Raw genomic sequence first — 116,737 nt, forward strand, 5'->3', positions numbered from 1 at the left:
AAAGAAATATACACCCAATTTCAAAGCACTAAATATTTTTTAAAAAGTAATTTCTTTTAAGTATTTGTTTTTATAGCTGAAGGTAATTTGGTTACTAGAATAAAATGGCACTAAGTGTATTTTATTCAAATACATACATACATAATACTTCCCCTTTAAAAACTGGACACATTTGGTTTTTCATTACTTTCAGATTCAATGTTTTATGAATACACCTAACTGTTCTATGCAACTAGGGAAACCTGGAGAATTAGTGCTGCATCAAAAACATTTTTCCTCCCACTGTAAGATGGATATAAGAGGTTGCACAACCTTCAATGTATCTTCGGCTTTTAAGAGAAGTTTTACATTTCATGGAGTAAAATTACATTTATTTTCACATTTTTATTCCACTCTATTCTCATTCAGATATTTAATAAGACTACACTCAGCCATTCCTGGCGTCAATACCATTGACCATTAATCGAGAATGGATTTTATTTCAAGTCAGTTAATAAAAGCAACATGGGTCATGTATTTGTGTTTTTGTAGGTGTAAATAACTATAAATTCAGAATGCATTTTAATTTTTACAACAAATTTTGAACATTGTGATTTTCTCTAAATATGGGCATGAGCATGAAAAACAATATACATTTATCCTTAGGATTTCTCTCAGCTCAAACAATCTCTAACCCATTTGATGTTAGGAACTTCTCACCATATTTTAAACCTCTGAAAACCTTTTTCATGTTGATCCACGTGGAAAAACAATGAGGTAGACATTGGACATGCCAGAAAATTGAGAGCAACTATAATTTGTACAATGAACACGGCCTTTATATGGTGCAGCTTAACCAAACATAACAGAACACTACAAGGACAGAAACTTTAAAGATAGGATCGCATTTGATATGCAATCTAATAATGTTCTTATGCAAGTCCTCTGTAGTGTTTAGCAAGTTGTATTGTTTTGACTGTAGGTTTCATGAAAAGCCTCCCTAAGACATTTTCTTGAGATTAGGATTGAAGTAATAGGAAGGTCTCCTGTGTTCCAGGTGAGCCTCAGAACTCCAGGAGCAACGATAGCGGCTCCAGAGATCTGATGCTGATCTCTTGTTTCTGCCCATAGACTCCATGCTCCACCTTCATGCCCTCCTTTGTGCACTTGGCTGATTCTGACATGAGCTGCCTGCAGGCTCCAACTAGGCTTGAGAAAAGCTGAGCCCCCAGCCAAGGCTCACATCTGTCTTTGTACTGCATTCTTCTATTGGCCAGTGGCTCACCAACCAGGGAGTCTTGGGGAACCAGTAAAATACTCCCAGGAAGGTCGAGAACTGACACAGTGTGTCTGTCTTTTCGAAAAACTTTAGTGGACATGAACTTGTTGGCTGTTGAGAAAAATATGGAAACGATAGGAGTGAGTACATTTAAACAGCAAGTTAAAGTAAATTGAGACATTTTTAGTGGTACATTGATAAGTTGGTATATTAATTAATTCTGTTATAAACTTGATGTTTTTAACATTTAACCAATTGAAATGTACTTTTATATCAATAAGAAGAAATAAATGGACTCACTTAATGAGGGAAAAAGTCTGGATGAAACCTGGACTTGTTTAAGGCAACTGTCAACATTTCTAAGTTTCATTGGTTACACTTGAGGCAAGAAGACTGTCAGTGACAATCCAAAATTATATATAATATTCTTTATATAGCTCTATAAATAATGTTAATTTAAATAAAATCTATAGACATTTATTTAAGTCAAAAAGTAACAACTGATGTATCTCATTCCTATGAAAAAAGGTGAATTTGAAAGATATCTCACCCATCTCAAGTGTGACCTCCTCTGTAGCTCCTTGAAAGAAGCACACGTATACAACCAACCCCTGTTCAATCTAAAGAGAGACACAATGATCATTTCTGATAAAAAAAATACTGCATCTTATAAAACTGAAACAAGAAGAAAAACAAGTTTGTTTATGCATTTGGTAAACACTTATCCAAACAAACTTACTAATTGGGATGTAACAGTATAGGCAATATTTAAGCTAACAGGAAAACTACAGGTCAGGTTCTGTCAGAAGTGAGGCGTAGAGGGAAGCACAGGGTAGGAGATGCTCTCCGAAGAACTGGGTCTTCAATAGTTTCTTTGAGTTCTACAACACTGTGAAACAAAACATGAAGTGTCTGGATTGTGTTGAGCTTAGCTCTACACTGCTACTCAACAGGAGTGACTAAGTTTGTAACATAAGCTTCTGTGAGGCACAAGCTAAATTCTCTGCAGGCAGCTATGACCAGCAGGGTGATGTGTGCCACTGGTCTCCAGGCAGTCAAGGTGGGAGACCATTAAATATTAATAAACATTATAAATGTTATATAGATAATATTTCTAAATTTATATAAATGATGGATCTATGAATACGTAGACCCATCATTGAATGCTGGGTCCTACAATATGTTGCCGCCAACAGTTTAGGGAATGATTTGAATGTGGCAGCAGAGTGATTGAAGCACCATAATGCATGAGCTGCATAGACTTGTTTCAACCATTTTAAAGTACAAACTGGATCCATTAGCATCATCTTTCAATGCAATGAAGTAAGAACGAGAGAAAATAATAGAGCAGAATTTCTTGACTTTGGGACCAGAAACTAGCTTCTACACAACCAAGTAAATAAGGTGGCCTGAAGTAACTGTTATTTTCTTAGCATAGCTAACTTTTTTCCATATTGTGTAGTTTTTCTAATGAGAGAGAGCTAATGAGAAGCACTGTTAGAAGGGAAATGCATTAAAGACCAGAGGATTTTGGTAGGACAGGTCAGACCATGGACCTATATAAAGAATAGACGCCTCATGGACCGCTCTTGCCTGTTGTCGCTGAGTGATGTTGGGCCGCCATCTTGGAGCGGTCCACCACTCCACTCAGCGTTATATGTATATGTATATATACAATGAAGTATCAGCACATTTATAACACACTATTGTCCTGGAGATACTACTACTACTACTAATAATAATAATAATAGGAAGAAGAAGAACAGGAAGAAGAAGAAGAAGAAGAAGAAGAATGCATTTTATTTGACAGCGCCTTTCAAAACACGAAAGGACAAGTTTTTCAACAGAGGCAGTATACATTTTTAAGTCAGTTTCTTGAAAATTATTAAAAGAGGAGATTTTTTCACTCCATTTCATCTTGTGGACATAATATTTTGCTAGGATTACAATAAGATTAACTATATATTCTTCATCTGAAGAAAAAGTTGAGTTGTTAAAGATGAGTAAAATATGTAAATTTGATAAAACAATATTTTTTCAAATTTTTATCCAGATCAGAACAGAGCTATTTACTAACATCTAGTGATGCGAAAAGATATGAGACCTTGATATTCCTTCTGCTTTGCTTAATAGTACTTTACCATAAATAGTTAAATCCCTAGCTAACCAACTGTTACATTTCTTTTTAACAGATTCACAAACAGGAGTAAAGGAGTAAAATTACCCATGTTACTGTGGTCAGTGGAGATTTTAATTCCTAAGTAAGTTACGGTGTTTTGTTACAGGGATATTACACATTTCAGTAACAGCGGTTGCATGTAAGGGAATGATTTCACATTTTTTAGATTGAGTTTTAACCCTGAAGTGCTAGAGAATTTAGCTATAACAGACAGAGCTACAGGAATTTCATTAGAATTTTTTAAAAACACTGTTGTATTGTCAGGAAGTTGTGAAATTTTAAGTACTTAATCAAATATTTTAATTCCCTCAAATGAGCTCTGTCTAATTAAATAGTTTAAAATTTGGCCAACAAGCAGAAAAATGTAAGGGGAGGCCGGACATTCCTGACGAACCCCTTTATTGATATTAAATCGGCTAGATGTGTCTTAAAGGCTTTAATGAAAAAGTTACCAAAGTTAAAAAAGGACAATGTGTCAAAAATGAAGTTGTGACTAACTGTATCAAAGGCCTTTTGATAATCTAAAAACAGAATAATTGGGTCACCAGGGATAAGATCTTTATAATCAACTAAGTCTAACACTAATCGAATAAATGTTGCCTCCAGGCATGAAGCCGTTTTGAGATTCATGTATAATATCATTTAACCATTTTTCAGTCTTTTAGCTAAAATGGAGGCCAACATTTTATAGTCATTACTTAACAGAGTGATGCCGTGCCAATTATGTATTATTAAAGGGTCTCTATTTAGTTTAGGGATCAAAGTGATAGAAGTTTTTCATTGTGAATGGATTCATTATAAAGTGCGAGAAGAAATTCTGAAGTTTCAGCCGAGAATTTCTGGTAAAATTCTGACGTCAAACCATCATTGCCTTGTTAGATTTCAGGTTACTGATGCTCCATTTTATCTCCTCAATACAGAGTATTTCATCACAATCCTCTTTTAAAGATTCATTAGCTTTGTACACTTCTACTAAAGAGTTTAATATATCTGTGCTATTTATACAGTTATCATTTTTATAGAGATCTCTAAAAAATTTGATATATATTTTGAAATTACTGAATAATCTTCTATTACAGAATTATCTATATTTAATTTGGATACTGATTTCCTTTCAAAATTTCTTTTTTCCATGTTAAAAAAGTATTTGATATTTTTTTCACCCTCCTCAATCCATTTTAATCTGGACCAAATAAAAGCGCCACATGCTTTTTCTTTATATATCTCATTTAACTCTTCTTGATGTTAACACAACTGTGTTACAACTTCGTCATCTAGTAGTAATGCCTGAGATAGATCTGATTAATTGCTCTAGCTTTTCTTTTTTATGCAGTTTATTCTTTTGCTAAATTGGATTGCATACCTGATAATTCCCAATATTTTCCAAATTGGTTATTATAGTGATTGTCCAGGACTGTTTGATTAGTTTTTGAATGAATGATGTAAATTCTATGTTATTTAATAATGAGTTGTTAAGTTTCCAGTGGTTATACACTCTCCTTAATAGAAAGATTTAATTTTAAACAAATGGTTTTGTGATCAGTTAAAACTGCAGGGCAAATTTTAACCTCCGTTACTTGACTCTCCATGTCCTCTGAAATAAGCCATAAGTCAATTCTAGATTGAGTTGAAAAGCTTTTGTTATTCCAGGTGTATTGTAAGTCAGTAGGATGATGATGTCTCCAAATGTCTAATAAATTTAACCGGTTAGAGAAGTTCATAAGATGGTTCTATCCGTTTCTAAATCTAGAGGGATGCCGATCCAGTTTATTGGAAAAGACCTTATTAAAATCTCCCCCTAAAATAACCTTTGCTGATGGAAACTTAGTACCAAGAAAAAACATGGTGTCCTCCAGCTCTTTTAAGAAAATAACATTTAAAGAATCAGAATTCTAACCATAAATATTGCCCAGCAAAAAGATGTAAGAGTGAAATTCAACCACTAAGAAAATCCAATGACCCTTATTGTCAGATGTAACATCTAAAACTTTACCTTTGAAGTTATCTTTTATCTGTACCCTGCCTCTCGCCTGGAACATTAGCTGGAGAGAGGCAGCAGCACCTCTCAGGTTCTGCAGCCCAGGACAACTGTACTATGTTCCACAATTCCTCTGTATTTCTTGGTTTTGCCTCATGAACAGCATTTTTTTTAATCTCAGTCCACAAGTTTTCTATGGGATTAAGGTCCGGGGATTGTGCTGGCCACGCCATTACTTGAATTCTGTTTGTCTGATGACTTTGCTTGATTGCTGGTGTGTTTGGGGTCATTGTCTTGTTGAAACATCCATTTCAAGGACATTTCCTCTTCAGCATACAGCAATATGACTTCTTCCAGTATTCTGGTGAAGTCAAACTGGTCCATGAATCTCTAGTATGTGATAAATGGGACCAACACCATAGTATGAGAAACTTCCCCATATCATGATGCTTCAACCACCATGCTTTATCGTCTTCAGTGTGTACTGTGGCTTGAATTCAGAGTTTGCAGGATGTCTGACAAACTGTCTGTGGCCCTTAGAACCAAAAAGAACAATTTTACTTTCATCAGTCCACAAAATATTACGCCAATTCTTTTTAGGCCAGTCAATATATTCTTTGGAAAACTGTAGCTGCTTCAGCACAACATTTTTTAACAATGACTTTGCGGGGGCTTCTTGCTGGTAGCTTGTTATTCTCCGATTCATTGGAATAGTTGTTTTTCTTTTTCTTCCTCAACTTTCTGGTTTTGGCCGCCATTTTAAAGCATTTGATACCATTTTAGCTGAATCATTTTCTACACTTCTTTATAGGTTTTTCCCTCTTTTGTTAAGTTTTTGATCAAAGAACGCTCTTCTCCTGAACAGACACACGTTACTCTGTTTTTCAAGAACAAATGCACAACCAGCAGCATCAGTTACCGTATTTTCCGCACTATAAGGCGCACCGGATTATAAGGCGCACCTTCACTGAATGGCCTATTTTAGGACTTTTTTCATACATTAGGCGCACTGCATTATAAGGCGCATAGAATAGACGCTTCATACTCTATTATTACACATCCACATTAATAAAGAAATGGTCCCCGAGTACTTTATATAGTAGGCTGGCCCAGCCGTTGTTTCACTCACGGTGTTGGTGTTGCGATATTATGCCCAACTGCTTTCTGGGTAACACAGACCAACCGACACGCTGCCGCTGCAGTCTCTGTCTCTCTTCCCCTGCCCCTCCCCCCCTTTAAATGTATTATCAAACTTTATTAACAAACCAGTGTTCTGACAACTATCCCAGCATGCACCGCGCACTACTTCTTCTACGGGGGAAAAAGAAGTTGGCGGCTGCTTACCGTAGTGGACCAACTACGTAAGCAGCCTACTGCATGTCTGTGTAAACATGACGTCTTTCATTTCGATCTGAGTTAATTAGCGTAGCATTTCTGCCGGATTTTCACAACATATCAGCCACGACAATGGACAGGGGAACCAACAAGTTCATGTCATCTTTTTTGGACGACATCAAGGTGTTTGAGCCACTGGATGCCTCCAACATTGTGCGCGTCACAGCTAAAAGCTACCGACAGATGAGGAAAACAGCAGATCCTCACACCCTCAGCATAAATATAGCTGTGGACAAGATCACTGATGCCTATTGTTCTTGCAAAGCTGGGTAAGTCGGCATTCATGGTTTTGATGGTCCACAATGTACATTAGCATATGTTTACTACTGTAGCTTGTGTTTGTGAGACGGTCACGCACGTGGTAGCTGCACTGTGACCTAAAATGGGCATTAGCCAATGAAACGCGGCCCCTGTGGTAAGGTCCGTTGCTGGACCTGTTGTGGCTCAATATTGGTCCATATATAAGGCGCACCGGATTATAAGGCGCACTGTCGGCTTTTGAGGAAATTGAAGGTTTTTAGGTGCGTCTTATAGTGCGGAAAATACGGTACTTTCATCCTTAAATAAGGGTCACCTATTTAACACCTGTTTTTTTTTCACAAAACCAATGACCTCACTAATTGAACTCAGCACTTCTGTTTTTTGGAACACACTCCTTTCAGTAAATGATTCAGTTTCACAGAATGAGCAGAATGCATATCATGCCTGTTGGGTCTGTAGGTTTTCTATATGTTTACTAAACCTTCTAAAGACTTAATGTAATGTAAAAGTTGAAATTCAAACAAAAACAGTGATTTATCTGGCTAGTGATGTGGGACTGCTATTATTTATAACACAACTGTGCTATAAATAATATAAATATATTATTTATAACACAGTCCATAAATAACTGTTATAAATAATATAACTGTAATAAATAAATGATTATTTAAATATTTATAATTAAATTATGATAAATAATTATTTAATTATTTATAATTAAATAATTATAAAAATATTTATAATACCGAATAATATATATTTTTTAATATATATTTGTATATGCACACACACACACACACACACACACATATATATATTTTCATGTTTTCCGGCCAAGGAGTTCTCATGTGAAGTGTTTGGGTATTAAGGCAGTTTATGTAATAAAATAAAACTAATTTAGTCTGTTGCATTTTTTTCACACATCGTTTATGCTCTCCATAGCAAAATTTATATTATACAAATATTTTTTTTCCTGAAAAAAAGAAGAGTAAGAGCAATATGTAGCTAATGTTAGACAATGACATGTTTATCAGGTTATTGACTTTTCCTTTTAATTTTTAGATATTTTATTGTAATTAAGTTTTTGTCTTCTTGTACTGAAAAGGGAAACATGCATAAAACTATGGAGTTGTGTATGTATAAAGGTGTGTGTGTGTTCATCAATGCCAATATAAAAACAGTGTATCAAATGTCAACATATGGTAAGCATATCTGAAGCCATTACAAAATCTCTCACTCACCTGGACCCAATCAGCATCAGCACCATCTACCGCTGGTCTGACCTTAACCCTCGCCTGGCTGCACTGCTGGATAATGGTCCGGGCCTGAAGTCTTTTCAATTTCTGACACACAGGTGGACTGTTGATAGACACACATGCAAAGGAAAGCTGTGTAAAGATGACTTAACATTAAAAAAGTGCAAAATACAGCAAAAGAATAGTTTTGTATGTTACCCTTCAACCTTGGAAGGTAGTTGAGCTTCATGTACCACTGCAGAGTTGGCGATGGTGAAAACAGGCCAGGGTTTGGAGCTTGGGGCCACGACTGGCTCTAGACCAGAGCTGGAACTCCCTTGAAGGAAACTGTCTCCCTGCGTACCTCTCTTCCTCTTTACAGACCGCTGGTCTAGCTGCTGGCTCTGGGAATCTCTGGGTTTTTTGGTCTTTTGTCCATGATTGTTATTTTGAGTTTGAGTTTGTTCAGAAGGAGGATGTGGCTCTACGAGGGATGGGCCAGCTGTACTCTGCTCTTTGATGAAATGATGCACATTAATAATGTTTTCAGAGCTAATTGTTCCTTTGGGATCATCAGGTTGAGCTGGCTGCTTTGACAGACTCTGGCTACTGGATTGAACATCACAGCTCCTGAATGTTTCAGACTGTACAGTGGTCATTTTGTTCGGCCACATCCTGGCAACAAGGGTCGAGTTGGGAATCCTGGGTTGGAGAATGATAGATGCTTTGTTCTGAAGTTGACAAGGGGTTTTCAGATGGATAAGAATGGGAATTCTTGGCTGTGGATTGGTGGAGAGCATACTGGAGCTCACAGGGAATGGCGGTGTCTCCACAGCCTGGATTAGGAGGCAAAACAAAAGTATCACCTCCATGATCATACATTAAGTTTGCTCTAATGACAGGTTTTAAAACCTAATAAAATCAGATGTTCCTTACGAGTTAGGTCAAGAACATGGAAAAGATTACCAGCTCAAACTACTGTATGTATTAGAACCTGTTAAACCTGATTATAGACAGGATATCCAGCAAGAGAATGTTGTTAGCGCAACTCATTACAGTTTGAAACTTGCAATGACAAGCTTTCACAATGCCATACCATATGCACCAAGAAATAGTGTTTAACAAAGACTCTGACACTGAACCATTTATGAGAATGAAAGTCACTGACAAACACTTTAATTTGTTTAACTCTGGCTCCTCAAAAAAAAAGATTTTATGTAAAATTGACCTTTTGTGAACCCTATATAATTTTATAATGTTATTCCTTTGTAAAAAAAACAAACAAAAAAAAAACAGAGTGTTGATTTCATTCTTTCATGCATGTTTGACAAACCCTTCAATCTCCTGTGGCAACCATTTGGGGAGCCTAAACACTTGTTCTCACAAAGCTTCACTTATTTCCACAAAGCTCTTCCTTAAAGCTGCAGTTTCCAAACTACTGAGGTTCTGTGTCACAGAGCACCTCCCCTTCCCCACTCAGTTCCACCAGCTGTTTGCTAACTGGGGCAGCCTGCGAGTGCTGAGCTCATTATACACCTGGTGTATGTTACTGGAAGACTTTGAGGGAAGAAAACAAGAATACATTTACACTGTTATAAAAGCTGCACACAGACTGCTTTTCATTGTGTCAAAGTGTCATTTTGTCAGTGTTGTCCCATGAAAATATATACTTAAATATCTGCAGAAATATGAAGGGTGCACTCACTTTTGTGATATGTATATATGTATAAAACTAGCCAGTGCAGAGAATGCAAATGTGCTCAAGTTTTTGACACTACAATAGACCTCACACACAGCTCACCATGGCCCTTAAATATGATGCCAAAGAAGCCCCTATTTTTCGTGGGGAAGTAACTGACAAATGCTCTTTTCTTGAATGGGTCAAGCTGATGTCAATGTATTTGAAAAAGAAGAATGTTAGCATTACAGATCAGCCTGGTGAGATTATGGACAAGTTAATGCAGTGGTTCTTAACCTTTTTTGAGGCACCGAACCCTTCTCATTCCCCCCCGCAGACACACAAAATACTTTACGGTATTCTGATTTAGTAATGTAATTATATTAGCTGCGTTACCACCCCCACGCCACTAGAGGCAGTAGCAACCCCGAAAAGATGCGACTAAGGAGCAGATTTAGACTATGGGCCCTTTCCACCTCAGCTTCCGCGTTCGGGGTAAAGCGGCTCGATTGTTTCCGATCCAATACAAATATCATTTACATTAGGTGCTTTCAGGGCTTGGCCAAGGTTTGTACATCGATCTGAAGCCCCAACAAGTCAGCTGGAGAAAGGTTTTAAGATGTTCGCCTCGTTATACATTCACTGACACGAAGGTGAGTTTTACTTAGACTTTGTGGCTAACATTAACGTTAGCTTATGCTAGTAGGCAATATTCTCGGACATTATTCTTGTAAAATGTGCTATTTAAGTATCTAAACATTCTAACGGACAATGTTTTTATCTTATTTTCAAGTATATTATGTGTGTTTATTGTCGTTACTGTCACAGACTAACGGGGAGGTTCCGGTTCGGGCTTTTTACTTCCGAAGCCTGACGGAGCTCAACAAGCCTCATAGCTTAACAGTAGCGCAGCTCTGGTGTCAGAGATCTGGTTCAGCTGTTCAGGTTCAAAGTTGCTGCTTTTAGAAAAATATGACCGTGTTGCTTCATGTCTCTGTGTTATTTCGTTTTATTACCTTTGCATGTTTCTTGTTCAGAGCTCAGATAGGACGGTGTTTACAGCAGTATGTTCAGGCGGATCAGTTGCTCGGCTGTCTGGCTCTGGTCTGCTCTCTCGTTCCCATAAACTCTTTCAGGCTGAATATAGAAGTGATTCCATGGAAATAACTCAGGGAGGCTCCTTTATTTACCATCCGTGTCCCCGGTAGTTTTAGGCTGATCCGGAGTGAAGTGAAGGCTGCAAACTTTGCTGTGCGGCGTTAGCTGGTAGCGACAGATATTTACAAGCCATCTTCTTAATTCAGGATCGCTTGGAAATTAACGAAAACTTAAAAGCCCATTATATTAGGAAGACAACAATGTTAATAGTATTGTTTTTTTGCATCTGAAATACGACTTAGTCTTTTCTACCAGTCATGGTAACTCAAAGCGGAAAAAAGTGAGCCGCATTGGCTCCTGGAGATGTGACGTCAACGCCTTAGGTGCAAAGAGTCCATTGAATTTGGTAAAAACTGAGCTTTGCTGACGTAAAGTCAGAAGGCATCAGTCTGTGCATGTTATCTGCAGGATAATTTCATTCCCACTGAACAAGAAAAAGCGGAGTTGGGTCAGCAGATTAATTCGTAACCAGGGCCGTTCAGAGATCTTTGGAGGAGCAGGAGCTCAAAGTTAACAAGGGGCACACTGAACAAGATCTTAAAACACCGTACAACAACATAGCAACAACCTATATTAATCACTGCCATCATGTGGGGACAATGCAAAGCAAATGTAGTCTATTTTCCCCAACAGGTATAGTGTTACTGTTTCTGCTGCTGACAGAGCTGAAGGGTCAAAGGTTATGAAGTTATGAAATAAGCAAATTTGCTGCCATTTTACTAATTAAGTCATAATAAAACCTATTTAACCTCTACAACAACTTGGCTGCAGACTGCATTATAGATCTAAAAAGCTCAAAGGGGTTAACTCTATAATTTTTTTATGTTAGCACCTCTGAGATCTAGAATTGTAAGACTGGGATATCAAGGCAAAGAAAACTCAGTAGCTGCTGATAGGGGCCATTCATGGGCCCCTAGAAATGGTTGAATTGTAAACGGAGACCATAGATCTAAAGCTGTAGCATTCATTTATAGAGAATGACAATGTTATTAAATTCTGTTTAATGCATTTAGCTGAGAAAATGCATTAAATAATGTTCTGTCTAAGGTCCCATATTACCTTGGGCCGGCCCTGCATGAACCGCTGCTGCGATGTGCATCTCTGGAATCTGCCTGGAATCCCCCAGAACCCCCTATGTCAGTCTTTGGGGACATTTTGATTCATTTAATTGTGGCATGTTTGGCTTTATGCTGCGGTTCTAATCTTTGCTACAGTATTTTTCGCTGATGTTTATTTTGTGAACTCTAATTGCTATGGGCTGAATCTTCCTTTAACACTTGAGGTTCTGCAATAACTTCTATTTACAGCTGCTCACCTGCAGCCCAGATCCCGTCAGCAGCAGCTTTAACCGCCTGGTAATGTTAAGGAGAAGCAGAGCAAACAGAGAGCAGGTGGTACTGGGACTTTGAGGTGCGTCGCGACTTGCGGTGACAGTCGCAGTATCATGTCTTATATTAGGATGTCTGATATAAAGACAGACATTCTTTATATCTGTCGGTGGGACCAACTCAGACTGCCTGTAGAGAACCGGGCATTTAGCAGCCTGATTAAGTTAAAGTCGGAAGTTTTCTCTGCAGCTGAAGCATTTCTATGTTTAGAGGCAAGGCGAGTTTTTTCCAGCTATTGTGAGGACAATTATGAAAATAATTGTGGCCTCTACACAGAGGCCCCCGCTTGCAACTTACTTGCAACTTATATAAGTTGCAAGTAAGTTGCAACTTATATAAGTTGCAACTTACTTATATAAGTAGCAGCACAAAGGTGAGCTGCATAATTGTGGAGCGTTTTGGATCTGGTGGAGAACATCGCCAATAGAAGATTCATAGGGAGTGATTATTCAGAGACCATATTGATCTGCTGGGAAATGATGGTTTATTATTCTTTAGATTAATCCAGACTGATCATCCTGAAGCTCTGAGCAAAACTTAAAGAAGGAGCCGTGGGATACCGGTACCGGTGCAACTGGAGCTATCGACAGGTCGAGACAGTCATCTTTCAGTTGAGTCATGCCAGTTTTGTGAATGCGCCTTTATGGACAGACAGCATCTCCATTCTATACATTTGCAAGTTATACACAAATTCCTCCATTTAATAAAAAGTCCACACCCCCTTCTCACTGCAAAGAAATCTATGGCACTGTGTCTTTCTTTAAATCCTGGCTGAACGCTAAAAATGCTCTGTTGTTTGAACAGCTCTTTTTTTTTTTAGTCTATTTGGAAGTTCCATCCATCTTCTTTACACCCTTGTCCCTTGGTGGGGTCGGGAGGGTTGCTGGTGCCTATCTCCAGCTAATGTTCTGGGTGAGAGGCAGGTAACCCTGGACAGGGCAACACAACCATGCACACACACCTAGGGGCCAATTAACCTGACAGTCATGTTTTTGGACTGTGGGAGGAAACCGGAGTACCCGGAGAAAACCCACGCATGCACAGGGAGAACATGCAAACTCCATGCAGAAAGACTGGGGCCGGGAATCGAACCCACAACCTTCTTGCTGCAAGGCAACAGCTCTACCAACTGCGCCACTGTGCAGCCCTATTTGGAAGTTTTTCTTTAAGATTTTTTCTTTTTGTTTTTTGTGCCTGGAAAGCACATTTTAAGTAAAATATATAATAACCATTATAATAAATACTTACACTGCTAAAAGCAAGGATCATTGGCAAGGTTACTGCTTTGTGTGGTGACAGCCTTCCTGGTATTTGTAATTTACATATGTATTTATGGGTGGCAGCAGGGCTGACCAGAAGCTGCACTCTATTTCCCACAAATTAGGATTTATAAAGGAAAAGTGTGCAGGTATGTGCTTAGGCATGGTTGTATACATCTGATTATTTTTGGGCACCGGATTTTCACAATTTGTCCGTACACCAGTTTTTAGTGTGAACACTGCACACTCTTTTATACATGAAGCCCCAGAACAGGAGAAGCAGCAAAGAATCCTGGGTAACACTTTATTTGAAGGGGGGAGAATAAGACTGACATGACACTGTCATAAACATGAATAAGTCTTCATGAATATTTATGACTGTTGTCATAGTGTCATTCTGTAAATCATGACACTTTTAATACAAAGTTGACATTATTCAAAATGTCTTTGTTATGACAACTTGACATTAACCAAGACAACATCGTTGTCATGACAACTTGACATTCACCAAGAAATTATAATGCAATAACAGGGGCATTTATTGGCTTATATCTTTATAAGACAGCTTTAACAAGTCATGAACATTTCCAGTTACCTCAAGTAAGGTCAACTTTACTTGAGGTAACTGGAAATGTTCATGACTCTGTCATTAAAGTGATAGATTAATGACATTCAATGACATCTTCATTACTAGTTTACTGTGATACACTTTAACAGAGGAGGATAATGTCAGAATTATAATGGTCTCATGACAGCAAAAGGTATGTGTAACAAAAAGTGACTTGTTAATGATGTCTTATAAGGATAACATTTTAAAATGCACCTGTTATTGCATTCATGACAAGTTATAATACCTTGCTTAATGTCAAGTTGTCATGACAACGACGTTGTCTTGGATAATGTCACGTTGTCATAACGAAGACATTTTGAATAATGTCAACTTTTTATTAAAAGTGTCATGATTTACCGAATGACACTTTATGACAACAGTCATAAATATTCATGTTTATGATGTCATTGAGTGTCATGTCAGTCTTATTCATCCCCGTCAAATAAAGTGTTACCGAATCCTGTGTACTTGTACTATGTAGTTTTCCTGGAAACTTGGAATAAACCAACACAGAACTGCATTTTGGACATTTTTTGAAATTGTGTAAACTAGAAGCTTATATTGTATCAAGTTACATTAACTTTTAGTTTGATTATCTATCTTGAGTTATTTGATTGACATGGTGACTACACTTTTATTTTGTGTTTCTCTCATCACTGTAGCCATTCAGAGACCACTGCCCTGCTGTAGAATTTGTTGCTTGTTTCACTTTTATCAAGGTGAATGAAGAAACCCACCATTGTCTCCACGGACTCCAGTGTATGCTCCTCCTCGACAACCCCATCTATACAGCCACTTTTATTATTATTATCACCGTCATCATATTCATCACCATCACTGTCATCGTCATCGCCATTGTCATCATCATCATCATCACCACTGCAATTATGAAAAAAAGACAGTCAGATGACAGACACAAAACCAAAGTTCAAAGAAATATAATTATAATAATTTTTTCATGTTTACTATTTTTCCAACAAAGTCAATAAAAATCAATTCAGTTTTCATGCATTATTGATTAGCTTTAACATTCATGTATGTTACATTTTTTGTACTTCTGCAAAGTTCAACTCATCTGGAAATTATGTTAAACATAAATATTTTGTCATTAGGTCCTTTAGTGACATTAAGCTGTTTGTGTTACATATGACTGCATGTAATACAAACAGTGTTATATTTCTGTTCAGTAGACTGTATACAGTCTACTGAACAGAAATATAAACGCCCCCATGTCAAATATTGTTGCCATATGGAGTTAACAACTGTAAATGAGTATTTGCTGACATTTTATTGTATATAAGTAATATTTCTCTTGATTTGTGAATAATTTTTAATCCAACTTGTTCTCAGTGAGCATTACTCAGTGAGTTGTTTTTTCACTCAGTGCATGGGTGGGGCATGTCCAGTAGGTGATCAGACAAAATGAGCAACAGCTGGACAATACTTGGAATGGAGACAATAAAAGGCCACCCCAAAATGTCACATTTTGCCACAAGTCATAATGCCTCAGATGTCTCAAGTTATGTCGGAGCGTGCCATTGGCATGTTGGATGTAGGGACGTCCACCAGAGCAGTAGCTGCACGGCTCAATGTCCATTATTGGACTATAGGCCATTTAAGAGTTTGTCTCCAACAGACGGGCACTACTGCAAACTGACCTCATCCTCGTCAGCCATGTGTGACCACTCCAGCACAAGAACGCCACATCCGGCTCATCCATCTGCGGCATCGGCTAAGACCAGTGACACACACAGCTGATGAGACTATCTGTCTGCACAACAGACACATCACACCTCAGACTGTCTGTAACCGCCTAGGAGAAGCCAACCCTGCATGCTCGACAAATTCCTCAACCTGACCCATATCATGTTCAAAGGACTGTCGATCCACTACAAATGGCCATACCACAATGTTAACATTGTGGTATGGCCACAATACTACAATGTCATGGTATCGTGGCCATATGAAGATCAGTAATTACTGGAAATATATTTTGAGTTTCTGTATCTATTGTGTAACCCAAATGTTCATAAAACTCTTATATTTGTCATAGGGTGTTTATATGTTTGTTTAGTGTATGTAGCATGGCTACATACATGACAAGGTCATCTAGTTAATTTTTAAGGGGTGCCAGCCTGGTATCATTCCTGACAGGTAGGTTTTTATTGAGTTAGTTTTTATATAATCGGTCACACAAGAACAATAAACGGTAGTGCATTTTGTCAAATGAATGACAAAAATATATTATTTTCCTTTCACAAAAGACCATCCACATAACGTCATTGTTCAGTTTTGCATTTTAAACATTCATGAACAAAGACAACTCCCTTTCCCACAAAAAATGTCTGTTATTCTTCCCCAAAGTTCACAGGCAGGCAATGGCTCCCGTACAAAACTCTGCCCCATAACAAGAGAGGTAATGTGACGAAAGTATCTCACAAAGAGGCAGAACCAGGTATCTGTTGTTTTTTGTTTTTTTTCTTTTATCATCTACAGAGAAACTTTTGACTCGGTAACGTCACAGGCTTACAAGATCTCCGGTTCAACATGTCAGAGCTGCTGGATCACAGGAGCAAACATATTTTTATTTTGTGTGAATTTTTATCAATCCCATGAGGAAGGTAAACCCAGCGGAACAGAGGTTCAACAAGGAAACACTGTTACTCCTCTGTATTGTATGTATTTGCATGCCAATCTGCTAAGGAGCACTAGCGGATAACGTGTCATTAGCGCATGCAAATAGGGTTTATACTCTTCTTATGTCATATGTATTTTGGTGATAAGCATGGTGGGATAAAGTTGAACAGGAAAAAGAGAGACGTTATTTTTACTAACATTGGTAGCAGAGGATGGTTAGTAACTAGAGTTCAGTCAACGTTTGAAGGAAAGCCTTATGAAAGTTGGAAGAATGAAGTCAACATAAGATCTGGAGAAGAAATAGCAAGCTCTTGGTGTCGCTCTGGCACTGTCTGAAAGAGCGCAATACACCACAACGGAAATTCCAGTAGATCTAAATATAGCCACTGGAATGACCACATTGTTAGCTAAACTAGATGACTTGTTCCTAAAAGAAGAAAAAGAAAGAGACTATGAATCACTCAGATTTGGACCAGATTATAAAAAAAGTGAGCATATCGATGTCAGACTATATGTTAATTTCGAGCAGCTTTACTTGTAAAAAATACAACATGAAGCTACCAGAGGTAGTTTTGTCTTTTAAGCTTTTGGACACCGTGTGTTTAGATATGAAGGACAGACAGTTGGCTCTAATGGCATTCTCTGATGTAACATTTACTTCAATAAAGTTAGCTTTAAAGAGAATATTTGGCCAAAAATAGAATGGACAGCAGAAGGTATTAACCAGGAGTCAGTGTTTGCAATAGAAAAGTACTCATCAGGAAAACTCCATAGCACAGCACACCACAGACCGGTACAAACCCACTGGATAATTATGCACAATGATCAAAATGTGCAATGTGTGTTAAAATTACAGATGACACAACAGACATGTTGTGTCAATATAACTCTATGCACCAAAGAATCATCAACAGATGCAGAAATATTCATGACGGAAGGTTTTAGCTCAGCAATAATAGACACTGTTGGACAGTTTGTGGACAAGAGTGGCTGGACAACTACAGTACTGTTACTAAATAAATGTGTGAAGACTATGAAACAGACAGAAACACAAAGTCACAGGCCCCTCAAGTTTGGAGACTCCATTAAAAAGTTAAAGATACCTGCTAAAATTGGAAACACTTTAAAAATAAAGTAAAATTAAAATTGCACTCACTCTGATAAGCTAGTCGGTGCTACTGAGGAAGAAATACTGACACCGTGTGGCGAGATGAACACAAGTGAAAAGATGAACATTTTGGAGAAACTATAAATAGTTTGGGCATGCCTCTGCTAATAAAATACAGACTTGTGACTAATTCTAGCAAAAACAGACACAGAATGTGACAGTTTTCTGAAAAAGTGAACCAGTGTGAAGTGAGTCAGAAATATTGTAAGATCAAACCAAAACCTGTTGTCGGCTTACCATTAGCATCTACATAATGAAACAGTCGCTGTAAATCTGCATGAACTTGAACCTGGAGTTTCTTATCGGTTTACCTGTTTCAGTGCTGGTTAGTGTCTTAAACACTGAGAGGTCTTCTGAAACAGTCAAACATTTTATCTTTGATTGGATCAGTGCGCATGACATACCACAATAGTTGTTCAGTGACAACGGTCATGAGTTTAATAACGAGGAAGTGAGAGGCATGGCCGAGAACTTTAATACCGAAGTTAAGACAACACCTGCTTACGAGGAGGTACTTGGTACTTTCCATCCTGGTACTTTCCAGGATGGAAAGTACCAGGAGTGGTCAGTGGTCAAGATGGTGCAGTATTTTTTATTAGACAGAGAGGCACCAATTCAGATTTAAGAAAAGCTACTCATGAGCACAGGCTTCTGCCTGTGCTCATGATTACCTGCGATGAGGAGAACAATTAAGGACAACATACAGTCAATATCACTGAAGAGGAAGTAGGAGACACAAATGCAGTAAATCCTGAGAATGAACCTTTGTCTGCTCCGGAAAATGCAGCAACTGAGAGACAGCACATTGGAAACACCATCATAGACACGGGTCAAATTTTAACATTCAGAAATGCAGAGGGTGTCTCACAAAAAGCCAAAGTGCTGGGGCGTGCCGGCAAAGCAAGAAGTATAGCTTGGAGTTGGCTGAGCCTGCAAAAGTGGCTGACAACAGTCACTCAGCTGATTTATCACAGATCTTCACATCCCAACAGTTCTTGATATGGATACACTACACAAAAGGATATTTTTGTGAGTAAGGACATGTCATTTCATGAAGCAAAGGAAAATTAAATAAAAAAACTGGAAACAAAACCACGTCTTTGAAGAAACTGAGGACAATGGAAAAAAGTGTCTCTAGTTGTGCATTCTGAAAGAGGTTGAATATGGAAGGCTTACCAAAAGCAAGGCTTGTTGCACAAGGATTTGCGGAGCTACAATTTTCTGATCTAGAAAAGGAGTCACCAACCTGTGCCTTAGGATGGATTCAGACCAACCCAGGATTTGAATCCTGGGTTGGTCTGAATCCATTTGTCTAGGAATTCCGAGTTTTTGGGGAGGTCTGATTACAAATTTGAATTCCAACAGTCCAGGACATTCTGGTCAATATACTCTCTGCACTGCGGGTCAACACGCACAATGAACCGAGCTTCGTGCTCGGTTCATTGTGCTAGTTGCTAGCTGTTCCAGGCTCTGAGTTGAAATAAAGTGTCAAAATGATCTGATCGCGCTATCTGTGGTTCTGAACTGATTTGAATTTGTCATTTCTTGATTAGTGACCATGTAGCCTGATGTTTCTGTTGTTCTCTTGGTTTGTTGTACTTCCTGTCTGTTTGATGGGTTTCAGAATGACAGTCACTGTCTGTGGTGGTGAAACTTGTACGCTTAGCTGTTGCAGGCATATCTATGTTGTAAAGTTATGTTACCATGAGCTTTATTATTTAGATATAAAGGGCCCGGTCATTAGCCCCGCCCCCCGGCCCGACTCTGACTTGTTCCGCTACTGCAAGTCGGCATGTATAAAAATTAAAGTGGTATGAAAGTTTGCGTAAATATACACAAAATGTTTACCTGCCGTGAAAATCTGCAGCAGCCACGCAAACTTTTTTATGTGGACAATAAACTACAAATCACCAAAGCACATGAAATGCATGTTATCTGTGGGACATTTTAAGTCTCACTGAAAAAGAAAACGGGGTCAGACCAGCAGATTAATTCCAAACCTTGATTATGTTAAGGGGATCAAGGTGTGTAGATAATCACACATATATAAGAAGCTGCGCAAAGGTGTGCTGCATAATTGATGTTATTTTTTGTGAGGTGACCTTATATGTAATCAAAGGAACCCTTTAAATAAAATATAGAATTACTATTAAAACTACTCATACTACAACAAGCAAGTACTGTTGCCATGGTTACTGGGACACATGATGGCAGTTTTCCAGGTATTTATACTAATTTTCATACGTACTTATGGGTGACGACAGGGCGTGCCAGCAGGAGGCCCGCCAGGTCTCTTACCCTCAAATAGGAATGTATAAAAGAAAAGCATGCCATGTGCATTTGCACTGTTTTATACATGAGTTTTTGTGTGCATGGCACCTGTCACAATTTGTCTGCATGTCAATTTTTAGTGTGAAAGCTGCACACTCTTTTATACATGTGTCCCCAGGGCCCATGTAGGTGGACCATCTACACGAAACTGGGCCCTGACACAGTTTCGTGTAGATGGTCCCGCCAGTTCCACTGAGTTTTGGAGCATCTGATTTATTCATGGAGTATAAACTGTGGAAAGACTCTTACAGTTTCTTCAAAGTCGCAAGTGGAACTATTCATGTATAGGATTTGATGAGGAGAACCATTCTGCTGCATTGCATAGGAGCGCCAATGCAGAGGATCTTTCCTAATTAACTGGGAGACAAAGGTACATTTGCTCAGGCTGTTGCCTCGCTAGATGCATGCTTCACTCCTTGGAGTCATGTAGTCCTAGATCAACACACGTTCAGACAGAGAGCTCAGTGCCCTGAAGAGTCAGTGGATGCTTTCATGAATGCGTCAAGAAAACTGCCGAAATCACGTGACTTGGGCACGCTGGAGAACGATATAATACAGGATCAGATAGTGGAGAAATGTGTCATGAAAAAGCGAGAGAAGAGAGATTCAGCCTAGAGCAAGCCAGTGTTATAGATGTGGAATCGACACTTGTATTGCGGATGAATGTGAAGCTAAGACAGCAACGTGCCTCTTTTGTCAAAAAACAGAAAAGTATGCACCCATGTGTTTTAGGAAGAAAAAGAAATAACAGAGAACTGTGTTATCCTGAGATTGTTACTGTGATTGTGAGATTTGCCAGACCAGGAATGAGACGACAACATACATGGCAGCTAGAACAGCACTGGAACATGTGTTAATAAAGAAGCATAAAGTGAACTAATGGTTAACCCAAAATTCGGGCCGGGCAGTGGATTTAAATTCTGGCAAATAGTCTTTTTAAGATCAAGTCCCAGTACTTCAGTTTAGGTACTCAGATGATTTTTTAAACCACCTTGTTCTAAATAAAATGAACTTGTTTTCAAAAGTTATTGTGTGGATTATGAGTACTAATTTGTTAATTACTTGGTGAGTACCTAAACTGAAGTACTTGTACTTGGTCTGAAAAAAACTGGTATCAAGACATCAAGACATCCCTAATCTTAAAGCATCTTATGAGATGCTTAAATGTTTACTACTGTATTTTGTGTTTTACTTTGTTTTCCTGTAAAGCACCCTGTACATGAATAATGCAGTAGAAGTGAAGTTTAATAGGCTTGTCAGAGGTGCCAATACGTGTCAGGAGTGTTATATTCCTGCCTTCAACAATAATACAATAGCTGGAACCAGATCACCTGTGTGAGGCATGTTCTGCAGAAGTCAGAGACTGCATCTCAGATCTATCTGCCTCTGCTCGACGACAGGGCTTTTTTTTCATCTTCAGGCTGCACCGAGAGCAGTTGTTGATCCACTGAACCACATCAGGCTTCATTGTTTGCCAGTAATACCTGTCAAACATCAAACTGTAAACAATGATTGCATGATAACTACAAGTAATTTATGACATGTAGGGAAAAATAAACATGTAAAAACCTTTCGTTGAGCAGTCTGAGACACTTGCTGACATTGAGGTGGTTAAGTTCGTTGTGAAAGTCCAAAAGAGCCGTTTCAACCTGCTGCCTACTCCTCAGAACCAAGCGCATCTGGTCTCCTGTCACAATGTGCAGCTTGTCATCTGTCAACAGGTCAAATCATCAGTGCTGTAGCAGAGAAGTCAAAATACTGGTATGAATTATTTGTTGCTTGTATTAATCATGGTGGATTTCATTTGTCCAGACTGTTAAGGATGTTTTAATAATTTTAAACTCAATGCACAATGAAAGAGACCTTGTGTATGTGGACCATAGATGTCAAAATGAAGCTCACAGGTCAAATTTGAACCCGAAGATCATTCCAAATGTCTACATGACCGGGCTCCTGGTACACAGCACATGACACAATCCACCAATCACTAATGCCAACAAGGGGTAGGAAGGGCGAATTGGTGGGAGGTGGGGGTGGAGAAATGGCCCTCAAGCCCTTTTTGCACTGCACAGCTGGATCCACGCTAGCCTGGCTTCAAAGCCGGCTGAGCATTTTTGTTTTGGCACTTCCAGCCCAGTCTCACAAATAAATATATGCAACTTTTTCCTGCACTGAAAAAAAATCCACACTGTGGTCTCACAAATTGCATATAAGTAATAAAATGAAATGATTGAATCTAAATTGCAAATATGCAAATATCCATTTGCAGTAGGCTGAATGTATATTATCTAACAACTTCCTAGTCTGCATTGGTTGTACATAAGCAAATATTTAAGGATTTTGAAATTGATCTGGAGGATGTATCTGGGTTCTGTGCTCCATTGGAATTACAAGTGCTACTTCAGCCAAATATCTGAATGGCAAATGTAATTAACATTTCTACGATTGAATCTGAACGCTGATCAAACGCTGCACGCTGTCGACGAGATCACCTTGACAGCTTTAGCAGATATTTGACTGACATAACGGTGCCTGCCCACCTTCGAAGTCGTATTCCGTACTAAGTAAAAGCAAAAAAAAAAAAAAAACAGCACAATACAATAGGGGCAGGCCTCCAGTGCAAAAAAGCCCTTAATTGTATAATTATGGGCAAGGATATTTTTTTCATATTGGTCTGTTTGTGAAGAAAAATAGCAGCCTTCATTGTTTTAAATCAAATGAAACTGGTTCTATGTATCTTTTCGTCTCAACTGTCAATAACACAGTCCTGGTTGCTCTGCCGGTGCACTCTGGACCCAAAAGCACCACGTCCCCACATTCCTCTTTCTGCATCTTTCCTTGACATTCCACAACACAGAAATAATAAAGATGAAGTTTCAATAGGTTTTAATTTAATTTCATAGTTGTATTACACTTTGTTTTTATATGAAAAGATTTATCATATTATCTGAAGATAAATATAAATAAATATCACATTTGGCCCACAACTTTGTAGACGTTTTTAATTTTGAATCACTGTGTATTTGACACACCTGATCACTAAAGGACAGAAAAACCTTTTGCCTCAGTGATGACGAGGATCAGAATAGAAAATCATATAAAAGTCAGATATGTGTCCATTTGTGATTTCAAGCCTCTGATCAGACTGTTTGAAGATAAATGCAGTGTTTGATCATTTGCTGACCAAAATCTTTTGCTGCTCTTTATTCTTTCTTTATACAACCTGTTTATACAATTTCCATCCATTCAACCAGAGTCAGGTCGCAGGGGTAGCAGCCTAAGTAAGGAGGCCCAGACTTCCCTCTCCCCAGCTACTTGTTCCAGCTCCTCCAGGGGAATCCCAAGGTGTTCTCAGGCCAGCCGAGAAACATGGTCCCTCCAGCGTGTCCTGGGTCTCCTCCTGGTGGAATATGCCCAGAGTACCTCACCAGGGAGGCGTCCAGGAGGCATCCTGACCAGATGCCCGAGCCACCTCAACTGGCTTCTCTCAACGGGAAGGAGCAGTGGCTCTACTCTGAGTCCCTCCCAGATGACTGAGCTTCTCACCCTATCTCTAAGGGAGAGCCCAGACACCCATGAGAAAACTCATTTCAGCCGCTTATATCCTTGACCTCGTTTCGGTCATGACCCAAAACTCATGACCATAGATGAGGGTAGGAACGTAGATCAAGAGCTTCGCTTTTAGACTCAGCTCTCTCTCCACCACGACACACCAGTACAGTGCCCGCTTCACGGCAGACGCTGTGCTAATCCGCCTGTCAAACTCCTGCTCCATTTTTACCTCATTTGTTAACAAGATCACAAGATACTTAAACTCCTCCACTTGGGGCAGGACATCCTCCCCGACCCACAGAAGGCACTCTACCCTTTTCCGGCTCAAGACCATGTCCTCAGTTTTGGAGGCGCTTATCCTCATCTCGGCCACTTCACACTCGCCTGCAAACCGCTCCAGTGAAAGATGTAGATTATGACCTGATGAAGCCAGCAGGGCCACATCATCTGCAAAAAGCAGAGACATAATCTTAATGTCACCAAAACGGATCCCTTCAACACCTTGGCTGTGCCTGGAAATTCTGTCCATAAAAGTCATGAACAGACTCGATGACAAAGAGCAGCCTTGGTGGGGCCCGACTTAATGCGGACCAGTCTCTGACACCTGTAAACTATATTCCCAGAGCACCCCCACAGGGCTCCCTGAGGAACACAGTCAAACACCTTCTCCAGGTCCAAAAAGCACATGTAGACTGGTTGGCCGAACTCCCACACACCCTCCAGGACCCTGCTGAGGTTGTAGAGCTGGTCCAGTGTTCCACAACTACGACAAAAACCACACTGCTCTTCCTGAATCTGAAGTTTGACTATCCAATGGACCCTTCTCTCCACACTCTTACCAGGGAGGCTTGAAAGCATGACCAATCTGTAGTTGGAGCACACCCTCCGGCCCCCTTTTTGCCAATCCAGGGGAACTGCCCCCGATGTTCACTCAATGTTGTAGAGTTGTGTTAACCCACACAACCCTACAACATCCAGAACCTTAACTCTAGGTGAATCTTGCCACTGAAGAACTCTTTAACACCTCTGCAACCTCATCCCCAGAGATTGGAGAGCCTGACCCAGACTCCCCAGTCTCCACTTCCGCAATGGAAGGCATGTTGGTGGGATTGAGGAGTTCTTCCAAGTTTTATGCCCACTGGCCCACAACGTCCTAAATCGAGGCCAGCAGCAAACCACCCCCACTATGAACAGTGTTGGTGATGTACTGCTTTCCTTTCCTGACACGCCAGATGGTGGACCAGAATCACCCCGAAGCCATATGCGAGTCTTTCTCCATAGTCTCTCCGAAGTCCTCCCATGCCCAAGTTTGTGCTTCAGCAACTACTCAAACTGCATGCCAATTGGACTGCCGGTATCCATCAGCTGCTTCTGGAGTCCCACAGACCAAAAAGGCCTAATAGGATTCCTTCTTCGGCCTGACATCGTCCTTCACCGAAGATGTCCACCAGCAGGGTTGCCGCCACGACAGGCACCAACAACCTTCTGGTCACAGCTCCAATAAGCCATCTTGACATGGGAGGCACAGAACATGGTCCACTCAGACTCAATGTCCCCTATTTCTGGAAGAATATTTTCAAAGTTGTCCCGGAGGTGGGAGTTAATAGGCATCCTCCCCCACCACTGGAGCCAACTCACCACCAGGTAGTAGTCAGTGGACAGCTCTCTTCTTGTGACACAAGTTTCCTGACACTAAAAACACATATGGACACTCTTATGCTTGAACATGATGTTCATTATGGACAATCCATGACAAGCACAGAGGTCCAACAACAGAACACCACTCGGGTTCAGACCAGGAAGGCCGTCCCTCCCAACCACAGCCCTCCAGGTCTTGCCATGCGAGCGCTGAAGGCCTCCAGCAGAACAAGGTCACTCTCCAATAACCCCCTCCAAGTCTCCAAAAAGGATGGGAAATCTGAACTGTTGTTTGGTGCATAAGCACAAACAGTCGGAGGGAGGCTACTATGTTGATCACCGGGGTGAACCCCAATGTACAGGCACCAAGATGGGGGGCAAGAAGTATGCCCACTCCTGCCCTGCGCCTCTGATCATGAGCAACTCCAGAGTGGAAGAGTGTTCAACCCCCTGTCAAGGAGACAGGTTCCAGAACCAGACCAGTGCGTTGAGATGAGGCCGACTATTTCCAGCTGGAACCTCTCAACCTGACACATCAACTCAGGCTCCTTCCCCACCACAGGTGACATTCCACGTCCCGACAGTCAGCTTCTGTAGCAGAGAACAGATTGCCACAGTCCCCACCCTTGGCCACCACCCATCCCTCACTGCACCCAACCCCTTTGGCCCCTCCCACACAGCCCATGGAAAAGGGGACCCATATTTCCTCTTAGGGCTATGCCCATCCAGGTTAAAGCCTTGCCACCAGGCATTTTTTGTATTTCCTTTTAATTCTTGTAAAGCATTTTGTATTACCTTGTTGCTGAAAATGTGCTATATAAATAAAATTGCTCCAGCTAACCCTTTACCTTAATCATCTAAAATGGTGTGCTAAATTATTTTTCCCAGTTGCAATAATCCATCTGGTGTAAAGGCTGTCAAACAAAATGGATCCCAGAACTTGACTAACCTATGATAGTGTATCTTTTGCAGAATCTCCTGAAGGTGTTCTTCTCTACATAGGTTAGTCCAGGAGGGTAAATGCGTCTGCTGATGTAGAGCTCCACTGCATTATATTTTGCAAAAAATGCCTGTTCATACAGAACATTATTGGAATTTTATCACATAATACAATCTGTGGCAAAAGTTTCTCCACTTGGCTACATACCTCCTCTCCTACTGGTGTTGAGGTCAAACCATCTGTCTGAGGTGATGGAAGAAGAACTGTTACAGGCTGTGTGCTCAAATGAAAGAAATGAAAGAATGAAAGAAATGAGTCGCATCTGTGCGACTCATTTGTGTGTGTCTCTGTGTGTCTCACCTTTGAGTCGTTGTGGATGTTTAGCGTGGGCACGGCATCTGGAAGGAGGGTGTTTTTTTCCCCACTACTGTCATAGCACTCCTCTGTGAAATGGGCTGAACAAATGGAGGACCAGAGCCGAGGATGCCAGTTCCCCCGGCCACAAGCCTTCAGCCACTGAGACAGCAGTGGCATATTATGGAGAGGAAACCTGGATGTTCAGGAGAAAAGAAAACATTTGTCTGTTTACATTTTAGTTGCATTGGTCACATCGACAGGTGTGGCAGAAGAGTCAGAGTCATTTCAGGTGAATAGTCATCCCTGAAAAATCAATATGTTCAATAAATTTCAAGGATTAAATCATCATTGGTCAAACATTTGGTTTTAAACAATGGTTTTGGACATTTCTTTAGAAAAATTTAAAAGCTTTGGTCTATTTGCCCTAAGTAATTAAAGACAAAAAGTCAAAAATACACAAAACCCAGACTTTGTTCCATCTTATCAGGACCCTGTATTTAAAATCTTGGATGATTTTAAAATCTTGGATAAATCTGAAAGATTGCTGATGTCCCAGACACCAGCGTCATCATCAAATTATACATAGACTTCAATCAGTAGAAATAAAGATTCCACTCCAGAGTTGGAGGAGAATGCTGAGATCAACCCAGGTCCAACAGGTGGGGGACGAAAGACGAAAAAATGCTCAAAGCAGATATGCTCCCACGAGTAATTTCTTTTGGATTCATCAATTATGAAGTATCCAACAAAAAACGGAGTGCAACATGCAAAACCTGCAAGAGGAGGATCTCAGAGGGAGATACAACTAACTATACTACATCATTATTATATTAACAAAAACACACAATTTCATTATAACATTTATTTTTTTACAGTAACATATATTTGATCATGTACAAATAATTCTTCAATGGGCAAAAAGAAAAAAATAAATTGCCCTTGACCTACTGTGGCCACGGCAGGTCATGCTTCTCTGGTAATTTGAGCTGTTGTGCAATGTGTAGTGCACATTCAAACCTCCACAGCACCAGCTGAAGATAAGTAAAAAAAACAATGTCGCAAAAAAGGACTTATCCTTCAGCAACAGAGAAAAAAGAAGGACGAATAGAAAAAAGCCAAGAGAAAAGTATTGCCGTCATGTCTCTTGGTAATGTAATGTTTATCAAAAAGATTTCTGGAGCTACTAATAGAAACAACAACGACATTGAATGGTCCAGTTCAACAGCCAAACATTTATCCAAGCGTCTTTGTATTTGTGTGAAACTGAGTTTTAACTTTAAATGTGTTGATTCTCGTGATTGGTTTTGTACGTTTTTGAGGTTTGTTGTCTTCATAATGTTTGAAAATAAAAATAAAAACTTCTCAATGTTTGACGTTGTCTAGCAAAATGTTTTTACATCATACTACATGGCTACTATATTAATATATCAATGAGCTACTCTAAGCTTAGCGTTTCTCAACGGGTGTGCCACTGTCCCCCACAGGGCGTTCAGAGGAAAAGTGTTTTAATGTTGGTCTGGATGCATGCATCCTGGGAAGGACAATGAAATATCGCTCTTATAAACATGTAATTACTAAAATCACGATACCCTCACTATGTATCCCTGAGAAAAGTGAAGCCATTTAAATGAAGAAATCCTTCCATGGGTGATGCCAAGATAGAGAGCATTCGTTTTATAGAGTTAACACCAATGCTGTAAGCCAGGGGTGTCAAACTCCAGTCCTCGAGGGCCACTGTCCTGCAGTTTTTAGATGTACCACAGGTACAAAACACTGAAATGAAATGGCTTAATTACCTCCTCCTTGTGTAGGTAAGTTCACCAGAGTCCTGCTAATGACCTAATTATTCTATTCAGGTGTGGTGCAGCAGAGGCACATCTAAAAGTTGCAGGACACCGGCCCTCGAGGACTGGAGTTTGACACCTGTGCTGTAAGCGGTCCGGTATGAAATGGTGGTACCAGCACTTTTAAATCTCACTTATCAGTTGACCGGGATTTTTTGTAACAGGTTTACTTCAGTCTGCCTTTCCCCGTCAATACGCTTTCTGACAGCTCCGCACCGTAGAGGATTAAAAAAAAAAAAAAAAAAACATTAAAAAATAACGTGCAGGTTGTGCAAAACTCAAAGAGAGGAGTACCGGGACATAGAACAGAGAAACAAACTAGATGTGAATCAGGGCATAAAAACATAGAATCCGATGCAGAACAGTGAAAAATCAAGAGCTTTGTGTGACAGATCAGGTCAGACACATGACAAGGCGCCGTAGAAGGTGAATGGCATGATGAGTGAAGATGGTGAGCGTCAATACAAAGGGGAAGCAAACTAATAACAGGAGAGAAACTAAAGAGGACATAACGATAAACCAAGAGAGGATATTACTCATCAAAGGAAACTAAATGAAAATACACAAAGAACAAAATGCAAGAATAAACTAAGAAACTAAAGTAAATACAGAGGAATAAAATTATATGGCAAGACCTTTCGAGCAATAATTATTACAGGGGACTGCATGGCAAGAACGAACAGACACTGTTTTCAGATAAAAGGTAAGATAATATTGTTGAAGTGTCATGGGTTTGTTGAGACCATATCTAGTACTAAGAAATACAGTATATTTTGCAGACTATAAAAGCATACTATAAGTTCCTTATAAGTAACTTATCACTTATTTATGTTTATTTATGTCACTTATTTATGATTTTATTTTATATATTATTTCTTCAATATTATTTTTCATGTCAGTTTTAATGTCATGATGCTGTTAAGTGACTCCATGACAATTTCAATTTGACTCCTTAGGATTTGATTAAGAACCAATTTTGTTCTTTGTAATTTATCTAAGTTGAAGAAATGTTGATTGCTACTGAGCATGATAATTTATGTTTCTAAAATGAAATATTTATACATCAAGTTATGTAACTTATAAACTAACGTGAAAGTCTGGAAAGTGGCCATCTTTAAAGTCTCCATCACGCAGAATTGACTGTGGTGGTTCTATTGCTACTTTGTAAGGTAAGGTAATTTTATTTATATAGCACATTTTCAGCAACAAGGCAATTCAAAGTGTTTTACATGAATTAAAAGGAAATACAAACAAAATAACACACTAAAGGAAAGAAAAAGAAGAAAAGAAGCAAAAAAAGGAGAATAAACTAAAGAGTGACTAATCTAAATCCTTATCTGGGGTAAAGTGAGTAGCTACAGTTTTTAAAAAGTAGTAATATAAAAGTACTGTTCCTGTTATTTATTTCTGGATTCTAAGTACGTAGTTATTCTGATTCTAATTCTGATTCCATTTCTGGGCTGTATAATATTGATCTAAATAGTGCGTACTCCACAATTTCTGATATGACTAATAAACTAAAATAATCCTTTTCTGGGATAAATAGTGAGTACTCCACCGTTTCTAACAAAATAAAACAAAAAAGAGGAAAGGACACATTAGGGCAGATGGCAACATTCAGACAAAACAAAGGGGCCAAACAAAGACATGAGTGAAGGCGGTGACATCAAAGGGCCATGAAACCACATTGCTCAGCCTCCTGGCAAAGTCCGAGAGAGGTGTTTGTTATCCAGGCATGATGTCCTTGGGAGCGCTCAGCTCCACAGCTGCATGGAAAACAGGAGGGGGTGAGGTGGGAAGGAGCGTTGTGTTTGCATATCTTCAAGGAGATTAGAGATATGCAACCCTTCCAAGGCCACACGGGGAAAGCCAATTCAGATACAGAATGTCTTAGGACGGGTAGATTATAAATTTCAATCTTCCCTAAAGTCTCTCCAATACATCTTAGTTCCCAATCATTCAAAATAGTTTGGTCGTTCCACTGAACCGAAACTAGTAACTTCTCCAAGATCGAGTCCAACTCGTTAGTGAGTTTTAGAGTCCTCATCTCTGTCCACACCAACAGTCTGAGAGTTTGTTAGTTCGGCCAAGTCTGTCACAAATTTGTCGATAAGCCAGGAATCTGCAAGTTCCAAACAGCAGAAATCCTGTTATCATGAATAAATCCAGGGTGAATCCTGCCGGGTGTGTCCCTGCAGGACAAGAGGGCTCTCCTGTGCCCAGACTTCTCGAGTAAATTTGATCAATTGCATTGAGAGATCGGTTGACCAGATCCATAATTTGTAGATTCAGAGGATGTGCAAATAAAGGCTCCAAAAATATAGAAAAAGACAAGACAAAAAAACAGAGCAAGCAGGGCAGGCATGGGCAGGGAGGGAGCAGAGGAAAAAAGCGTCCGCCTTCACCGAGAGCAAAGTCATTCTATAGTGGCTTGAATATTACGTCTCTAGGACTAGGTCTGGGTGATCTAATGAGTATACTCAATGTATCACGAGATTTTCAATTTATGATAGTTAAAATGGCTCTCTCACAACCATCGAGAATAAATTGCCAGTGTTGTATATCTGATACGGCACGAATGCATCACTAATCCGCCCGCCCCCAATCCCTCTCTCCCAACCTGAAAATTTTTTGCCTGACACGCTGCTTGGAGATGCGCATATAGACTAAGAGATAGGAGTAGATATGGCGACAGCGGGAGTTTCAGGTGAGAGGCTAAGTGAGAAAGAAATAGAGTCAGATGAACTAGTTCCGAAGAGTAACAGCACTGGTTCAGTAATCTGGCTATGGTTTGGATTTTCTAAGGAGGATGTGGAAGAAAACACGTTTGAAAAAAGAAAACACAACATTTGCAAAACGTGTCAGAAACCCATTGCCACAAAATGTAGCAGTATGACAAATTTATTTCAAAGGCCATGAAGAAATATTCCCGAATGTGAAACGACTGGCAAAAAACCATCTGTGTGTACCTGTGTGTAGCTTCCCATTTGAAAGGGTATTTTGGAATTGTGGTGACAGGCCAAAAACACCACTTGTCCTCCTCCTGAGTCCAGGACTGTTTTGAGCTTACTTAATGGGAGGTTTTCAAAGAAGGTTCAGATGTAGAGAGCTATACATCTGCTGTTCAGTCTTATGTGCAGTTGTGCACCAATGCTGTCCTACCCACTAAAACTGTCAAGGTTTTTATCTAATCAGGAGCCGTGGATTGGTGGAACTGTGTAGTCCCTGCTCAGAGCCTGTGATGATGCCTACAGGTAATCTAACAGGCTAGCTTACAGTAATGCCTGAAAGAGGTCTGAAAAAAGAATATGGCTGGAAAAACTTAGGTACACGCAACGCGTTGAGAAGCAATGGTTGTTATTGTTGCCAATAACAACAACCTGCAGAACATGTGTGAAGGACTCAGGACTATGGCAGACTAGAAGAGCACCCGCCAGTGAATCAGTGGGGATCCCTCTCTTCTTGATACATTGAAAAGTTTCTTCTCTAGATCTGACATCAGTGATGGCAGAGGAAGAAATCCTCCTGTTCATCTAGACCAGTGTTTCTCAAACGTTTTCAGGCTGAGGACCACTTAACCCATTTAACAGTCACCACCACCTAACCTGAAACTGCCCCCGCCATAACACATCTTAATATACGATGCAACCTGAAATGAAAATATTATTCTCTTACCTCACATATTGTTGTTTTCTTTGTTCATCCTAATGAGTGGTGCTGTTTGATAAATGTGACTGGCCACAACAAAGCCATGAACCCGTCTACTGGGACATTTTGAGTTATTTACAGATTCTGAAAGTGTGGAGTGTAAGATTTCCAATTATGTCAAATACAGGGAAGCAAAAAAGAAGTTGTTCTTTACTACCATGTGTTGTGTGCATTAATAACATCTAGCAACTTGATTGTGCTTCTTTCTTTTCAAAAAAAAATTCTGCGGCATTAAAAATAATTAACCCATTTCTATCAATTGTATTTATTTAATTTAGTTTAATATCTTTTTAAATAAAATAACAATTGCCGTTGGCCTGGAAGCAAGAGCATCATTCATAACCAAGAAAAGTCATAAAAAACAAAGGACAGTTCTGACTAACTGGAGTGATTCCTACCACTAACTGTTCAAAGGAATCCAATCGCTAGTGAACAACACAACAACACTCAGCAGCTATAACTTAGCCTTATCTGATCGTATAATATTCCTCGACTTGTTTTCATTCCATCTGTAATTGCAGTTTTTTTTTAATTTCATATCATCCCGGTTTCAACAAATGTGTGGCGAAGCACATCATGGTGGTAAAGAGCTGGTAGTTGAGTTTTTGTGACAAACTAAGGAGCCAAATTCCGTCACTACCATGAACAGAAAAGCTATAAATGTTTGGACAAGGTAAGAGTTTATCTATTAAATTGACTGGAGATGAATGCATAAGCTGGATATAGACTTTTTTTTTAATATAAGCGTATTTGTGAGCCTGTCTCTTTATTATTAAATTTAATATATTTTCAGATTTCTGTATAACTTTTCTTCAGGTTAACTTAGAAAGTGAGCTATTATTATTGCAGATTAATGGGAAGTTCAGATATGAGCAATTGGACTGATGCTGGTATTTGATCGCAATAGTGCTGTTATGTTAGATTTACCAATGTTTTATTTTATCATTTTTTTATCCGATTACTCGATTAATTGTAAGAATAATCGATAGATTACTCGATTACTAAAATATTTATTTACAACAGCCCTAGTAGCTATACACTCCTCTAAAGTTTGCAGACGATACCACCATAGAAGGTGGTACATCCAGCACCTGTCCAAGTGGTATTTACTGAACAAGCTGGTGCTCAACACCAGCAAGACCGAGGATATCATAGTGGACTACAGGAGATCCAGGAGGACAGTACACCCATCTGTTACCTCCCCTTTTTGAAAAAAGGGGAGGTGTTGGAGTGCGTGGACAACATCAAACTCCTGGGCATCCACATCACCTCAGAAGCAACAAAGACTCTTCTTCCTCAGGAAACTGAAAAGGGCTCGACTGCCCCCTCAGTTGCTCATAAACCTCTATAGAGCTGTGACTCAGTATGACTGTGGGTTACGGCAACTACACAGACCAGGAAAAGAAAGATTTGGTCTGGATGGTGATCATCCAGACCAAATCCTCAGTCGATCATGAGGAGTCAGTTATCAAACCTGGACCTAAATTACACTGGCAGACCGCAAAGAAAGGCCAGTTGTATTGCTGCTGATCACCCAAGTCACAAACTGTTGTACCGCTGGGAAATGGCACAGGTTACATAAAAGAGCATAACCATGCGGCTAAGGATCAGCTTTTTCCCCAAGAGCTGTTCACCTTCCATCCCCTCTGCCACCCTCCAGATACATCCATCCATCCATCCATTTTCTTTACACCCTTGTCCCTTAGTGGGGTCGGGAGGGTTGCTGCTGTCTATCTCTAGCTAACGTTCCGGGCGAGAGGCGGGATCACCCTGGACAGGTCGCCAGTCTGTTGCAGGCCAACACAGAGAGGCCAATTAACCTGACAGTCATGTGTTTGGACTGTGGGAGGAAACTGGAGTACCCAGAAAAAACCCACACATGCACAGGGAGAACATGCAAACTCCATGCAGAAAGACCGGGGCCGGGAATTGAACCCAGAACCTTCTTGCTGCAAGGCAACAGCTCTACCAAATGCGTCACTGTGCAGCCCCCCTGCAGATATACTCACACCCATTTGCTGCACCCTAAGGACTGATTAAGACTTCATTTATTGATCTATTCATCACTGAGGGTACCACTCCAATGTTGACATGTTCTAGAAACATAAAGACAAATAAAAAATCTTATCTCTTACGAAAACGGATTACTATTAGTCAGGCAAACTGAATAATAATCAGCTGAGTAAACTCTTTAATGGTGATGAAATGGAGTTTTTGAAGGAGCAGTAGGTAGCTTTTATAAACAACTTGTTTTTTTGTTGTTGTGTTTTTTACATATTTGTTAAAGCTGTAAAACTATCACTACACTCTAAAAAGTGTATTTGGGCTCCAGTTCATCTTCTGGACTTATTTACATTAATTTCACTTAATTCTTTTGCTTTTGCTATGACAACTTATTTTTTGTGTTCAATTAACTCAAAACTTACAAATCTTTAACCTAAAGGAACTTTTCACTTTGGCTTTACTTAAAACAATTCAGTTCAAAGCCAGTTTCGCATCCTATGTCTGACCAACTCAATTTATTAAGTCTCAATTTGCTAAGTTTTTATAACTTAATTCATAGGGGGGGTTAACATGACTAATTTAAGTCAGTCTTACTCAAATCATTTATTTTGTTCTAATAAACATTTTAAATCTCTTTGACTTAATTCTACAAAAAGTTAACTCAAACTTTTAAGTAGTTCCAAACTAAATATTTTATAACTTCTTAGTTTGCAGCCTAATACTCTTTTTACAGTGTCCTCTAATTACACTCTAACTTAAAAGTTACAAATCTTTTCCTTAAAGGACCTTTTTACTTTGACTTTACTTGAAAGAATTAAGTTCAATACCATATTTGTATCCTGTCTGACACCATGACTCAAGCTTACCAGGAACAGATTCTGTACCAACCAGGGTGCTGTGATGGTGCAGGGGTAGAGCACAATCCACATAAGGAGGACCCGAGTCCCCAGTCCCCGACGCAGCCTTCGTAGGTTCGATGCCCAACCTGATGACCTTAGCCGCAGATCTTCCTCTCTGTCATTAACCACTCTCCTGAATAACTATGCTCAAATAAAGGCTGCCTCAGCAAAAACCCTTTGAAAAAAGATATCCTTTATTAATTTACTTCTTTGAGTAAGACTGACTTAGATTTGTCATCTTAAACATAATTAATAAATTTGTTAAAGAAAATTAACAAATTGAGTTGGATGATTATAATATATTGAATTGGTTAAACTTAATAAATTAAGTTGGATAAACTTAATTGAATTGCTTGCTACCAATTGAAGCAATTCAATTAAGTTGGTCCAACTAATTTCTTTTTAGAGTGTATGTCCCGATAGAACACTCTGACACAGATAAGCTGTAAAAACAATTGGCTCCTTTGCCTCCTCTCTACTGCCATCTGCAGGAATACACAACTCCACCAAAAACAACCAATCAGAGGAAGATCTCAGCACTGTCAGTTATCCTTGTGTATGTGCTGCTTATACCCTCCCTCTTTCTCTGTGTTACTCTATAGATGGTTTACAAACAAACCATCTATAGCAGTGGTCCCCAACCAACTGGTACCTGGTCGCGCAAGAAAGAATTAAATATTTCCATTTTTTGTATTATTTGAGTCTGGAGGATCTTTAATTTTGAAAACCCTTTAACCGGATTCTCTCGGTTACTTGCGTGCCAACATTGAGCCTACAAACAACAAAATGAGTAAGAAACAGATCAGGTGTCTTTGGAAAGTTTCTTTGCAAAGGGGAAAAGGCCCAGAGAAGAGACAGGAGGATGGATTTATCCCGGACCAGTCCCACATTACAAGCCGCTCTGCGTAACATGCGGCGACCGGCTGCTAATGAGGCAAAGAAGCTTCAAACTGCTTCGCTACATAGAGACCAAGCAGGCTGTGGATATAAGCAACACCTCGGGTGTCATTGTCTCTCATCACTCCCAGATGGGACCGTCTCGTTGCAGAGAAACAAACTCAGGGCTCCGTTAGTCATTATCGTGAGATAAAATTTTCATGAAAGTAAAATGTTCGTTTTTGTGGCGCATCTGTATCTTATTTTGAAGGGATATGTAACGTTACCATAGCGACCAGAGTCAGAGAGCGTTTTGGCAGTGGTCGAGAGGAGATGAGTAGAGCTTGTGAGTCTTAAGTCTGGTTTAGACGGCAAGATTTAAGGATGTCGGCTGATTCTCCAAACCTCTGTGATCACAGAGCTGATATTAGTAAAACAGGTTTGATCAGTTCGTGTTCAGCCACACGGCAGGAGCAACACGAACCGATTCCAGTCACGAACATTGCGATTCCGGAAGAAAATCCACAAAACCCCCAACATAGCATACGGGAATTTAGAATAACCAAACACGGATGACGATGTAGAAGCAATAGTGACAGTTTGTGGAGACATTTTAAGAGATAAAAGAAACAAAAAGAAAAGGCGTGGATAAAAGACGACCGGAGCAGCCGCTCTATTTGCTGCACTATGATTTGGAGGTGACTTTTTTTTCACTTTTAACTGAATAAACATAAACATATATAATAATGACCTTTACATATAATAATAAACATTTCCACTATCATCTCTGATATCCACCGGACTCTCAGTTGCGCGATATATCAGCTGTTTGGGATTCCCCTCTGTTCTTAAGTCACCGCGCTTTCTGATTGGCTAACTGTCACATTCAACAGGTTGTATTCTCTTTCCCAGTCAGGGAAAACCCGACAGGCTGCGATAAAAAGGCCAAGACAACCCAAATTGGGCATATTCAGGATTTAGCGGGAACACCAACATGCAGAAGCCTTATCTGACGGTTCACGACCCCCCCAGCAAAATTTCCAAGTCTTGACCGGTCTGCGGTAATAAAAAGGTTGGGGACCACTGAGATATAACATTCACCTGCTATGAATGCTAAGGCTAGATACCGTGGCCACCAATGATGGTGGATAAACAGCACATTGAGCTGCATTGAGATGTTCTCTGTCCCTAACCGTGTCTATGGAAGACAGGTGTGACTGTGTCATGTTGATGATTACAGATATGGGCAACATTTTGCCTGGTACTGATGAGATTTGTATGCATTTCCCTCAAAACCAACTTTTGCAGGGTACTTTTTACTTTGATTAGTCAGCTTCTTTTTTTTAACTGTTGCAGTTCAAATTCATCAATGTTCTGTTCAATTGTAAATAAAATACCTGCTCAAAAACACCAATAAAAATACAGAAATAACAACTACTTTGAAGGTAATTAGAAAAGCACAACATGGTTAAGGTTTTTCCAAGAAAATAAATGAAATAACAGATTTTAGTTGTGCTGTGAAGTCATACCTGTGGAAAATAAGTCCGAGTTTTCTCTCCACTGGGCCACAGCGGTTGGTGCACTTGGAGACACTGCAGCGAATCATCTTCCTTTTAGATCTGTTGACACACGTCTGGCAGCTGGAGATCCAGCTGGCCAGGTCTCGACTCAGGCTCCCCCAGTAGTAGTGCTTAGAGATCTGTCTCTGGCAGATTCCCTGCCCATAGTGGCCCTGGTTGTCATGGAATTGCTGAAGGATGGAATTGACCTGGAAGACATGACAGCTTTCAGCTTTGTTCATGTTACACTTCTTTGTAAATGTTAGACTTATTATTTATTATTATTTTTATTCAGTCATTTAACTTGCCTTCGAGAGTTGCTATTTTTTAAATTTCGTTGTGCTTTCTTTCCTGCACAATAACAATATAATTCATTCTTATTCAGACTTGAGGTTTGTGTTGCTGTATAACTATGTATCTGGATTTGCAACATTTCTTGTTTAAAATATAAAACACATTTTAGCAGTCTGGTGCTTCGTGGTTCTGTGCCTATTTGAGATCGTAGCATAGCAACTTCCAGTCTGCACACCTCGAGTATGTAATATTAAGGAAACGCCTCCTGTTATAAATCCTACGTAATACTGATTAATCCATTGGTATTTAATTGACCTCTTCTCTGCTGCGTGGTACTCTGAGGGGCGGAGAGACTCTGGTGTACATCAACAGCCCATCTGAAACAGAAAATTGAATCCCTGTTTTACTTCTTCAAAAATGAAATAATTATAATAATGTATGAGTCAGAGATATTCCAGCCTGGTGTTGTCTCCACTTACCTATCAGACTAAAACGCTTGGCCATTCTTTTTAAAGCTGACCTGCTTCTTTTGCCCTGCATAGGTAGAACCCTGGTACTTAAGTACCTGCAGTATGGTGATAAACCAACAGGATAAAATGAAATTAAACATTGCATTGGTCCTCTGTTGTTATTCAATGGTTATACCTGGCAATATGGTTGTAAGTAATGAAGCCTGGCTCAACAGCTGTCCTCCTCCGGTGTTCATTCACTATTCTGGCAGCCCTGCAGTCTGGTGCTGGGCCTGGCAGGCAGTACTGATGTTCCTGAAGCTGCAGAGCTGCTTCAGACAGACTGACAGGATGAGCGCTGTGGTCGATGACTGCAGCAGCAGCAGCAGCAGCAGCGGCTCCTTTGAGTTCATCTTTCCATATGTTGGAATACCTGAAATTTTCACCTGACTCCACAGACACCTGAACATCAAGGAGAATTACCTAATATGGATTTACCAAACATCCCTATCCCTAAGTCCAATTCAGGTCTTATTTTTAATACCATTGTTAATATTCAGTTTTTTTTATGTACAAAGTCAACAAGACATGGAGGAAATGTGCTATAATCTGACACCACAGAAAGGAGCAATCATTAATGGTATCCTTAAGTGACCCACCAATGTCAAATGCATCATTAAACTCTGTGATGTGTGATGACAGTCAGGATCAATGAGGCCCGACTCCCCCAGAACTGGATGTACAGATCCAAGATCCAATATGGAACCCTTTATTTCAGTGCTGACATTAACTGATGAAAGCTTTAATCTATTCCATGCAATTCAACTATGTTGCAAAATATATATAGATATATGTAGATTAAGCTAACAAATCTCATTTTTTGTTTCAGTGTTTTTCTTGGCTGATGTCTCTTTTCTGAATAACATTGAAAATCTTGTATTATCTTGTCTCTATTTCATATGAAGTTCATCCACCTGTCCTTCTCAACAAATATCCTTGTTTGTCTCTAATTTTCCTTTCATTTTGAAAAATCTGGCAACTTTAATGAAGATGATTAACAAGGAGGCGAGTCCTTGAATGGTTTTATTCTGGTGTTCTGTCAGATCATCATAGGCTGTCAGAAAAGCATACATGCAATGAGTACGAATCTGTGCACATTAAGAGTTCTGCGACATTTAGAGGCGCTGTCAACAAGATACGATAAAAATAAGTCAATAAATTGTTTTCAATGATAACTAGACTATAACTATACATGCATTGTCGTGGTTTCAAAGTGTATTTAAAGCAGGGGCTAGCTAAAGCTGCAGTCAACTACAACACGCCCCATAGAAAACATCCCTGTTCGTTGATGATGGTCTGACTAGTTAACCTTTGAGATGAGATATCATACAGCTGTTGATAACAAAGTGTATGACAATATAACTTCTAATATTATGTTGCTGATTAAATAAAAGCACATTGTAAGCACAGCATATACTTCTCTGACACATATAGCCGTCGGTTTGTGTGACGATCTGACAGAACACAACCTTTATTTTCTGTATTTTCCAATTGTTTTCAAATGTCTTAATGAGTAGAAGAAGAGCAACTCTTGTACCTGTAGGGCTCAGCACTATAGATCCCATGTATTTCAACGGCAGCACATATGAATTCAGTGATTTTGACCATAAAAATGTTATTACCAATAAAACAACTATATAGAAAAGTCAAATTGATTTTCTCTCATCATTGTTAGCATCTATTTTACTGCATGACCTGCCCTGACTGATTAAAATGCTCCAGCACCACATTGTCACCTCATTTCCATGGGCTGTTACAGGCAGTAAGGTTGGGGCAGCATCCGGAGACAGCACCAGCTGACCCTCCTCAGTGAGTGTAAAGCAGGACATTTCAAAGTGTCTGGAGCAGATGTAGGAGTTGGTGCGTAGCGAGGCTTCGTCCCTTTGAGCCACCTGCAGCCACTTCTTGCGCTGCTCCTCAACCTTAGGAAACCTGCAGGGCATAAAGGAGAGCACCATATTACCTCTACACAACTTTACTGAATTAAAAAAACAACACACAGCTTTGTGTACAGGGTTTATGGTTCTCTTTGATTTTTTGTCAACATTACACAAATGATGAATGATTTAAATACATCTCTCTGCCCAGTTTTCACAGCACATGGCCAGAGATTTCAAGGAGCAGAAAGAGTAAATGAGATTTGAAAACAAATGATGGTGTCTTCAGGGACGTGTTGCTGTGGAATATTGTTGTCATACAGCTCCAGTTTTCAGTCAGAGACCTCTTCAGATTCTTTGCAAGACTGGCTGCTACTGGAGATGATTTCTTCCCACAGGAACCACATCCACGGCAACTTTTTGAAGATTCTTGAATGCATTTAATATCCCTCTTTAGAAATTAAATTAACTGAATTGAAGTCTGATTATGATGGAGAACATTTAGCATTCTGTTAAATCAGGGAATGTAGTGATGAGAGAAGTATTTTGTTGTATTGTTAAAGGTCTGACCTGTGAAAGGAGAGCTCAGGGAAAGCGTAGCTGGAGGCATCGCAGCCATAAACCAGGCAGAACAGAACAGCTGGTTGGAAAGGAGGAGGTGGAGGGCGGCTGTGACAAACCGGGCAAGCTTTGACCCAGTTCTTCACAGTCTCCGTCACTCCAACCCAGTAGTACATCAGCTGGAAAAACACGAAGATAAGATCTGTTTTTAACACTTACTACAGTTTTAGATAAATGACACATAATTTCCACTCACCATAATTTCTCTCACTACCCGTTCTCGGCCGGCATGGTTGTTGTCGTCATGGTAACGTGTCAGAATCTCCCGAATCTCTTTTTCACTTCTGACGACACGAAGGAGACGGCCTCGATAAGGTCGCATCAAAAGGCCATCTGGAGGAGAGATTATTTTACAGCTGTAGTCCCAGCTAGTTTGGATGATTTAATTCTTTTTGACTTGTGGACAGAGGTGTATCATTTAAAATGTCCATTTATTATATCTTAAAATAGATGTAAAGAGCAGATAAAACAGAGATGCGTTGTGGGAGATCAAACCTAAGCAGTACATTATGAAAACTGGTGAGCAACTTAAAAACTTTCCCTAAATCAAGTCTGTGTTGAATCTTTAACACAATGCTAGTGATTGCAGTGTTTTATGTGAGTCACGTATTTGCCACAAAGAAACCCACAACAGACTGAATCAAAATCAAATAAAAAATATTTAACAGCTTAGCCTTCATCTTTTTAACAAATTTATAGCACCGTCAAATGGCTTAATCCGCATTCTGGTAAAAATGTTTCTGCTAATAATTGTTTGATGAATTTGAATTTAAACTAAAAAGAAATAACTTACCAAAGAGTTTGAACTAATCCAGTCAATCTAATTTGAGGTGTTATCTTAATACTGAAATAAATTGGGTAAATAGCTTCATTCATTGACTTTATTCACTTTTGAAGATGAATAGTTTCACTTTTGTCACCATTCCAAATACTTATTGGATTACCTTTGTAGATGAATCGTTTGCAGGCAGCTTTGATTCCCTTTTTTAAACTTTTAGATGAATTTTCTCCAAACTTTCCAGTCTGAAAAAATTGTTCCAATTTATCCAGAAACCCAAATGAAGGCATCTGTAAGAAAGGAGAGAGACAAGTGGGACTAGTTAAACATATTATAACTGCAAGGCAGGGGAGGTCCTAATGCCATGTAATTGGTTGACAAATATTAATATAACCCTATTTTCAAGAAAAATTCCACTATAGCTTACCATGTTTAAAATACTAATCAACAAAATGATAGTACCACTCATGGAGCACAGAACTAAAAGGTAAGTAGCTCAAATTTATGAGTCCATACTAGCTAGAGTTTCACTTGGCTAGTGTGCAGTGCCATTTTACATTCAAATATAGAAGTTTCCAACTGATGATCATTCCCACCTTAGAACGTCTTTCGTCCGGTCAACAACAAGCTTCATAACACCGAAAGCAACTTTAGATCAAATCCTAGCACGTATTTCAAAAAATTTCAGCCAAATCTTTTTCATGTAGAACAGTTTTCGCTCTCTTAATCGAAAAATACATCAGATCTCTCAAAAGTAACATATATTAATACTAAACAATGAATAATTTTAGCATTTGGTTCCGTGAAGACTTTAGGTAGCAACGGTGAACGTGTGACTTCCGGTAAGAACATTTTCAAAAGAAAAGTATTAGTGTCGGCGCTAGTATTTTCTTTTTTTTTTTGGTTTTGGTTTTGTTTGTCGTTTTTGTTTTGTTTTTTGTTTCTCTTAATCTGTTTCATTTACCTACTGTGATTTTTGTTGGTTTATTATTTTCGTATTGTCTTTTGTATCAGTGTCTCAGATGGGATGAACCGAAACTTTGAAACTTGTCAAGATGAGAAAAAGAGCATCCGGCTGCAAGCATCCTTCTCTGGCCACGCCACTCAAAGCACAGACATAATATAAGGATAGACCCTCATGCACCGCTCTCGCCTATTGTCGCCTACGAGATTTAGGGCGGCCATCTTGGAGCGGTACTCCACTCCACTCAGCGTTATGTGTTTAGCAGCACAATGACGTATCAGCGCATTTAATCGATCATAACACACTTTTTTGTTACTGGAAACCATATTCAAACATCTATCAAAGCAACATTTATAAACAATTGTATTATTTAAGTATGTTTTTAATACATAGTTCAGCATATTTAAATAGAGCTTTGGAGTTGACGTCACAGGATATGACGTTTTCGTTGCTCGGCGCCATGTCTGGGGTCCTCAGACCAAAACAAACTATTCAGAACACCGGTGTTTTCATTGTGTTACCAACCGCAGTAAAGTTGTTTTCAAGTTGGATACTGGATAAACCGAGCTCCACGGAGTAAGAGACGTTCAGCTCAAGGTTGATCCGATTTATGAACGCTAATTTCGGCCAGCTGTTCTTAAGTCTCTCCACAAGCGCTCGGAGTTTCACATTGCTGCTGTCAATTTCCGAACACTTCTGTGCATAAATGCTTTGTCTTGTGACCAACTGATACCAAAAAGTGGACATTCATGCTATTACACGAGGCACACTATCTTCTATTAAAATTTTAAGTCATATTCAATAATTTTAATATTAAATGTTTTCTTCAGTAGCTTCCAAATTGTGTCCCATTAACTCAATCTGCTTGAAATTGTTCTACTAGATTGTATAGATGAGGCACACTCACCTTTATTACATTTGAACACCTTTTATATATTTTTTAGCTATTTCTGCAGTCAAAATTTTTTATTTTTCTTAGCTTGTAGGTCATGTAACCTATTAACTCAAAATCTGTGTACAATTATTCTATTAAACTATAGATTAGGCATATTTTTATTCCATTTTGACCCCTTTTTTAACCAGAATTATATTTAAAAAAAAAGAAAATTCATAAAATGTATTACCTCAGATGATCATCACTTGTTACCCGTAATGTTCAATTGCATAAAATTCTAGGCCAGGATCTATGTCATTACATGTTCACTTACCTGAAATATGTTAAATACAACAAATATTTATCAAAGTGTGGTCTATTTCATAAAATTTGTCACCTTTATTGTTTAATTACACATTAAATGTTTAAAGATGGGCTCTTTCATCTGGTTTGTGTCATGATGTGGCGGTGGACACAAATGCAGCAGGCAGTGGACTTACTTTATGTGGATGTAGAAACAAGGCTGATCTAACAATAAGAACTAAGGAACACAGAGCAAGAGAAACTAGAAGATCTAAACAAAGAAATAACCCAACTAGAATGACACAGAAAGATACAGACTCAGACATGGAACAATAACTGAACCTATGGTGATCAAATTAAGAAATAAACATTACTAGAAACCCTGCAGGGAGGCTGAAATAAGAAATAACTAGAAGGATAAAATAGAATAGTCATTAAAGAAGGCTTGACATGGATTCAGACAAACAAGGAAAAGCAATAATATTATTCTAACTACACTAAATACCATGAACCACTTAAGTGAATAGAAACACAAAGTTTATAAAATGAAAAGCAAAACAAACCCAAAAACCCAGTGTCTTGACAGATGTCTGATTATATAATTGTTTACTTTAATCACATAAAATATTTATTTAAAAATATAATCTCATTACATGTATGTTTATTACCTGAATATTTAAATATCAAATTGTTACTTAAAATGTGATTCTTTTCTTCACGTTTACATGCAACTTGAAGTGCTTGAATCAAACGATTCATGAATGTTTAATACATTAAATTATTAAATGAGAGAACAGCCACTTCCAACTGTACACATATTTCAACACAAATGGTTCCTGTTCCTCTTCAGAGTCTGCAGCCTTGCTGAGCTCCTCTCCTGGGGTTCCTTCCTCCTCAGCCTCTCCAACTTGCTCCTCTTCTGTTGCCTCTGCTACTGTGTTTTCATTATTTATCTCTTCTGGGGTAAATAATGAAATCAGTCTCATTAACCTGTTGATGGTTTTGCTGTATCGCCTCTTTAATTGACGCGCCTGTTGGTCCGATGTTGTGGCGTTTACCTCAGTGACCCACATTCAGCACTGGAACCCAGTCAGGATTGAGCTCATCCATTTCATACGTCGGTTTGCCTTTAAGAGGACATATCAGAACACATCGCTATTAAAGCTGTACATTTGATAACACTAGTAAAATAGTTTACTTCACAATAATGTAATAACCTCGATGTCCACTGACAAAACTCGGACTATGCTACATAAACAATATTAGCCCGAGCTAAACAACAGAAACTGAACGTAAGAACACTCGGACAAAATCATAGAACAACATTATGACACAAAACCAACAAAGCAAATTTAGACACTCACCAGAAAGGAAATGTCTGGAGGAAACTTGTAGGTATCTGGGGATTTTGGAGAACGTGATATCAAGACGTGTCACCGCTGATACCAGGACATTCGTCTTCTTTTCGTTAGCACCGATAGCTTAGCCTCCTCACGTTGTTTCCAAGCAGGATAATAGTGAAACCAAAGTCCGTCTTATATCCTTTTACCGTTTCAGTCGTGTGATCGGACATTACAGACAATAACGTAGCAAGTTCGTACCATAGCTAAATTATTTTAAGTAACTTGGATTGAAAAAATCTGCGAGACTGTTTTTTTTTATACTGCGAGACTGTTGTCTATGGACCCCTAAGATGGCGCTGATACCCCTCCGACTAGAGCAGTGACGTCACGCTCCAAAGCTCTATAGAGCTTTGGAGTTGACGTCACAGGATATGACGTTTTCGTCGCTCGGCGCCATGTCTGGGGTCCACAGACCAAAACAAACTATTCAGAACACCGGTGTTTTCATTGTGTTACCAACCGCAGTAAAGTTGTTTTCAAGTTGGATACTGGATAAACCGAGCTCCACGGAGTAAGAGACGTTCAGCTCAAGGTTGATCCGATTTATGAACGCTAATTTCGGCCAGCTGTTCTTAAGTCTCTCCACAAGCGCTCGGAGTTTCACATTGCTGCTGTCAATTTCCGAACACTTCTGTGCATAAATGCTTTGTCTTGTGACCAACTGATACCAAAAAGTGGACATTCATGCTATTACACGAGGCACACTATCTTCTATTAAAATTTTAAGTCATATTCAATAATTTTAATATTAAATGTTTTCTTCAGTAGCTTCCAAATTGTGTCCCATTAACTCAATCTGCTTGAAATTGTTCTACTAGATTGTATAGATGAGGCACACTCACCTTTATTACATTTGAACACCTTTTATATATTTTTAGCTATTTCTGCAGTCAAAATGTTTTATTTTTCTTAGCTTGTAGGTCATGTAACCTATTAACTCAAAATCTGTGTACAATTATTCTATTAAACTATAGATTAGGCATATTTTTATTCCATTTTGACCCCTTTTTTAACCAGAATTATATTTAAAAAAAAAAAGAAAATTCATAAAATGTATTACCTCAGATGATCATCACTTGTTACCCGTAATGTTCAATTGCATAAAATTCTAGGCCAGGATCTATGTCATTACATGTTCACTTACCTGAAATATGTTAAATACAACAAATATTTATCAAAGTGTGGTCTATTTCATAAAATTTGTCACCTTTATTGCTTAATTACACATTAAATGTTTAAAGATGGGCTCTTTCATCTGGTTTGTGTCATGATGTGGCGGTGGACACAAATGCAGCAGGCAGTGGACTTACTTTATGTGGATGTAGAAACAAGGCTGATCTAACAATAAGAACTAAGGAACACAGAGCAAGAGAAACTAGAAGATCTAAACAAAGAAATAACCCAACTAGAATGACACAGAAAGATACAGACTCAGACATGGAACAATAACTGAACCTATGGTGATCAAATTAAGAAATAAACATTACTAGAAACCCTGCAGGGAGGCTGAAATAAGAAATAACTAGAAGGATAAAATAGAATAGTCATTAAAGAAGGCTTGACATGGACTCAGACAAACAAGGAAAAGCAATAATATTATTCTAACTACACTAAATACCATGAACCACTTAAGTGAATAGAAACACAAAGTTTATAAAATGAAAAGCAAAACAAACCCAAAAACCCAGTGTCTTGACAGATGTCTGATTATATAATTGTTTACTTTAATCACATAAAATATTTATTTAAAAATATAATCTCATTACATGTATGTTTATTACCTGAATATTTAAATATCAAATTGTTACTTAAAATGTGATTCTTTTCTTCACGTTTACATGCAACTTGAAGTGCTTGAATCAAACGATTCATGAATGTTTAATACATTAAATTATTAAATGAGAGAACAGCCACTTCCAACTGTACACATATTTCAACACAAATGGTTCCTGTTCCTCTTCAGAGTCTGCAGCCTTGCTGAGCTCCTCTCCTGGGGTTTCCTCCTCAGCCTCTCCAACTTGCTCCTCTTCTGTTGCCTCTGCTACTGTGTTTTCATTATTTATCTCTTCTGGGGTAAATAATGAAATCAGTCTCAGTAACCTGTTGATGGTTTTGCTGTATCGCCTCTTTAATTGACGCGCATGTCGGTCCGATGTTGTGGCGTTTACCTCAGTGACCCACATTCAGCGCTGGACCCCAGTCAGGATTGAGCTCATCCATTTCATACGTCGGTTTGCCTTTAAGAGGACATATCAGAACACATCGCTATTAAAGCTGTAAATTTGATAACACTAGTAAAATAGTTTACTTCACAATAATGTAATAACCTCGATGTCCACTGACAAAACTCGGACTATGCTACATAAACAATATTAGCCCGAGCTAAACAACAGAAACTGAACGTAAGAACACTCGGACAAAATCATAGAACAACATTATGACACAAAACCAACAAAGCAAATTTAGACACTCACCAGAAAGGAAATGTCTGGAGGAAACTTGTAGGTATCTGGGGATTTTGGAGAACGTGATATCAAGACGTGTCACCGCTGATACCAGGACATTCGTCTTCTTTTCGTTAGCACCGATAGCTTAGCCTCCTCACGTTGTTTCCAAGCAGGATAATAGTGAAACCAAAGTCCGTCTTATATCCTTTTACCGTTTCAGTCGTGTGATCGGACATTACAGACAATAACGTAGCAAGTTCGTACCATAGCTAAATTATTTTAAGTAACTTGGATTGAAAAAATCTGCGAGACTGTTTTTTTTTATACTGCGCCTCAGCTTCCGCGTTCGGGGTAAAGCGGCTCGATTGTTTCCGATCCAATACAAATATCATTTACATTAGGTGCTGCAGGGCTTGGCCAAGGTCTGTACATCGATCCGAAGCCCCAACAAGTCAGCTGGAGAAAGGTTTTAAGATGTTCGCCTCGTTATACATTCACTGACACGAAGGTGAGTTTTACTTAAACTTTGGGCTAACACATTAACCTTAGCTTATGCTAGTAGGCAATATTCTCGGACATTGTTCTTGTAAAATGTGCTATTTAAGTATCTAAACATTCTAACGGACAATGTATTTATCTTATTTTCAAGTATATTATGTGTGTTTATTGTCGTTACTGTCACAGACTAACGGGGAGGTTCCGGTTCGGGCTTTTTACTTCCGAAGCCTGACGGAGCTCAACAAGCCTCATAGCTTAACAGTAGCGCAGCTCTGGTGTCAGAGATCTGGTTCAGCTGTTCAGGTTCAAAGTTGCTGCTTTTAGAAAAATATGACCGTGTTGCTTCATGTCTCCGTGTTATTTCGTTTTATTACCTTTGCATATTTCTTGTGAAGAGCTCAGATATTACGGTGTTTACAGCAGTATGTTCAGGCGGATCAGTTGCTCGGCTTCTGGCTCTGGTCTGCTCTCTCGTTCCCATAAACTCTTTCAGGCTGAATATAGAAGTGATTCCATGGAAATAACTCAGGGAGGCTCCTTTATTTACCATCCGTGTCCCCGGTAGTTTTAGGCTGATCCGGAGTGAAGTGAAGGCTGCAAATTTTGCTGTGCGGCGTTAGCTGGTAGTGACAGATATTTACAAGCCATCTTCTTAATTCAGGATCGCTTGGAAATTAACGAAAACTTAAAAGCCCATTATATTAGGAAGACGACAACGTTCATAGTATTGCTGAAATACGACTTAGTCTTTTCTACCAGTCATGGTAACTGAAAGCGGAAAAAAGTGAGCCGCATTAGCTCCTGGAGATGTGACGTCAACGCCTTAGGTGCAAAGAGCCCATAGAATAGGAATGGAATATTCTGATACTGATGTATGATGAGCATATTACAGAGCACACAGCCATTCATAATTTATTTATTAAATTATTTAGTAATATCAATACATATTTATATAACTATACAAACACAAATAAATAAATAATGATTAATACTTATTGGATAGGAATATTTAAAACCATGTTTGGGATTCGTGAAACCTTTTTCTGATTTGTGAAACTTCAATAAATGTTGATTTCAGACGTTTTCTGAATCTTGGTCACATGAGAGCTACTCCAGCTCTAAAACTACAACACCTAGAGTCTTCAAACCTGGACTATATTATTCTGCTCCAATAGTAGAATATTTTAATCCAGGTTTGGGATTTGTGAAACCTTTATGTGATTTGTGAAACTTCACTAAAGATCAGATTACTATTCATACATGTTCCATGCGGGCTTTTTTCAAATTCAATTATAATTCAAAACCACTTTAATTAACCACTTTAACCAATGGTAAATTAAATGTTGTTGTAACTCATTAATTCTTCAACGAGTTATTGTCGATCACGCTGGCTGTTGGAAGGAAAGAACCTTTGCAGGGGTCTGTTAAGTGAAGTGAAGTTTCACAAATCAGAAAAGAGCTTCACAAATCCCAAACAAGGTTCTAAATATTCTGCTGTTAGAGCACAATAATCTAGGCCAAGTTTTAAGAGTCTATGAGTTGTATTTTAGGAACTGGAGCAGTTCTAGTCCAGATGCAAAAAATGGTGAAAATCGACCTTTATTGAAGTTTCACAAATCAGATAAAAGTTTCACAACTCCCAAACATGGTTCGAAATATTCTGTTCTTAGTTGAGAATAATCCAGTTGAAGTTTGGAGAGTCTAGCTGTCGTAGTTTTGGAAAGAGAGCAGCTCGCGTGTAACCAATATATATAAAAAAGTGGTGAAATCACCCTTTTTTAAAGTTTCACAAATCAGAGAAAAGTTTCACAAATACTAAACATGGTTTTAAATATCCAGCTTGAAGAGGAGAATAATCTCGCACAGGTTTGAAGAGTCTAGGAGTTGTATTTTTTTTTAATTAGAACAGTTCTAGTGTGATCCAGATGCCAAAAAATGGTGAAAATCGAACTTTATTGAGTTTTCACAAATCAGATAAAGGTTTCACAAATCCCAAACACGGTTTTAAATATTCTGCTATTAGAGCAGAATAATCTAGTCCAGGTTTGAAGTGTCTAGGTATAGTAGATTTTAAACTACAGTCGATTAATGATGCGGAAGGTAGTAAAAAATTAAGTGGAATAGCCCTTTAGCCATTGGAAGCTAGAAATGGAAACCAACTTCAGCGAGTGACGTAAACGTCATACGCTGTGACGTCAGCTCCAAAGCTCTATGATCCTAGCAGTGTCTGAACTGGTAACTTATTTAATATTGTAAATAAATCATATGTGGGGATTTATTGACCACAGCTTTATTTTTATAATACTATCATGAAAGATAAGAGTACCGTCTTTGTGCTGACAAGAAAACAACCTGCTGAATACTATTAATCAATCATTAATCATTTTTGTCTAGATTAATGTCAAGTTGTCAAAACAAAGACATTTTCAATAATGTCAACTTTGTATTAAATGTATCATGATTTACCGAATGACGCTTTATGACAACATTCATAAATATTCATGAAGATATATTCATGTTCATGACAGATGTTTATGACGGTGTCATGTCAGTCTTATTCACCCGCCTTCAAATAAAGTGTTATCGGCTGGGTTTATGTAGCATTTGATTTTTAACAAAATATTTATACCTGTATTTCATCAAAATAATCGTCGACTTTCGGCATTTATTTTGAATTATGTTGATCCTGTTTACAACTATGATTTTCATGTTCAAAAGCATTTTTTAATGTTCCATCTTATAGTATAATAACTGAACAAAATTGTTTATTTGACTTCAAAGATTAGAGTCAAGACTGCTTTACATTTAATTTATATGTTGACAATTTGTATAGTAAAATGCAATAAATTAGTTGTGATGTACAGAAGATAAACATTAGCAAACTCAAGAATATGTTGAGTTCTTAATATATAATAGTAAAGGTTAGTTATAAAAACTAGATGACATGTCAATTTATGGTCTTAAATTGCAAAATAAAGTCTGCAAATTGATTGTAGAATGGTTTCATTTTTACATCACTTTGCATGAGCTACTTTCAAACTAAGTGTTTTGTGTTCTACAACTACATTTCCTGTAGACTTAGAATTAAATTTTGTTGAAAATTATGTTAAGAATATATTAAATACATTAACTTTAATATATTTTACACTACAATTAACATATGGTATAGAACACAGACTTCAATGCTTTGGAGGACAAAAGTATTTGGAAAAGTCCAAGGTTTTTTTAAAAAAGTTTGTGAATAAATCACAAAAGACAGAGTAAAAAGAGGGAGAATTTCAGTTTTGGGTTAACAAAATATTGGTAAATTTGACATAAAAATTGTTAAATTATGGAAAATATTTTGATGGAAATTCTAAAAAAAAAAGTATATAAAAATACAGTAAATGTCATGGTAATTCTCTGCCAGGATATTTTCAGTGTTTTTTACAGAATTTCCGTCAGAAGTTTCCCGTAATTTAACAGTATTTTATTTCAATTTTTTCCATTAAAAAAACAAGGAAATGTCCTGGTAATTTTCTGTCAATACATTTTCTCATTTTTTCAACAGAATTATTCCATAATTTAACACTTTTTTCCCTTAATTTAAAATATACAAACTGTTAAATTATGGCCCACCACCACCACTTCAGGCGACATTTCCCATATTCTCAAACTCAAAGCTTGATATGTATGGAGCAACGTGACAGTTCATCTGACATACACTAAAAGCTGGATCATAACATTTTTAATAAGCATATTAAAACAGGACCCGTCTCAGAGTGCCGATCTCCAGCTAACGTTCAGGGCGAGAGGCGGACAGGTCGCCAGTCTGCCGCAGGGCAGCACAGAGACACACAACCATGCATACACACACCTATGGACAATTTAGACAATTCAGTAACCTGACAGTCATGTTTTTGGTCTGTGGGAGGAAACCGGAGTACCCAGAGAAAACCTACGCATGCACAGGGAGAAGATGCAAAGTCCATGCAGAAAGACCCAGGCTGGGAATTATCAGACCATCTATTGTGCTTTTGATCAAGTGAGTGTTTGAATTTCTACTTTATGTTAGATTTATGCCAGATGTAACGAGATGCACACCTTTTATTCAGAAGAACTCAGACGAACGGATTTAAGTTTTAAAGTCGTTTTATTTGAGATCACATATTAGAACTTTTCTTTGTCACCCCAGAACAAACGTCCTCTTCACAAAGCCCAAGTTTGGTCATTCTTGGAGAAAGAATAAAGAATATTGAGAGGGAGGCAGAGGAGGTGGAGGAGAACACTCGTATGTTTTCCAAAAAAAGTCAAAATAATAAACAGAATAAAAACTATTCTCTACTCCTAATCTCCCACAAACACACTCCCACATGCAAACATGTGAGTACAGAACACTGTAAACCTGAAAACTGAATATTTGTGAGTAAGAGACATAAAGAAAACCAGGTACAAATGTTTCAATGTGGCTCTAAATGTGCCAACAAAAAGCTTTGGGAACGGCCTAGCCAAAGTACAGTTTCTTTTAACATCCCCTAAACATGGCTATGTAAACTTTTTAGATTATCAAGTGAAGATTCTTTTGTTAACTTATAAAGTTTTAAGTGGGTTAGTCCCCCCTTTATCTTCGGGACCTTTTAAGTTTCCGGTCTGTGTCCAGGACTTTACGATCAAATAATCAGTTATTACTGACAGTTCCTTGGACTCGACTTAAGAGGAAAGGAGATCGAGCTTTTTCTGTTGCTGCTCCTGTTTTATGGAATAACTTACCTTTCCAGATTAGATCTGCCCACAGCCTGGATCATTTTAAATCACTTCTTAAAACTCATTTTTACTCTTTGGCATTTAATTGATGTATTGTTTTATACTGTTTTGTCATTTGTGTTGTCGTTCTTGTACAGCACTTTGGTGCAGTTTATACCTGTTTTAAAGTGCTATATAAATAAATTTGACATTGACATTGAAGCATTTTGAGCTTTGAGATGTAAAAATTAGAGGTACAAGAATTTACACTACATTATGTAGTTTGATGTAAATTGATTAAATAAAAGGTTCAATTTTAGTAATTTTAATGCAGCTCTGCTGTGATTTAAGCATTTGTTTGCTCCTGAATATAAAACCTAACTTTAATTGTGTTAAATATTTTCCATTGAAACCCAAACTGACAAGATTATTCTAGTGAATCATTATTTTTTATCACTGAGAGCAGCTTCACTGTTCACTGGAAACGTCCTGTTTTCATTCAAGATGCCCGTTCCATAATCAGCTTCTCTGCTTCTGTTTTACAAGTTTGAACTTAAATGAACTCTTACTAATGATGTTAGTATTTATTCCCATTACTAGTCAGATTAATTATTTTTATTTTAACAACCAATCAGAGGTGGAATCTGGGACAGAAACAATGTCACATTAGGCAGCCAATAATAAAAAAAGTTTTTTATTTTGTCAGGCAGAGATATAATGAATGGATCTACATACGACAATACATAGAAATATAACATGTGAATATTTACTGTAAACTAAATGAATTTAAAAGTAAAAAACCTAAACAAAAATATATAGATTATAAAAATCTAATAAATAAGTTGAAAGCATAAAAAAAAGTATTCAGTTTAAAGATGATCAACAAAGACGGAGATCAAACTGAACATATTCTAATAATAAAAGCTTTAATAAATAATAATAATATATATAAAAAAAACATATTTGAAGATTTTGGGACCTCCTACATAAAATTGGATTTAGATTTGGCAAGAGTTAAAGTCATGTTTAAAAGATTTGATTCAAGTAATTGAATGTGTGTGAGAGGACAGATCTGAGGCTCTAGATGGTGATGGCTGTTGGAAGGAAAGATCTTTTGCAGGGGTCTGTTAAGTGAAGTTTCACAAATCACAAACATGATTCTAAATATTATACTATTAGAGCAGAATTATTTAGTCCAAGTTTGAAGAGTCTAAATTTGGAATTACAGCAGTTCTCGTGTGACTGAGATAAAAAAAAAAAGTGGTGATATCGCACTTTTTGGAAGTTTCACAAATCAGAAAAAAGCTTCATTGAAATTGAAAATAATCTGATCCAGGTTTGAAGTGTCTAGGTGTTGTAGATTTGGAATTAGACCAATCCACATGTGATCCAGATGCAAAAAAAGTGGTAAAATCAACATTTGTTGAAGTTTCACAAATCGGATAAAAGTTTCACAAATCATAAACATGATTCTAAATATTCTACTATTAGAGCAGAATAATTTAGTTCAAGTTTGAAGAGTCTAGATCTTGTAATTTTGAAATTAGAGCAGCTCCTGTGTGATTGAGACCAAAAAATAGGGCAAAATTGCCCTTTTTTGAAGTTTCACAAATCAGAAAAAGGTTTCACAAATCCCAAATATGGTTCTAAATATTCTGTTCTTAGTTGAGAATAATCCAGTCGAGGTTTGGAGAGTCTAGGTGTCGTAGTTTTGGAAATAGAGCAGTTCTTGTGTGACCAAGATAAAAAAAAGTGGTGAAATCGCCCTTTTTTGAAGTTTCACAAATCACAAACTTGGTTTTAAATATTCTGCTATTAGAGCAGAATAATCTAGTCCAGGTTTGGAGAGTCTAGGAGTTGTGTTTATTAATTAGAGCAGTTCTAGTATGAAAGAGATGCCAAAAATGGTGAAAATCTAACTTTATTGAGTTTTCACAAATCAGAAAAAGGTTTCACAAATCACAAACAAGGTTTTAAATATTCAGCTTGAAGAAGAGAATAATCCAGTCCAAGTTTCAAGTGTATAGGTTTTTAAAGTAGAGTTGATTAAAGATGCGGAAAGTAATGAAAAATTAAATGGAATCGCCCTTTAGCTATTGGAAGCTGGAATTGGAAACCAACTTCAGCTTCGTAGCTGAGATTGAGTCCAAAATCCGATGTGAGATTCATCCGTGCTGCAGTGAATCCGTCTCTCTTTATAGATTTCTCCCTCTTCTTCCTCACATCGTGTCTTTAGGAAACTTTCAAAACAAAAACGGAAGATTTGGGATGTATCTTACTATTATTTATATTATTTATATCTTACATATAAATAGACAAGACTATTCTTGACCACCTGTGTAAACTTTGCTGGTGAATGTTATAACACATAATATAAGTTTTATAATATGTGTTATATTGTTTCATTTCTAATATAGGCTCTTGTGTCAGATAATCTAAGTCAATGTTAGAGAATAATTGTTTTTTTTAGATTTACGGAATCTCAGTTAGCCTTCATAGCGGGGCTGAACCCGTATTACACCAAGCACTGTAGCTAACATTAGCTGGTATCTCGCCGGTGGACATAAATACAGTAAAGTAATATTCTAATCACAAATAATAATATGTCCATCTTGTGAAATGTTGTCTGTGGAGCCCTCACATCAATAATCCATCGATCAGAACAACAATATCCCTCAGTGCTGAGGCATCTTCTGCTGTTTTGATTGAGCAAAGTAGGAGGGTATACCGCTCCAAGATGGCCGCCGTATTTCCTGCGCTGGAGCTGCCAATGCGGGGTCTACTCTTATATTATGTCTATGACTCAAAGGCCCGGTCAGAATACTCACACTGCACCCTACGCCCCTCTATGAAGTATGGACTCAGGGCACAGAAGGGTTCAAGTGCTTGAGTGCAATTCTCAAAAAAAATTGAGAATTGGGACAGTAGCCCTCGGTGTCATAAATTCGACATCCAGAATAGCGAGGCTTCTCACTGTTTACGCATTTGTGTTTCTAAAAAAATGTAATAATCTATTTTAAATGTATAGTATCTACCTTTAGTATGTTTGAAGTATCTGTGTTGTCAGTGGGGTTTTATACTTTTAAATGTTGGAATAAATTCTGAAAATGCATGACGTGGAGCTCTGATTGTTAACTCTGTGTGGCTTTTGTTTCCATGCATGGAATCATTGAATCCGGCAGCACAAGAGAATATAACGAGCCAGAAGTGAATGATTTTTTTATTCTCTTAATAATAGAAAGGAGGTATGTTTGGAGCAGCCTGATCATTTTCTTATGGCTACATCCTCTGCTGATGTGGCTTCCCATACATAAACTTCAGTCAACTTCCTCTGAGGTGTCAACTTGATGATTCACTCTGACAATATACAAGTTTCTTTCATTGTTCTGTGTGGACTGATTACCTCACATTATATTCCATACTCAGTTTATTTTTCTCCAAGCAATTTACTGAGGCCTTCTGAAGACTTAACTTTGAGGTGATTCAATATGGACTATTGCTTATTACTTTAGTCATGGGGGTGTTAGAAGATAAAGATAAAAAAGAGCAATATATATTGTTTATGTTAGGTTCTGGGTTTTTTTTAGGTGGTCCTTTGGTTTGCTGAGTTATCTCCCCACTAGATGGAGTCCGAGAGGTGGCGGGCTGTGGTTTCATTGATGATGTCATCCTCTCACCGGAGGCTGATCATCTAATTGACGGCAGCATAAGAAGGGTGGAACGCCGGTACTTCGACGCCAGAGTGTCAACCTTAGATGGTACCTCCAGCCCCTCAGAGTTTTGCTCTGAGTTTTCCCTCTTTCTTGAGATCTGCCTGTTGTTGTGTTGTGCTTCATTGTGGGTTTTTGTTCTCCTCAGGATCCTTCCACATCTGGTTGCCTGACCACTGGTTTTTCCCACGACGTCATGGGATCTTGCCCCATAGATGCCTGAAAGCCAAACCTCACCTGTTACTGTAAGATTCTGCCAGCCATTCAGAAGTCTCCGACCGGCCGTTCCACCTAAACTCAGCCGCTTTCAAGGACAAGCCTCCCTGTCCGCCCTCCAACGCCACTCTCCGAACCACCAAGCTCCACTGAGAAGCAAATCTATAGGTTAGAAAGAACTCCAGGACCAACCAACCCCCTCCAACCCGTTCGGACGCACTGAGCCAGTAAGTTTACCTAATTCTCATTCGCAACCTCCCGTTTCCCAGTCACCTGAACTCACCACGCTTCTCTTATCTTCTCAGTGCACCGAGAGCAGCCGAGCAGTTTTCTGGACCAGCTTTACTTTAATTGTTGCTTGCTGTAAATAAAACTTTTAATTTTTACATCCGTCTCTTTGGTGTTCATGCATGTGGGTGAAATCCGTTAAACCCATCATGACAGTTTACTGTTTTGTAGCTGTAAAATAAGTTAAGTCTTTTATTTCCCCCTTATTTTAGAGATTGTTTAACACTAAGTCTTAGTGCTTTCATTTATTAAGGAACAGTGATTTGCCCTTACATTTCTCTAGTACTTCTAGTTCTCTAATTTCTCTACGTTTTATAGTACTTGTTCTTTGTACTTTTGTTACACTATCATTTTCTGTCTTTTCTCTTAATGCCAGGGGTTTGAGACAGAATATAAAACGCAAAGCTTTATTTTTATTTGCAAAGCAGCAAAAACCTGATTTTCCTTTTTTCCAGGAGACGCACTCTGTTAAGGACGATGTACAGTTATGGAAAGCTCAATGGGGCAATGACATTTGGTTTTCACATGGCTCAGAAAGAGCTGCTGGTACTGCTGTTCTGGTATTACACTCTGAGGGTGATCCCAAAGGTTATTTTTTAATTATTGATGTCGGTGAGACTGTAATCTTGCTAGTCAATTTATATGGATATAATTTAAAATGTGATAATGATAATTGCTTACACAGAAAATCCAGGAGGCCCAAATTAACTCTGTCAGATTTGATTTCAACACTTTTAGTGTCTATATGGGTCCACACCAGAAAATGTTAATTTAACTCTTTTTGGAGAGTTAGTACATTAACTCTTATAAAGTGTCAAATATCAAATCTGTTGGAGTTAATAATTTAACACTTACTAACACTAATTCAGTGTTAGATCTTAATATTAACTCTCACAGAGTGGTTTTTTTTTTACTTCATAAGTTATTTGTAATTAATTTTAAATAGGTATTTTATTGTTTTGAACTTTTAAAAATTATTTGGAAAATAAATATTTAATAAACAGGCAATGATTTTCTCAAATGCATTTATTTCAAAACGTGCACCATAATTACAAAACATATTACAACAGGGGTCCCCAAACTACGGCCCGCGGGCCACGTCATTTGGTCCGGCCCCCTGAACAATGCCGGATCCGGCCCGCCTGCTCATACCAGAGAGCATTCAGTGTTTTTTTGTTTCATATATTGTATTTTCCGGTTTATATGTGGATTTTTCTTCAACCACCAGGGGGCTTTTGAGCAAATGTGAAACTTACTTTCTCTCAATGGAATATATACTCGTCAGCCCCAGTCACCGTTTCACTCACGGTTTTTTCCATTTGCATTCTGGGTAAAAATCTACCTAAAAGCGCGAATGTGTCGTCGTCGTCCCCCCTCCCCCCCCGCTCGACAGTTTCAGATACAGAAACCCCCCCCCGACAAGAATTTTCTAAGGTTTTTTTCTGCAAAAACTAAGACCGGCCCCCGACCACAGAAAGGAACAGCTATGTGGCCCTCGCAGGAAAAAGTTTGGGGACCCCTGTATTACAACGTGGAATAATGTGCATGTTTCACATGTCGCTTTCATTCACATATTCCTTATCAAACGGTCTGACATATCAGCTGTGTAATACAAAATGCAGTATGCTTAATACATTTTTTTTCAATACAATATGCATGAAATTGTTCAAAGTACGAGGTGGAAAAAGTAAAGCAAGCAGTTCATGTAATATGATAGAGTACATTTTCTTTTAACAGGTAGATTACTGGATATTACAGTACATAACAGACCAACCTGATAATCAGATCCATCATTTCTGACCCAGTTTATGTTTCTGATGATAAGAGACAGATCCTCTCTGCACTCCACCAGAGAGATGTCCACTCACTAACAGATTGTCTTCAGGTTGTTGAGCTGTTCGTGAAGTTTGGCCGGAGACACCAACATGCTCCTCTACTGCGTCAGATCGTCTTCAGTATTAGGTGGGTTGATGAAATAAATGGAAGGCATTCATATGGGATACAAAATACAATTGTTATAAGGATTAGAGGAATAAACAGGAGGGAGGAGATAACTATAAATAGTACCGGGCACAGTTTTTTAAATGGAACTCTTTTTAAGATGGGGAAACATCTTACTGGTTTATGTAGTTGGTGTGATAGGAACGATGGAACATGTTTTGTTAGCTGTAGGAAATATGTGAATCAAAGAAGATTACTGAATATGGAAATGAGTTTTAAAAGAGAATTGAAATTTGAGAATGTGGTTGCTCAGTTAAATAGTAATGAAGGAAAAGGGAAGCTACTTTGTTTTTAAAAAAATACCGGGCTCATTAGGAGAATCTGAGGAATAAGTATTAGGATCCAACAGATGGCAGTAGTGCAACAATGATGGATGTAAGCTGCCGTTAAAAATCTAACGCGGAAGAAGAAGAAGAAGAAGCAGCAGCAGCAGCAGCAGCAGCAGCAGCAGCAGCAGCGTGTGCCCTCAGTTTTCTACTCTGAGATCTGACAAGTAAAGAAAAGTGAAAAATGGCAGAAAAAGTTGGCGGACTGGTTCGGACGGTGCTGCAGCAGTGTTTACACGCTAGACTGCAGGTTCAAGAAGCGGATGAACAGCTGGAGGCTCAATACGTCCAGGTACAAATATCACGAAGCAATATTTAGATGTAAGGGGAAGAAATCCTAATATTTACCTAAAGAAAACGTTAGACGGATTTTCATTGAAACGGTAAATAATTACAGACGTTTTCCAATAGATAAAGAACTGATATCCAGTCAGGATTGTAGAAGCACTCTAAACAATGTTGAATAAATAATGTGACAGCAGCAGTTATGTAAAAATATAAAAACATGCTCAATAAATAGTGTGTATGTATATATATATATATATATATATATATATATATATATATATATATATATATATCAAAGTGGGGAACACCCCCAAAGGTGGTGGAGAATGACCGAGCTAAGATCCTGTGGGACTTCCAGATCCAGACAGACAAGATGGTAATGGCGAACCAACCGGACATTGTGGTGGTGGATAAACAACAGAGGAAAGCCGTTGTGGTGGATGTAGCAATACCAAGTGACTACAATATCAGGAAAAAGGAGAAACTGGAGAAATACCAGGGCCTCAGAGAGGAACTGGAGAAGGCCTGGAAGGTGAAGACCACAGTGGTGCCTGTGGTCATCGGGGCCCTCGGGGCAGTCACCCCCAAACTGGAGCAGTGGCTCAAACAGATCCCAGGAACAACATCAGACATCTCAGTCCAGAAATGTGCAGTTCTAGGCACAGCCAAGATACTGGAGGAGAACCTCAAGCTCCCAGGCCTCTGGTAGAGGACCCGAGCTCAGAGGATGAAAGAGACCACCCACGGAGGGTGAGAAGGGAATTTTTATATATATATATATATATATATATATATATATATATATATATATATATATATATATATATGGATTAATTATTGAGATACTACCAGTTGTATATAACTTAATTTTAGGTATTTTATTGTAAAATCAATAAGCTGATAAACATGTCATTGTCTAACATTAGCTACATATTTCTCTTACCCTTTTTTTCAGGAAAAAAATATTTGTATAACATATAAATTTTGCTATGGAGAGCATAGACAATGTGTGAAAAAATGCAACAGACTAAATTAGTTTTATTTTATTACATAAACTGCCTTAATACCCAAACACTTCACATGAGAACTCCTCGGCCGGAAAACATGAAAATATATATATATGTGTGTGTGTGTGTATGTGTGTGTGTGTGTGTGTGTGTGTGTGTGCATATACAAATATATATTAAAAAATATATATTATTCGGTATTATAAATATTTTTATAATTAATTATAAATAATTAAATAATTATTTATCATAATTTAATTATAAATATTTAAATAATCATTTATTTATTACAGTTATATTATTTATAACAGTTATTTATGGACTGTGTTATAAATAATATATTTATATTATTTATAGCACAGTTGTGTTATAAATAATAGCAGTCCCACATCACTAGCCAGATAAATCACTGTTTTTGTTTGAATTTCAACTTTTACATTACATTAAGTCTTTAGAAGGTTTAGTAAACATATAGAAAACCTACAGACCCAACAGGCATGATATGCATTCTGCTCATTCTGTGAAACTGAATCATTTACTGAAAGGAGTGTGTTCCAAAAAACAGAAGTGCTGAGTTCAATTAGTGAGGTCATTGGTTTTGTGAAAAAAAAACAGGTGTTAAATAGGTGACCCTTATTTAAGGATGAAAGTAACTGATGCTGCTGGTTGTGCATTTGTTCTTGAAAAACAGAGTAACGTGTGTCTGTTCAGGAGAAGAGCGTTCTTTGATCAAAAACTTAACAAAAGAGGGAAAAACCTATAAAGAAGTGTAGAAAATGATTCAGCTAAAATGGTATCAAATGCTTTAAAATGGCGGCCAAAACCAGAAAGTTGAGGAAGAAAAAGAAAAACAACTATTCCAATGAATCGGAGAATAACAAGCTACCAGCAAGAAGCCCCCGCAAAGTCATTGTTAAAAAATGTTGTGCTGAAGCAGCTACAGTTTTCCAAAGAATATATTGACTGGCCTAAAAAGAATTGGCGTAATATTTTGTGGACTGATGAAAGTAAAATTGTTCTTTTTGGTTCTAAGGGCCACAGACAGTTTGTCAGACATCCTGCAAACTCTGAATTCAAGCCACAGTACACACTGAAGACGATAAAGCATGGTGGTTGAAGCATCATGATATGGGGAAGTTTCTCATACTATGGTGTTGGTCCCATTTATCACATACTAGAGATTCATGGACCAGTTTGACTTCACCAGAATACTGGAAGAAGTCATATTGCTGTATGCTGAAGAGGAAATGTCCTTGAAATGGATGTTTCAACAAGACAATGACCCCAAACACACCAGCAATCAAGCAAAGTCATCAGACAAACAGAATTCAAGTAATGGCGTGGCCAGCACAATCCCCGGACCTTAATCCCATAGAAAACTTGTGGACTGAGATTAAAAAAAAATCACCTCCTCAGTATGCAGTCCAGTTCTCCAGAGTCCTGCTAATCACCTGATTCAGGTGTGTTGAAGCAGAGAAGGATGAAAAAGATTCATGACACCGGCCCTCAAATCCTGGAATTGGAGACCCCTGGACTAAGTCTGTTGAGTCTTCCTGTATGACAGTGTGACAAATGTTCATAATTTTCAGAAATATAAATGAAAGCCTCTACTGTAGATGTTATCTTTATCATCTCTGTTACTGTGATGACACTACAACTGACTGAAGTTCAATATAATTATGCATAAACACTCAAGCACTCAAATTTACCTTGGTTTATAATATACATACATATAGTCAAATTTGTACTTTACAGAGCAAATGTTGCACTAAAGTAATGCTGTGACAAGATATATTCCAATAATGAAACAATGTTCACATATTATGATCTTGTCTATTTGGAAAAAGCACGTTTAGCTCATCTTAGTATAAGAACACCATATTATCCCACCGGTCACAATTGTGATCGATCATAAAACACACTTTTTCATATATTTTTCCACAACTTTTAAAATTATTTATCCTTGATTAGTTCAAAGGGCTGTCAATGACATCTGATTTTAATATTTTCATGTCTGGGAAAAATCTGGGATTAAATGGGTTAAAATACAATTTAATTGAAGAATTTTGAGGTTTACTCACCTTTTTAAACACACTGCTATTATTATGAACATAACTATAAAGCGAGTACACCTCTCATATTTCTGCAGATATTTAAGTATATCTTTTCATAGGACAACACTGACAAAATGACACTTTCACACAATGAAAAGCAGTCTGTGTGCAGCTTATATAACAGTGTAAATGTATTCTTCCCTCAAAATAACTCTATATACAGCTATTAATGTCTACCGGCAACATTTACATTGGTCTCGAGGTGGTTTAGAAGTATTTCTGATTCCTCAGTTTGACTGTTTTAGGTAACGTACTTCTAGTGATGTACAGAGCGCCGTTGACCAGTTTCACTTTAGAGAAGTTAAAGAGTTTCTCATCTGTATAAAAGTGGTTGTCTAACTAGATCTCTTGTGTGTAGGTTGGCCTGCTATTGTTTCAGCTTTAGTTTTTGTTTTAGTTTTTGATTTGTTTCAGCGTCGTTTTAGTTTACTTATTTTTGGATAGTTATTGTTAATTAAAAGAACCTTCTTTTTTTGGTTTTGTTTAGGGAAGGGGAGTTTCTATGGTCCAGCCCTCTGGCTTGTTTTAAACAGGGCGTGCTGTCCCTGGGTCATGTAGAGTGAAGAGACCAGTGGAAGGGGAGTTTTTTTCTTTCCTTTGCTGTATTCACCAGGGATTTTTGTGCGTGTGTTTTTGTTGGGGAACACTTGGGTGCATTTAGTTGTATTTGTGTTTTCTTTATTATTCGTCCCCCAAGCAGTCTAATTTTGTGAATTCAATAAACAGTTTGTAATCTGCAGCAGTGCCTCTGTCAATTTTCACAAATTTATCTGTGCTCATTTTATATATAGCTATATATATGTATATGTGTGTGTGTGTGTGTGTGTATTATAAACTGTCTCTTCTTATTTGTATCAGATGAAGCTTTAGACATATCAGTGTTGTATATTCCGAACTTTGATCACAGGTTTTTAAAGGAAAGTTGGATCACTGTCCCTGGTGTTAACTATGCTACCATGTTGAAGCTCAGTCACATGATCCCTCCTCCATGTGCTTTTACCGAGTGGTGGTCACGGCTTGCTCGGAATAACTGAAGACCATTGATCAGGAAGGCTGAGTCTGGCATGATGTTAAGTCAGGTTTCCGTTAGGCAAAGAACGGCACAGTTCTTCATCTCTGTGCTCATTTGTAACAAATCTGTTTCTATTTGACCACTGCTCCTCGCACTCTGCTGTCCATTCTCCATTGTCCTCAGGAGCCTGAAATCCTACCATGTGTGGATTTCAGTCTCTGTGGTATATTAACAGTGGGATTGTCTCCCATGGCAGTACTCAGCTGTACTTCAGCTGAAAAATTGGCACTGAACTTGTGCCCAAAGCGGCCTGGAGTGCGAGATGCCACTGCACCTCTGTGTGCCACCATAGAAACATCTGAATATTATCAAACATCTGAATTACTCTGGCTAATTTTCAGATCAACAGAGGAATGGTGATCTACATCTGCTTCTTCAAGGGAGCCACAGACGACATCCTGCCTAAAATGGGTTAGTTTGCTTTTCTTTTTTTTTCTTTTTTTAAACCAAATTTGAACCTTTAAGAAATGTAAACGTCTCTATAAATCCCATGTTCTTCCTCCTCCTGTCAAGTGTCCACGCTGCTGAACCTGCGGTTGTGTGAGCTGCCTTCTGGAAAGAGGGTTTCAGTGTTGGAGCTTCCTGGTAGCCTGCTGATCGTCCCTCAGGCCACGCTGGGTGGAAAAGCCAAAGGGAAAGGCATGCAGTACCACAATAACATCAGCAAAGAGGATGGACTGAAGCTTTACAGTTCCTTCATCTCGCTGTGTGAGAAAGAACTGATGGCTGCTGCTGGAGAGACTGGCAGGGAAGCAGAGGTGACTGTGAGACATGGAACATATGGACAGAGACAGGTGCTTCAGCTGGACACTAACGGGCCCTACACACATCTCATGGACTTTTGATATGTTCTATTTTACGTGACTGACGGAGATGGTGTGACGTTCATAGAAATGGAACTCTTGTGTGGTCATAAAAAAATTATAAGAATTGTTTGACTTGAAACTTCTTTATGTTTAAATTACGTTATTCTACTTTGCTAAAGTTGGATATAAACTGATTTTTTAAAATAAAAAAATGTATTAACTGACAATATGAAAATGATAAGTGTTCACTTATTGCTAAAACAAAAAAGCAGTTTGATTAATTCAGAATCTTTTTTTATTATTATTAGATCATAAATGCCTATTTACATCCCTAATAGGCTAGATAAATTTAATAAAATGCATCTATATTAATGTAACTAAATATAAGTTCACCTTTTGCACATTTTGGATACTAGATAAAAAGTTTTAAAAATGTTTTAACACTTTCAGGTTAACATTGTGCATAAGAAATTGTTCTTAATGTTTGGCTTGGTGAACTAAAGGTTTAGCTAACTAACTAAAGTTAGTTAGCTAGTTACTAACTAACTTAGTTACAGATGACAACCAAATGTTCATGTGGTAATTTGTGCATGAGAACTAAGAACAGGCTTGATATGTTTATCTAACATACAGAAATGCAGGGTAAGACGTACCTCACAGTTCATGGAGAAAATGTGTTTTTCTGTAGAGACTTGACTCTGAAGTGGTCTACAGAACCTTGAAGGGTTTTGTAGGGTTTGCAGTTGAATGTGATTATTACTATTATTACTGTTGAGTCTTAAGTTGTTCACACTTTGGTTTAACATGATCAAAATGGGGGTGCTTTAAAGATTGCAGTATTTTTTTTTTCTAGACAGCAACAACTACACACACTGAAGCATGTTTAACAAAACCCTACAACAAATCATAAGTGCAATTATCCTATTTTCGCTTGTTGAGCCATGTTTGTCTGTTTTGTTTGAAATTAAAAGTTATTGATTTTTAATAATAACTTAATAGCTGCAAAAACAAGCAACTTGTTTTTGCAGCTCCACTTCCTGTGTTGCCCCAAACTCTCCAACTTTAAAGTCCTGCCTCCAGACCAGTTTGCAGTTTGACTTCCTCCTCTCTCTCCAGTGTGGCTGTGTTCACGTCTTCCACACAAATTGATGCATTTGTTACAAACTGCAGATTCCATTGCTTTGTAAGTTTGTCATCTGATAGCAACATTGTTTTATGTCTGAAACTTCTGGTTGATTAATTGTTTGAACTTTTGTACCGATATAAAAAATATCATAACTGACCATCCTACATGAAAATCCTATGTTATATATAAGTTTCATATATGGGGGACAATAAATAAGGCATGTATGTTGCCAAAAAATGCATCCCTGTGCTAACTTTGAGAAATAAAGAGTTAAGAGTGAAATAACTTTTTCTACATAATTAGAGTAGTTCTAAGAACTACTGGTATAAGTTTTATATCAATAGGATAATATTTGGGGAAAATAGAGAGGGGATGCATATTTTGGGATGCTGGAAACCCATATTGCCAAAAAATGCAACCCTGTGCTAAATTGAAGAATTAGAGTTAAGACTGAAATAACTTTTTCTACATAACCAGAGTAGTTCCATGATCTGCTGGTAGAAGTTTTAAATCAATAGGACAATATTTGAGGAGAATATAGGGGGCATGCATATTTTGGCAGGCTGGAAAAGCAAATTGCCAAAAAATGCATCCCTGTGCTAACTTGGAGAAATAAAGAGCTGAAAGGATTTCACCTTTTCTACGTAATGACACTTGTTCTCTGAGCTAATGCTATCATTTTTATATCAACAGGATGGATGCAAATATTTTCAGGCTCATAAATTAAAATGCATTTCCTCCTACATTAACAGACTAGAAAGTTAAGCATGATGTAAAATGTTCTACATAATGGGCCTCTGTTTTGTAATGCTTTTAAGCTATTATGGTATCAAAAGAAAAAGCAGAGAATTTCAAACCATTTGCGGAGAACGTTTTCAACAGACACGGACTGAAAAAAAGTTCGACTCATATGTGTCAATAAAGGTGTAAAAACCGTATTTATTTCAAGTCATTTGCGAAATAAAACCCACCATTTTAGGGATTACATGGTTAAGAAACGTGATAATGTTACAAATATCTTTAAAATTTCCTTTTCGATCATATTTCAGTCCGGTTTCTCGTCAATATGCGAGACTTTCGCATCATGCAATTTTGGGCAGGCATGCGTTTCTGGGCATAAGACCGGAAAAATAGCCAGGCAAACCCAGAAGCGAGACGGAGCGTCCCGGTGGTCTGTCCTCTGAAGTAAGTCGAAGCTAAACCTGCTGGCTTTGCTCTCCGATTATAATGAGACATGGAGTAATTATAACTGATTTCAGGTTACGTTTGATATGTCTGGTATTTTGATACTCTGCGCTCCTCATGTTTCTGTTAGCGGGAGTTAGTTTATGTCTGCTATGCTACTTTAGCTGTTGGGAGCTAAGCGTGGATTTTTACTGTCACACAGTTTGATAGTCTGTCTTCAGTCTTAACTTTAACCCAGGTTGATTAAGTTTTATGATGCCGAAGTCGACAAGGAGATTATAGATGTTGGTCATTATCACTGAAACTATTTTGTTGCTTCAGCAGTAATGAAGGTAGGTCTGGACCTGCAGGAACATCGTCTGCTGCTAGACTTTATTCAGCAGAACAAAATGAAAGGTACTTCATTTATGTTGACTTTTCAACATATTTAAGGATTTAATGTAATGTTCACACAGGCCTGTCAGAATAGTCAATAAATCAATTAATCAGATGATAAATTAAAACAAACTCAATCATTTCCATTGGCATGAATTTATTGTTTCTCTTTTTTTTTCTCTCTTTATACCAAAAACTGGATAATAAAAGTCTTCTTTATCGTATATGGATAAAGAACTGAGTTAGTTGAGGATTCTCACCGGTTCACCTTTGGATCTATTCTAAAAGGATTCTGCCAAGACAAAGACAGGACTCCATCCATGGACGTTAAAGTTCTCTGCTGCCAAAGATCGTCTCTGCATCTGGGTTCGAGTGAAAACTGCCTCCCCAAAGAGTAAGACACAGTGTAGGGTTAGAAGTAGGAGTAATTTCTAGAAATTCTTATAAGTATTAATTTCTTAATTTTTTATTGAAATGCTGTATGTCTTTTCCCTTGCTAAAGCTTGCTAATAAAATACTAAAGTCTAATTTGATGTTGTGGAGTTAAATTAATTGAGTCAACTAGATTTAATTCTTCTGATTAATGTGAAATCAATGTTGATGGTCCTAGTAAATTAGGGTGGCTTCGTACGTTCTTTAGTTCAGTTAAATAACGACCCTGGGACTTATTCCTAGTCGCTAAAATTATCTAAGCGGTAAGAAGTGCACGTTAATAACAGGGAAAGAGCTACCGTGAACGGACGTGGTTTATGAGCTCGGACAACGGCGGGGCTACTCCGATGTCTGAATCATAGACTGAAGCGGGTCGTAACGTCTGGACAAGGGCGTAGGTTCGGTCTAAGTTTTGGTGGGGACCTTGACAATAAAAATGCACCATGAAGAACGAGTCAAACCTGGGCTGTCCGTCTCTTTCCATCCCTTCTACGATGTAAACAGAAACTCTGTCAGAAGGAAAGGAGGAAAAAAATGCATCCAAACTATTTAGACTATTTTTGAGTTATTTTTATGGGGTAATAAAGTCATCTGACACTTTTGTGTTGGTAGTCTGAATGGTTAATAAAGGGCTGTTATCATTTGCAGCCCCATCTCAAGCTTAAACAAACATCAACATGCAGTAATAGATACACTTTAGATCCATTACTGTGAAATAACCTGGCTCTATGTATATACTCCAGGAAAAGTATTTTATTGAAGAAAAAAATGATGGTGATTGTTCACATGCCAAACAAATTGTATTGAGAGCCCAGTCTGTGCATATAGTACATACTCTAACAAGGACAACCATCATACACTACATTCATAACAAATAGAACTGAAGCATTTCAAAATATTAGTGTACAAGTTTCTGACAGCAGCTCCAACTGTTAACTCTGATCTTTTTAAATTATGCAAGATCTTTGTTTTGTTAACGACCAACGACAAAGAAACTGAGATGAAAACAATCTAAAGTTGGTTTTTGCTGATGTCAGACCTTATGGTCTGATTTGATCACAGCCCAGATTATCCCATGGTGAGGTTGATCAACGCTGGCCTGTGTAGGCACGAAACCAGGAAGTGACCGAGGCAGCAGCAGATGAAATCATTCCTCCAGGATTAGCCGATGGCTGGGAAACCTGCAGAGTACTCTGGGAAAGATCCATTGACTGCAGAAGTAAAGGGAGAAAAGTTTGTCAACCAAGGTCCCACAGGGATTCAACATAACTAATTTTTCTGCTTATTCTTCTTGTATACTTCAATTTTTTTAAATCTGTAATTTCACTTGACTTTTTCCTTTTTTTCCCACATAACCACAAACAAAGTATTTTTGGAGGTGCGGGGGGTGTTTATGCCTTTGAGCAACAAAAAGCAGTGCATATCTCCACTGGAGGATTATGGTGGAGGCACAATCCTGGAAGAAAACATGGTAGCTGCTGCAAAAGCTCGTTAAACCTTTATTTCACCAGACAAACATTAACAACAATTTATTATTTCCAATGTTAGACATTCTATTCCAACACAGAGTTGTAATTCTCTGACTTTGCGGGATGAACCGATATGCAGAAGACGGCAGGCACAGTCTCCGACAGATCCTGAGGATGCAGCTTGAACCGCGTTTCCAGATGTTGTCAAACAGTATTTTTATGAATGTAAAAGTGGCATGTTAGAAGCTTCAACGCACAGGATGACACAACCAGTCGGATGGATGAAAAGTCCGACATCATGCTGCACATTATTAAGGTGGGAGTTTTTTTCTGTAAGAATTCTTTTAAGCACTAGTTGTTTTTATTTGACAGATTTGTGCTTCTCGTTGCTGTTTTAAAGGGATGCATTAAGCTTGCAGTGACCAGACTTATGCCACCATTCTGGCAACCATTCAAAACCTACTACACTATATTCTTTTAAATCATGATGTTGCCCTGAGATTTCTGCTTTAAAGTATTACTACACTGACACTTAGATGGTAATTCAGACCATTACCTGCAACAGGTCTAATTATAAATTCTTAAGCAGTGAAGAACCAAGTCCTGTGTGTGTGATCTCTTTTATTCATATATTACAAAGTTAGCCACTTTTTTGACTCCTCAATAGTGCATAGGTTGCTGAAGTAGCTGGATGATGAGGCTGGTTTGAAAGTTGTGAGAATTATACTGAGCAAAAATATAAATGCTCCATGTCAAATATTGTCATAATGCTAATTTAAATGTAAATGAGCATTTACTGACATTTTATTTTTTTAAAAGTAATATTTCTCTTTATTGTATAATTTTTAATCCAACTTGTTCTCAGTGAGCATTACTCAGTGAGTTGTTTTTTCACTCAGTGCATGGGTGGGGCATGTCCAGTAGGTGATCAGACAAAATGAGCAACAGCTGGACAATACTTGGAATGGAGACAATAAAAGGCCACCCCAAAATGTCACATTTTGCCACAAGTCATAATGCCTCAGATGTCTCAAGTTATGTCGGAGCGTGCCATTGGCATGTTGGATGTAGGGACGTCCACCAGAGCAGTAGCTGCACGGCTCAATGTCCATTATTGGACTATAGGCCATTTAAGAGTTTGTTTCCAACAGATGGGCACTACTGCAAACTGACCTCATCCTCGTCAGCCATGTGTGACCACTCCAGCACAAGAACTCCACATCCAGCTCATCCATCTGCGGCATCGGCTAAGACCAGTGACACACACAGCTGATGAGACTATCTGTCTGCACAACAGACACATCACACCTCAGACTGTCTGTAACCGCCTAGATCAGTGTTTCTCAACCTTTTTTGGGCCAGCAACCCCCTATCCATTATCCTGGTCCCTTGCCGCCCCCCACCAAAGAAATTGTTGGTTACTTTCCACTGAATATTATTTTATTATTAATATTACTATCACTATTGTTGATGTTTGGATTTTTATGCTTGTTTTTGTATTTATCATCAAAAGTAATTTTCCAGAGAACAAAAAAGCCATGGGAATAGAAATTATTTTTACAGGCATCTACGAAAAATGTAATGGACATTCAACTTAAAATTGGTAGGCCTAACAGCAGCCAATCAGAGTAGAAAAAATATTCCTGTTCTGTGCAATTTTCTGATGTTAGTTGCTAAATTTTGCATAAAATGACCAGATAAAAGATGTACAACATGCCAATTTAAACTTTGAACTATTTGCAAAATGACTGAGCTCTGCAACATTAAAACATGGATAGAACTGTAACTACATTAATCATAGTTCTTCTTCTCTTCATTGTTTCTGTGAGTTTCTGGTGGAGCAGCTCTGTGCTGCCTTCAGGAGAATGGGATAATTAGAGTATCATCCATAAAATTTCACCCACATGGCATTTACTGTGCAAACCAGAGCTTTCAGTGGAAATACAAAAGTTCCAGATCATTTTAATGGCATACAAATATGGAACAGGAACATGGATTATATATTTTTTGTTGTTTATTCTTGCCATACAGTCCTCTGTATTAATTATTGCTCAAAATGTCTTGCCATACCAGCTTCTTCCTCTGTATTAAGTTTAGTTTCTTAGTCTTGCATTTTGTTCTTCATTCATTTCCATTTAGTTTTCTTTGATTAGCATTATCTTCTCTTGGTTTATTGTTATGTCTGCTTTATTTTCTTTCATTGTTTATTGGCGCTCATGTGTTTCACATCATGTGTTGATTCGCCAATCATTGATTTTTCACTATTCACCGTCGGATTCTCTGTTTTTATGATTCACATCTAATTTGTTGTTCCCTTCTACATCCCGGTTCTCCGGTTTCTGAGTTTTGCAACTTGCGCATCGTTTTGTTTATTTTTCCCCCCATATAGTGCAGAGTGGTCGGGAAGGGTATTGATGGAAAAAAGCAGACTGAAGTAAGCTTTTTAAAACGGAAAAAATCCAGGTATTTTGATGATTGAAATTCAAAACTGCTGTGGTACCGTTTCATACCGGACCACTTACAAGACCGATGTTAAAATATTGTGTTGTCCTTCCATGGAAGCGAGCAGCATCCAGATGAACATTAAAACACTTTTTAATATAAGTTGCTGCTTTGACACGATCACAGCACTGCCAAAACATATGCACAAAAATCCTCAATAAAACATAAAATATTTGAAAATTAGACACCAGACAAGTGAATCACAGCAACGTCATCAGCCGGTGTAACGCTGAACTGATGGTGAAGCTACCAGTAGCAGGAGCGGAGCTGCGCCAAGAAGCTACAAACACTGAAGAGAAGAAGAAGAGCTGCCATGGATACAGTTGCAGCCAAGCATGATTTAATGTTACACAATACAATTTTAACAAGTTGCTCAAAATCTAAACTGGTATTTAAGGTGAAAAGTTTACCTTCGAGCAAATGCCCCCCAAAGGAATCCCAGCATGCCCCTTTTGTAAAAATTTCCGCCAGCTTCCCCTGCCATCCTCTGAATGCCCCCCGGGGGGGCGTTTCTCAACAGGGGTACCGCCCACGTTGAGAAACGCTAGCCTAGGAAAAGCCAACTTGGACAAAATCAAATTCCTCAACCTGACCCCTATCATGTTCAAAGGACTGTCTATCTGCTACAAATGGCCATTGATGCTGTTATGAAGATCAGTAATGACTGGAAATATATTTTGAGTTTCTCTATATATTGCATAACAAAAATGTTCATAAAACTCATATTTGACATGGGGCATTTATATTTTTGTTCAGTGTATGTTGTCCTGCGGTATTAGGAGAGCGCAAAATTAGACTGCACACACAGAATTATTTCTTACAGATGGTGAAGATGTGCAGAGTTTATGAAGAGGCAGTCTTTATCCCAGTGTATTATAAGCCTGGCAGGCAGCCAGTCTATACTTGCCCACCACCAGGCTAAGGGTTGCCTGCTTTTTATATTCCAACCACTGGCCCCCCTGCGATTGGCCACCTTGCATGAAGTTTACTTCACCATTAATTGCGCATGCCTCTTTTCACTCAAACTGGACGGAGGCTCACCTTTATGGACATTTATATCAACCTCCTGTGAGAACTCGTTTCTTTGGAAAAATCTTCATCAAGGTATGAGCCAAGTTCAAAAGTCACAACGTTTTCTCTCAAACCAAGTTCAATTTGAACCGAAAATATTGGGGCGGGTTTAGAGGTGCACACTGAGCATACATTGAGAATAATATATCTTTGTGAACAAAGCGTTATGTGTGGTGTAATAGAAAATGTCATTTTTAGCTTTATTTCATCTTTGATGGAACTGATAATACTTTTTACCATTTATTTACGGATTATATCTGCTGTGTTTTTGTATTTTTGCTTCCAGATAATGTTTAGATGTTTCCACAGCTGTGATAGCAGAAGAGACCTGAAGACATCTTGGGTAAAATGCTTAACCTGGCAATTGTTTTCCAAGGACTGTCATGTGCGGGATGTAGTTTATACCCCTTGTTTGACCCTGCTTCCATAAGCAACTGACAAAGAATTAGAAGTTTCTCTTGGAATCCTTATCAGTTTCTCTGCCATAAAATTGTCCCTCCAAGAGGTGGGGGACAGTTCATGAGGTGGAGGTAAGGATTATCTTTGTGGTCAAACTGGCAATAGAGATAAGATCAGACTTTGGGTGAGTCTTTTCCTTGCTGTGACTATATAACAATATGATGTGTGTCGTTCTGGGCTCTTCTCCCGTTTGTATACAGTGAGACGGGTCTGAATGGTTTTGCCTTCGAATAAAGAAACTTAAAAACAAAGAATCTTTTTCTTATTATTGATTACCCACCCTTCTAGGAGTACTTCGAGGGGGTACTGGAAAGTTCCCCTCCTGGGGTCTCCCTTGTTCTGCTGGGGGACTTCATCAACGCTCACATGGGCAATGACAGTGAGACCTGGAGGGGCATGGTTGGGAGGAACGGCCCCCCCGATCTGAACTTGAGTGGTGTTCTGTTGTTGGACATCTGTGCTCGTCACGGATTGTCCATTACGAACACCATGTTCAGACATAAGGGTGTCCATATATGCACTTGGCACCAGGACACCGTAGGTTGCAGTTTGATGATCGACTTTGTCATCGTTTCATCGGATCTGCGGCTGTATGTCTTGGACACTCAGGTGAAGAGAGGTGCGGAGCTGTCCACTGACCACTACCTGACGGTGAGTTGGCTCCGGTGGTGGGGGAGGATGCCCCTGGCAGGCCTGGCAGGCCCAAACGTGTAGTGAGGGTCTGCTGGGAACGTCTGGCGGAGTCTCCTGTGAGACGGAGTTTTAACTCCCATCTCCGGCAGAACTTCGAACACTTTCTGGGGGAGGTGGGGGACATTGAGTCTGAGTGGACCATGTTCCGTGCCGAGGTGGCTTGTCAGAGCTGAGGCCGCAGGGTTGTCGGTGCCTGTCGTGGCGGCAACCCTCGAACCCGTTGGTGGATACCTTCGGTATGCTGTCAAGCTGAAGGAGTCCTATCGGGCATTTTTGGCCTGTGGGACCCCTGAAGCAGCTGATGGGTACCGGCAGGCGAAGCGGCATGAGGCTCGGGTGGTTGCTGAGGCAAAAACCCGGGCGTGGGAAGAGTTTCGAGAGGCCGTGGAGAACGACTTCCGTACTGCTTCAAGGTGATTCTGGTCCACCATCTGGCGTCTCGGGAGGGAGAAGCAATGCAGCACCAACACTGTTTATAGTGGGGATGGTGTGCTGCTGACCTCGACTTGGGACGTTGTAGGCCGGTGAGCAGAATACTTCAAAGACTTCCTCAATCCCACCAACATGCCTTCTATTGAAGAAGCTGAGCTTGGGGACTCTGGGTTGAGCTCTTCAATCTCTGGGGATGAGGTCACCGAGGTGGTTAAAAAGCTCCTCGGTGGCAGGGCCCTGGGGTTGGATGAGATCCGCCCGGAGTTCCTTAAGGCTCTGGATGCTGTAGGGTTGTGTTGGTTGGCACAGCTCTGCAACACTGCATGGACATCGGGGGCAGTTCCTCTGGATTAGCAGACTGGGGTGGTGGTCCCCCTGTTCAAAAAGGGGGACCGGAAGGTGTGCTCCAATTGTAGGGGGATCACACTCTTAAGCCTCGCTGTTAAGGTCTATTCAGGGGTCCTGGAGAGGAGGGTCCATCGGATAGTCGAACCTCAGATTCAGGAAGAGCAGTGTGGTTTCTGTCCTGGTCGTGGAACACTGGACCAGCTCTACACTCTCTGCAGGGTCCTGGAAGGTGCATGGGAGTTCGCCCAACCAGTCTAGAGGTGTTTTGTGGACTTGGAGAAGGCGTTCGACCGTGTCTCTTGGGGAGCCCTGTGGGGAGTTCTCCGGAAGAATGGGGTACCGGGCGCTTTGATACAGGCTGTCAGATCTCTGACAGCCTGTATCAAAGCGCCGGTGTCAGAGTCTGGTCCACATTGTCAGCACTAAGTTGGGCTCGTTTCCCGTGAGAGTTGGACTCAATCAAGGTTGCCCTTTGTCACCAGTTCTGTTCATTACTTTTAGGGACAGAATTTCTAGGCGCAGCAAGGTGTAGAGGGGATCCGTTTTGGTGGCCTTAGGATCGCATCTCTGCTTTTTGTGGATGATGTGGTCCTGTTGGCTTCATCAGGTCATGATCTGCAGCTCTTGCTGGAGCGGTTCGCAGCCAAGTGTGAAGTGGCCGGGACGAGGATCAGTGCCTCCAAATCCGAGGCCATGGTCTTGAGCCGGAAAAGGGTAGAGTGCCTTCTCCGGGTCAGAGAGGGTGTCCTGCCCCAAGTGGAGGAGTTTAAGTATCTGGGGATCTTGTTAACGAATGAGGGAAGAAGGGAGCGGGAGATCAACAGGTGGATAGGTGCAGCGTCTGCTACAGCGGGCACTGTACCGGTCCGTCGTTGTGAAGAGAGAGCTGAGTCAAACAGCGAAGCTCTCGATTTACCGATCAATCTATGTCCCCACCCTCATCTATGGTCATGAACTTTGGGTCATGACCGAAAGAACGAGGTCCCGGATACAAACGGCCGAAATAGGTTTTCTCTGCAGGGTGGCTGGGCTCTCCCTTAGAGATAGGGTGAGAAGCTCGGTCATCCGGGAGGGACTCAGAGTATAGCCTCTGCTCCTCCACGTCAAGAGGAGCCAGTTGAGGTGGCTTGGGCATCTGGTCATGATGCCTGCTGGACGCCTCCCTGGTGAGGTATTCCGTGCACGTCCTACCAGGAGGAGGCCCCGAGGAAGACCCAGGACACGCTGGAGGGACTATGTCTCTTGGCTGGCCTGGGAACGCCTTGGGGTTCTCCCGGGGCAGTTGGAAGAAGTGGCTGGGTAGAGGGAAGTCTGGGCCTCCCTTTTTAAGCTGTTGCCCCTACGACCCAACCTTGGATGAAGTGGAAGAAAATGGATGGATGGATGATTATTGAAACAGATTCTCATTCCTTGATAAAAATGGTGATAACAGTGGCATGTGCATTTACATCTCACACAAGCTGACCTTGTCTGCGCTGATAAAGTTGATATATGTATTCCTGGATGGCCAGTGCGTTAGTGGGAAAGTAAATTTAGCTCATCATGCAAGGCCAGCCCAAGGTTGCATGAGGCCTTGAGCAGAATTAGTGGGTCATCTTGCTGCTAAGAACCTCAGCACTACTAACAGCATTTCAACTTGGATTTAGTAAATTCTGGGAGAGATGGCCTAATTTAATTGGCCAACATTAAAAGCAATCAGTGATAATTGAAGTTTACTGAGATGTATTTGGGCACAAACAGAGCTCAAACTCAAAGATTAAACTCAGCATCAGATTGTAGCCGTGGTAAAAAAACAAAAAAATCTAACTATTAAGACTGTTTTTAGAACTTTTACAAAGTAAATTAGCCAGCTCCTTAAAATCTTACATTTAAATGTTAAACAATTTTAAATCTTTTAATTTATCTATGCTGAAACTATTAAATCAAATTTAACAGCATTGAAATTATCAATAAACAAATGTTAGACTTAGACTTATTTTTATTAGACTTGGACTTATTTTATTGTCACTGCACAAAGAGACATAAGTAAAATTGGCAATGAAATGTCCTCGCTTAGCCACCGGAGCACACATAAAAACACAAGTGTGCCTATAATTAAATAATATGCAAATAATTACTATTTTCAAACAGTTCAGACAGTCTTCATGATGGAATTGTTGAGCAATCTGTTGGCCAATGGGAGACAACTATTTCTGAGTCTGGCTGTTCTGCAGCGGATACTACAGACTCTCCTCCCAGAAGGCAAGCAGATGAATAGATCATGGAGAGGATGGCCACCGGAATCAGAGAGGATCTGGTTTGCTCTGGCTAAGCAGCGTCTGTGCAATGCTCTGGATAGGGGGGAGTGGAGCCCCAATGATCCTCTCTGCTGTCTTCACCACTCTTTGCAGAGACTTCTAGTCTGACACTTTACAGCTTCCAGACCAGATGGAGATACTGCTGGTCAGCAGGGGTCTCGGAAAGTGCAGGCGCTGCTGTGCTTTTTTCATCAGTGAAGCAATGTGAGTTGTCCAGCTGAAGTTGTCTGTAATGTGAACCTCCAGGAACTTAGTGCTGCTGACGATCTCCACTGCTCTGTCGTTGATGAGTGGTGTGTGGTTGGGTTGAGACCTCCTGAAGTCGACAATGATCTCTTTTGTCTTGTCGACATTCAGGAGCAGGTTGTTTATTCTGCACCAGTCCACAAGATGTTGTACCTCTTTTCTGTAGTTCACTTCATTGTCGTCCTGAATGAGTCCCATATTTATTGTGTTGTCTGCATATTTCATGATGTTGTTGGTGTTAAACCTGGGACGACAGTCGTGGGTCATCAGAGTAAACAGCTCAGGACACAGCCCTGTGTGGAGCCAGTGTTTAAAGAAATTATATTGGAGGTGTTATTACCCACACGGACAGACTAAGTTCTCTCTGTGAGGAAGTCCAGCAGCCAGTTGCACAGTGGAGTACTGAAGCCCAGGGGGACCAGTTTGCATACCAAATCCTGGGGGATGATCGTATTGAACGCTGAGCTGAAGTCCAAAAACAGCATCCGTACGTGGGTGTTTCTTTTCTCCAGGTGTACCAGGCTAAGATGAAGAGCAGTGGAGATGGCATCTTCAGTCGAGCGCTTAGATTTGTATGCAAACCGGAAAAGGTCAAATGATGGAGGCAGTATAGAGATTATATGACCCTTAACCACTCTCTCAAAGCACTTCATGATGATAGATGTTAATGCAATGGGTCGAAAGTCACTAAGACATGTGATGGTTGGTTTCTTGGGCACTGGAATAATAATAGCTGACTTAAAACATGAGGGGACAATGGCCTGATACAGTGATCTATTGAAGATATCCGTTAGCACATGGGCTAGCTGGTCTGCACACTATTTTTTTTTTTTTCCATTTTAAACATCTCACAACACAAAACTTTTGCTTGGGAGCCGTTCCTCTAAGTTTTGTCTTAACTGGTATATCTAGTTTTTCCTCTATTTGTTCTCACTGTCTTTTGTCTTGAATGTTGTCCATTTCATCCACTTTTCTTCCATTTGTGTTTGCTGAAGTCTCAATCGATGCGTCAGTTTTTCCATAATGTAGATTTCTTCTATTATTCCAGTCCATAGTTCTTGACAAGGGAGGTCTGTCTTTCCCCAATTCCTTGTAATAGCTTTCTTGCAAGCTATTAGCATTATCTTTATCAGGTACCTGTCTTTCACCCTTACATTGATGTTGTTAAAATTGCAAAGATACAGTACCATGCTGCTCATAGGAATATCATATCCAATAATCTTCTTCACTGTCATGTACATTTTTCCAAAATTGAACAATTTTAGAACAGCTCCAAAATATGTGTGCATGATCAGCTTTCACTGATCCACAATTCCTCCAACACCCCAAATTTGTGCCGCTATATCTATTCTTGACTTTAGCGTAATGAAAAATCGTATTAGATTTTTCCATGTGAATTCCCTCCATATCCGTGAATTGGTGGATGTCTGATGTGTTTTCCACATATCTAACCAATCTTCATCTGAAATTGTCGTGTTAAGCTCTGATTCACCTGATAGTTTTTGTATTAAACTACGATAAAACTCGTAATAGTGCCGTATACATGAGCTTATTTTAGTCAGGGTGTTGCAAATAACTTAAAAATATCAGAATTAATTCATAATATATTTCAATGTGTTTCAGATGTTGGTAAACTGCCGCCGCAGACCATCGTGGTTCTTCGTGCAGCCTTTGGGTTGTAGGATCTCATCAGTGTCCGTCTTCCTGACTGCTGGTCGGTGTTTACCTTCAGGATGTCCAGAGACCTTCATCTTTCTGGAGCAGGAATCACATGAGCTCAATATGCTGATTAAATATTTCTGATAAAAAAATGTCTGATGTTCTTACAGAGTTGAAGAGCATTAACAATCTGTTGTTTTTAACTTCTCAATACGTTTAATTATGATTCACCTGATATCCAAGTTATACTGAGAACAAATAAAGCTTTATTTCTTCTAATCTGACTGGTTCTAGTTCCATGTTTTCACATTTTGGACACTAAGAATTAAAAGTTTAAACTCAGTCTTATTTATCACTAATTAAGGTTACAGGTTTTGGACACATTTTCTCCCTTTCTTACACTGAAGATTCTGCAGGAAGACAGATAAACAGTGAGTGGATAGAATGATGTATAAACTAGAAACTAACATGATTTGTATTTAGGGTTCTTGTTAGTAGAAACCCTGATAATGTCAAAATGTTTGGTTTGCTGAATAACGTATTCAGTTTCGGATGGCTTCGTTGGTAATCTACAATGTTAAGTTCAATGAAATATTTATGTAATATGATGCTATTTTCACTCTGGCTAAAGCTCCTCACATTTTGGGAGGATTGTATTAGGAGTTTGATGCCATATAAACTACAGTATATACAATAATGTGTGGAGTGAGCAGAAATAGAGACTTTGTTCACTGAGACACAACAACTTTTATTTTTCTGTTTGTCTCAATTCTCCATGGAGCTCTGCCATATCTGCTGGTAGCTGCTTCCTCCTGTAGGAGATCCTGTTGTTCTGATGGTTCTCCTCATCATTCTCCATCATGTCAGCCATGTTGCTCTCCTTCTGCTCCCTGGGAAAAGTAATTGGATGTTATAGCTTATAGCACATAAATGTAGATAAATAACAGTTACTAATGTAAAAGTTACACATAAGGAATTTTAAACAGACATGTTACTTTATATATACATGCAAACACTTTTTTTACCATCCAACCATCCAGAATTAAATAACTGGAATAGTGTAAATTAAAGACAAAATGTAATTACTTATAAGTTTTAGACCTATGCATGCATACAGCAATGGATAAAATACCACTGTTGTTTTCTTCAGGTTTATTGTTCATTCTACAATTAATAATTCATAACAATTTGATTAGAGAACTGATATCTAGCCATTTTACAATAATAGGATGTCACGTAACATGTCTCACAAAGGGGGAAACTCAGATGCAACAGCAAAATGAGAAACAATCGAAGCATGTAGATTCACACAAAGATAAGAAACAAATGAAGGTAAAATGCTGTACAATATTGAGTTATTTATAACTGTAATGTGCAACTGTCTTCAGAAAATGTGCATGCTGTGTTTGAGCAACAAAAATACAGCAGACTTTGTGTTTTAAATGTCTTCCATGACTGTATGTATGCAGCCTTAAATGTAGTACAAACCAGACAGATATATCTACAAACTTCTCACCTGGCTGGAGAGCAGCAGCGGCGTCAGCTGCGTCTGCGTCTGCTCCGAAGCGGCTAACGAGGTTTTACATTCGCTCCACTACTGACAAAAACTACTCATTCCTCACGGCTCCTTCGAGCTGCTGCTGAATATTGAAATCCGAAGCAAAAAAAAAGCCGGCATCTTTTTATAGTGGGTTGTTTGTATCTTCCATCACTTCCGTGTTGCAGCGAGTTTCAGACGTTGCGCCTTCATTTTTCTTCTCTCCGCTTGCTCCGTCCGGCCCGGCTGGCCCTGCTCTGAAGCAGGACCCTAAAAAGCAGGGCCAGCCCCGTTGAAAAGGGCTGGTGGAAACGCATTTAAATCGAGCCGAGCCGAGCCGGCCGAGTAGAGCCGGTGGAAAAGGGGCAATAGTCTGGTGACCACCAGCATATAATATGCCTGAGTTGGGCTGCACAGAAGTACTGTCTTAAATTTGGGAGACCCATACCCCCTTTATCTCTTGGTAGTTGAAGAGTTTCATATTTAACTCTAGGTTTTTTGACAGCCCAAATTAATCTTGATATTATCTTGTCCCAGATCGCAAATTGATTTTGAGGGACCTCTATTGGTAGTGCCTGAAACAAATATAATAGTTTTGCTTGCACATTCATTTTAATAATATCAATTCTTGAATTCAGATCTAAAGGCAAAGTGGTCCATCTGTCTATGAGTGATTCTATAATTGGAGATAAATTTGGCACTTCAAGAAATGACAAAAAAAAACTTCATTTCTTAAAAAGCTTCTTAGGTAGTCTATTGAAAAGGCATTAAACTTTAAAAAAATATGTAATTGCCAAACATTAGCTACATATTTTATAATTTTTTCTTAGAAAAAACGTATGTTTTGCGTTATGTTATGTCAACTCTGTTACAGACAATATAGACAGTGAGTGAAAAAAACAAATTCTAGCAGACTAAAATATTTTTATTCCATTACACCAAGTGTCCTACTACCCAAATACTTTAAATTGAGATGTTTTACTTAAAAATACATTTAAAAAATCAAAAGATACTCAACTTTTCACAGAGTTATTCGCATAGTGTCAAACGTTTTTCATTAAAACTCATTGAAAACCATAATTCTTTTAGAAATAAAATTGGTCAGTAACAATAAATCACAGCAGAAGTCAACCAACAATGTATATGGTGCTCTGGACAAAAGTTTTCCTTTTTTTTGTGAAAGTATGTCATAAACATGTCAACTCTGTTACGAGTTGGTGTTAGTAACAGAATTGACAGGACCATAACTAGAACTGAAAACTCTGTTGCCATCAACTCTGTTACCAAATAGGGTAACAGAATTGACAATTTCAAACATTTTTATTAAAAACTCCACTTGTGAGTAGAAATTCTGAAAAAAACATGACACCACTGAGATAATGGTTTAAAAACCATTAAATAAACTTGTCTCTGATCAAAAATCTGTGGTATTTTTCTCATGATACTTTGGTAACAAGATTGACGTTGAAAACAATAACCACTGATGATTGTGATTTTTAGACTAAAATATTTCCCAGAGAATGGCACATAGACCTCTGTGTGTTTGAGTTCTTATCAGTAAAAGTAAATGACCTAATTTTATGCAGTTTATATAGCCATAGAAGGCAAATTCACAGATTTACAGGGACAAAACCATATGGTAACAGAGTTGACAAAAAATTCTCGGACACATATTTTTTCGAAAATAAGGGTATTTTGAGTTAATTTAATGTGATGTTATTAAATTGACCATTTAGGCAGTTTAAAAAAAGATAGAAAAAACAAATTCACCAAAGAAAAATAATAAAACAGGTTTTTGCATCATTTTCCAGGTTAATAAAAAAAGACAGTACCCAACTCGGACAACAAGAAGTCTTGGTTTTTCAGTTATATAAAACAATTTTAAATGTATTTACTTAAATGTTTTTACTTGTTAAATATTATGATCCATTAAAATGAGTAATAAATTACTAAAACATTTAAAAATTGAAATATTTTAATATGCCAGACCAAAAATAATGACTCTGGACATCAAATGTATCTGCAATTATAGAATCATTCATATATCTTTTTGTATCTCTTGGCTTATTTTATCGTAATTAGCTTTGTACAATAGAGATAACCCTTTAGTAATGTTAACCCCTTTCCTTCATATTCCATTTAATGGGAAATGACTTCTGTATTTCTTTTGTTGGGATGTAATTGAGTGTTAAAATTTGTGTTTTGGTAACATTAATTTTATATCCCGAAAGATAACCATAATTTCCAAAAAGATTAATCAATTCTGGTAGAGATTCATTTGGCTCTTCAAGAAAAGTTACTACATCGTCTGCAAAGAGCCCTATTTTGTGTTCCTCTCCATTTATTTTAACTCCCTTAATTTTTTTGTCTTGTCTTACTGCTTGTGCCAGAGGCTCTATGAAGAGGGCGAACAGTGTAGGTGATAGAGAGCACCCCTGTCTGGTTGATCTTTGTATGTTGAATTTATCGGTCAGGCTTCCATTTACTTTGATTCTCGCTGTGGGGTGTTGATATAATGTCTTTATACACTGTATTGATTTATTGCTGAATCCAAATCGTTCTAACGTTTTATATAGAAATTCCCAATTTACCAAATCAAATGCTTTTTCTGCATCAACACTTACTATTATAGTACTTTGTTTTTTCTGCTGTGCTTGATCTACTATATCACATGTGTCAAACTCAAGGCCCGCGGGCCACATGTGGCCCGCCATGTCATTTTATGTGGCCCCCCCAGCGTTTTATAGGTCCATGATTGACTTAAAATAGGTTTTGAGCACGAATTGATGACAAACTACATCTCCCATAATGCATTCCGATTGTTACCAGCCAACATTACGGCTTCTCGCCTCTAGAGAAGCCGTAGAAGCTTATTGATTTTACCAGCGAATAAAACTGAGACATCGACAAGCTAACATCAAAATGTCCAAGAAAAGAAAAATCGATCTACAAGTAAGACTGTGAGTTGGTGTCAGGGCGGTGTCAGGGCGGCAGGTCGCGCTAGACTTTTTTTGTTATCCGTTATCTTGACCGACAACATAAAAAAAATTGGCCCTGTACTATTTTTATCCGTGAAATTATAATCATATTAACATCGGCTATTTACCCGCATTTTATGCGGTTTAGTGAATATTCACCGTGAATCCTGATCTCATCACAAATTAAGCAGATAAATGCATCTACATTTTTCTCCGTAGTGACAAAAAAACCACTGACTGAGGCCCCAATAACTTTTAATAAATTAAATTAAGCGAATTTACTTAAATTAGCATCACTTCACCCGCTGGGGTCTGAACGCACTTCCTCCTGGTTCCCATCTGCAGAAAAATCTGCGCTAATTCACCAGTCAGTTGGATCTGTCTGATCCAAACAGATCAACTGAACTCAGTGTTTTACCCTGCGCGGTCCGGTGTGCGCTTTAAGGATTTTTTTTTTTTTTTCCGCTTCTCCGAAACGGACAGATGTCACGTCTACAGCTCCTCCAGAGCGGCTCTCCTGGGTAACGTGAACCCAGAAGGCTCCATTTGTTAAATCCGCTGGATGAGTTTCTCCCAGCGGTTTTTAATTCTTCGCAGTGGCGTAGCGTAACTGCCTCCGCAGTGGTTGAGCAGCGCACTGCGCATGTTACAATCTAATTAACTTTTGCATCGTCATTTATTTCCTCAAGATAAACTGCCGGCTCCTCAAATGGATTAACACAAAGTTGCATTCTCTTTAGTTTTCTCTGGTCTGTAATGGAGACTTGAATTTAACGCGCCATTTCAAACAAAGGTTTCGAATGCGCTTCCTAACCAGAAGCTCCAAAGAGTTATTTAACAATATGAGGTGTTCAATTTATTTTTAACATTGTATTTTCATACATTTTATGCTAGGGGTGCCCAAGTCTAGTTTTCCAGAGCTACCATCTGCAAGATGCGTTCCTTCTCTAACACACCTGGATCATTTACTCATTATAAGGCTCTACAGAACTGAGTTGCTGCTAATGAGGGAAGTCAACCTTTTGCCTGGGGTGTGTTTTAGCAGGGATGCATCTAAAAGTTGCAGTCTGAAGGACTGCAGCTGGGCACTCCTGATTTGTACCGTCAATGTGGCCCTTTGAGGGGGGCCAATATGCTGAAGTGGCCCTCGGTGAAATTGAGTTTGACACCCCTGTACTATATGTAATACTCTTCTAATATTATCGTGTGTTTGACGTCCTCTCATAAAACCTGTTTGGTCTTCCTCTATCAATTCTGTTACAAAGGTATTTAATCTATTAGAAATAATGGATGTGTATATCTTATAATCTACATCTAATAATGAGATTGGCCTATAGTTGCTACAGTGTTCCTTATCTCTTCCTTGTTTTGGTATGACTGAAATGATGGCTTTTCACTCCATGACGGAGGTATTTTGTTGTTATTAAGAGTCCAATTGAAAGAGGCTGTAAGTATTGGTGCCAACTCTTCTCTAAAGATCTTATACCATTCTGCCAGGCAGTGATCGCCAGGCCATCACTGCCTGGCGATTTATTACTTTTTAATGTATTTATTGCCTCTTTTACTTCCTCTATTGTGATTGCTGTTGTCAGTGTCTCATTTTGTAGTTTGCCAATTGTTGGCAAATCTAATGCATTTAAAAAGGTTCTCATTTCTTCCTCATGTGCAAATTCAGGCTGTGTATACAGTTTCTCATAGTAATCTCGAAAAACGCCCTCTATTTCCTCTGGATTATCTGTTAGTTCACCTGTGTAGGGGTTTCTAATTTTATATATCGTATTAAGCGTTTGTTGTTTGCGTATCCGTTTAGCTAACAGTTTAGCTGCCCTTGAACCTGCTTCGTAGTAATTCTGTCTCAAAAATGTGAGTCTTTTTTCAGTCTCTCCTGTCAATATATTGTTTATTTTGTTTCTTACCATCTTTGTTTCTTGGCATACCTCTGGGTCTTTTGTTTTCTGATATTCCTGTTCTAGTTCCCTAAGTTTCTCTGTATTCGCCCTGTATGTTTGTAATTTAATTCTTTTATCATGCGCAGTTTCAGCTATTAGCTTTCCCCTGATGACGGCCTTCATTGCATCCCATAAAACTGTTGGGTCTACAGTCCCGTTATTATTTTCTTCATTATATTGTTTTATTTCTGCTTTTATCATTTCTCTCAGGTGTTCAGTATTCAATATTCCCACGTTCAGTCTCCATACCGTATTTTGTTTCCTGTTACTTAGACAAATATTTAAATAAATTGGATTATGGTCAGAAACGTCTGCCACCCCCTATCCTGGTTTCCTTCACTCTGTTTGTCATCTACCTTAGTTAAAAAATAATCTATTCTTGAAAGAACTCCATGAGCAGCCGAATAATGTGTAAAGTCTTTTTCTAATGGATGTAGGCTTCTCCAAATATCTATCATTCCCATTTCTTCTAATGAGACTTTTATAAATTTTGATATCTGCATTTTAGTTTTTTTGCGACTCGTTGTGTCCATATTATGGTTCAGAACTACATTTAAATCACCCCACAAATTAGAGTTCCTTCTGTGTCTACTGCTATTAAATCAAAAAGGTTCTTGAAGAAGTTATTGTTACTCTCTGGAGGTGCATATACGTTTACCAAGGTTATAAATTCATTTTCTATTCTTCCTTTCAATATTATGCATCTTCCTTCTTTATCTTTTAATTCCTTTTTGTAGTCAAATTGTATTGTGTTTGAAATTAATATTGTAACTCCTCTTCTACGCCCCTCTTTATATGAACTGTAGTATAAATTCCTGTAGCCATATTTTTTAAATTTTTCATGTTCTGTTTTGGGTAAATGGGTCTCTTGTAGGAATATAATTTGTGCTTTTTCTTTTTTCAGTTTTGTCATCACACTTTCTTTTTTACTCACTACATTCAAACCATTCACATTCAGCGACATTATCTTGATATCAACCATAACTATGGTTAACTAGGCCCTGCAAATATGCTCCCAAGCAACTCAAAACAAAACCAGGATGAACTTTTGCTAACCAAACATAAACCAAAATCCCGATGGACTTTCAAACATGGGGTATCCCTCTTCCCCAGGTCCCTGTTGGTGGGTGGAGAGGAAATCCTCACCTCTATTGAGGGCCCCTCCCTAGATCTAGTACTACTCCCATCCTGTGGGGTACCACTCCATCTAGACATGTCCAACTTCTGTCTCTCACCCTCACTCAGTCGGTTTTAACTAAATTTTATAAAATGAATAATAATAATAGAAAAGCCTGAATAATTTTAAGTATTCTCTCTGCTAGTTTCTTCTTCTGTCAGTGGCTTTGTCCACAACAAGGTATGGTAAAATACCAAGTTTGATAACGTGATCTGTTTTTTCCTGTGTCCATACCTATTTCCCCGTAGTTTCAACTTCTTCTGAAAGCAAAACATTTTAAGATTTCCATTGGAAACTTCGCAGTTTTTCTCTCGCTCGTTGTGTCGCTTCTCGTTCCCGTTCTTTCCCCTTCACTCGCTGCCGTCCCGCGGCTCCTCGCCGTCTCTCCTCCGCTGCCTCGGCGTCTCCTCCTGGGTCAGCAACGGTGTAGCCCCTTTCCTTCATGTCTTGCGCTGCTGTCCTGGCACTGTCATATGACTTCGTTCCGTTCTCCCAGTGTATCCGGATTTTAGCGAGTGGTGTTTGGAAACGTATTCCTTTTTCCTTCAATATTTTTTTAATGCCCGTATACGCCTTTCGTTTCTGGACAATCTCGGTCGGATAGTCATGGTTGAAGTAGATTTGTTTACCCGTCACTTGGACCTTTTTCTGCCAGGCTTAATTCAAGATCATTTCTTTGGTCTTGAATTGTAGAAAATTAACTATGACTGACCTTGGTGCTGCATTTGGGCTTGGTTTTGGGTTGAGGGCTCGGTGAGCTCGTTGAATCTGGAGATCGATCCCCTCCGGCAGTTCGAGTTCCTTTTTAAAAAGTTGCTCCAAAAATGTAACTGTGGACCTCCCTTCTACATCTTCTGGTAAACCGAAGATTTGGATATTGTTTCTCCTTGATCTCCCTTCGAGATCGGTTAGTTTTTCCTGCATTCGCTGTGTTTGTTCCACCATCTTCGTTAGCACCTCGTTAGCATCCGTCTTCCACTCCTCCACCTCCGCTATCCGTGTCTCTGCCTCGCTTATGCTCCCTTGCTGTGCCTGTAGCTCCCGGTCATTCTCAACCAGTTTACGGTCCATTTCTTGTCGAAGATTCGTTATTTCTTCCTTCATTTCTTTCTTCAGTTCGTCTTTGAATCCGGCTAGCTCCTTGCACAGCTCTTGTTTGAGGGCTTTAATATCACTTCTAATTGCTGTGAGCCCATTTTGCAGCGTTTCCCTGTCCTCGTGTTCCTCCATTTTCTCCGTTGGGACTTTTCCGTGTTCGCTAGCTTCGTGTTCAAAGATTTCTTCCGTTACAAGCAGCTCTTCGGTTCCGTTTTACTTTTTATAATTTTTCCGGCTTCTTTTCTTGCTTAGCCCACTCATGCCTTAGTTTTATCTATCGAGTTCCAATTTAGTTGTGGGCATTTTTACCCGACTCTGATGAGCTAACTTTCTACGCTCCTACCTCCTCCGCCATCTTCCAAAGCGGTCTACACACTCTTTGATCAGCCTTGCTGGAATGTTGTCAGGACCTGCAGCTTTTCGGATATTAACGTTTCTCAGGGATTTACACACAGCAGATGTTTCGAGCCTGAGGGCCTGTTCATCAGGGTGAGGGGTAGCTTTCCTTGCAGAGGTTTTATTTAGGGCTTCAAATCTTCCAAATAAGTTATTGAGCTCATTAAGGAAGCTAATGTCTAAGCATTTGCATATGTGGTCTGTGTTGAAATGTTATCATTTACGGGAGCCCTGAAGGTATAAGTATAACTCCCTTAAGCAGTTGCTTAGTTAATTTGGATTTAACAGAAGTGCAAATATTTGATATTTATTGTAATTCTATTTTTTGTTTGTTTTTAAGACTCTATAATTGTGGGTTTATATAGCATTTCACTGACAATATCTTCCCGTAACATATTATTACCCAGTAATATTTTTAAATTTACTATCAACTTAACATCTTTAAATGCAAAAACACTATAGGCCGCTGGTGGATCGCCTCAACGTCCCGAACACTGGACTTAGCAAGTTTTCTGGGAGAAAACCCTATATCATGTATAATTTTCTTTCTACTTCTCAATTGTATGCCACTTTGTGTTGGTCTGTCACATTAAATTCCATTGAAGTGTATTTATGTTTGTGGTTATAATGTGACAAAATATTGAAAAGTTCAAGGGAAACTAATATTTTTGCAAGTGACTGTGTTCCGTTTCACTTCCTGGTGTTTAAAATATGTTCAGAAATTCAAAATTTCTTTTTGTTCACAAGATGAGGATATTTTTCATGTCCTGTAACTCCACCAATTTCTACCAATGACATAATGGAAAATTCGACTTTTTGCACAACAGTAAAAAAGCTGATGACAGTTTATGTTGCTACCAGTTTTTGTTAAAATGGGATAGCAAAAAACAGGAGGACCTAGAAACACTAAAAGCTACAAGTGTTTGATAAAATGGGATGTCAAACAGATCAATCTTCTCCACTTCCTTTATGAGCCACTATTGCCATCTGAAGAAATGCACCATTCTTAACCAAAAGCAACCAATCACAGCCAGGAGGAGCTTCTTAGTACTGTCAATCAATCCTGCTTAACTTGCTAATAGCAGTGAAACATCCTGAAGAAGCTGTTGTGGGAGGGGAAGTTGGTGATGAGCAGCGCCACATGAGATTGTGATTGAAAGCGCCAAGACCCGCCTCTTGGGTCTGATTGGTTGTTTCTAGATAACACTGGGAGAAGTTTATCAACATATGATCTTTACCATACAATCATGACATAATGACAGTTTCAACAAATATGTAAAAAAAAATAAATTTTATTACAGTTACATTCTGCAGTTTTAAGCTAAGGGGTTTTTTGTGTCCAAGAAATACTAGTGGAGTAAAAATAATGATAGAACCCTCCCAAAGTTTATTAATTTAAGTTTCAGTTGTCAGTTTAAGTTTCAGTTCAATGTAGCTCATACATTGTTCAGTCACAATGTCTGCTGTTGTGTTCAACCAACGATCCAGGCTACAACACTCGCTCTCTCTTATGTAGCCCTTTGAAACCTCCAGTTAACATTTCTGTGTTAACTGGAGTATCAGTCATAACAGACAGCTCTTCTCTGGCTTCAAAGAGCACAGTTAAACAAGAGTTCTAACCTGAGAGGGAATGTCACAGAATCGTGGACTGGGTACTGTCTCCCAGTCTGTGCCCAGGTCCGTCTCCTCATCTGTCACTGATTCATCTCCACTTTCCTCAGTCAACCCCGATGCTTCTGGCTCAACAAATTCTATAGACTCTTCCAGGTCAGAGCTCACTTCAAATGAACCAGTCCTGCAGCAAAACACATAAAACCTAAAATTTTACTGACCTTAAAACCTAAAACTTTACTGACCTTACCATGGCGCTTAATCATGTTGTCTGATTGGACAGTCTACAAATGTAAATCTCAGACAAAGACAGTGTGGATGAAAAAGGCCCTTTTAGCTTTGTTTCAGACAGGTGCTCTGAACACAACCCTCTACCCCCGCTCTTTCACTGCCACAACCCTGAGAAAAACAACCCAAAGATAAACTTGAAACCTATAAAGCAAACACTAACAGGCCAACGTTAGTGAACTCACCTGCCCAGGTTATTGTTGTCAAGGGAAACCAGAAACATGATGTTCCTGAGAGTGTGATGAGGATGAAGCTTTTCGCTGTTGACATGCTAAACACAAAAGGTCAGAAAATCAGCTGTAGAAAATTATAAGCTGCAGTCACAAGACCTAGAAATATGATGCACCTTTTCTCACTTCCCTTTCTACATATTTTTCAAATGTACATTTTACTAGACTCAAACCTAGACAAGACAAGCTATTATAAGCAATTTTAAAACAGCAAAATTGACCAGGATGCTGAAAAGACATTATATAAAAACATTTACATAATAAAGGCAAACACATAAAAGATGTTAACACAACTTGACAAATAAACCCTAACCCTCCCATGCTGGGTCAAAGGCCAATGAAAAAAGATGGGTTTTAAAGCAGATTTAAAAATAGACAATGATGAGGCCTGGTTTATGTGTGCTAATATTAAATTCCAAACCCTTGGAGCTGCCACATATCTTAGAAAATTCTCATCAATCCTTGAGCAATTTATGAGGAGTACTTGAAACTTAAAACTGGCTAACACATGGAAATCAATTACTGACCCAATACAAAATAAACATTATAAAAATTAATTGGCTATGCATTTTAGATATTTACATAAGTCAAATATTAAACTAAAGCCTGTTAGCAATAATGGATGGCTGGGTTGGTAAATGGCCTGTAGTTCATAGCGCTTAAAGTCCAGAGGACCACACATTCACACAATGATAGTGACAAGGTACTGGATTATAGCCACTATAGACATAATAAGGAATAGATTCCCTATTGGCTGTTCGGGCACAGGAAATATGGCGGCCATCTTGGAGCAGTCGTCCCTCCTACTTGGCTAAACCAAGACAGCAGAAGAAGCTGATATTTTTGTTCAAATTAACAAACTATTGATATCAGGGATTGGGGCATAACTTTTCACAAGTAACATGAACATATTATTGTCTATATTTTGTGAATAGAATATTACTATACTGTATTTATGTCCACCGGCGAAATGCCACATAAGATTAGCTATGATTGGTATAATACCAGGGTTCATCCCCCACTATGATCAAGAGGTCATAAATCTTAAAAAGTTTTAATTATTCCCTAACACTGATTTAGATTATCTGATACAAGAGCCTACCTTACAAATAAAACATTATATATATTATTATAAATGTATTATAATAATATGTGTCTGCATTCTACTTAGGGTTTGTTATCCCTGCTTTCTGAACGGGGCCCTGGAAAAAGAAGAGAAAACAAACACAACATGTATTATGCAATGTTGGTTATTTTTTTATTTTTTTTTTTTGGTTCATTTCATTTCTAAAACCAGTTTTAGTGATGTAATGAAGTGGTGTGTGAATCACTTCAAGAACAGCGTCAGCACTGCTGCAGCTAAATGTAGGTCCTAAATAAAGTAAACTAAACCAACAAACCATGGTAACAAACATATGCATAAATAATAATAACTGCAACAAAAAGTACACAGTACAGGTTAACACAAGATGTATTTATTGGTAGGCACAGTCCAACAAAGAGGGCATATGAAAAACTCATATGGTTCTCAAATAACATTTCCAGCATGTTGGGCTGACCTGAGAGAAGCAGAGGTGGAGGATGTTGGTGTTGAGCTTGTTCAGAGATCTGGTGAAGCGATGCCGATTGAGATTCTCTCCACAGAACTCGCTGAAGAAACAAGTTAATCACCAATACTACGGCGAGCCATTTCAGCCAAAATTAAATACATAAATAAATAAGTAATTATCCCCTTTAGTCCTATTTATATTGATTTATTTATGCATTTTTTTATTATTTTATCTAAATTAATAAGGAAAATGGAAAAAGTCTAAACAAATAAGGAAACGTAAAAAAAGACAGAATGAAATAAAAAAAAATGTATAAATACATTAATATAAATAGGAATAAAGAAGCCAATTACTTATTTCTTTATCTACATATTTATTTATTTAATTTTGGCTGAAATGGCTCTCCATACAGTACACCCCCAAGCCATTGTATTAAACTGCACGTGCAAGGCTGGAGCAACCACAAAATGAGGTACCTGTTGCAGAGCCTCTTGGGTAGGTTGACATCCAGGATGTGGGACAGAATGGTGACCAGCTGGGTGGCGTAGCACAGGGCAGCACTGATGGTGTGAGCTGGGTTAATGTGGTCAAGCTCTGCAGGACGAGACATGAATGTTTAATTGAAATGTTCTGTCTCCTCAGAAATGTAAACCATTTCAAGGAAACACAATGACTTCCCATTGTCCCAAATTGGACTTCCCAGTCCAATTTGGTGACTGTTTCAAACTTGAAGTTTAAATATTTGAGACTTCTTATGACTAGAATTTATTTAAGCTATAATCCATTTCATTTGAGAACAAAATTCACAGGACTGTCTAAATTCTGACCTTTGACTGAAGTTTTATTTTTTCAAGCCACTCCAAACATTTGTTATATATTAACCCTAAACATATCAGGAGCTGGGACTTTTTTTTCTTTTGGAGGTTCAATTTTAAAGTACACAATTCTGAATAGAGTACAAGTGCATCTTTTCCATTCACTCAGTCTTCCATGCTTGAATACTGCTTTCTCCTTTTAATGTGTACTGTCCTGCAGTGTGGCATTCAGAGTTGTTTGAATGCCATGGAGAAGTGGAGCATTACAGCTTTCTTTCTCTACATGTCTCCACTCGACATGTATATTAAACCTATGGGTGTGTATTTGAGCATGTTTGTGTATATAGGGTTTCTATTAGGGCTGCATCTAACAATTACACTACCAACATAGTGGTATGTTTTCAGATACTAAATTAGTTGATTACAGTCACGTGGTGGACATTCCTTGTGTGTGTCTCACTTGAAAAGTTCTCCGATAGGTGTAATTAATCATGGTGTTCATATGACCTAACCGATACAAGGTGTACTTACCGATAGGTTAGCAAAAACAGTAGTGTATATAAGTACCTTCCCTGCTACTTGAAACTCAAGATGCAAAAACCTAACCTGGGCAAACTTAGGAAACAAGTTTGAATGAGAGGAGATCAACCGTTAACAGGTGTGATCTGAGGGACTTAGTTTAACTCAGGCAACCGACAGAAGGTAGAGGGGAGGAGCATCCGAACGAAGGTTGTTAGACCCAGGCACATCTCCTCCGAGTGATTCCAGCTGAAATGCTCTGAGCGAGCTCGGCTATAGGCCGCAGCTGGATGATGCACTGACTCTCCTGTGGAGGAAAGTGTAGACTTTAACACTTTCTTCTTGCCACTCTTCCATAAAGGCCAGACTTGTGCAGTGCATCACTGATTGTTGTCCTATGGACAGACTCTCCCACCTCAGCTGTAGATCTCTACAGTTCATCCACAGTGATCATGGGCCTCTTGGCTGCATCTCTGATCAGTCTTCTCCTTGTTCCAGATCAAAGTTTAGAGGGACGGCCGCCAGGTCTTGGGAGATTTGCAGTGGTCTAATACTCCTCCCATTTCAATATGATCGCTTGCTCAGTGCTCCTTGAGATATTTAAAGCTTGGCAAATCCTTTTGTATCCAAATCCGGCTTTAAACGTCTCCATAACAGTATCTGGGACCTGCCTGGTGTGTTCCTTGGTCTTCACGATGCTCTCTGCGCTTTAAACACAACCCTGAGACCAGGGGCGGATCTACTGGGGTGGTATGGGGTGGCAGTTGCCAACCCAAACGAGAGCCTTGCCACCCCTGTTGCCACCCCAGCTAGCCAGTTAGCGACAATGAATTCAATAAATAGTTATGGCAAATCGGACATTAAGCGCATGAAACTCTTTTTTCCGACAACATTGAATACAACACCTGACACCTACTGCTGAGTAGCGGGAAGTGCGAGAGGCAGAGCGCGAGGCAGCAGCATTGATGGATATATTATTGGACTGGACATTACGTGATTTATCGTAAGTCACACATGCGTCATTGCTGTCCATTGAGTCAGGAATATATCAGTGTTCAGGAAAATACTACAATCACAAAAAGAATCTGAAAAAGGACCAATGTTTAGCGGTTAATTCCATGCTATGACAGCCACAGATAACAAGGGCTTCAGATTTAACAGGTGAGGAAAAAGTTTTAATTTAAAGAAAACATTGAACAAGTGAGCAGTGGGTCAGTTATACTAGCCTAACTGTTGCTGGCCTGGTATTGACTTTGATAACCTTAAAATGTGCTGCGCAGTTCGGTGTGTTATGGTTCCGTTAGCACTAAACAACCCGCCCACCAAGTCATCAGTAGAGCAGCTGTTCAACCACTGCGGTGGTCAGGCGAAAACTTAACAATGACAATATAGACATCAAGCCTGACAACAAAATGTAACAGACTGAATGTTCTATTATGGTATTTTTGCTACTTTTTTGTGTGGGAAATATTTTTTTTTGTGTGTGTTGATTCTCCTGATCGGTAATCTCCTCTCTATCTGCTCGTTGAGCTGTTGTTTTTCGGTTGCCATGGCAACGGGTCCGCGTGTAATGCAGACATTATACGCGGATTACAGAGCGAGAAAAGGCGGAATAGAAGAGGTTCTGTCTAGTTTGGTTCTTCACCTGTTTATCAGCTTTATTGCATCTTTATTGTGGCACACTGCAGCCGCTGAAATTCCTAAAAGTTAAACAAGCGACAAAAACTGATCTAATCCCCTATGTTCGCAAAACGTGGTCATATTTATAACAGTCGTCAAACTACGGCTTCTACAGCATTTTAAAATAAAACGATTGACCAACATAAGAAAAATCCTCCCCTTTTGCATCTTGACGGAACTAACAGAAATCAAACTGTTTATAGATTTGTATCATGAAGAATTTATCAAACATCAGTTTTCTCATCTTTATTTTAAGTCGTATTTAATATTATATCTGATAACAAATAATGGCACTACTAATATTTTTGTGACAGATTTCTGCTTGTCCTGCATTGGGGTAAAATGGTTTTCTGGACACAATGAATCACATAGCGACTAATTGGCACTGTCCCAATCCAGTAATGCATATCAATTAGCAGCAGTATGAAATACATAATAATTAACTATACTATATTAAGAAATTATATTTAATCTTCTGTGCTACTTGAAGCTCATTTTGAAACAATGCAAGTTAAAACAATATTTTGCAACAAGTAAATCAAGTAAATTAAGTCTAATGTTAGGTCTGTATCTATGTAACCTGACACCTACTGCTGAGGTCTGGTCTCTGTCTGTCTGTCTGTCTGTCTGTATGTATGTATGTATTTATGGATGGATGGATGGATGGATGGATGCTGGCATACGCTGCCACCCTGAGAAAATCCCTGCCCACCTCTTGCCACCCCATAAATATTTTTCTAGATCCACCCCTGCCTGAGACGATCACAGAGCAGGTGCATTTATAAGGGGACTTGATTACACACCGGTGGATTCTATTTATCATCATCAGTCACTTAGGACAACATTGGATCATTCAGAGATCTTCACTGAACTTCTGGAGTGAGTTTGCTGCACTGAAAGTAAAGGACCTGAATAATATTACACGCCCCACTTTGCAGTTTTTTTTTGTTAACATTTTAAATATCCAATAAATTTTGCTCCACCTCACGATTGTGTCCCACTTGTTAATTCTTCACAAAATAAAAAATTTAGATCTTTGTTTGAAGCCTGAAAAACGGCAAAAGGTTGAAAAGTTCAAGGGGGCTGAATACTTTCGCAAGGCACTGTATCTAAATATCTCCCCCACCCTCTGTTCTTGGTCGCTATTAACTTTGAACCCAGATTTACCTTCACAGATTAGAAGCATTGGTTTGTTTGAATGGTCAATCTAAAGGACTGTCAATTATTATGGACATACTGGACTGACTGTTAAACCCTTTGAACAAATTAGAGCCAATTTCAATATTTCTAACAGAGATTTCTATACATACCTGCAGATCTGTAATTTTGTGAGTTCTCTCACAAAATGTCTGAGTTAGAAAATATAATTGTCATGGCCAAGTCTCCTAAAGGGTTTAACTTTAAAATATATAGTTTATTATCTGGCTCTGACTCCTCAGGTAATGATGCTGTGAAGCTGGTGAGGGAGCATGACCTCGGGCTGACATTCAATCCAGCAGATTGGGGAGAGATCTGTAATTGAATCTTCCCCAAATGCACCTCTGTTTCTATACATGAGCAGAACTTTAAATTCTTCTACCAAACTTATTATACACATGTTTGCCTTCAGATCAAATACACAGGGGCAATTGTATTCACATTTTCTAGAAAGTGGTTCATCTGACGATACAAGAGTTTTTTAATCATGCTCCGGACATTCTACTTAATGCAGATACAAAATCTTTGCAGATACTAAGTTTCTGGCCAAGAAATGTATACTACCAAGGTGGTTAGCACCACAGGACCCTATAGTTGATATGTGGATATCACAAATCTCTGCTATTATCTCAGTTGAAAAACTGATTCACGATCTTCATCAAATGTCAGAAAAATTCTGGAGGATCTGGAACCCATTGCAATCTTTCTTACATAGACTGTGATATCAACTGGAGATAAGGACTGACCACTCCACCCTTTTTGTTACATTCAATGCGTCACTCACTCTGCTGCCCTTCGACAGTTTGGGGACTTTCTACTTTGAACCATACCGGAGAATGTCTGTATTTTGTGTATGAAGGCTGTATGTTTTCATGTAGACATTGCAGTGCTCCTTGTTGATTTGGGGTGGGTTGTTTTTGTGTGCTTTTGTTGATCTTTACATAAAGTTCTGAAAATAATAATAAAAAAAAGTTTCCAGGCATCATAAGCAATCAAGCACCCCCCCACATTTACAAAATCAAATAAACTCTTCCTGATAGCATTGGATGTCGTGAAAGCTCAGGCTTACTTACTTACTGATAACAACGGATAAACAGTTTTCCAGGAACAGTAACAGCCTGGAAGTGGGGCACGTTGGCAAGCGCTTGGTGGCCGGGCTTTAACCCATGGAGCCAAGCCGGGCACAGCCCGAAGAGGAGAAGCGGGTTCCCCTTCCCATGGGCTCACCACCTGTGGGAGAGGTCAAAGGGGTTGGGTGCAGTGTGAGATGGGTGGTAGCCAAGGGTGGGGACCTTGACAATCTGATCTTCAGCTACAGAAACTGTGGAAGTGGAATGTCTCCTCTCTGAATGGGAAGAAGTTCTGAACTGGTGTGTGAGGTTGAAAGGTTCCAGATAGAAATAATTGGTCTCATCTCAATGCATGGCTGTGGTTCTGGAACCAGTCTCCTTGAGAATGGTTGGACACTCTTCCACTCGAGTTCCCCTTGGTGAGAGGCACTGGGCAGGAGTGATTCTGGGTCATGCTCTCCAATCTCTGGTGATGAGGTTGCCAAGGTGGTTAAACAGATCCTCGGTGGCAAGGCCCTGGGGCCTCACCACCCCTGGGGGTTGATGAGATTCGCCTCGAGTTCCTGGATGTCGTAGGTTGTGTGCTGGTTGAAACGACTCTGCAATATTGCTTTTACATCACGGGGAGTTCCCCTGGACTGGCAGACCAGGAATGGTGATCTCCCTATTCAAAAAGGGGGACCGCAGAGTGTGCTCAACCACAGAGGGGTCACACTCTTATTCTATTCAGGGGTCCTGGAGAGGAGGGTCAATCGGATAGTCGAACCTCGGATTCACAAAGAGCAGTGTGGTTTTCGTCCTAGTCGTGGAACACTGGACCAGCTCTACACCTTCAGCAGGATCCTGGAGGGTGTGTGAGAGTTCGCCCAGTTAGTCTGCATGTGCTTTGTGGACTTGGAAAAAGTGTTTGGCTATGTCCCTCGGGGAACCCTATGAAGGGTGCTCTGAGAGTATGGGGTACTGGGCCCTTTGATACAGGCTGTTAGGTCCCTGTACAACATTGGTCAGAAACTGGTCCGCATTGATGACAGTAAGTCAGGCTTGTTTCCTTTGAGAGTTGAACTCCGCCAAGGCTACCCTTTGTCACCGATTCTGTTCATTACTTTTATGGACAGAATTTCTAGGTGCAAGGTGTTGGCGCAGCCAGTCAAGCAATTCTCGACTGGTGGCTGAGAATTGCATCAATTGCTTTTTGCAAATGATGTGGTCCGACATACTTCTTACGAACTTATGTTTGGACTCTGTCCTCGACTCCCAATTGATCTTGCTTTTGGTCTTACTGTTTGCGAAGTGAAATGTCCATCACATTCGCAGTATATACAGAATCTGAAGTCATTGTTGAAAGAGAGTTATCAGATGGCATCAAAGAACTCTGCCAGAAGTGCTGCAAGAAACAAGACTCGGTTTGATCAGTGGGTTCTACCATCCAAGCTGGAAGTTGGAGATTGAGTACTTGTCCAGAATGTGAGACTCGGAGGTAAACACAAACTATGTGATAAATGGGAACAAGATGTCTTTCTAGTGGTGAAGTGTGCTGAAGATCTTCCAATTTATACAGTAAAACCAGAGTGCAAAGATGGCCCAATGCACACACTACACAGAGACCTTCTTCTTCCATGTGGTTTTCTCCATATGACATATCCTGAAAGATCAACTGAGACAGTTCCAGTCACAAAACCCCAGACACATCAACAAACAAAGAAATGGCAAGAATCTCCTGATGACTCTGCACAGGGTGTGGACTGTGAACAAAAAGAGATTACATTCTATCTAGTTCCACCTCCACTAAAGTTCAAAGTGGAGAAAACACTCAAAGTCATCACCTCCTGATGATGTAGAGAACTCTGATGTTCCAACAGCCTCTTCAGTCAAGAAACAATCTGTACATTTATATGGAAGATTTACTGCAGTACTGTGTATATATATTTTATATTTATTTTTTGGGTTTTATGTATGTTTTGTGTCTTGTGGCGTTCACTTTAATTTTCCCTTCTTTAAAATACATGGTATTGAAAAGCAGTTATTCTTTTGTATTATTTCTTAATGATTACTGACAACAGCTCCCGCAGATTAATTTAGTCTTCTGATATCATATGCCATCTAGTCCCTTAGTACATTAAGTAGTGCTATACATATTTGCACAAGATAACACCTATTTTTATGAAAATATGGGTATATTTATATGGTGTCAGCGTGTATGAGTTATGGCTATGCATATGTGGAGTTCATTCTGAAACAAATTAAGTTTCTCGCTCAAGTCACAGCAGGAGCACCAGTCAAGCCAGAGAGAGCAGTGGGCAGAAAATATTAAATTTGGAAGTTGAGAACTTTTGTATTTTATATGACACCATTCATCCTTTTTAACACTGGCTTTATTGTGTGATCTCTCATTTCCTGCACATGCATCTTGTAGAACCTCTCTGTGGTTCACAGCAGAGCTGAGAAGGTATGCAAGCAGTGGAAATTGCTCCAGAACGGCTGTGGTCTGCCTGCGAAGTGGGGATTGGTGCAGAGCAGGGTTGAGCTTTCAATAGTTTTTTCTGAAACCTGATTCATGCACTGGACTGTTATCTTGTAGCTTAAGTACTATGTGAACATGATTCTGTGTGTATGCTTGTCTGTGTGTGATGAAATATATAAATAAATTAACAGTATGGCGCTAACTAGGAGTGGACGATATTTCAGTGCATTCTGACTAATGATAAAATTTGTAACAAAACCCCCCAGAAATCATAGTTACTCATTCGATAAAATTAACTCAACAGGTTTTTTTGCAGTATTATATAAAACCCAACACACAAAAAAACATAAGTTTATGATCCTGCAACTACTATATTTAGGAAAGTATTAAAGTATTCTCAAAGTGTTAAAATAAAAAAAATTCCTTCTGTTTAGATTAAAAAAGTCTGAACAAAATATAAATAGAACAAAAGCTATCACATACTTTTTCATGGAAGTCAGCTGATAATGATCGATGGCTGATCAATCTTAACATCATCTTATTTTTTAAGCCAGCCTCCTTACCTGGGCCAGAGCTGGTGCTCTTCTCTTCCACCCAGCTATAGTAGGCAGAGCAGTCTCCGTTGCTTGGCAAAACAACCGGTGTCCCTGTGATGCTGATGCTGGTCTCTCCATTCTGGTCGTCCCAGATCCAGCGTCCGGAAAGGTAGGTGGTTCTCCGGGCCTCTGCCAGCTCAGTCACTGTGCTGGAGGTTAGAGCGAGGTCAACCTCTGTGACATCAGACAGGTCTCTGGGACACAAACAAAATGAAATAATTTAATTTCAAATGTAGGCAATTATTATTTTTCCCCCTCCAATGCTTTTATCATATGCTGTATGTGGTGTTGCTGTGTTAGGTATAGTTTTAAGTGCTGCAGCTAGGCCTGTCCCGATAAACGATAAATCAATTAATCGCAGATAATTTAAACCTATTGACCTCATTTTAATAATAGGCTTTATCGTCTCTTCCTGCCTTTTTCTCTTTCTGTTGATGACACTGAATGAAAAAAGGCTCATCTCTGGTGCTCTCCACTGACCCTCCCTTCCTAATTTCCTTAGTGTAATGTCCAGCACACACTACACGAGTTGTCGGCCGACTGTCGCCCATTTTCAAAACCTGAGAGACACATTAGCCGACAGATATCCTAGGTATAACGGTTCAATCGGGTTCGATCGTGCAGTGTGGTGTGCAGCCACATGGGCACAAAATAATGGCTACAAGTCCAGTTAACTAATTTTAAAAAGAGGCAAATGCTTTACTAGAATCTACCTGCAATGCATGTGGCTAGAGTCAGCGTAAAGTCCTGACTGAATGAAAATCATTATAACCTATTTATGTCACCTTAACGAAGAACAACTGAAAACTTACCGGGTTTAACAACTGCGGTAGCAATTTGGCTCCAACTCCTCTCCTTGTCATTTCTATATTCTTTGCACGAAATGTTGAATAAATATTAATGTTGTTTCCACATATAATCTCCAATGTCCGCTGGACTTCGGGTTGCGCCGTGTCAGCTGTTTAGGATTCCCTTCCATAATTTCCCCTCAGAAAGCGCAGATAAGAATCTGCGCTTTCTGATTGGCTACCTGTCACATTCAGAGTTAAGCTCCCAGTCGGGCAAAACCCCTAATTTAGATCGGAGCAGCCACGACGATCTACCATCACACACCACACACTGCAGGATGATCGGTTACGAAATCACCAGCGACAATCTTAGATCAGCCAACGATCTAAGATTATCGTAAGGGGAAAACGGGCAAAAAATCGTGTAGTGTGAACTATCGCATCAGGTGGTCGGATGTGCCCATCTTCTCTATTTAAATCTACTGATTACTGAAGGGCAATACAGACTTCATAATCTGCACTCTTTTGGTTGAATGCAGTATTTATTCCCACTTTGGCTTTATGTTGTTTAGTTTTTATTCAAGTACGTTTTTTGTTAATGGAGACTGAGAATCCACTTTATTTCTGTTTTTGGTTGTTTTGTTTATTTAGTTTATCAGTTCCAGTGTTATGTGTTCTTTTGAAAATAAAGTGTATCTATGGCAGGAAATCACATGCATTATTGGTCATTTCCATTAAATCAGTGTCAAAAGGTCTTGAAACAATATTATCGTTTATCGCAGTAATTTTTTAGACAATCGCTCAGCAAAATTTGTTATCGTGACAGGCCTAGCTGCAGCTTAAACAGATGTATCACCATCAAAGTAAAAATCAACCTGCAAACCAGTGACCAAAAAGAGAAAACATATCAACCCCAAAAAATATGAAGTGAATATTTGGATCAGGGGTGCAATTACATACTTTCTGAGGAGTATGCGAACACATCATCAATGCCCCCCCTCTTATATCCCCACTACTACATACAGCTCTCCCTTATTCATGCACTAATAAAATATAGTAATTCTATTATGGACTTTTATTTTGTGTTACATATTACAGCAGGTGATCATCTCAATCACAAAGAAAATAAAAGTTTAATAAGGTAAAAATATGTAACAGTAGTGGGCCTCGGTGCTCAAAAACTTTTCTGCAGTGGAAATATGAAATCTGAACAACATGCACTGTATGTACCCACTTGCATACAGGTTAAAAAGGAACAAATACTTTAAAGTAAGACAGAAACCAGGAGAAAATTATAGAAGTAAGAAAACTGAAAAACTGAAGAAGGGAAGGAAGAAATGATGGAACAAACAAAGGACAGAATAAAACACTAAACAAAGGAACAACAGAAGGATGGACGAATAGTAGCAGTAATGGCATCAATACTGGTTCTTCTGAGTCCAAGGCCGAGACTGAATGTTTAGACTTTCAAGAAATATTTCAGGAACATTGCTTTTTGTATGTCACAAAATGCAAAAAGTAATGAAAAAATAGTTAATTATTCAACCAAATCTACTTCTTGATATTAAACTAATAAATGTCATAACAAAAAAAACTATTTATTATTATTATTATTATTATTATTATTATTATTATATCCAGTCATACATTAGTTAGTTAGTGACTTGAATTAATCAGCTTATATTTCACAATAGTTGCAGGGTTTTCCACAGAAAACTTGTTAACCCCGGTGGTATATGGGCGCTAGGGCAATTACCACCATGTTCTTGTGTTAAAAATGTTAAGTTACAAAAATTCAGAGGTAGATGAGCTGACATAATTTGGAAAAACACCCTCGCACAGTTCAATGAGTCAACAAAAACCTAGCTTAATCCGTCTTCTTTACTGTGACTGGTCTATAAAAAACCCTTTTTGCAATAAGGTAAAGCCTCGTCAGGCTTATGATACACTGGGGAAAACCCTGAGGTGGGTGAATAGATAAAGACATGGACAAACACTCTTGGAATAGATAAAGTCTGAAAAGATTTATCTGTACTTTATTTATCTTTTTATGTACTTGTCCAGAGATGGAAAAAACCTACAGGCACTTTAAAAGTGCCTCTAGGTTCCTCTTCAATAGGTTTCTTGCAGTTTCTTACATGCAAGAAACTGTGGTCTTTTTATGTGCGTACTTTTAAAAACGGAAAGTAAAAGAGAAAAATTCCTGTGGACTGTGTGAAACGATTGAATGGAATCTTACTGAGGCTGCAGAACATGCAAGTTGAGGCCAGTTGCTGTCTGCTGTACTATATTTGCTGACCTGCTGCTTTGCTTCTCCTCTTGCATATGGAAAATGTGCGTGATGAGCTCCTGGATGTGGTCTCGTCTGAGAACTGCCAGTTGACTGAGTTTGTTGTGTTGTTCTCGGCTACGCCTCTCTAACAGCTCCACCAGACGACGGTTGTGGCGATCTATTTTGTCCCTTTTTTCCTGATGTCTTCCAGCACGCCGCTGCAGCCGCTGAGTTTCCTCTTGAGAGCGCAGGAGGAGCTCACGATCTGAAACAAAAGACAGACAATAAGGAGGTGCAGATAATTTAATCAGAATATTCAGACAAAGAACCTAATACTCACAGCTCTTCACCTCCTCATTACCCCAGGCAACCGCCTCCTTCAGTTGGTCTCTCTTTTTCTTAAAGAGCATGATCTTCCATTTCTGAAAGAAAGCAAAATCATATGCACACATAAATATACACACACATATTTTATATATATATATATATATATATATATATATATATATATATATATATATATATATATATATATATATATATATATATATATATATATATATATATATACACACACACACACACACACAAATTCCCTTCTCACCCTCCGCGGGTGGTCTCTTTTCATCCTCTGAGCTCGGGTCCTCTACCAGAGGCCTGGGAGCTTGAGGGTCCTCCAGTATCTTGGCTGTGCCTAGAACTGCACACTTCTGGACTGAGATGTCTGATGTTGTTCCTGGGATCTGTTTTAGCCACTGCTCCAGTTTGGGGGTGACTGCCCCGAGGGCCCTGATGACCACAGGCACCACTGTGGTCTTCACCTTCCAGGCCTTCTCCAGTTCCTCTCTGAGGCCCTGGTATTTCTCCAGTTTCTCATGCTCCTTTTTCCTGATATTGTAGTCACTTGGTATTGCTACATCCACCACAACGGCTTTCCTCTGTTGTTTATCCACCACCACAATGTCCGGTTGGTTCGCCATTACCATCTTGTCTGTCTGGATCTGGAAGTCCCACAGGATCTTAGCTCGGTCATTCTCCACCACCTTTGGGGGTGTTCCCCACTTTGATCTCGGGGCTTCCAGTCCATATTCTGCACAGATGTTCCTGTACACTATGCCCGCCACTTGGTTATGTCATTCCATGTACGCTTTCCCTGCCAGCATCTTGCACCCTGCTGTTATGTGCTGGACTGTCTCAGGGGCCTCCTTGGACAACCTATACTTTGGGTCTTGTCTGGTGTGGTAGATCTGAGCCTCTATGGCTCTGGTGTTTAGGGCCTGTTCCTGGCCTGCCAGGATGAGGGCCTCTGTGCTGTCCTTGAGTCCAGCGTTTTCCAGCCATTGGCAGGATTTCCTGATATCAGCCACTTCAGTTATTTGTCGGTGGTACATCCCATGTAGGGGCTTGTCCTCCCATGATGGTTCCTCCAGCACCTCGTCCTCTGTTCCCCATTGCCCGAGACATTCGCTGAGCACATCGTCCGTTGAGGCTTTGTCCTTGATGTATTTATGGATCTTGGATGTTTCATCCTGGACAGTGGCTCTCACACTCACTAGTCCTCTGCCTCCTTCCTTGCGGCTCGTATACAGTTTCAGTGTGCTGGAATTGGGGTGGAACCCTCCATGCATGGTTAGTAGCTTCCGAGTCTTAACATCCGTGGCCTTTATCGCTTCCATTGGCCAGCTAATTATTCCAGCAGGGCATCTGATTACTCTCGTAAGGCATAGCTGTTTATTGCATGGATTTTGTTCTTGCCATTGAGCTGGCTTCTCAGGACTTGCCTTATTCGTTGGAGGTATTTGGCTGTGGCTCCTTTCCGTGTGACCTCATCGAGGTTGCCATTTGCTTGTGGTATTCCCAGGTACTTGTAACTGTCCTCAATGTCTGCTATTGTTCCTTCTGGGAGTGAGACCCCTTCTGTGCGGACGACCTTCCCTCTCTTTGTGACCATCCAACCACACTTCTCTAGTCCGAATGACATCCCAATGTCAGTGCTGTAGATCCTGGTGGTGTGGATCAGTGAGTCGATGTCTCGCTCACTCTTAGCGTACAGCTTGATGTCATCCATGTAGAGGAGGTGACTGATTGTGGCCCCATTCTTGAGTCGGTATCCGTAGCCAGTCTTGGCTGAGGGGGTTCAGGCCTATGCAGAACAGCAGTGGGGACAGAGCATCTCCTTGGTATATGCCACATTTGATGGACACTTGTGCAAGTAGTTTACAGTTGGCCTCAAGGGTGGTTTTCCACAGCCCCATCGAGTTTGCAATGAAGGCTCTTAGTCCTATTTATGTTGTACATATCTAAGCAATGATCAATGATCCAGGTATGTGGCATTGAGTCATAGGCTTTCTTGTAATCAATCCAAGCGGTGCACAGGTTGGTGTGTCGGGTTTTGCAGTCTCGGGCGACTGTGTGGTCTACAAGGAGTTGGTGTTTGGCTCCTCTGCTGTTTATGCCGATGCCCTTCTGTGCCGTGCTCGTGTATTTATCCATGTGTCCGCTTATCTTAGCCACTATGATGCCTGATATGACTTTCCATGTTGTAGAGAGACAGGTTATTGGCCGATAGTTGGATGGGACTGAACCCTTTGAGGGATCCTTCTGTATCAGGATTGTGCACCCTTCAGTTAACCATTCAGGGTGAGTCCCATTTTGTAGCAGCTGGTTCAGTTGAGCTGCCAGTCGCTCATGGAGAGCAGAGAGTTTCTTCAGCTAGTAGGCATGGATCATGTCAGGTCCTGGTGCTGTCCAATTTTTCATACCCGAGACTCTTTCTTGGACATCTGCCACAGTGATGGTTACCGGGGCTTGTTCAGGCAGGTTGCTGTGGTCCTCTCGTAGAGAGGTTAGCCACTGTGCATTGCTGTTGTGGGACGCCTCCCTTTCTCATATACCTTTCCAGTATTGTTCAGTCTCCAGCCTTGGTGGGTCTGCTCTGTTATTAGTACCCTGCCATTGAGAGTACACTTTAGCTGGTTGGGTGGAGAAGAGCCGGTTAATCCTCCTGGCTTCATTCTCTCTTGTGTATCTCTTTAGGCGGCTGGCCAAGGCTTGGAGTCTTTGTTTGGCAGTTTCGAGTGCTTCAGGTATGGGCATCTGGCTGTACTTCTTAGGTACTGATCTTTTCATTGCACCCCTATGGAGCTCTGACAGCTGGCTCACTTCCCTCCTTGTTATCTTGATCTTAGCCTCTAACCGTCTTTTCCATGGTGGATATTGGGTCTCATGGTTGCTCTTATAGCCAAACATCTCAAGGATCACTGATGCTGAGTTGTATATCAGCTCATTGGTTTCTGTTATGGTGTTGTTGGTAGGGATCGTTCTCAATGCTGCATTCACATCTTCAATTAGACTTTCTGATTGTACTTCACTCAGCCGCTGTAGTTGGCGTCGGGGTTGTCTGGTGTTCATTCGGGCCATGATTCTCTCTCTCAGGTCAGCTGCTGCCTCGTTCAGCTTTGATGGTTCATTCATTACTCGGGCTACATACCCAGTCTCTGGGCGGGTAGTTGTAGTTAACTCCCCCCTGTCCTGACATCCAGGCTCCTCCCCCTTGCCGTAGCATTTGTGTTGTACCTCATCAATCTCAAGTTGTGATAGCAGTTGCCGTTTGCGGATGTTGGAACACTGAGCTACTAGTTGTTTAGCAGTCATTGTTGACTGGGGATGTCGAACTAACCATTTTTCCCTCATTCTTTGCATGTAGCCCCTCTGACTAGGGTTACTTGAGTAGTAGCATTCCAACAGATCCAGGTTTTCACCACTCGCCCATTTGTCATCAAGGTGCTCTGGTTCCCCAGCACCTGACGCAGACCTTGTTTGGCCGGGCAACCTCTGAGCCGGCCAAACATTTATTTTTTGGCATTTATAACTAATGCCGAAAAACAAACAGTCATTCTAGGCGATCAGCAAAGATCGGTGATTGGCAGAGATCAGCCTCATTGGTGATAGGTATCGGCAGCAAAAAACCTGATCAGAGCATCCCTAAAAAAAGATCTAAAATTTTTATTATTTTGTGAAGAATCAACAATAAGTGGAACACAATCATGAGGTGGAACGGAATTTATTGGATATTTTAAACTTTTTAAATAAAAAACGGCAAAGTGGGGCGTCCAATATTATTGGGCTCCTTTACTTTCAATGCAGCAAACTCACTCCAGAAGTTCAGTGAAGATCTCTGAATGATCCAGTGTTGTCCTAAGTGACTGATGATGATAAGTAGAATACACTTGTGTGTAATCAAGTCCCCGTATAAATGTACCTGCTCTGTGATGGTCTCAGGGCTGTTTTTAAAGTGCAGAGAGCATCGTGAAGACCAAGGAACACACCAGGCAGGTCCCAGATACTGTTGTGGAGACGTTTAAAGTCAGATTTGCTACAAAGACAGTTCGGCTGTCAATATATCACCAAGGCTGAAATTTGCACTTGGGACACAGTGGCTCCTCAGGACAACAGTCTGGTGCAGCAGGGTGCAAGAAGCAACAGTAAAAAAAATCTCTGAGTGTTTCTGCCGAGATTAAGAATTGTGTTAATTTTTGCCTAAGGGAAATCTGGCTTAACAGCAACATGCCAGACTCGGCCTTCCAGATCAACGGTCTTCAGCTATTCCGAGCGGACCGCAACCAACGGTCAGGAAAAACAAGGGGAGGTGGACTCTGTATGTATGTGAATGAAGGTTGGTCTACGAACTGTGGACTGGTTAAAAGCTGCTGCTCTGAGGCGATGGAACTCATGACAGAGAAACGTCGGCCGTACTATCTGCCTCGGCAGTTTCCTGCGGTATTTGTCACCATTGTTTACATCCCTCTGGATGCTAACAGCAACGAAGCATCAAAGGAGCTACATGACACCATTAGCTCACTGCAGATGAAGCACCTGGAGGTGTTTTACATGGTTGCGGGGGACTTTAACCACGTGAAACTGACGGACACTGCACAGTTTTTACCAGCATGTCACCTTCCCCACACGGGAGACAACACTCTGGACTGTGTGTACACCAACATTCACGGCGCATATAGAGCTCTTCCTCGCCCCCTCAGAGGCAAGATATGGTCAGAGAGGCTAAGGCCTCTCTGACCATATCTCCATCCTGCTGGGACCAGCATATCGTCCACTGACGAGACGGATTACACCAATGAAGAAGACAGTCACTGTGTGGCCCAGAGATGCAGCCACAAGATTGGCAGGTCTTCAGAGAGAGGGAGAGGTGGACCTGGAGGAATACACCTCCTCTGTTCTTGGCTTCATCTCCAAGTGTGCTGATGATGTCGCCACCACCAGGACTGTAACCTGTTACCCGAACCAGAAACCCTGGCTGAGTGGTGAGGTGAGAGCTTCTGAAAGCCAGGGATGCTGCGTTCAGGACAGGCGAGGCATCAGCACTCCGAGAAGTGAGGAAAGAACAGGCTGCAGGGATTGAGGGCCAAAGCCACATACACCCAGAAAATTCAAGGTCACTTCACCACCAACAATCCCCGCTACATCTGAAAGGGCATCAAGACAAATTTCTCTTCAGAGCAACTAACGGAGTGTTTTGCCTCATTGCACGAATTAAAATTCAGCTCCGTGTATTTCTATTTGCCATTTTCCCTCACTTGCATCGTACATGTTGCTGTATTAAACATTTGTTCGTCCATGTTGCCGGCTACAGAGGAAGAGTTGCTGACAAATGCAGGTTTGCTAGCAAAGGCTAATGCACGAGTTGTATGTCTGAGAATAGGGCTGTTGTAAACGAATATTTTAGTAATCGAGTAATCTATCGATTATTCTTACGATTAATCGAGTAATCGGATAAAAAAAAAGTAAAATGAAATATTGGTAAATCTGGCATAATACCGGTGTTACTATCAGATATCAATATCAGTCCAATTTTTCATATTTGAGCATCCCTAACAGTTGCTTTTTTGTAGTTTAGAAAACTAACCTGTAACAATAATAGCTCACTTTCTAAGTTAACCAGAAGAAAAGTTATAGAAAAATCTGAAATTATATTGAATTTAATAACAAAGAGGCAGGCTCACAAATATGCTTATAAAAAATGTCTACAATCCAGCTTTTAGTTTATGTATTCATCTTCAGTGAGTTTAATAGATTAATTAAACTCACCTTGCCACCTAACCTGTCACGCTTTGGGTTTGAAAATACGGGAAATGCCGCCTGGAGTGGGAGGAGAGGGCAAATGAACGAACGTAAGATGGGGTGGAGGGGAGGAAATGGACCGTTAGACCGGGGGACGAACACGGGGGAAAGCAATACGAGATATTTACGACACCTTCACTGGTCACACTCAGAAACTCATCTACCAGCCATGTACGATGCGCTCCGCCACCCGTTTCTTCAGACCGGGATATGAAATTTATTGTGCGGTTCGTCGGTAAAGCTACATTTACACGGTAAGCATCAGCTACTCAGCCGCCCGCCCTGTTCAGGCTATCCGCTCACCTCAGCGCTCTTCCCGCCGTTCGCTTTCAACCAGCAGCCCCGGAGGAGAAATGCTGCCGTACTCCAGGTATTCCCCCAGTCATTTTAAGGATGGTTATTGGTTCCCCAAAAACGATAAAAAGTCGGGCATTATCATCAATCAATAAAATCCCCACGGGCCAATCTTGAAGATTGGACTTTATGCCGCTGAGACTTAGCTTTTGTCAACAACTCAGAGGCGGAAGTGAGAGCTCCGCGCAACGCAAATGAAGTCCCGGCCGGAACACGGTGCGCTAACTAATAAAACATAAATTAACGAAGCTTCGAGGCAGGTAAATTTTCCTCGAGGAATTTTAGTAATCGAGGTACTCGAATCATTCGAGGAATCGTTTCAGCCCTATCTGAGAATGTCGAAAGTTGTGCACTCTTCAGCCTTAAGAAAAATCTTGTGCTTAACCAGATGTTTTCTCAAGTTATGCATGCTTCCAACGCTGGCCTTGTACTTCCCGTTGCAAATATTGCAAAGAGCATAATTTGCATCGCATTTTTAAAAGTGGAGACACATATTTAAGCGTTTTCTACTGGCTATGCTTATTTAGTTTACTGAACTAGCGGCTGCTGATGTCAATACGCTCTTGTGAGTGCTATGCTGCATTCAGGACAAGCATGGAAAATCCTCCACTCTTCCTCCATATTGTCACAATGATGCTTTTAGGAACCGTTTGATTTTACGTTAATAGGTACTCTGCACAGAATTCGGTCAGTACTTACAGTATCAATTTCAGTACCCATCCCCAATTCTGTTAGATCTGTAACTGCATAATAATAAAAAATGTAAAAATGTATGCAAAATCTATAAAAGAAAGCGGGAAAAAAAATTTTAAGCATAAATTTTCTTTTAAGTTTTTTTTAATATTGTCTTGTCTCATTCTTGTGACCTCAATATTTCATCTCTTCTTGCTATGCGTTGTTACACCCCTAATCGTAACAGTTATGAACTCACCATCTCATCAGCCTGTATCCGCCTGCCCATCACACGTAGGACACTGAGAAAAAATAACATCATATCTTATATTTCTAACACAATGTGGAAAATCTTGTTTTTTTTTCTGAGAAACTAAAAATTGTAAAAATTCATTAATACTTAATAGTGACAGCAATCACAAGCTGAATATGCATTTTTAACTTGCTCCATTATGTTTTACCTCTGCTGGAGTCTTTCTTTCTCTTCCTCGAGCTTCTGTAGTCTTCCCCATTTCTCAGAGTATCTATAGAGACAAGTACAATCAAGAGCTCAAAAACTAGTTTGGCATTATATATACAAAATACACAAATACCTATATACACATATATACCCATCAGTGACATGCGGTGAGGTTCATAGCTGGTGAATCACTGATTTAATCATAATCAAATTTACAAATATATAATCCCTGCATGTTAATGTTTACATTGGGAAATTTCACACATCCATAGCTGCGCTGCTGTGGTAGAACAATTCCATTAACTCAATGAAACTTGGAAATATAGGCATTATTATTAATACAGAAGAACTTGTCCCACAAACTTGAGCAACCAAAATGTGACGCTTATTAAAAACTCAAGACACGAAATGGAAGAGCTACTAAAGCCACATTAGCAGCATTTAATTAAATCTCCCCTTTGTTGCGCATCTCTGCATAGTGCAGCAGATTACCTTGTCATGCAGGGCCGGTCCAAGGCTGTCTGAGACCTTGAGCATTTGACTTAGGGGCCCCTTTTGTTACTAAAAACATCACCACCACTAAATGCTTCTGTGTTAGATTTAATCTGGGAGAAGGGAATAGTTTAATTGGCCAACCTAAAAACAATCAATTATAACTGCAGTTTAGTAATTAGTATTTGTGAACAAACAGAGCTCAAACTCAGATTATACTCACAGCATCATATTGTTGCTGTGGTAAAAAAACAAAAAAACAATCTAACTATGAATATTGTTTTTTGAACTTTTACAAAGTAAACTTGCCAGCTCCTTAAAATCTTACATTTAAATGTTAAACAATTTAAAATCTTTTAATTAGTGTATGCTGAAACCATTAAATCAAATTTAGCAGCATTGATAATCTCAATAAACAAACGTTTTATTTATATGTGGTCTGTTATAAAATATTAGCATTTATGGGCTCCTGAAGTCCTGGGGGGTCTGATGAAATTATTGACTTAATTTGGATTAACCAATTTTAAATTTATTTCTTGTCTTGTTGTTTTTAAGACTAGTTGTGGGTTTAAATAGCATTTCACTGGGAATGTTTTCACATAACATATAATTATCTTATGGGAAATTACTGGGTAATTACCCAGTAATATTTTTACATATCCTGTCTACTTAACATCTTTTAATACAAAAACACGGTGGACTGCCTCAGTGCACCAACCACCGGGCTTTGCAAGTTTTCTGGGGGAAACCCTGGCAATTTGCCCCTCAAAAGAGCCACTAATAAATTGCTTTAATATTGATGAAAATAAATGCTTATTCTGTGAAAGTGACATAGGAACAATAGACCATGTCTAGACCATGTACCCCATTTTGGTATTGCTTAGAAAAGTGGATCAAACCAAAAATTGCATTTCCTGAATTTATTTATAGAGATATAACTTTTGAAGTGTTGTTAAAAAAAACAAAAAACAATAGAACTCTGTTGTAATCTGATATTTTGTCTGGCAAAATATTTATTCATAAAGAGTGCTAAGATCACCCCCAGTATAATTTTTTTTATCTGAATTACAGTTGTATTTTAAATCTCTGAAATGTATTGAAACATATGAATGCCTGACTGAAATATTAATGGAATCGTCCACCAATTCATGTTAATCCTAAAATATTAATCCCCTTCCTAAGCCTGCCTCTGCTATGCCTTCTATTGCTGGGTTTCAGACACGTGACCCAGATGACGCGCGAAATTCAGATGGAGGTCGAGAAGTGGATTTCTCTGGTTCAAAACAGAGAAAAATTGATCACGAGTGGCCATAAAAAAAAATATGAGTATATTTAGAATATGATCCATATTATCTCTGTAAAAAAGACTTCTCATATAATCTTGAGGATTTACCCATGTTGAGGCGATCCACATAACTAACTATCTGGAGCTGCAGACTGCAATGAGCCAGAAGAAAGTTTTCAAAAGCCTGGAGAATACAATCATTCAGTTTCAGATTGGGTCAAGCATTTGTAACTCGGCACTGTGTTAGCTGCCAACAACATTAGCACTCTGAGGACAACCAACCTGGGGCATAAAAATATTATATCTTACCTTACATTTGAATGCTTGTCTTTCTAAGTAACTGTCCAATAAAATATTTGAAAATACAATTTAAACCAGAGGTGTCAAACTCCATTCCTGGAGGGCCACTGTCCAGCAACTTTTAGATGTGGCTCTGGTGCACCACACCTGAATGGAATAATAGACCCTTTTCACATGACGTCAGACAACATCTGTTATGACTCAATGTGGTGCACCTTCAGTTCCGGTGTGTGGAGTCAACGCTGTTTCTGGACTCCAAAGCAGCTGCCACAAATACGATTTGAAGATATATCACCATTTGCAAAAATGTTTTCTTCATCAACATAATCTAAACTGGACAAATTCCTCTTTGAATGATACTAGTGATGGGTAGATGAGGCGTCATGTATTGTTTTGACCCATAGCAAAACTCTGTCAATACTGTCACTGAATACTGACATCTGCTGGACATTAAAAATTCCTACAGGCAACGGAGTGATTTGATGACCTAGTCTATACAATAAGATTTAAGTCTTTGTATTTTATTAAATATTATATATTGTATTATGCCATATCTTATGCAGCACATATATATATATATATATATATATATATATATATATATATATATATATATATATATATATATAATAAAATAAAAAATTCCCTTCTCACCCTCCGCGGGTGGTCTCTTTTATCCTCTGAGCTCGGGTCCTCTACCAGAGGCCTGGGATCTTGAGGGTTCTCCTCCAGTATCTTGGCTGTGCCTAGAACTGCACATTTCTGGACTGAGATGTCTGATGTTGTTCCTGGGATCTGTTTGAGCCACTGCTCCAGTTTGGGGGTGACCATTTACAATAGCTATTTACAATAGTTTTTACAGAACTCTACATAACAATTCATTTATTAATAGATACATTTATAATTAAAGGATAGATGCACAAAGATTTCATTGTGTGATTTCATTCAGCTGTGTTGGCTAGCAGCCAACACAGCTGCTAGCAGTAGTCAGTGTTCATCCAAGAAGTGTGACTTGCAGGAGCAGGGAGGCTCTGTACTGGTTTGTCTCCTTTTGAATCAAGAGGCCCATGATAGGTTGACGTTAGGCAGCAGATGTCCTACAGCTGATTGACTGAACCTGCCATGGACAGAGGAACAAGAGCATCCCAGATATGGTAGGTTGTTAGGTAGGCTACTTTTGATAAAGATGGACAATAAAACAAAAGGAGAAATTATGAATCACATATGTAAATTATTTGGCAGATAGCACTTAAGTCAATATTTAAAATGCTTTTCTAAACAACAGTGTTTGAAGATGTCAGTGATTTTACATTAATATAGAAAGTGAAACGTTTAACAATTTCGCACTGACAGACAGCGGTGTATATTTTACCCAACTGTGGCTAAAGCTGCTGCTAGCTGGTTTACTCTCTGATCGCAGGTTGTTTATTTTATACACAGTTAGAGAATGGTGACTTGACAATGAGTAATAACGGCTATCTAACAGTTAAATGCTGCTGTTACTAACCTTACTTTTATATCCTTAAGATAATGAGTATCCATGAATTTTTCAGTCAGGTTTCCCGAGGCAAAATCACACCGGAAGTAAAGATGCACCTCTTCGACTCATAACGGCCATTGTCTGACGTCACTGTGAAAAGGGTCTATTACAGTGGTTCTTAACCTGGGTTTGATGAGTCGGTCTCAGGGGTTCGGCGGAGCCTCTGCCGCGGAGGTAAAGACACACTTGTGTAAAGTCGTGATGACGCGTCCCGCTTTGTCATCACTTGCTGGGTGATGACAAAGCAGGGGCGAGGGGGTTTGAAATAAGAAGGGTTCGGTGAATGCGCATATGCAACTGGGGGGTTCGGTACCTCAAAAAAGGTTAAGAACCACTGGTCTATTAGGTCATTGGCAGGACTCTGGAGAACCTATCTACACAACAAGGAAGAGGCAATTAAGCCATTTGATTCCAGTGTTTTGTACCTAAGGCACATCTAAAAACTGCAGGACTGTGGCCCTTGAGGACTGGATTTTGACACGCCTGATTTAAAAGATCAGGTCATTATCTCTTAGAAAGTGGTGCTGCAAACTGGCATTGTTAGTTTTCACACCTCCTGATTTTAGCTGTAGGTTGTTGATCCACTTTTCTTTTCTTTTTTGGTAAGTTTTTTATAATTAACTCCCTTTTGACCAACTACCTTTGAAACATGAAAATAACGTTTACCTTTCTCTCTATTAAAACGGTTGGAACAACCATACATGACTCAGACTGTAGGCATTTTGATGCTGGCTCAATAGAAGTAAACGAGCTGCATTTACTTCCTGCCCTCCATCTGCATTGTGTGACGTCAATGTTACGTCATCTAAAACCCAGCAATAGAGTTACACTATTGTTAATTGCCATACTTGTTTGTGTTTACTTTGACTAAATAAAGTTTTTAAAAAATGCTGACTACCCCGAAGCTAACCATCCTTTCTGTCACATGACTACAAGAAGCAATGACCTTTGCAGTAAGCCACTATCCGAGTGTCGAATATACAACTTAAAACTAACTTAACTGGGGAATGACAAATATTAAAATCATCATAGCTTTATAGACATATATTAATAAAAAAATACCGAAATGGAAGTGGTTCTTTAAGTAACCGCTATGGGTTATTCTGTAAAGCTCTAATCCGCCTGCCAGTTTCCGCTCCTCGGGGAGGAGTGGGGGAGTTACACAGAAAAACACAAGTATAGCAGATTTTAGATCTTACTGATACCTTTACCTTTCACTGTTCCTCCCGTCGAAGAATACGAAGTCTCCGGCCTGAATGCACCGGGCACAAGTAAGCCTACGGCGGGAGGTGGTGCACAGGGGACAGCGTTCCACCGCCACGTACAAACCCTCAACTTCGTCAACCGATTCCACCATCACACTGCCCGGGGAGGAGACCGCAGAGTGGAGCTGCTGACGAAGAAAAGGCAGCTTTGTCTCCGCAGCTGAGAGTGAGGATGAAGCCGAGCCGACCAGTGGGAGATCTATTGGGGACGCCATAGACATGTAAGCTAGGCTAAACTGTAGTAAGTTGCTAAACTAAAACAGCAACAGAACTCGTAGCTCGCCGTGGGTCACTCCCTTGTTCCTTTTACATTCTACCTCTTCACGATTATCTAGGTCAAGTTTTCAAAAGACTTCGGGAACTCTGAAATGAACGTGGGGCCACCGAGCGAGTTTGGGGTTTTGTTTGTTTCTGTTTCTTCTTCTTCTTCTTCTTCTTCTTCTTCTTCTTCTTCTTCTTCTTCTTCTTCCTCTTCTTCTCTTGTCGATTTTATGGCGGTTGGCAAGAAACTTTTAGTAGCATTACCGCCACTTACTGGTATGGAGTGTGGCTCGTGATGGTTTAAATATTTATCCTCATCTATACATACATATATTCTATCTAAACATACACTCACACATTCACATTTAAAACATACATACTTATGCACAACTTTGTATATCATGCCTTCATTCACAAACACACTTACTATAATT

The 116,737-nt window shown here is 39.3% G+C and overlaps 3 protein-coding genes and 4 long non-coding RNA genes across 8 annotated transcripts; 2 read left to right on the top strand and 5 right to left on the bottom strand.

Moving 5' to 3' along the window:
• Positions 1 to 447: 447 nt before the first annotated feature.
• Positions 448 to 43,359, bottom strand: LOC106911292 (uncharacterized). The gene is made up of 19 exons (XM_088002578.1): positions 42,588 to 43,359; positions 42,158 to 42,281; positions 41,410 to 41,546; positions 41,163 to 41,332; positions 40,452 to 40,647; positions 38,852 to 39,117; positions 38,686 to 38,771; positions 38,522 to 38,583; positions 37,883 to 38,121; positions 27,026 to 27,215; positions 26,873 to 26,908; positions 26,675 to 26,795; positions 22,105 to 22,246; positions 21,867 to 22,019; positions 15,137 to 15,278; positions 8,526 to 9,142; positions 8,313 to 8,430; positions 1,809 to 1,878; positions 448 to 1,369 (listed from the first exon to the last, which is right to left on the bottom strand). The coding sequence occupies exons 2-19, from the start codon at positions 42,279 to 42,281 to the stop codon at positions 1,044 to 1,046; spliced, it is 3,195 nt and encodes a 1,064-aa protein (XP_087858704.1). The 5' UTR covers positions 42,588 to 43,359; the 3' UTR covers positions 448 to 1,043.
• Positions 43,360 to 44,721: 1,362 nt separating this feature from the next.
• Positions 44,722 to 45,874, bottom strand: LOC148152682 (uncharacterized). Its single transcript, XR_015761950.1, has 2 exons — positions 45,497 to 45,874; positions 44,722 to 45,259 (listed from the first exon to the last, which is right to left on the bottom strand). It is a non-coding gene; the product is annotated as an uncharacterized LOC148152682 (long non-coding RNA).
• A 1,363-nt stretch (positions 45,875 to 47,237) lies between these two features.
• Positions 47,238 to 48,311, bottom strand: LOC148152683 (uncharacterized). The gene is made up of 2 exons (XR_015761949.1): positions 48,010 to 48,311; positions 47,238 to 47,772 (listed from the first exon to the last, which is right to left on the bottom strand). It is a non-coding gene; the product is annotated as an uncharacterized LOC148152683 (long non-coding RNA).
• A 3,739-nt stretch (positions 48,312 to 52,050) lies between these two features.
• Positions 52,051 to 57,514, top strand: LOC148152684 (uncharacterized). Its single transcript, XR_015761958.1, has 4 exons — positions 52,051 to 52,504; positions 56,790 to 56,960; positions 57,061 to 57,355; positions 57,434 to 57,514. It is a non-coding gene; the product is annotated as an uncharacterized LOC148152684 (long non-coding RNA).
• A 913-nt stretch (positions 57,515 to 58,427) lies between these two features.
• On the bottom strand, positions 58,428 to 62,777 carry LOC148152685 (uncharacterized). Its single transcript, XR_015761959.1, has 2 exons — positions 62,447 to 62,777; positions 58,428 to 59,366 (listed from the first exon to the last, which is right to left on the bottom strand). It is a non-coding gene; the product is annotated as an uncharacterized LOC148152685 (long non-coding RNA).
• dtd2 (D-aminoacyl-tRNA deacylase 2) lies at positions 59,362 to 66,441 on the top strand. Its single transcript, XM_014977085.2, has 3 exons — positions 59,362 to 60,035; positions 64,566 to 64,635; positions 64,738 to 66,441. The coding sequence occupies exons 1-3, from the start codon at positions 59,928 to 59,930 to the stop codon at positions 65,067 to 65,069; spliced, it is 510 nt and encodes a 169-aa protein (XP_014832571.1). The 5' UTR covers positions 59,362 to 59,927; the 3' UTR covers positions 65,070 to 66,441.
• Positions 66,442 to 68,881: 2,440 nt separating this feature from the next.
• atg14 (autophagy related 14) lies at positions 68,882 to 116,514 on the bottom strand. 2 transcript variants are annotated; one of them, XM_088002621.1, is made up of 11 exons: positions 115,989 to 116,513; positions 111,162 to 111,224; positions 110,960 to 111,002; positions 103,877 to 103,958; positions 103,564 to 103,801; positions 100,444 to 100,670; positions 92,615 to 92,732; positions 92,148 to 92,238; positions 90,544 to 90,629; positions 90,080 to 90,254; positions 68,882 to 69,359 (listed from the first exon to the last, which is right to left on the bottom strand). In XM_088002621.1, exons 1-11 carry the CDS (start codon positions 116,261 to 116,263, stop codon positions 69,237 to 69,239), a joined length of 1,521 nt encoding a protein of 506 aa, XP_087858747.1. In that variant the 5' UTR covers positions 116,264 to 116,513; the 3' UTR covers positions 68,882 to 69,236. The 2 variants fall into 2 exon arrangements, with proteins under 2 accessions (XP_087858747.1, XP_087858748.1); XM_088002622.1 differs by lacking the exon at positions 68,882 to 69,359 and adding an exon at positions 71,752 to 80,214 and having other exon boundaries at positions 115,989 to 116,514.
• Between the last annotated feature and the right edge of the window lie 223 nt (positions 116,515 to 116,737).

This window comes from Poecilia mexicana, unplaced genomic scaffold, assembly GCF_051168715.1.
Source record: "Poecilia mexicana isolate PSO_F unplaced genomic scaffold, ASM5116871v1 scaffold_22, whole genome shotgun sequence".
Taxonomy (NCBI): domain Eukaryota; kingdom Metazoa; phylum Chordata; class Actinopteri; order Cyprinodontiformes; family Poeciliidae; genus Poecilia; species Poecilia mexicana.

Bases quoted from the DNA above. Each gene is read 5' to 3' on its own strand.
- atg14 (XM_088002621.1), bottom strand. From the start codon at position 116,263: ATGTCTATGGCGTCCCCAATAGATCTCCCACTGGTCGGCTCGGCTTCA. The intron at 111,225-115,988 runs GTAAAGGTATCA...TTGTCTCTATAG, and splicing joins GACGGGAGGAACAGTGAAAG to ATACTCTGAGAAATGGGGAA. The intron at 90,630-92,147 runs GTCAGCCCAACA...TTTTGTGTTTAG, and splicing joins TCCACCTCTGCTTCTCTCAG to CATGTCAACAGCGAAAAGCT.
- dtd2 (XM_014977085.2), top strand. From the start codon at position 59,928: ATGGCAGAAAAAGTTGGCGGACTGGTTCGGACGGTGCTGCAGCAGTGT. The intron at 60,036-64,565 runs GTACAAATATCA...GCTAATTTTCAG, and splicing joins TGGAGGCTCAATACGTCCAG to ATCAACAGAGGAATGGTGAT. The intron at 64,636-64,737 runs GTTAGTTTGCTT...CCTCCTGTCAAG, and splicing joins CGACATCCTGCCTAAAATGG to TGTCCACGCTGCTGAACCTG.
- LOC106911292 (XM_088002578.1), bottom strand. From the start codon at position 42,281: ATGCCTTCATTTGGGTTTCTGGATAAATTGGAACAATTTTTTCAGACT. The intron at 22,020-22,104 runs GTTTTTACATGT...GATGTTTGACAG, and splicing joins CTCAGACTGCTCAACGAAAG to GTATTACTGGCAAACAATGA. The intron at 1,370-1,808 runs GTGAGATATCTT...TTTTCTCAACAG, and splicing joins GGAGGTCACACTTGAGATGG to CCAACAAGTTCATGTCCACT.